The sequence below is a fragment of the Vipera ursinii genome, assembly GCF_947247035.1.
Source record: "Vipera ursinii genome assembly, chromosome: Z".
NCBI lineage: Eukaryota > Metazoa > Chordata > Lepidosauria > Squamata > Viperidae > Vipera > Vipera ursinii.
In genome coordinates, this window is record NC_139517.1 from 88,568,414 (window position 1) to 88,712,592 (window position 144,179).

Sequence of the window (144,179 nt, forward strand, 5' to 3'; positions counted from 1 at the left end):
CTACAGTTATAACCCCCAGTTCCTTCTGAAACTCATTTGGGTCCATTAGTCAATGGAGTGGACCAAGCTAATAGGTCCTGTCTCCCTGTGGGAAGGTACAGCTCTAGAGAAACTTATTGCCACCAGACTATGATCTGACAATGACAGGCGTATCAAAGACAAGTCACATAGGCACTACTTCAACAAGAACACCCAATTGGGTGTGTCACCAATATTCTCAGTTGGGCCCTTGATAACCTGGGATAAACCCATGGAAGTCATGGTTTCCATGAAATGCCAAGGGACCTCTGACCCTGCTCTCAGGGTTGGCAGATAGAAATTCCTCAGAACTATAAGCCTGGAGAACTCTACCACCAGCCCACAGTGAGGTCCAGGAGCCCGAGTAGGGAAGTTGTTCTGGTACAGCAGCAGCAGCAATCCCATCTGATTCCTGCAGTTCATTTTTGTGGTATGATTTCAGCATGAATTTTAGAAAGCCTAAGTAGTGCTTATAAGTTTATTTTAAGTGTCCTTTTATAATTAGCTTTAAACTCTCATACTGAAAGATATTTAAAAATATTTTATATATAAATATTTAATATATAGCACCTAGAAATGTTACTGTTGTTGTTCTTTGCGCAGGAAAGAAGACAAGGCGAGTGAGTTCAACAAAGCTCATGGTTTATTGCTTGCAGGATCAGAACTGAGAATTGGGCTGTAGCTTGCAGCAATTTTTGGTGGGGAGGGTAAAACAATATCACATGGTTCATGATGTCATTGGATAATGATATCACATGTCATGATATCATATGTGGCATGTTTTGTTCCTATGCCCCTCTCCCCATGCCCCAGCTTCCAAACATGGACATATCTGCAAAAATATTGGGTGCTTTCTGGTATTCAAATCAACAAATGAGCTCTCAATAATATCAATAAAAAGCCATTATACAAGAAAAAATACTCTACAGTATAATATCTAGGGTCCTTTTTGATACCAAACCACAATGTTTCTATTTGCCTAAGTGCAGGCTTGATGAGAATCAATGAACTGAGGCTAAATTTCAACAAATGTGAATTAAGCAGTTACCCTGTTTTGAAGGGTTAGGGTTAGAATGTACAGTAATGTACAAGTGTTCCTAAGCCTTAACTTTCAATGGAGGTAAAATGTTATCTAGCAAGGTGTTCTTTTTCTCTTGCTCCTGGATAGCATTAACCTGGCTTTAGTAAAAAAACAAAAAACAAAAAAAACCCTTTACTGACAATCTTAAAAATGGATTACAGCTAATAGAATGAAGTACCTTCTCTATTCAGTTAATGGTTGGTGGTATCCTTGGGATGTTGGAACTATTCTATTCACCTGGAATTTTGAGTAAATCATTGCTGAGACACCTTCCATTCTTTTTCCTTCTGAACTATTATATTAACACCTGGATTGTTTATTTTTCTGTGCTTTGGAGATTGCTTTTTTACAATGAATATATGGACTAAAATTTGTGAAAATAAGACATATTACTCCGTCACTTTCTGTTACATTTATTTGGAGCTTTTAGTTAATGTAATGGATTACGTTAATGTTTTATAATTGCATGTAAAAATGTAGTTTATACAAAAATATTTGACTCATTCCCTGCAGTGCCTCAGCTGCAGATTAAAGGGTTTTTAAAAACCGCATAAATATAGGAAATACTGAGAATAGTTTAACCATTTTTTTAAAAAAAACAGTTTTCTTGCCACTTAATTCTATAGCTGTCCCCGAACAGCTGCAATGAACTACTACACCCTTAATTGCTACGGCTGGGACAGATAAAAATTGTAATACAATCCTGCTTGAGGCGGGAGGTTTGCATTCCACCGACACAAATTTCGTAGCAAGGACTTTTGTTAACCAAGGAGAAACTCAGCACCGCAAACCAGTTTTATATCTCTGGAGAAAACGACGCCTATCACGGAATAGGGAGGAGCCGCGGCAGGTCACCGTCTGGAGAACGTCTAGTCTGATTGGGGGATTTGCTGCCAATCGAAAACGGCGATTGGTGGCTTTGGATGTCACTCTTTTTTCCGTCTCCTTCCGTGCTCCGCCACAGCCAGTGGAGCCAAGCGAAGCGAGCAGAGAAGGTGGTGGCGTCTTGCTAGAGGTCGCGGAACGGAGGCGGGCAAGCAGCATGGCAGCAGCGTTAATGCTCCGAGCCTCCGTTAGTTTGCTGCACAGGCATGGGAAAGTCTGTGCAGACTGGCTTGCTCGGGGTAAGGCAATTTGAGTGGCGCGAAGGCGTATATTGGCTCGCGGCGTCTTGTAGGAGAATCCAAAAGGTGTTCGGCCCTACAGGAGGACCAACATGTTGCAGCTGTTAACCCTTTTCCTTGTCACCTCGCAGAAGTTGGGGTTCCCATCCCGTGGCCAAACTTACTAGCCCTTCAGTGTGTGGATACCGGCCAGGGCAGAAATTGGATCGCTGTAAGAAAAGGGGCATGTCTGGAAATAGAGGACAAGGGGATATGCTTTTCCAAATCAGACTGCTTTTAAATCTTCATTATAACTATGCCTTGGCACGCGCGGTGATGTTGAGTAATGCCTTTAGAGAAGTCGGGTTTTGCACTCTTAAGTCTTTACATATCTATTTAAGCCACGCCAATTGTAAAATTTATACAGGAATCATATCTGACCTTTTGGGTGCTAGGTGGCTGTTGATCTAAAGCAACATAAGCAAGTCACAAAACTTTCTGTAACATCTGTATCCTAAAGTATCAGCTTAAAATTAGCTTACGGCTTACGTTCATATTGCTTTTCCCCATAATACCTTTTTCCTTTTCCAAGAAGAAAAGGTGATTTTGGTTAATTGATGTGAGTCGAAATATTTTGCCTATGTATAAAACATTGTAGGGGTTGAGCTATACATACTAATTGTTTAGAATAAAGTAAATATCAGTTTATGGATTTTTGCAACATAAATTATTTTGAAGTAAAATCTTACATATATTCACAAAATAGTCCTTACAAAGTTTAATGGATCTTGCTCCTATATGGTGAATTTAAAAGCAGTACCCTAGAGCTTAGTTCTATATTTGTTTACTCAAAATTTGTGTGTGTGTGTGTTTAATAGAATATATTTCTAATGACTACAGTCTTATAATAGAATCCTATGCTTGTCTATTCAAAATCCCATTGAGGGATATTCTTAAAGGGAGATAAAGACTTAAGCTTTTGTCTTCCATCATTAAAGGGAGAATTGTAATTCAGTGTTCTATTTATGGCTGTCTTAATTGGGTGACTATTGTAGTAGCAGTATAAAACATTAAACAATACTGTCCATTCCTACATATCTATTTTTATTCTTGCTGGACAATATAGTAACCAAACTTTTTTTGTTATGGAGTGAGTTTATATACTTTATATATTTTAAACTCTTTACCGTTCTTTGATCACCAAAAGTTGTAAATTAACCTCTTTAATAGCAGGAGACGCTATTTTTGAAAAGCCGATGGTAGTACTGTAGTGCAAATTATTTTAAGCCTTTTAAAAATAAAACAATTGGCTTTATTTGCTTACAATAAAGTATATTTGTTTTCCATAAAAAAAATTTAGAATGAAAAATATGACTTTCATTCAAATGTCATCTAGGATGCAAAATTACATGATGTTATGGGGGGGACATAGCTTATCTCCTTGCAAAAATAATGTGAAGAATAATATTTACTTATTTTTGTAACGGTTATCTGGAAATTTACAGGAAACATTACAAAACTGCTATATAAGCAAGTTTTCTAAAAAAAATCAAATGCATCAATGTCTTTCAAGGTAATACAGCTGAGGGGAAAAAAACTACATAATTATTAGACTACTTAAGATAAATTCTAATTTCTTATCTGCCTTAAGCTACTAATACCTTTTTATAGCAATAGCACTTAGACTTATATATTGCTTCATAGTCTTTACAGCACTCTGTAAATCAGGGATCCCCAACCCCGGGTCTGTGAACCAGTACCAGGCCGCGGCATGCCAGCAAACAGCATAAACAAGCAAAGCCCCATCCGTGGAATGCAGGCAGCACAAAATCACTCACCCTTTCTCCATGGAACTGGTTCCTGGTGCCAAAAGGTTGGGGACTTCTTCTGTAAACGGTTTGCAGAATCAGCATATTGCCCCCAGCTATCTGGGTCCTCATTTTATCAACCTCGAAAGGATGGAAAGCTGAGTATACCTTGAGTCAGTCAGGATCAAACTCCTGACAGTAGGCAGAGTTAGCTGCAATACTACATTCTAACCATTGCGTTACTACTGCTCTAAATAGCTCCAAATTGCCTTTCTATTAATAATAAGTTAAATTAATAAAAGATTAATACAATTATTATGGCTCCATATATTGCAATCCCAAATATAATTGCTAATGGTCCCAGTCAGCACATCATACTTTCCTCAGTAAAAAAAGGAATAGAGTGCTAAGATTCTGGAAATATTGCTCTTTACTGCAATATTTTGTTTCAGAATTCATTGGTTAGTAAATTTCAGCTCTTTGCTTTGTACTTTGTTACTTTTTTTCTACTGTTAAGTAATCCAGTTTTGAGGGTACTTTATCAGACCCCTCAGGATAAAAAAACTATTGCTATAATACATTATTTCCACATATAGCAATAAACTAATCGATTTTCTTGTTTGAAAATTATTGAAAATGCTATTCTTATTTATTTATATCCCATCTTTATTATTTACACAAATAACCCAAAATGGCGAACATATCCAACGCACCTGATATTTTCCCCACAATAATCCTGTGAGGTGACTTGGGCTAAGACAGTGACTGGTCACCCAGTTGGTTTTCATGGCTAAAGTTAGAACTGAACTCATGGTTTCCTGCTTTCTAGTCTAGTGCCTTAAGCACTAGACCAGGGCTAGGCAACCTTGGCTCTTTTATGACTCGTGGACTTCAATTCCCAGAATTCCTGAGCCAGCTGGCTTAGGAATTCTGGGAGTTGAAGTCCACGAGTCATAAAAGAGCCAAGGTTGCTTACTCCTGCCATAGACCAAACTGGCTTACAGATATAAATAGGATATTAAATACTCTGTTTAATATATTCATTTATTCAACTTATATGTCATCTCCCTATCCAAGTGACTGAGCAACTATAATTGATATGTTATTTCCTTAATGTTAATATAAAACAATATAATTGGCTTAATACTTAATTGTCATTAAGCATATTGACTTTTTGTTGTACTATTATACAATGAAAATTATACTAACATTTTTTCCTTTTATAGAAAGCAATTCATATTTTTCCATTTCATCTTTTGAATCTGTTGCTAGATATTTTTTTTGTTTTACTGAGAAAGTTGTTGCATGTCTATTTTCTTTTACTAGAAACCCAGACCTTGGAAACTGAGACATTGCACAGTACAGCTGCTGTTTAATAACTCAGATCATCTGTTGGGTAAATTAGTACAAGTGTACCCACTCATGCAGACCAATTTTTATTCATACTGTATACATTTCTGAATTGGGACCAGACTGCAGACTTACAGGATCTATTCAATTTCTCCACTCCCCCTATCATTGTAAGAACTACCATTTGGCCCCATTAAAAATGGTATCTTAGATACCAAACTTAGAAGTAGTAAATGAACAGGGTGGTACCTCTGAGCATGGGTTCACTCATGGTATTTATTTTAATGTCAGAACTGAACGAACAATCTTTTATCCTCAAAGCACTCTGAGTTTATATAAAGAATTTTTTCATTTCAGTGGCCTAATTTATCATGATGAAGCCTTTTTATTTGCATTACTTATGGCATTAACAATCCTATGTGGAAAGCAGATTTATCTGTGTTGACAAAAAACTTAAAATCATAGTTTCTATAAAAACATCATATGCAACCAATTTGTTGAGGAATATTTCCTAAATGCTCTGTCGCTGCCATGTCTACAGTATTTTTATTTAGATTAGCTGCTGAGCATGAATAGTAAAGTAAATATCTTTTCAGTAAACTTTTATTGATTTAGGTTCCTAGTATTATTCATCTTTTAAAAATATTTCTTATATTTGTCAGAAAAAAATAGCAGTGAAAACTGTCCAAGATCTCTGGTATCCATGTAGAAAAAGCATATTGTTGCACAACAGGACCAAATTAACTTTTTTTCACATACGGTATTAGGATGGATCTTTTTTACAGGTAGTTGACTTATGAGAATTTCCATTGTTAAGCAAGGTGGCAAGTGAATCACACCCAATTTTACTACCCTTTTTGCCATGGTTATGAAGTTAATCATGTGGTCACTAAGAGAATCTGCCTTCTGTCTTGGGCTTTCATTGTTGGAAGTTGGCTGAGAAGGTCACAAATGGCAATCACATGAGCCAGCATCAAGTTCCCTTCGTCCAGTGCGCTCCCACAGGGAGGGCCTTCTCAGGGTGCCGCCAGTTAAAGATTGCCGGCGGGTAACACCCAGGGGGAGGGCCTTCTCACTGGGTGCGCCTGCCCTCTGGAACCAGCTGCCCGTGGAGCTGAGGACTGCCCCCGACCTCCGTTCATTCCGCCGGGACCTGAAGACCTGGCTCTTCGAGCTCTCTGGCCCAGGCTGAGAATTTTAATTTTAATTGGGGGCTTTTACTTTGTCAGGGACTGTTGTAAAAATTTTTTAAATCATTTTAAACTTTTGTATTTCTTGTTTTAATTACCCTGTAAACTGCCCTGAGTCCTTCGGGAAAGAGCGGTATACAAATCTAATTAAATAAATAAATAAACTAATAAATACATATTGGTGGCCAAACATGGGGATGCTGCTGTGGCCATAAGTGTGAGGACTGGTTGCAAATTTCTTTTTTATTTTATACAGCCGAATGAATGAATAAAACAGAAACATACAATGGGTATGAATCTAAGAATGAAAGTAGTGTTATTCTGCAGACCAGATGTATATAAGGTAGCCCTGAACTTTCGACTATTGGTATAGCAACTGTTTGAAATTACAGCGGCACTGAAAAAAAAATGACTTACAATCAGTCTTTGCATTTAATAACCATGGTAGAATCCTACGGTCACATGATCAAAATGTGGGCACTGGGGCATGTATTTATGGGCGGTTGCAGCGTCCTGAGGTCATATGATCACCATTTGTGACTTTTCCATCTGGCTTCCCAACAAGCAAAACCAATAAAGGAACCTGGATTTGCTTAATGGCTGCATGATTCATTTAGCAACTATAGTGATTTGCTGGGATGCTTCAACTGTAATTAGTACATATTAGTTGCCAATTTTTATTTACTATATTAACAACCATGGTAAATGAGGTTGTAACATATAAGACAAATATATGGATATGATGGAAGCTAGGAGAGAGTGAGAGGATATATAATATGAAATATAATAAGTAGTGTTAGTATAAACTAATGTAATAAACTTTTTATTACAGTATCTCATATCTTTAATCTTTTGCATACTATTTTATATTACTTTACTGTGTGTCCTATAATGTGCTAAGGGAATAGTTGATTGTTGAGGCAGGGCATATATATGAGAAATGGAGATAGATATGTACATATATAAATATAGACACACACACACACACACACACCAAAGTACAGATGGGATTATGTTAGGTTTCTTCTTTTGTTCACATCCAAGTGTCTCTTCTCATCAACGTCTGCTTAAATAGTCAGGTAAATACCACAGGATAACTTTCAGACTATTAGACAAAGGGATCAAATCACAGTATGGGAAGGACTTTCCATTATGTTCCCTAAAAATCATCTTGTGCCATTGTGCCTACAGTAAAAAAAATGACAATAAAGGTTATCTTATTTGCCATGTGATAGATTTTGCAATCATCCCAATTTCTGGTAGAGAGCTGTTACTGCTTTGAATTACAGCTGTTGGCAGCTGGCTGAATCTGTAGACAGAAAAAGAAGGAATCTGAATCTTCTTTATTAACTTTCCTTTTTAGGAAAGTTAATTTTCTAAATTTCCTTTGAGTATATGCTCCTTGCTTTGTGAGCAAAAATAATGGATAATGTATCTGAAATTTTGTGAAACCAAAATAGACAGTAACCCTTTAAATTATCTTTTTATTTATTTAATCTATTTATATACCATCTTTATTATTTTTATACACGACTCAAGGTGACTGACATATATATAGTACTCCTTTCTCGTATTTTCCCCACAACAACAATCCTGTGAATTGAGTTGGGCTGTCAGAGACCGACTGCCCTAATGCCACTCAGCTGGCTTTCATGGCTAAGCCCAGACTTAAACTCATGGTCTCCCAATTTCTAGCCTTTGGTCTAACCACAAGAACAAACTGGCTGCCCATTAAAATGAAGTAGCAATAGCTTAAATAAGTAATTCCTTTTGTGATTTATTTTTATTTAAAAAAAAATCTATTCAGATTTAAAAGGAATGTTCGATTCTAAGATGATTTTGAATTCATAAAGGTAAGGTACTTCAAAAACAGCTTTCACCAACTGATGTTTGCAGCTTTGAAAGTTGAAGCAGGAGAATGGTGACTTTTGGTAGTGCAGTTTTTGATAATTTTAAAAAAGCAAAGTGTAAAAGCTTAGCACTTACTTTGCTATAACTGTTTCAAGCACAAAATAAGAAAATTTCACTCATAAAATTTTATCGGTATAGTATTCCATTCCAAGTTGCATCAGCCTTTGTGTCAGCTCCTTTCTATAATCTCTTATAGCCATGGGATGCTTTGGATTCAATTAAAACTGCTGCTTTGGAGTTTTGAGTAATCCTAGAAAAATACACAGCTGCTGTAGAACATGGAGATACATATGTTAGATTGGTTCCCATGATTGTTTGAAGCATTTTTAACAGAATCTAAAATAATTGTGTAGTTATTTTTGATGTGGGAATCTGGTGTATTTAGAGATACCAAGCAGTCATTTGAGCAGCGCACTAAAATTCAGTATTGATGAATTCACTGTTGATGTCTCATTTTACAATATATTACTTAACAAAATGAACAGTGGAGTTTTCTGCTGTTGCAAATTTTCTTTCCTCTCTTAAAGTATAAGCTGCTTTTAGTATAACTAAGATATGCAATTAGCAGAGAAGAATATTAAGAAGTTTGCATTCTGGTTGATGTAAGATTACAAAACCTTTTTCACTTAAACATTTGCATATTAATTAGTGTCTTATAGGGCAATGGCTTCCAAAACTCCAGTTGGATTTGTTGGTTTGGGAAACATGGGAAATCCAATGGCAAAAAATCTTGTGAAACATGGTTACCCCATTATCGCATGTGATATATTTCCAGAAGCATGTAAGGAATTTCAAGAGCTGGGTACACAGGTATAATAATATTTTATTGCTATTTTATTTTTAAAAAGTGACTGTGAAATTTGAAAAAATGTGATTGTGAAATTGCTTAATTCCCTTATCATGATCAACATTCCTGTTTATTAAAATCAGCATATTGACAAAAGCAAAATGAAACACTAATAGAATTGAAAGCTTTTGTGTCCCTTGGTGATCCTCATTTTGCTCTTTCCTATAAACAATTTGATCTTATCTCTTATTTGGCACCATTTTTTTCTGTGGTCATAAGGAGCCAGCCACCAGATGAATATCTACAAACAGTAGAATGGTATGAAACTTACAGTACTGCATCCAATAATGGAAGGAAACATTGGTGTATGGTTTCTGTATAGGGAAAATATTTATTTCTGAAATTGCTTTAATTTTATTTTAGGGTTTATGTGACAGTTATTGTGAACTTCCCATTTCAGAATAATTTGGAGGCTAGAGATTCCCCTAATAAGCAGGCATATACATAGAATGAAGGCTACTGCTAAGCTTGTAAGCCGCCCTGAGTCTTCGGAGAAGGGTGGGATATAAATGGAATTAAAATAAATAAATAAAATAAATTTAAGTTGGTAAACTATAAATATTTAATGCACATGAATTATACAGACCCTTATTTGAAATTGTTTTGCGTATGTACTGGGATGAAAATATGGAATATAGACTATTAACATGCTAGTTATAAAAACACAATAATGTAAAGAATTATGATATAGGTAGTCCTTTACTTATTACCACAATTGGCACTAGAGTTTTGGTCACTAAGTAATAACAGTCATTAAGCAAATCACCATGTGACCTGATCCAATTTTATGACCATTTATCATGTTGTTAAGTGAATCACTATGGTTTTTGGGTGAGCCATGTGATTGTTAAGTGAATCATATGGTTAAGCAAATCCATTCCCCAATTGACTTTGTCATATGACCACAAGATGTGCAACCATCGTAAATGTGAGCTGGTGCCAGATGTCCACATTGCGATCACTTGACCATAGTGGAATGGCATGATAGTTGTAACTGAGAATGGTCCATAAGTCACTTTTTCCAAGGACACCATTACTTTGAATTATCTTTAAATGAATGGTCATAAATTAATAGGAGTAACAATGAAAAATCTACAAGTCTGTTCTAGTTCTACTCATTCTTACCTTTAATTGAAGATAATATACATCCTTATGTCTTGCTTTAAATGCCATAAGAAAACAACAAAAACCTAGGTTGATAAAATCATATTATAGATGCCTTGAAATAGACCTTTTGCACGGATCTATATCAGAGTGTTTTTTTGAGAAAACCAAGATCATGGCATCCATCCCTCTCAATTCCTGGCAAATAGATGGGGAAGAAATGGAGGTAGTGACAGATTTTATTTTCCTGGGCTCCAAGATCACTGCAGATGGGGACTGTAGCCAAGAAATTAAAAGACGCTTGCTCCTTGGGAGGAAAGCCATTGCAAATCTAGACAGCACACTAAAAAGCAGAGACATCACCCTATCAACAAAAGTGCGTATAGTCAAGGCTATGGTCTTCCCAGTTGCAATGTATGGCAGTGAAAGTTGGACCATAAGAAAGGCTGAGTGCCAAAGAATTGAGGCCTTTGAACTCTGGTGCTGGAGAAGACTCCTGTGAGTCCCTTGGACTGCAAGGCGATCAAACCGGTCAGTCCTAGAGGAGATCAGCCCTGACTGCTCTTTAGAAGGCCAGATCCTAAAACTCAAATACTTTGGCCACCTAATGAGAAGGAAGGACTCACTGGAGAAGAGCCTAATGCTGGGAAAGATTGAGGGCAATAGAAGAAGGGGACGACAGAGAATGAGGTGGCTGGATGGAGTCACAGAAGCAGTAGGCGTGAGCTTAAATGGACTCCAGAAGATAGTAGAGGACAGGAAGGCCTGGAGGAACCTTGTCCATAGGGTCGCGATGGGTCGGACACGACTTCGCAACTAACAACAACAAAATTTCAGGTTTTGTTTTTTGTTTTTGCCTTTTCATAGCTCTTTGTTCTGAATCACTAGTTTTTCTTTTGAAATCTCTCTTCAAAAACCCTTTCCTTTTTTTTTTTAAAAAAAGGTGACTGATTCTCCAGGAGATGTAGCAGATAAAGCAGATCGGATTATTACAATGCTTCCATCAAATCCTAATGCAATAGAAGTTTATCTAGGTACCAATGGAATTCTCAAGTAAGATTCCCCTTTTTTTCTTTATATTAATATTCTGCTTGTATTTTTATTGAATACTATTAAATGCTTGTAATTTCTCTAGGCAAATACGTTATTGTGTTTGTAACCAGCTATCATCATAGAGAAGTGTGCATATTTCATTGCACACAGTTAATTATCATTACAGTTTTCTAGACCAACTTGATGTCTTACAAGTCCCAGCATACCTTATTAATGACTATGTTGATTGGGACTCTTGGGCTTTTCGTTAGCGTTATCTAGAAGTGTTGTCTTATATCCTACTTTTCTCTGAGAGTTCATATGTAGAGGTCATACTTAATTTTACAGGTAGCCCTCAACTTATAACCATGTGTTCAGTGACTGTTCAAAGTTGCAGTGGCACTGAAAAAAGTGGCTTATGATTGTTTTTCACACCTACAACTGTTGCATCATCCCCATGGTCATGTAATCAGAATTTAGATGCCTGACAACTGATTCATATTTATGATAGTTTTAGTGTCCTGGTCACGTAATCACCTTCTCCAACTTTCCGACAAGCAAAGTAAATGAGGAAACCAGATTCACTTAACAACCATTTTACTAATTCACCCACTGCAGTGATTCTCTTAACAACTGTGGCAAGAAAAGTTGTAAAACTGTCTCATTGAGCAACAGAAGCTTTGGGCTTAATTGTTGTAATAATTTGAAGACTGCTTATATCTGCACTATAACAATTTTGTGAGAAAATTAGGGCTGAGAGATAAACTGGCTGAAATTTGCTGTCCAGAATCTCTCACCAGAGATGGGTGACATATAAATTTAATAAATGAATAAATAAATAAAAATTCTACAAACTGTGCAGTTGAGTACTTATCTTGTCGAGTTCCAGCACTTTTGTCCCTGGCAATATAGCCCTCTCCCACTTCTGCTCAAAGAAAATTACCAGTGATTATAAAAATAACTTAAGTATATCTTTTTGTGAGCTTCAGATGATTTTTTTGTGAATTTATAAAATCAGTATCAAAAATCTTATTCATGAAAAGTTTTACAAGTTGGCTTGAATATTGTGACTTCTTCTGGAGTTAACCTCTATGAGCAAATGGTAGCAACATCAAAGAGGTAATGTTAATTCTCTGCATTTTACCTACTTGTAAGTATACCTCTGGGTTTTGTTTTTTTGTCTTCATTTACTTCAGGAAAGTGAAGAAAGGTTCTTTATTAATAGATTCCAGTACTATTGATCCTGAAGTTTCAAAAGAGCTAGCCAGAGAAGCTGAAAAAATGGGAGCTGTTTTTATGGATGCCCCTGTTTCTGGTGGTAAGTCTTTCTCTTTTTTCAGTTGCATCCTTTTGGCTAATTGCACACTAGTTTGGTCAGGCCTGTTCTTTGTGGTGAGGTATACGGTTTGCTGAATATGAAAAATTTATGTTTTATCTTTCCAGTCTTAAAACCTTTTTCAAAGTCCACCTACAAATTCATATTCATATGAATTCACAAGGTAGTCCTTGTGTTGTATCCATTTGTTCAGTGTTCAAAGTTGTGATGGCGCTTGAATGAATCAATCTTATGACTACTACCTCTAATTTTTTAAAAAGATACTTTTTATACGTTATTGTTTTGCTATTATACTTTACCCATGGACCAGAAACTACAGGTAATCTAGACTTACAGTTGGCTGCTTAGCTACCACTCAGAGTTATGACAGACACCTCCATAAAGTGAGAGGTGTTTTAAGAAGAGTCGTCAGGGTGTTTGTTTCAATTTTTTAAGAAGCACCTTATCCACATACTGTACTTGATCCATTTTGATTGAGGCAGTATTTCTCAACCTTGGCAACTTTAAGTTGTGTGAACGTCAGCTCCCAGAATTCCCCCAGCCAGCCATGATTTCCACACAAGATTGCCAAGATTGAAAAACATTGAATAAAGATTAAATGATCAGTACCTTCCATTAGGTTCTTTTGAGTAAGCAGCAAATATATGCATGTATAGGTAATTTGAAGTCCTGCCTGGATTCAGTTGTCTTCTTACTACAACTCTGTGAGAAGAGAATCTGGCACGTTTTATGTTCTAAGTGTAAATTTAGAATAAAGAAAGTAATCTTTCTTTGTACAAACTTTGTTACTCAAGTGGCAACTGCAACACTTGCTAAAGTCAAAACTAAAACATTCCTCTTGGAATGCGGAGAGATTGTGAGTGGGTAGATTTGTGTGTAATGTTTTTTCCACAATGGGTTGAATGGAGCCGTTTTTGCTAACCTACCTAAATGATTCTTAGAAGATTTGAAACAGGCATTATAACTTGTAAAGGCTGTTTATTTTTATAAGCTTCAAAAACTTACGACTTGCCTACATTACAGTACTTTAAAAAAAGAGCTCAAATCTGTTTACAGACTTCATTTCAGAGTCACCATCAAGTCAGTACCTGTCTTTTAAAAATGCAAACATGCGCTCCTGGTCTTTCTATTTACTGAATCAGCATTCTACTGTTTCTACTTGTGCTAAATCTAATTTATGAAATGACTATAAAAGCTAAAATTATTTATATGTTGGCATAAAAAGGCACCACTGTAGTTAAGAGTTTGCTGCCATTTCCATTATAAACCTTCCCTTGGAGAAATTTATAAGTTGGCATGTTTTTCCTATGCTTCAAGTTCTAGGCATGCTGTTTCCAAGTATAGCTGTGAGCTTTGTTTTGTTCCAAAATTTAATTTCAGTAAGATTGGGCCACTTCTATGCTAAATTTTGTTGATTTAATATTTGCACTGATTATAACTATTTGATTAACTCTTGAAATCAACTAAAATAATTGAAACGTTTGCCCCTCCCCAAATTGCAAAATGGCATAGTTATTTGTGTAATCACTTTTTGTGGGAAAACATTTCAATTTAACATTTCCATTTTTCTGAATAAATTTTTAAGCTAGGAAATTACATTTAATAAGTATTCACGGATGAAAGCAAATATATACGTGTCCCAGGATAATGTTGCAGGATCCAATCTGAGTCCGTCACTGAGCTTTCGGAGCCCATCTTCAGGCAACTTCTTTCTAAAAGAGTGTATGGTGTGCTGTTCAATGTGTAGTATTTATAGTGCCTGTTGTATGCGGCTTTTTAAGATATTGATTGGGGTGTGTTGATGGCTGGCTTTTATGTGGTTAGCTGTCGTTTGCTTGTGTTGCCCAGCCCTCGCCTTCTAAGTACTTGATAGGCTGGTGGTAAATCAGCACTCTTGTAAATTGAGGAGAAGCCTGTTTCCCAGGCTTCAATCACTTCCTGGTTGTTTTTGCGCCTGCCCGTCCAACAATCTTAGTAACTGCAAAATTGAATGTATGTCCTTGTTCATTGCAATGTGAGACTACCAACAAGTTCAGGTCTCCTCGTCTGATTGCTTGCTTGAATTCCTGCAATATGGTGGTTAGCTTCTTCCCCATTTGTCCTACATAGTTACAGGGGCAATCCATGCAGGGGATCCAGTAGATTACATTTGGAAGTATCTCCCACTTCCAGCCGATCTTTACAGTACATAAGTGGTCCTGGAATGGTAGCCTCTGGGCAGTGTGTGATGCCCGCTTGCAGATCTTGGGAGCTGCATTCTACAGCTTCTGAAATGTTTTTGATGTATGGGAGGGTGTGTCAGGTGATTGGTCCTGTACCTTAATAAGTATTGAATTTAAAATTAATTGATTTTTAAAAAATACATCAAATATGCCCATGGGTCCAGATAGACTTATTCCATAGACACTACTACTTAATCAGTGGTTCTCAAAGTGTGGTCTAGGGCAGGAGTAGGCAACCTAAAACACTCAAAGAACCACTTGGACCCGTTTCCCATCGAAAAGAACATTGGGAGCCGCAAAACTGTTTTAACGTCTAAAATGAAGATAACACTCCATATATTGTTTTTTACTGTTATGCTATATATAAAAAAACTACTGTGCTGCATTTATGAAATCAATGAACTACTACAAAGAAAACAATTTTTTATTTCTGCATGCAACAAAAGCATTTTGAACTCCAAAACAAAAGACGCTGGGTCGAAGGTTACTTTCAAATAAAATACTCAAATGTCTGTTTGAGTCCTCCTCGTATTTATGAAATAAAAAGCCAGTGCAAACTATAAAAACTACAAACAGAAAAATAGAAAAGAAAAAAATTGCAGGAAAAAAAAGAGAAAAGGACAGGATAAAGGGAAAAAAAACCCTTTCCCCTTCATCCCAACAGGTAAAAACAATTTGAGTAGCTTATCTACCATCTTTAAATACAGCATAATTATTCACATACCTCACCTCTTAATTGGTGAGAGACAGGTATCTTGGTCTATATACCAAACGAATGACCCATTGGGATCCCCATATCAAAATAACTTATCATGTCCAGTCAGAATGTGAAAATAACATTTAACGTAGCACAGTATTTAAACAAAATGAATGTTATATTTTATCTATATCTTAAATTTGTATTTTATTACTATTTCATCTTAAATTGTATCTTATTTAATTCCATTTTAAATTGTATTTTATCAAATTCCATTTTGGATTGCTTTTATCAAGTTTTGGTGACGGTTTGTTGCTGGAACTTTGCACTTTGATATGGCCCAAGGGCTAATCAATAAAGTTGTTGTTGAGTAGCTTATCTACCATATTTAAATACAGCATAATTATTCACATATCTCACCTCTTAATTAAAAAAACCATCAAAATATTTCATTAAACGTTCTTTACTAAAAGTCCAGTCCCTCCCTCCCTCCCTCTCTCTCTCTCTCCCCCCACCTCTCTTTCTGCCCTAGGTCTGCAAGTCCTCTTCCCCCACTCAGTGTGTTTGTGTGTGTTCGTTCACTCATCAGTTAAAGACCTGGCTGAATTTATTTAATTGACTGTATATCCACTTAACCAAGAAAAGTGGAGAATGGTGCTCACGTGATTAGGACGCGGGATGGGAGGTTAGCAAGTCCGTGTTTGAGACCACAGTGCTGCTGCATGGTAGGGTGAACTCCTGTCATTCACTCCAGTTCCTTGACAGGCACATGGAAGGAGCCTCCACAGGTGTCCCCAGGCAATGGAGATGTCACCAGCTAATCCTTTCAACTGAGAAGCCTCTTAAAATGTGCCTTCGACATAAACAGGATGGGGATCAGGGGGGAAAAACTCATGATATATTAAATGCACAGATGTAGTTGCCTAGATGCAAGTCTAGGAGCTAAATCAGTTTCCCAGTCTCCTTGTTTAGCATACACAAATTCAGGATGAGTATGTGGATTTTACAGTGATAGAAGGAGATGTTTCATTTACCCATTCCTCCATTCAAGAACAGGTTTTTTTCCCCACATACACTGCAAAAAAAAATCTCTAGTTTTTGTTTGTCTTCAATTGCCATGGTTGTGACAGTGATAGTAGGATCATACATATGGAAGAGCTTTTAAGCCACTTTGAATCCAACTCCCAATTTAGTGCAGAAATCAGCAAAGGTATTTATCACTTGTATAGATAATTGGTTTCCTCTGCCAAACTATTCCTACTGTGTGCAAATCTATTTTTATATACAAATATAATATAGAAATGACCAGAAACAAATGAAAAACAGAACAATGCACAGGTATTGCATTGGTGCACAGAACAAAAGTTTAAAAAAGCCAAAATACACGCACATATAGTCAAACAAACTGCAGGTAGTCCTTGACTTACGACCACAATTAAGCACAAAATTTCTGTTGCTAAATGAAACATTTGTTAAGTGAGTTTTGCCCCATTTTACAACTTTTCTTGCCACATTGCAGTTGTTAAGCTACTAACACGGTTATTACGTGAATCTGGCTTTCCCATTGATTTTGCATGTTAAAAGGTTGCCAAAGGGCATCACGAGACCCTGGGACACTGCAACCATCATAAATATGAGTCAGTTGACAAGTATCCAAATTTGGATCATGTGACCATGGGGATGCTGCAGTGGTCGTAAGTGTGAAAAATGGTAATAAGTCACTTTTTCCAGTGCTGTCGTAACTTCAAATAGTCACTAAATGAACTGTTGTAAGTTGAGGACTATCTGTATACATATTATACATACTGGTGTAGGTGTTCTGTACCAGCCTGCTACCGGCCCTGCAGAAAAAGCAGGGACAACCCCTTTACAAACGGCAAGAGGCTGGAATAAAGCCTGCCAAATTTATTAACATAAAACAGAGCAAGACAAGACACCAACCATGAAACAGGAGCTATGAAACAGGAACTATCCAAGCGGTTGCCTTCAGCAAACCAGCCCTCCCACACATTCCCCTTAAATACAGTTCAGGGCGTGGCCTCTCTCTGCCTCCTTCCGAGGTGCCCCAGTGCCTTCCTCTGTTTACTCCTGATTGACTGCCTCCTGCGTCGGGCGTCCTTGAACAGGGCCAGCTGTGGGTCATCTTCATCCACGCTGTCAGGCTCACACAGCTGGGTCTCCATCGTGACCAGGTGGGAGGGGCCCGGCTGAGGGCTCTGCGGAGCCTCAAGGCCATCATCAGCAAGCTCTTCAACACCCCCCTCCTCCTCCTCTGAGTCGTCCGACCCAACTGCCGAACCCACAGGCTGACCCTGAATCACAACAGGAGGGGAGTTCATAAAAGTATGCAAGAATTGTTAGATAAACTGCTGAGGGAGAGTAAATGACCGCTCAGGTCTGGAAAAAGAAGGGGCATGAGAAACAGGACCCAACATACTCCCCTTCCCTTGATTCTGTTTGGCTTAAGAGGACAGTTGGAAGCCCTAGCAGACTTCAACATTCTGTTATTATAACCATAGTAATAGTCATTCCTCCAGTCTGTTTCCTGACTGGTCTAATTTGAAGGGTTGAAAGTGGTGATCCTTCTTTTAAACAATGACTTAAAACTTACCCATGCAAAAGTTTGTTGACAGAGAGCCAGTTCAAAGACGGAAAGCAACTGCAAATCTTCAGTCTACAATTGTAAATCAGGATTTTCTTTCCAAGAAAATAAAACCATCTGTTTGGCTATACTTCAAGTATAAAGTTCTACCCTGATACATTCCAGGTTTTCAGTATATTCTTCAACATATTTTATCCTTAAACTGTGTTCTCTTTGCACATTCATATTAGCAGTAGTTCAGATATCATCCAAAATAATTTTTAATGTTTCATTAAAATCTGCTAAAATGAATATTTCATCTATATTTTCCATTTTGTAACAGTAGTAAACATATTTTACCTTTTTCCTAAAACATCTTTTCAAATATTTTAATGAATTCTGTTCATTAATCTATGCTACTGAAGACTAAACACGCTCAGTCCTTCAATTTCTCTTCACAGGACTTATTTTCCAGATTCCTATTATCCTAGCCATCCTCTCTCAACCAGTTCCAGTTTATATGAAATCTCTTTTTAAATTGTTGGTTTTCAGAACTGGGCACAAATTTCAAATTGGAATCTGATCAGTGCAGAGTTTTCTTTTTCTGGGAATTTGTAATTCCCTTATTTTCAGTCAAATACCACTGATTCATAATTTAGTTTGCAATTAATTGTTATTTTAAGATCTGTTTTGCAGGTATACATTTACAAACTATTTCTTATATCTGTGTATTTGATGTTCTACAGCAGACCTCTCCAAACCTTCTGCATTTGTGGACTGGCGGGAGGGGGAGAGGGAATGATTCTGTCCTAGCAGGGGGCAAGTGTGCAACTGTGCACGCTGCTTCATTTGTGTGGGCAGCAGGGACGCACAACCACCAGTCACAAATGGACCACGCACTCGCCCACTGCTCACACAGGAGGAGATGCATGTATGCATGCACTCACTCACTTCTGCAGCCCAGTTCTGATCGGCTCAAGGCCCTGTAGTGAGCCACAGCCCCGGGGGTTGGGGACTATTGTTCTACAGTAAAACTTATTTTTAAACACTGGTAGATTGCATTCCATTATTTTCAGCCCCTTCTCTAACATGTTAAGATTATTTTAAATTGTATTTCTATCTTCTGGAGATAGTCATATTATAAATGGCAGTAAATGCGAGCCAGTTGCCAACCATCAAAATGCAGTCACATGAATCCAAGGGGAGCAGTCATGGGAATTTAGAAACTGGGTCATAAGTACCTTTGGGGAGATCTGTCAAAATTTCAAAAGATAAGAAAGATACATCTAAGCATTTTGAAGTTCAAATCTGCTCCTCTGGCTTTCTCAGGTCAGTGAAGGATGATTTGTTTAACTCTGGCTTTCTTCCTGTCCTGCCTTCTTTCTTTTTTTTATTAAAGAGTTTTACAAAAACAAAATTTTACAATATATCCCCAAATCCCTCCCACCACAAACCCCCCCCACTCCCCCCCCACTTCCCAGAGCTAAATACAGGATTATAGTTACAATAATCATATTCTAAATAAAAATTATGCATAATATACAATTAACCAAATTCATAATGTGCTTTAACTCCCGTTCAACATAACTACAAACAAAGTACCAATAACAATATCCCACTAAAATCTACTCATAAGCTAAATGGAACTTTTTAGTCCCATATTTGTTCTGAATATAATTTATCCATCTCCTCTGTCCTGCCTTCTTTCATCACCTTACACACCCTACCCTGAGTTAGGGAAAATCAGTGCTGTACTGTATCTTTAACTTCACATTTTGCAAGTAGAACTACTACCTACTCATAAACTTGGGTCTGGATTTTACATAATGTATTAGAACAAGATGGTTAAAAATATTCAAAATATGGTGTTGGGGTCAATGTTAAGTTCAAAACTATCTCTAATATTTCCAGCTGTAAGTGAAGCGTAAAATTGAACACCTTCCCCCAAAAAGAGGAAAACATAATTTCTCTAAGGTCCAGATCATTTTATTTTCTGCCAAATATCTAGCATAGCAATAGCAGGAAAATTGCAGTTAAGTCAACGACGTTCACATTTCCACAAGAAGATCTGATATATAATCATATTTGAAAAGCAGTAAAATTGTACTGTAAATCTAACATCAGCTCTAAGCTCTCAGCCTTTTCCAGGTTATTAACATAATTTTTGGCTTCAGGTATTTTAAAAAATGATAGTCAGCTAGCACTATAAATTGTAATCTAGATCAAAATAAATTTGGCAAAGAAGTCAATCTGATTTTATACTACCATGACTAATAACAGATAGTAGCGTGGCTTTAAATCATCTGACTTTCTTCCTAAGCAACATTCATCCATATTTATTGAAAGAATTTCCTATTTGCAGAACTTGGGGCAAAATTGCAGTTGCAGCATTTTTTTTTTTTTTTTTGCCCAGTCTTACCAAGGTCAGAAGATATCTGTTACGAGGGCTGATGCCAGAAATCATTGCCTAACATGGTCTTCTGAAATATTGTGTCATTTGTATATTGATTCATTGTGAAACTTGCAACTTCCATCTCTCCAAATAAAGGGAATGGTGGAATCTACATGGCAGTGCCATGCTTAGTGAATAACTGAGTTTATGTACGTGTCTTCAACTTTTAATGCAGTTATATAGAAAATAGTTAAAGTAGCCACAGGATTTCAGTATTGTAAACATAAAGAGGTCAAAAGGAAAGAGAAAAATCTTAAAAGTAGGTTCTTAAAAAACACCTAAAAGGATAGGGTGTATTTTTATATTGAATTAGGAGGTTTAATTGGCTAATTAAGGTTTAATTAACTGGCAGACACTTCCAGAAAGCATACAGTGCTATTACTTAGCAGCTCTGGGAACAAAAAATGCTAAATTTTGGAATACCTAATAGACTTTGGTTTCTTTAAAAAGATTTGATGTGCATAACCACCTTTTGCTGGTGGGAGAAAGTCTCTGATAATTCTCCTATTGATGGACTTAATTGGCAATGGTAGAGTTTGGGTGAGTGAGTACTGCCACTGTAATTTTCCATAATGCTTCAGAGTGATACTACATTATTCACACGGTACACAAGTAAAATGGAAATCAACTGTTACAGTAGATGTTTCTTCGAAGTTAGGTTGGGGAAATTATCAATAGAGGCCTTAGGCAATTCTTCAATCCCCAGTTGTTTATTTCTATCACTTTCCAGGTTATTGGCTAAGAAGAAAATATCACATGTAATAGTTTTATCTGACAAATTTAAGATGTTCAGGTGGAATCATATTTCCTATTATCGCTGATTCAGATTAATATGGAAGATATTTAGGAGTGTTTGTAAAAAACGTAATATTGTAGTCTAAAGATGCTTACTATATATATGCATGTTTATGAGTCTATATATGTGTGTATAACATACATACATGCATATCCAGAACAACTATATTTAATATTAGTTTCAGAAAACAAATTATATTTTAGGGGCATTACTACATGAAAGATCAATTGGATTCAATTCAGATCAGTTCTGCTTTTTCCTGGAAAACTGAAAATGATATCTGTGTATGCAATTATTTTTCCCCTAGTATATAAAGCCATTATTTTTGTATGTTTTTCCACAAATAAAAGTGTAACATATTATTTTGCCAGTGGTGAGCATCTTTAATTGAAATTCAGGATCTAAGTTTTAAGTTAGTTTTTTAAGTTCTTATGTTACTGTCACTCAAGTGGCTCGGTCTTTAGTAGCAAACTTAAGCCCATTTAGAGCTACAGTTCCAAAACTATGTCCATAACGCATTTCAACAAACTCACAGAGGTGCTGCATAATGTTTTACCAATAATTAAATGAAACTGTTAGTGGGTTAGCTGTGATGGCCAGGAGTGTCACTGTACCTTGTTTGGGGAGCATTGGAGTTCTATGAAAAAAGTTATTGATATGCTAAGAGTGTTTTGAACTGAAAAGGTTTGGGCACCTCTGCCTTGGAGCAAAGTCTGTTGAACTCAGTAGATCTTAATTTTGAGTTTGTATACACAACTGTGTTGTAAATAGTGGAAACTTCTTAGAAAAGAAGTGAAGCTGCTTAGTACTGAAAACATTCTACTACTGAAAAATCTATACAGTATTTATAAATCTTGTAATATGGACAAATAAAAAGGCCAGTGAAGAACAGGCTATCCAGGCTTGTGTGTCAGCTTCAGTTACAAAAGTAGAAGTTCTGTCTTTATGCAAAAGTATTGTTGCATGTAACATACTGCAATCATAGTTTTCAAATGTAGAAAAAGTATTAAACTGGAATTGTGTGATTCTTCACTTTGATCTTTAATGTTACATGAATTATCTAATTCCTACCTGAATTCAAAATCTTGTAACAGGGTCTCTTCCTTATTTATTATTTTAAATGGTCTGTTTTTAGAATTCAGTGTTTTTATTCTGTTCACCAGGCAGAATTCCTTGGGATAGATGGGCAGCTATATGTTGGCTGGTTGGTTGGATGGGTGGATGGATGGATAGATGGATTGATATTCATGACATTGCAATAATTATATCTTATTCTACTCTTACACAAGTACACTCTTCTAAGGTACAGGCATCAACTGCCTGCAAACGAACTATATTATTATGCACCTTGACTTGCATCACAAACCTAGACTTATCCTCAGTTGTAGTACATATCCTTCATTTACTACCACAACTGGCACCAGAATTTCAGTCCCTAAGCAATGTAATCATAAAACAAATGCAATGTGATTACATTGATTAGTGACTGCAATCCTGGCAATCCCCATTGCCATAGTTAAGTGAACTTTACCAGTTGTTAGGCGAGGAGTTGCTCCAATCCACACTGTTCTGGGCCTAGTCCCTCCCAAGCCTCAAAATAAGGTATGGGAATGCCTCCAATTACTTCCACCTGCCTATCTTCCCCTCCCTTTCCCCCCCCCCTCTTGGCTGCCCTGCACAGCTGTCTGGGGCTACTTGTGGGCAACAAACAGCCCCAGATACCCTTGAGGCAGCATGCTACAACTCTGGAAGCTACAGCTGCCCCAGGCCAGTGCTAGTTGGCTTTGCCACGATTCAGTATCAAAGCCTTACTGCTCTGTGCTTCTCCCTCCCACCTGATTTTGACTGCCAACTTCCTGCTGCCGCTGAGGCATGCCCAGCCTGGCTGCTGGGCTGTATAGGGCTGGCAGCGAGAAGAGATGGTTTCGGCTTTTTTCCTCTCCTTTTTTGCAGTCCCTAGCATTTTTTGGTATGTACTCTGGCATGGAGGAACTGCTTTGTGCTTTTTATTCTTTTTCACAGTGCAAAGCCAATACTATATAGCCTGGCAGATAATGGTGAAAAAAGTCAATTGGGAGGGTGGAGTGCAGGGGTGGTAGAGAGTCAAACACCATAGATGGAGGAAAGAAGGAGAGGGGGGTGGGGGTGGAATTCAGAGCCCTGCAGTAAATGCATTTTGATTGCATAGAATGGCTGTAACTTCAGACACAAATTGTAAATCCCTTTATTCAGCATCCTTGTAACTTGAAATAGTCGCTGAATCAGTGATGGTAAGTCAAGGACTGCCTGTAGCTGGTGCTGCCTTTTACCAATACAATACTTAAGTCAGGCTGATTGACTTCTGTATAGTACAGTACATGGCTGAATTTTTCAGATAAGATAGTATATCTTAGAAAATCCTATCCTTTTCAACATTTTATTGCCAAAATGTTAAACTAGAATGCCATACATTGTCTCTTTTTTGTCAACAGCAGCCTTTCTTTATGGTAGACTACAACCTTGAGAACCAAACACAAAGTAGTATTAACTAAAGAAAGTGGGGGGAAAACATTATTATTATTATTATTATTATTATTATTATTATTATTATTATTATTATTATTATTATTGTAGTAGTAGCATCTATTGCTTTGGTAGGGTTTTTGGGAAGATTATCAATATTAACAGCACAACATTTTACAATCAATTTCATTAGGTTTTATTTGTAACACTTACCTGCAAAACTTCCAATAGTATTTAATCATGGATGGCAACTTTCTGACCATCAAATGTTGAAATTGACTCTAATTCTTGATAATTATTCATATTGCTTGAAATTGATGAAGCCAAGCATTAGCTAGCTGTATGCTCATATTTAGAACACAGGACATAGAATAACAAGATTGGAAGGGGTTTGGAGGTCTTGTAGTCTGACTCACTTCTGGAGCAGGAGACCATACATCATTCCAGATACCGTATTTTCTGGCGTATAAGACGACTTTTTAACCCATGAAAATCTTCTCAAAAGTTGGGGGGTCGTCTTATATGCCCAGTCGTCTTATACCCCAGAAAATAGTACATAAATCAATCGAGCGCCCCCATTCTTGCAAAGCAACTTCAAGCCTCCTTAGTCCAGTCCCCCCTCCAATGTGACTCTCCCTTCCCACCCCCAAGAGCCTTTAAGCCCCTTCCCCTCCCCCTTGCAAACGCCAGACCCCGGGAGTAGCAGGAAGCCCCTCACCCAAGCGGCATCTGAGCATAAGCAGAGTGCACTCTGCTACCCGCTATCTCTCCCAGCAGTCTGGACAGCGGTACTTGGCAACCTGGCACCCCTCTTGCCCGCAGACCAAGCAGCGGCCCTCACCAGCCGACCTCGGCATGGCCGCCCCAAGCCCGGCTCTCCAGCGCGCCTTCCGGGCCCGCCTGGCCAACCGCCTCCTGGGCGGGGCTTGGCTCCAGACGCGGCGGCTGCTCCGTCTGCAAATGTACTCTCAAAGCTGGATTGTGCTTGGCTGTGCAGGCTGCCGAAAGGCGGGGACTCGGAGTTCCTGCGGTGGTTGCGGCTTCTTGAAAATCTTGAAAATCTTCTCAAAAGTCGGGGGTCATCTTATATGCCCAGTCGTCTTATACTCCGGAAAAAATGGTAAATGGTTTAAGCAGCCTCTACTGTAAGCCATTGTTGCAAGTTATAGTTATTATGATATATATAGTTGCAAATTAATTCAATTCCTTAACTGTTTCTAGTCAGTCCAGAATTATATGGGTGATACAGTCCCAAGCCAAAATAAGAAGTATTTATCATTACGTTTTAAAACTCCAAATAACCTGGAATGAGGCAACTAAAGGTTACATTTATGCATTATATCTATCACTTTTTACTATAGTTTTGTTTGGTATAAATTCGGTTATTTCAATTACGTTAATTGCAGACTACCTTCAACCCTAATGTATATAAAAGAAAGGCAAGGTATCAATATTTTCAGCCAGTATATAGTGAACATTAAGACACAGCAAAGCAGTAATTGTGATCTAGATACAAGCTTTCACTCCAACATACAAAAGTAGTATTTTTCTAAGGAGCTTAGAGCTATCTCCACCCCTATTTAAAATAGAATAACAGCATTGGAAGGGACATTCTAGGTCATTTAGTCCAACCCCCTGCTCAAGCAGGAGACCTTATTATACCATTTCTAACAAGTGGCTGTCCAGTCTCTTTTTGAAAGCTTCCAGTGATGACACACCCTCAGCTTCTGAAGGCAAGCTGTTCCACTGGTTGATTGTTCTCACTGTCAGAAAATTTCTCCTTTTTTCTGAGTTAAATCTCTCTTTGATCACTTTCCATCCATTGTTCCTTGTCTAGCATTCAGGTGCTTTGGAAAATAGATTGTTCCCCTCTTCTCTGTGACAGCTCCTCAATATTGGAAGACTGCTATCACCCCTGGTCCTTCTTTTCATTAGACTAGCTATGTCCAGGTCTTGTAACTATTCTTCATATGTTTAGCCTCCAGGCCCCTAATCATTTTTGTTACTCTTCTGTGGACTCTTTCTGGAGTCTCAGCATCTTTTTTATTGTGTGGTGACCAAAATTGGATGCAGTATTCTAGGTGTAAAAGGGATGCGATCAGAAGGTCGGCAGTATTCTAGGTGTAAAAGCTTGTCGATCAGAAGGTCGGCAGTTTGGCGGGTCGAATCCCGAGTGCCGCGTAGCAGAGTGAGCGCCTGTTACTCGTCCCAGCTTCTGCCAACCTAGCAGTTCGAAAGCACATAAAAATGCAAGTAGAAAAATAGGGACCACTACGGTGGGAAGGTAAACAGCGTTCCGTGTGCCTTTGGTGTCTAGTCATGCCGGCCACATGACCACGGAGACGTCCTCGGACAAGCGCTCGCTCTTCGGCTTTGAAACGGAGATGAGCACTGGCCCCTAGAGTTAGAAACGACTAGCACACATGTGCGGGGGAACCTTTACCTTTACCTATTCTAGGTGTGGCCTTATTAAGGCTTTATGGAGTCATACTAGTACCTCACATGATGTTAATTCAATCCCTCTGTTAATGCAAATTAGGATTGCATTGGCTTTTTTGGCTGCTGCCATACACTGCTGGCTCATATTTAATTGATTGTGCGCTAGGACTCCAAGATCCCTCTCACAGTTACTGCTATTAAGCCAGGTTTCATCTAATCTGTACATGTACTTTTGGGATTTTTTTTGCCTAAGTGTAAGACTTTACATTTCTCTGCATTGAATTTCATTTTGTTAGATAGGGCCCAATGTTCAAATCTTTAATTTTTTCTTTTCAATTTTTTTAATTTCTTTTAATTTTTCTGTCAAAATAACCCTTTTGAGGTAGACAGGATTGAAAGACAGAAATTTACACAAAGGCTCTCAGAGAGCCTTATTCTGAGAAAGATTTTTAAAATCAATTCTCTCCAGACCAAAATAACATTGTATCCACTCACTATTATTGGCTAAGGCTTATGAATCACTACCACTAAAACTTACTCAAGCCTAGAAAAAGATAGGTTGAAAAGCTAGATAAAGCTACATTCTTTATTATTAATATTGTCCCAAAAAGATGTTAAACCATTTTGAACAAAATGTATTCAATAATTAAAAAGTCAGCCTTAAACTGCAGCTAATTAATTTACATTATTACCTCACTTCAGCTGAGGACCAAAAGTTACTTGGTAAAAGGCACTATATCAGGTGAATTGACCATTTCCCATATGGAATTTTAAGATGATGAGTTTAAATTTCCTCTTAGAGCTAAGTGAGAATAAAACTGAAGGCAATAAATACTGTTGGTCAAAGCCATTAAACCCAAAAGCTGGGAATTCTCCAGTTCTTAACTTAAATTGTTTGTTTATAAGCTGGCGCCTAGTCTGGAGTCAAAAGCTAGAGATTTCTATCTGTGACAGAACTTTGAAACTCTTGCAGGACACTTTCATTTTAAGGTAACCTGAGTTTATAGCTTAGGCTTTAAAGATTACTAATGATTTACTCGTTTCCTTACCATTTAACCAGAATGGACTTTTTTTCCCAGGAAGAGTTCTGTGTTTATTTAGGGTCTTTGTCTGCAAAAGGATTAAAAGGCAGCCCACCAGCATTGTGAACTTGATGGTAATAAGGGGTCACCAAAACACACCATAAAAACATTCTTACTATGGAATTAATTATCCAATGTAATTTTATAAAGCCATTCGGGAACTCTTCTTTAAGGCTTCAGCATCTTTATTTTTTTCTGTTAAATGAAGAAAAAACATGTTTTTCTCGCATCTGATACAGGTATTCAACTTCAAAAGGCTTGAACTAATTGGGAATTCCTGTTACTAGTGTCTCCTATATACAGAAATGTAAAACATTTTTCTAGATTGTTAGTACGTGGTTTTTTCCACCCAATCTCAGACTTTTCAATGTTTTCAAAAGAAATTCATTCATGTTTTGCACCACCAGATGGCATTGCAACCAAGCTGGATTTAAAATAGTAGCTTCTTGTTTGTAGAAACATTAGAAGCAGAAAAGTATAAATTGAAAAAAATGACAAAAATGGTAAATTAAATATTCTTTTAAAATATAATCCTTACTGCAGCTTCTGATAAGATCTTTTGAAGCATCATCTGAACATGTTCATATATGAGCAGAGTATAATTACTTGATTTTTGAACTGATAGGTAAAACGTGAAGTCACAATGTGTTAGTATAGAAAATGAGTTCTTGGTGTGTAAAAATAAGATTTCTCTTTAAACTTAACTTTGATGAAGAAATGCTGTAATTATCCAACATAAGGTTGTTCCTCTCTAAAGTGTTTTGCCAAATCAGACAATAAAGGCATATAATGTGTGAAGTGTGTGTGTGTGAGAGAGAGAGAGAGAGAGTGCAACAGTTCCATTGTTCAGGTTATGGTTATAAGCAAAAAAGGTAATGCAGTGAATCTTGAATACAGAACATACAATGCAAGATGTTACTGGGGATGGATAAATAATACATGGAAAGTAATGCTACTAACCGGATCTGAGTAGTTAGGTGTATTATATGCATCCTATATTAATTAATTATCCATTAAAAATGAAGAAGACAGATTTGAATGTAACATTTTATTATCTGTATCAATTCACTGTTTGCGGCTGTTGTGTCAAAACTAGACCAGATGTTTGAAAGGGAGATATTGTTACATCAGCCTATTGTAAACCAAAGGCCTTTTCATCCCAAAGATGTTGAATTTCATCTCTGGTGAATGAAATAAACAGTCTAAGCGGGATAGTACTATTTTTATAAAAATGCCTTAATTATAATATAGAATAAGATAGATTTGTTATTTTGCAAATTCCATATTTTTTTTAAAAAAATACCATATAATTTGAGAAGTCATTTTTATTAACTCATATGGAAAATGAATAAAAAGAAAGTGTTTTCTGGTGACACATTATTACCCTGTTCAGGTTTTATCCTTGCTTAATTCATGGTAATGATAGTTTTCTCAACAGGTTTATGAAGTGCTGTTCATCTTACACCATTGCTCTTTCTCTTCAAGTATTTAATGTGTGTAATAGATTGCAAAATGTATACACTTTCAAAGTAAGTGTCTCTGACCTTCAACCTTGTCCTCCAACCAAGGATCATCTTCTGGTCATCCTGTGTTGTTTTTTTAAATTTATATCTCAAATAATACCAAAGCTCTAAACTTCTTGAAGTTATTATAATTAAATGCTTGTTTTGTTAATGCTTTTCACTTAAAGCAGATATATACACTGGTAGACATCAGCAGTATAAGGCAATTGTGCCTTTTGACCCCGAGTGTTAAACTTCTAAATATGATACAACCATCTGTTTCTAAGCTTTCCTGCATGTGAAATAGTTGTTAGTTGTTTAACGTCAAAAAGCCGCGATGGTTTCCTTTATAGATTCTGCCTGTACCCTGGAATTGCTTCCTGTTGTCACTGAACTGTTCATTGTTTAACATGTCATATTTTCTCAGCAATTCCTTAATAAGCAAGATTTTAGCTAGCACATTAGTCTTCATTCATATGATGCAACAGGGATGCTGCTTGAGAAACTATTCAGTTTGTCAACACATTGAACTATTTGGGTCTTGGAAGCTTTAGTGAGGTTGGGAGCTAATGACACATATACAGATTTTTAATGTACTTTTTGAAAAAAAATGTTGCTTAAGGCCTGGGATATAAGAGTTTTGTCTTAAGATTCCCAAACTGAGTTCATTAAAAATAGTACTCTAGGGTAAGACAAGTCAAGTTAAATTGCAATTATATAGAATAGAGCATTACAATATTGATATGTCTCAACTTGATTTGGAGTAGCACTTATTTCCATTGTGTGTTGCATTGGGAACCTCTGCATTGAGATGAAAAATAAAATAGATTTGTTTAAAATATAAACAGGTTTTTGCTATATTAAATTTAATTTTTGAATAAATATATGTATACTACAGTCAAAATCTACTAGCATATATGTATCCTGCTTCTAGAATATTCCAATGTGTAAAGCAATAATTGTCTGCCTTTGACTAACAGATTGATATAAATGTTAGTAATACTTACAAGAATAGTTGGTTCATTTTTACTCGAGTCAGGTAAAGGCTCATGCTAATTAACAAAATAACCTGTTTAGCCGCAAACTGTATAAAGCATAAGTGTGCAGTCTGTGGAGCAGTGGGCTAATGCCTCCTTAAGTAACACCAGCTGCTTGCAATTAGTGCAGGTTCGAGTCCCACCAGGCTCAAGGTTGACTCAGCCTTCCATTCTTCCAAGGTAGGTAAAATGAGGACCCAGATTGTTGGGGGCAATAAGCTGACTTTGTAAAAAATGCCGCTTGGGGGCCCCCGAGAGACCTAATAAGCAGGCATATACATAGAATGAAGGCTATTGCTAAGCACATTGATTTGTGCTTCTTAGATTGTAAGTCGCCCTGAGTCTTCGGAGAAGGGCGGGATATAAATGGGATTAAAAAAAGAGTGCTAAAAGTGCAGATTTTTCATGCTCTCAAATTCTGTCATTTACTGCCACAAATTCTTAAACTGATACCTACCTCTGCTTTGTCCTGTTACTTTGTATATGACATTTGCGTAGGTACTTTGATTTCATAAGCTGTAGAAGTAGGTACCCTTAACAGGATTATACCCATAAAACATGTGATAATGAAGAAAGTGTTAATATTGATATATAACTTAAACATTTTGCTTATGTTAATTCCATTTGGTTCCTGTAGACAATTAGTTAATTTAATCATGATTTTTAAAAGGAGTGTTTAACACCAAGAATTGCTCTTTTAAAAGAATGTTGTAGATTTATATTTCCAGACTTTAAACGATGTCACCAGGCCTATTTGTTAATTTCAGTAACATGGCATGGGGACATGTAACCTATGGAACTGTGTCTGCACCATTAAATCAACCCACCCAGGGTCAGGCAAGAAAAGCATGTTGCAGTTCCTATCACCCAAGAATTCCAACTGGCGCAGGCCAGGAAGACGGCCTTCTCTGCTATGCCCTTGCCAGTGGAGTATTCTCCCCCTGGAAGTGAGGCCGGCCTCCACTTTGCTTTGCTTAAGGCTCACATAGGAACATGCAGGTATGGGGCTGGTGAGTTCCTTGAAAGCCCTCCCCTGCTATTTTACTAAATTTCATACTGATTTTTAATTTATCCTTGCCCAATGCATTTTATAGATTAGTTTTATGGTGTGGTATTTTAACTGTACACAACCCAGAATAGCTCTGTGAGTGGGATGGATGACTTTAAAATACGATAAATATTTTTTTAAAAAAAATCTGAAAGGTAGCTCTTCAAATAGAGAAGACCTTAAAATAGAACATTGTCTTTGTACAGTGTGATATTATTACAAGTACTCTTTCAAATTCTATAGGTGGGGCTTGGACTTTTTACTGATAACCCTATACATTCGACTCCCTGGTTTGAACCTCAAATACTACTGGTGCCTTACATACTTGCTTTACTTCATTAGAATCCTACTTTTCCTCTTTTTAAAAAATGTTTAAAATTTTTGTGTAGGATATTATCCCATTCCCTAAGGTAAGTAATGTTGAGACAGTGATTAGTAATAAAAGCTCTAGCTAGCCATTTAAACAAATTGTAAACAATAGATAAAATGTTTTGTCTTCTGACATATTGTTAGTATTAATGGCCTACTTCCAAACCAGAAGCAACACTGTGGTTAAATGCCATTAGTCTCTGTCAGTAAGCATTTTGTTTAGAGACTCCTTTCTTTGTACAGGTAGTCCAAGAGATAACGACAGGCCACTTAATGAATGTTCAAAGTTACAATAAATGCCTCCAAATTATGTTTGTCCCTGTTTCAAAGTTACAACTGGCCAATGCAGCACCCTCTCATCTCTCTCCCCTATCCACCCAGATCTAATAGCAGCTTGGGCCTACTCCCACAAGCTCATCACCCACTGCACTTACCTTTTGAAGTTTCCAGACCTTATGCTGGGGAAAAGAATCAAGCCAAGGGTCCCTGGGCTGCCCAGCACAACTTGAACATGGATGACATTTTGTCCTATCTGCTTGTGGATATAGACAAAGTGGTGGCTGCCAGACAAACTGCTTGGTTCTGCTGCCTTAAATGAAGTCTACACAGCACTGCTGAAGTTGCAGAAAGCTTCTGCAGCACTGCAATTCATGTTAAAGTAGCAAAATGAATCACTTTATTACATGGCCACATGGCATGATTCCAGAAGTAGCGGGGCAATGCCAAAATGCAATTTGGCCTCTGGAAACATGATGGCAGCTTCCAGAATCATGCCATGTGGCTATGGAGTGAAGCAATCCATTACAGCTCTCTGGAAGGCCTTGAAGCTCTGATGGTAGGAAAGCAGACTTAAACTCTCAGGTGTCCCATTGGGAGTTGGTAAAGGCCTATGGGAACCCAAGGGGTGGAAACAGACCGCAGGGCATCTTGGAGGTGGGGGAGGTCTTGGAAGGGCCAGAGCAGATGGCTCTAGGCCTGTGCTAGGCCTTCAAGGGCCTCCACCACCCTGAGGTAGTCAGTATTCCACTTGGGGACAGCAAGGATGAGGTTTTTGGTTAAGCTGCTTCATTTAATGTTGCAATTTGCAATTGATGTGCAGGCCTCGTTATAGTCCCATTATCAAGGAACACCTGTAATGGTAAAGAAACCGATTCAGGGCAGACTGCGTATTTTTAATCTATAGTGCGGGGTTGTTTTTTTTAACTTGGAAGGTTTTGTTTCTGAGTAGATGATTTGAGATTGAATTGCTGTAATTAATACATAACCCTATTTTAAGCTGTTTAAATTAAATCAACCAATGGTACATTCTTGCCAGCAATATGTGTACATTTAAGTCCGCATATATAATAAACTAACAGTATGGGTTTAGCAGCTTATATATCATTTTGGGAAGATAGTATCACTTCCCAAGAACAGTTACTCAATATAGAGATGTTACATATTGTTGACTTTGACACTTCTATTCTGTTTTACTGATAAAGCTCACTGTTATGCGGAAATAAATGAGATATTTTGGCGAGTCAAAATGTGAGTGCCCCTGTCAGTGTAAGATTGGCTCAAGGAGCATTAATGGGGTACACTTGAGTAATTGAATTTGCATAACAAGGCTCACTGAGGGGATTTGACAGGCATAGAGATTTGTCTGGCTAGAGATCTCCAGACGGACATGACCACACAGCAGCTGGGTGGCATGTAGCACAGCATGATGAGCAACATCCAGGTTGTCAGCTGCCCCATTCATTTGCAAAGCCCTGGCAGGCCAGCTGGTGGTTTCCGACAGCCTATATCCATGTTATTGCTGTTTGTACACTGCTTATCAGCTTACAGAACCTGCAGGGACTACCAGCAGAAACTATAACACATTGCCTCTGAGGTTTGCTAAAATGCTTCAGAAATCTGTTTTGGTTCTATTGATGTTATTTTTATAGTAGAGAGAAACTTCCAAAAATGCTTTTAATGCTTGAACAAAGATAAAGAAGCCTTCTTGTGTGCATGCTAAATATCAGTCCTAATTTATTATATATCTCCCATTCTTTTTAAAAAATTATTGTAATTCTCAAGAAAGGGATTCCATTTGCTGTTTAATTTTGAAAAACCGAACTATTTCTTTTTCTCATTTTCATGATGTTTATAATGTTAAAGACTTGAATCTTTCTCCAGCTTGTAAATGTAAGAGTAAAGTTTTAATGAACATTGAACAAAGATATTATTTTTAAAATGCCCTTTTTTTCTCTTCTCCTCTACCTCCTTTTCCTTCTCCTCTCCTCTTGATAGAAGCACCCCTTCATTTCCCCCTTTTTATTATGCAGTATCAAACTTTACCAACAAATGTCAGACTAATTTAAGGTGACTGAGTTGCCAGGTATACTTGAGATACTAAGATCCAGGAATAATATATATATGTTTGTATGTGTATATATATATATATATATATATATGTAGATCTAGAGTCTCGGGTTTCTTCCCGTGTTCCTTTCATCTTCAGAAAGTTGTGGCGACGTTTCGACGAAATCCCATCCGTCATCATCAGGCCGGAGTGTTCCTCCTGCTGCTGTTCCTCACGCATTGCTCCTGGAAGCAGCAGGAGGAACACTCCGGCCTGATGATGACGGATGGGATTTCGTCGAAACGTCGCCACAACTTTCTGAGGATGAAAGGAACGCGGGAAGAAACCCGAGACTCTAGATCTACACATACAGACACCCGCGAGAATCTACGAAAACATATATATATATATATATATATATATATATATATATATATATATATATATATATATATATATATATGACAGAACTATACAATCTGTAATAGCTATCTCCAACATGATGTTCTCCAGATGTGCCCCAACAAATTTAAAAATACATAATTTGTAGAATACTAATCTATGTTAACAGATGGTTTTGCCTTTCATCAATAGTTAAGATGCTTTTAAATTTTGTTTCGGTAATTCTGCATGCTGTTCTTATAAAACACTCAAATAAATGAACGATTAGAAGATAAGGTATCGGTAGAAACTGTGGGAAATTATAAAAGCGGGAAGCTAAACTGGGAGATTTCCATGGCAACAATGAATTTACATTATTTGAATCCAAATAATATGTGACCCAATACATAGAGATGAACACATATTAGTCTTCATTTTTACTTTGATGTGCTTGAATTATAATCTGGGTATAGAAAATATTAGACTGAATTCTTTTGCATGGTCAGGTCACTTCCTGGGCCAGACATCAGTTATGGCTACTCAAACTCTCTGCAGAGCCCATTAAGATGGTTTATCCCAGCGTTTAAGAGATACAGGCAGCTTCCAAAAGACATTTGGCAGTTTTTCAACAATTTGCTAATCTTTTTAATGAGCTGGGATTTCTGTTGATAGCTGTCATTCTACTTCTCCAGTCCCCAACCTTGGATGGGTTAACCTGGTAACAGTTGAGTGAGACAAATTATTCTCCTTCCTTAGCCAGATCTCTGGGATAGCAATAGCACTTAGATATATATATATCAGGGACGCGGTGGCTCAGTGGGTTAGGACGCTGAGCTTGTCAATCAGATGGTCGGCAGTTTGGCGGGTCGAATCCCGAGTGCCGCGTAGCAGAGTGAGCGCCTGTTACTCGTCCCAGCTTCTGCCAACCTAGCAGTTCGAAAGCACGTAAAAATGCAAGTAGAAAAATAGGGACTGCTACGGTGGGAAGGTAACGGCGTTCCGTGCGCCTTTGGCGTCTAGTCATGCCGGCCACATGACCACGGAGACGTCCTCGGACAAGCGCTGGCTCTTCGGCTTTGAAACGGAGATGAGCACCGGCCCCTAGAGTCGGAAACGACTAGCACACATGTGCAGGGGAACCTTCACCTTCACATATATATATCGATTCACAATGCTTTACAGCCCTTGCTAAATGGTTTACAGAGTCAGCATATTGCCCCCAACAATTTGAGTCCTCATTTTACCCAACTTGGAAGGATGGAAGTTTAAGTCAACTTTTGAGCCCATGAGGATAAAGGAATCAAACATTTAATATTGACACATACTCAGTGTTGTAAGCTGCCCAGAATTGCCTTGTGGCAAGATGATTGGCAAACAAATTTAATCAATAAAAATAACTAAATACCGTATATACTTGAGTATAAGCCGAATTTTTCAGCCCACTTTTCGGGCTGAAAAACTCCACTTCGGCTTATACTCCAGTGAACAAAAAAAAAAGAACTGTCCCTTAGTTCGGAACAGGTGTTCTAAACCAGCCCTCTTCTCGCACCCCTAATCAAAGGAAGAGTCTGGAAAGCGTCCAAGATCAAAAGGCTTCTGCCAAGTTTTAATTACACTGTTACAAAAATACAAGAGCTTGACTTCTCAAAGAAAAAGTTGCTTTCAGCAACTAGCCCCTCCCCAAACACTTCTTTTATAGAGAGCTCAGGGCGTGGTCTCCCTGTGCCTCCTCCCGAGGAGTCCCATAGCCTTCCTTTGTTTGTCCCTGCTCGTCTGCCTCCTGCGTCGGGCGTCCTTGAACAGGGCCAGCTGTGGGTCATCATCCTCCGCACTCTCGGGCTCACACAGCTGAGAAGAGGTTCCCGGCTGAGGACTCTGCAAAGTCTCCAAATCATCATCAGCCGGTTCGTTTCCCTCCTCCCCCACATCTGAGTCCTCCGATACATCGGACCCGGCTGTCGGGCCCACAGGCTGGCCCTGAGTCACAACACTATCCCGCACCGCAGGGCCCTTCCCCCGGGTCTGCCGATCCGGATGCGGTCGGGATGGGAACTGTTCGTGAAAAGCAGTCACCAACGCAGGGGCATGAACGGCGGTCGCGTCTTCCCATGTGAAGTCCTCCGGCCCGTACCCTTTCCACTCGATCAGGTACTGGAAGCGACCTTTCAGCCAGCGGGAATCCCTGATGCTGGCGACCTCGTACTCGGGGGTGCTGTCGCCATCACGAGGTCCTGATGGGGGAGGTTCCGCTTGGCGAAGTGGACAAGCCGGTTGTTCGGGGACCAACAAGGACCGATGGAAGACGGGGTGCACGCGCAGGGAACGTGGCAGAGTTAAACGATAGGCGACCGGGTTGATGACGGCCTCGACTGGGAACGGTCCAAGGTAACGGTGGTCCAGCTTCCTCGCCGGCCGAGTGGATGGTAGGTTCCTGGTGGACAGCCAGACCCGATCCCCCACCGATAATGGAGGCGTATCCCTTCTCGACCGATCGGCGAACCTCTTGTAGTCGGCCTTGGCCTTCTCCAGCTGCCGTCGCACCAACCGATGGATCGCCTGTAACTCCGCCATGAATTCGTTCGCTGCCGGCTCCGGTGAGTCCACGGGAGAAAGGGGGAAAAACCGAGGGTGATAACCCACATTGGCCAAGAACGGTGTCATCTGCGTGGAGGTGTGCTGCGAGTTGTTAAAGGCAAACTCGGCTATGGCCAAATAGTCCACCCAATTGTCCTGCTGCAGGTTAACGTAGCAGCGCAGATACTGCTCCAAAATGCCGATGACCTTCTCGGTACCCCCGTCGGTCTGAGGATGATGCGCGGACGAGAGGCAAACCTTAATGTCCAACGCCCGCATCAACTCCTGCCAGAAGCGGGCTGTAAACTGGGCCCCCCTATCGGAGACGACTCTATCGGGAAGGCCGTGCAGCCGGAACACCTGTTGGATGAACATGCGACTAGTGGCGCGAGCTGACGGTAAGCCGCGACAGGGGATGAAGTGCGCCATCTTGGTCAACATGTCCACCACCACAAACACTGTCGTGAAGCCGGAGGATGGGGGTAGATCCGTCAGAAAGTCCATGGACACAGCCCCCCAGGGTCTCTTGGGCGTTGGCAAAGGCTGCAGTAAACCAGGCGGGGCCCCTGTCGCTGACTTGGCCTGCCTGCATGGGACGCAGGAGGTGACATAAGACTGGACATCGTGTCGGACTCGGGGCCACCAGAATGTACGGGAGACCAGGTTCAGAGTCTTGAACAGGCCAAAATGCCCCGCAGCCGGGTTATCATGACATTGGCTGAGGACGAGTCCCCTGAGTGGCCCTCCTGGAACATAGAGCCGGTCACGATAATACAGGAGTCCATCCGTGACCGACCAAGGCGAATCTGGCCCCACCTCTTCCTTCCGCTGAGCCACCCACGCCTCCTGCTGCTGCGCCTCCCGGATCCGAGCCCGTATATCCACCGGCTCCCGCACCGCAGCAAAAGACTCGACGGGGATCACGGTCCTGGGCGGAAGCTTGTCTTCCACTCGGGTGTACTCGGGCTTCCTGGACAGAGCATCCGCTCTCTGGTTGTGCCCGCTTGATATGTACCGCACCCGGAAGTCAAACCTCGCAAAGAAGAGGGACCACCGGATCTGGCGTTGGTTCAAATTCCGAGCGGTCTGCAGGCTTTCCAGATTCTTGTGGTCCGTCCGGACCTCGATTTGATGCCGCGCCCCCTCCAGATGATGCCTCCAAGCCTCGAACGCCGCCTTGATGGCCAGCAGCTCCTTCTCCCAGATGGTATAGTTGCGCTCCGAGGGATTCAATTTCCGTGAGTGATACGCGCAAGGGAAAAGGGTACCGTTGGGCGTCGCTGCCTGAAGTAACACGGCCCCAATGGCAATGTCGGAGGCGTCCGCCTCCACGACAAATGGCCGTTGCGGGTCAGGATGCTTCAAGATGGGCTCCTTCATGAAGGCGTCCTTCAGAGCTTGGAACGCCTGTTGTTCGGGGGCGTTCCACTGGAACCGAGTCTTCTTCTGCAGGAGCCGGGTGAGGGGGGCTGTCAAGGCAGCAAAGCCAGGGATGAATGTCCGATAGTAGTTGGCAAATCCAAGAAGTCGCTGAATATCCTTCACGCGACGCGGGGGTTGCCAACTCTGCAATGACTCAACTTTACTCGGTTCCATGGCGATGCCCTCAGGAGAAATGCGGTGACCCAGGAAATCAATGGTCACCTGGTAGAACTGGCACTTCTCCAACTTGGCAAACAGCCGATGATTCCGGAGGCGCTGCAGGACCTGACGGAGATGCTGATGATGCGCTTCACGCGACGGGGAGTAAATCAGGATGTCGTCCAGGTAAATCACAACAAACTGGTCCAACAGATCCCGAAAGACGTCATTCATAAAATGCTGAAACACAGCGGGGGCGTTGGTCAGGCCAAACGGCATCACCGTGTACTCGAAATGTCCATAGCGAGTACCAAACGCCGTCTTCCACTCATCACCCGGCCGAACCCTGACGAGGTTGTAAGCTCCACGCAGGTCCAGTTTCGTGAAGATCTTAGCCTCCCGGAGTCGGTCCAAGAGCTCGGGGATGAGGGGCAGCGGGTAGCGGTTACGCACCGTGATAGCGTTGAGTTTCCGGTAGTCACAGCAAAGCCGTAACTCGCCCGACTTCTTTTTGACGAAGAGCACGGGCGCAGACACTGGCGAGGACGAGGGCCGGATGAAACCACGAGCCAAGTTCTTCGTCAGGAAGTCCCGCAATGCAGCCAACTCGGGCTCCGACATGGAGTACAAACGCCCCACTGGGAGAGGCGCATCAGGGACTAGGTCAATGGAGCAGTCGTAGGGCCTGTGCGGGGGTAATTGGTCCGCCTCTGACTCGCTGAACACGTCAGCAAAGTCGGACAGTTCGGGAGGCAAGGAAACCCCTGAGGAACCCTCCACCTGGCCGGCACAGATATGGCGGGTGTGGTCCACGCACTGCAAACTTGGGAAGGTGACCAAGTTCTGAGACCAATAGATCTGTGGATCATGCGCCCGGAGCCACGCCAGTCCCAAGACCACGGGGAAGTGCAGATCCGAAGTGACGTAGAACTGAATGGCCTCCACATGGGTACTGATGGCCATACACACGGGTTGCGTGGCGGCCGTGATAGGCCCGGACAGGAGCACTCGACCATCGATGGTCTCCACAAGCATGGGCGGATCCACTGGACACTGGGGAACAGCCCATTTGGCCACAAAGGCCGAATCCATAAAGTTAGTGGTAGCCCCAGAGTCAATTAAGGCATGGACTGGAATCCCCTCTGGCTTGCCAGGGAGGATCAGACGTGCCTCCAAAATCAAATGCCGTGGAGGTTCACAGGCACCGTTGGAACGGCGTCGCTCGGAGTGGATGTTGTGGGTCGCCCGATCTTTCACACCGTCTAGATCGGGCTCGGGCCGTTTCCCGATAACAAAGCAGGGGACTTTCTCAGGGCAGGCTTGGTCACTGACGCCCGCTGACGCTTCTTCGGGCAAGAAGCAGCCAAATGTCCAGGGTCCCCACAGTAAAAACACAACCCCTCCGATCGTCGTCTGTCCATTTCCGTCACCGATAGACGGGACCTGGCGGCACCCAGCTCCATTGGCTCCTCCCTCTGGACCGGGGGCTCACGCACAACAGGGGCGGCAGGGGTCTGTGGGGTGGCACGGCGACTCTTACGCTGCTGCAGCCGGGCATCGATCCGCAGACAAAGATGGATCAGCCCATTCAGGTCTGAGGGAATGTCCACGCGGGCCAGCTCATCCAACATCTCCTCTGACAAGCCATCCTGAAAGGCATCCACGAGCGCAGCCTCATTCCAGGCGGAATCCTGGCTAAGCAGCCGGAAATCGCTGATATAGGCCTGTAGAGGGCGCTGACCCTGCCTCAAAGCTTTCAGGCGTCGGGTGGCCGTCTGTGCCTTAATCGGGTCCTCGTACATGAGGCGCATATGGTCACAAAACCCCCCAAAGTTATCCAACAAAGGGCTAGGCTGTGCCAACAGAGGCGTGCCCCAACGAGCTGCATCTCCCGACAGAAGGCTCAACACGAATCCCACCTTATCTCGGTCAGTGGGGAAATCAGCTGCTTTCACGCTGATATAAAGCTGGCATTGTCCCAGGAAGGCAGGAAACAGTTCTGGATTACCAGCGAATTTATCCGGCATAGCTATCTGACATTTCCTCCTGGGTGGGGGGGCAGCATGTACCTGAGCCTGCAGTTGTGCCACCTGAGTGGCCAGCAAGGTGAGTTGCTGGTTGAGCTGGACATTCTCGGCAAGAAGCTGCTCCATCGTAGTATTAAGGGGTGGGTGGCTGAAAGCAAACTGTTCTAAACCAGCCCTCTTCTCGCACCCCTAATCAAAGGAAGAGTCTGGAAAGCGTCCAAGATCAAAAGGCTTCTGCCAAGTTTTAATTACACTGTTACAAAAATACAAGAGCTTGACTTCTCAAAGAAAAAGTTGCTTTCAGCAACTAGCCCCTCCCCAAACACTTCTTTTATAGAGAGCTCAGGGCGTGGTCTCCCTGTGCCTCCTCCCGAGGAGTCCCATAGCCTTCCTTTGTTTGTCCCTGCTCGTCTGCCTCCTGCGTCGGGCGTCCTTGAACAGGGCCAGCTGTGGGTCATCATCCTCCGCACTCTCGGGCTCACACAGCTGAGAAGAGGTTCCCGGCTGAGGACTCTGCAAAGTCTCCAAATCATCATCAGCCGGTTCGTTTCCCTCCTCCCCCACATCTGAGTCCTCCGATACATCGGACCCGGCTGTCGGGCCCACAGGCTGGCCCTGAGTCACAACAACAGGCTGCTGAGAGAAGGGAGTGGCAGAGCCTTGCAGAGCTGGCGGCAGTCCAGCGTTGTTTCTCCCCCTCGTGCGTGCGTGTGTGTGTCAGACCCACGGGAATGGCTGGTAGGGAAGCGGCATTCTGGCATTCCCCCCTTCCTGTGTGTCGAGCCCACGGGGCTTGACACACAGAGAAACGCAAATGCCGGACTGCCGCCACCTTTACTAGCCATTCCTGCGGGTCTGACACACACACATACACACACACACACACACACACGCCGCCGGGCTCGGCTCCTTGGCAGGAGGGACAGCCCCTGCCGCGCCCCCCTCCCGGCCCGCCGCGCTGCCGCCGCTTCCTCCGGGCAAGTCGGGGGGGGCTTGCGGGGCGAAGGCACCGGCCGGGGGGCAGGCAGGGCGGGAGGGCGGCCGCGCAGCTCAGCGCCGCCCCGAAGCCACAGCCAGCCGCCGCCGCCCACGTCCCGGCAGAGAGAGCCTGCCCTGTGAAGCTCGCTCGCCCGCTTGCCCGCTGCCTCGCCCGCTCGCCCACCCGCTGCCTCGCTCGCTCGCCGCCTCGCCCGCTCGCTCGCCCGCTCGCTCGCCCGCTGCCCCGCTCGCTCGCTCGCCCGCTGCCTCACCCGCTCGCTCGCTTGCCCGCTGCCTCACCCGCTCGCTCGCTCGCCCGCTGCCTCGCCCGGGACCAGCGGCGCCGCCCCAAAGCCAGCCAGCCCGCCGGCGGGCGGACGGGTGGAGAGAAGCCCGGAGGGGAGGGAAGGGAGCGGAGTCGCCGGGGGTGCAGCCCGGGGCCCACGTGGAAACAACGCTTGACTGCCCCCCCCACACACACACAAAAGCGGCAAAAGCAGGGGGAGAGAGAGAAATGCCTTGTTCTCTCGTCTCAGCAGAGACTTGTTTCGGGGGATCCAGCCTCTGTCACCCCCTTCTCTCAGCTGGGCAGCTGACAGAAAGGGGCGGCAGAAGCTGCATCCCCCGAAAGAAGTCTTCGCCGAGAAAATGGGCGCTGAGATTTTCTCGGCGAAGACTCACCTTCTCCCGTTCACCTTCAGCAGCTCCGCCAGGCCCGTCCAGTGCCCTGCTAGCAGAGCTTGACAAATGCAAAAGCTGCTTTGGTTAAACACTGGAAGGTTTAGTGATTAACCCACCCCACCCCACCCGGTCTTCTTGCTGTTTCTCCCCATCCTCACTCCTACGCACAGGGGCTCTCTGCCTCTTCTACTACTTCTTTTTCTTTCTTTTTTGCTGAGGTGTGCGTCTCTCTCTCTCTCTCTCTCTCTCCCTCCCTCCCTCCCTCCCTCCCTTCCTCCACACACACACATTCTTCGGTAAAGAGATTCACTCGATCCATGGTTTCAAGGTTGGGGTAGAGAAATCCCGGTTTGTTTCAAGAAACCGGGGTGGTTTATGAGCCTATACATTTTAGACTTTGCATCTTGTTTTGCTTCCTCGGTTCCCACGAAGCCCGAAACTCTTTTTTTTTCCCCTCTGGTTTCTGCCCAACTGTCAACTCGTGGTAAAACAAACAAACAAACAGAAAGCCCTTGCCTCTGGTTCCTGAGGAAAGAAAAAGTTGAGGGAGAAGTGGAGAACATTCCCTTCTTCGTTGAAAGCTGAAAGCAAACGCGCTGCAAAATTCTCTCTCTCTCTCTCTCTCTCTCTCTCCCTCCCTCCCTCCCTTCCTCCACACACACACATTCTTCGGTAAAGAGATTCACTCGATCCATGGTTTCAAGGTTGGGGTAGAGAAATCCCGGTTTGTTTCAAGAAACCGGGGTGGTTTATGAGCCTACTGTATAGATTTTAGACTTTGCATCTTGTTTTGCTTCTCGGTTCCCACGAAGCCCGAAACTCTTTTTTTTCCCCCTCTGGTTTCTGCCCAATTGTCAACTCGTGGTAAAACAAACAAACAAACAGAAAGCCCTTGCCTCTGGTTCCTGAGGAAAGAAAAAGTTGAGGGAGAAGTGGAGAACATTCCCTTCTTCGTTGAAAGCTGAAAGCAAACGCGCTGCAAAATTCTCTCTCTCTCTCTCTCTCTCTCTCTCTCTCTCCCTCCCTCCCTCCCTTCCTCCACACACACACATTCTTCGGTAAAGAGATTCACTCGATCCATGGTTTCAAGGTTGGGGTAGAGAAATCCTGGTTTGTTTCAAGAAACCGGGGTGGTTTATGAGCCTATAGATTTTAGACTTTGCATCTTGTTTTGCTTCCTCGGTTCCCACGAAGCTGAAAGCAAACGCGCTGCAAAATTCTCTCTCTCTCTCTCTCTCTCTCTCTCTCTCTCTCTCTCTCGTGTGTTATCTCGAACCAGATGGGATGGCAAAGTCAAATGCAAATGGGGATCTTGCAGATCTTGCCCTGCCTTTCCCCCCACGGTTACCTTCTGTTCTTGATGAGCTCACGAGTGCTCAAGGACAAAATAGGGCTGGGCAGAGCCGGCAGTTAAAAATAGGATGCAGATAAAAGGAAAGGTAAGGAGGGGTTCAGGTTGAGAGGAGAGGCTGCGTAGCCTTAGTGTAACTCCTGTGTGGGCTGACTGGGTTGCCTCCGATGGGCTCTGACAGTGGAACAGAATGGAATAGAAAATATGGAATGGATTGGAACAGAACGTAGAACAGAACAGAACAGAACAGAACAGAATAGAATAGAATAGAATAGAATAGAAAGTGAATAGAATAGAATAGAATAGAATAGAATAGAATAGAATAGAATAGAATAGAATAGAATAGAATAGAAATATAGAAAGTGAATGGAATAGAATAGAATAGAATAGAAATATAGAAAGTGAATAGAATAGAATAGAGAATGGTAAAAAGAATAGAATAGAATAGAATAGAATAGAATAGAATAGAATAGAATAGAATAGAAATATAGAAAGTGAATAGAATAGAATAGAAATATAGAAAGTGAATAGAATAGAATAGAAATATAGAAAGTGAATAGAATAGAATAGAATAGAAATATAGAAAGTGAATGGAATAGAATAGAATAGAATAGAAATATAGAAAGTGAATAGAATAGAATAGAATAGAATAGAATAGAATAGAATAGAGCTGGAAGGGACCTTGGAGGTCTTCTAGTCCAGCCCCTTGCTCAAGCAGGAGGACCTATACCAGTGGTGGTGAACCTATGGCACGCCTGCCATAGGTGGCACTCAGAGCCCTCTCTGTTGGCACGTGCGCCACCACTGCTGCCAGCAGCAGGTCCTTGTCGTTTGGTGGACTGGAAGAAAAGGGAGGGAGAAGCATTTTACATGCGTGCATGCGTGCATGGGGCCACGAGCAGGCACATGCTGCAAAGGGGGCGGGGCTAGTGCCTGCGTGATACTCACTAGCCCAGCCCCGTTCTCACATGGTGCGGTGCCTTGTATCTGCACCCTGCGGCGCGGCGGTTGGCGTTTTTGTGCCTTGCGGTACGGTGGCCCATTTTTTGCTCCCCCTTTTTTTTCGTGCCAGAGGCGGCACTCAGAGGCGCCTCCCTGTCCCCTCCCCCGAGGGCACCAGAATGCCGATGCTGCCTTGGCACTTTGTGATAAACAAGTGGGGTTTGGCTTGCAGTTTGGGCACTCGGTCTCTAAAAGTTTCGCCACCACTGACCGATACCATCTCAGACAAGTGAATGTCCAGTCTCTTCTTAAAAGCCTCCAGTGATGGAGCACTCTTGTTTTCTGGTGGCAAGCTGTTCCACTGGGCAGCTGAGAGAAAGGGGCGGCAGAAGCTGCATCCCCCGAAAGAAGTCTTCGCCGAGAAAATGGGTGCTGAGACGCCTCATTCTCTCGCTCAGCAGAGACTTCTTTCGCGAGATCCAGCCTCTGCCGTGCTGCACCGAGAGAACAGCAAGCCGCCCCATTCTCTCGGCGGAGCACTCCACCGCCCCATTCTCTCGGCGGCTTGCCACCCCGTTCTCTCATCTCAGCAGAGACGTCTTTCGGGGGATCCAGCCTCCAGCTGCTGCATTTCCCAGCCTCGGCTTATATTCGAGTCAATAACTTTTTCCAGTTTTTGGGGGTGAATTTGGGGGTCTCGGCTTATACTCGAGTCGGCTTATACTCAAGTATATACGGTAAATGAAAGCAATATTTTTATTCAGAAATCAATCCAGAATGATCATTTATTTCCTAGAGACTGACTCAGAAAAAGAAATATTTTAAATTAGAAGTCTTATCTTCTCTGCCACCTTAACGGAAGGAAAATGCAAACCTATTACATTTTCGTTATAACAACTAAGCTAGAATATCTCCCCATTTCCTCTTTTGCTATTAATTTCTTCAGTATTTGGTCCTGAATCATTATTTCCTTCTCTCTGAGATGCATCTTTAAAAGCCCCAATGAAACAGTACTGAAGACATTTCCTGAAATGCACTGCAACTAATTAGCCAGTACAAGAAGGAAGAACTGAACCTAAAAAACATCATAACCTTGAACAAATTTCAATTCCATTCCAAGTATGGCATTAGTTATATAACAATTTCCATCCCTGTGGTATGAGGTTCAAGGTTTTGGTTATGATCTTCAAGTCCTTACATGGCATGGGTCCGGAGTACCTCGAGGACCACCTGCTGCCGGCGTCAACTCCCCTCCGCCCTGTGCGTGCCCACAGAGAGGGCCTCCTCAGGGTGCCTCCGGTCAGGGAATGTCGACTGGTGGCCCCCAGGGGGAGGGCCTTCTCTGTGGACGCTCCGGCGTTATGGAACCAACTGCCGGTTGAGCTCCGGATGGCATCGGACCTTCGCTTCTTCCGGCGCGGGCTGAAGACCCACTTATTTGAATTAGCTGGTCTGGCCTGATGGGGAATGTTAGGGGTTTTAATGGGTCTTTTATTGTTTTTATTGTCATTATAACTTTTAATTGGGCATTTGTTTAATTCTTTTTTAATTTTTGTATTGTTATTTATATATGGCCTGTTAACCGCCCTGAGTCCTTCGGGAGAAGGGCGGTATACAAATTTAATAAACATAAACATAATAGGATATGTTTATGCCCTTTCTGGCAGTAAGCACACCTATTGCTGGTATTTGCATAACCTTGTCTTCTGACCAAATACATGTTTTGTATTACTGATATAGTGTAGGACATGTACCATATCTTTTGGAGGCCATAATTTCACAGGATTGTAAAATTTCAAAATGGAAATTAAGGTACATATTTTAAAATCTTACCCATGTGCAATACAATTTAGTGTCTTCTCAGCTTAAAGGTATGTAATCAATACCCCCCCCCCCCGGAGATCTTAAAAGTAATTGCCACATTGTAGTTGTAAAAATTAATGGCATAGAAAGTAGAAGTTATATGTGTAACTGGAGATTAGTCAGATTAAAGTTGGATATGAACATGAATATAAATATGACATTTTATTTAATATTCTGTTTTCATCTACTTTTTTTGGAGTGCAAACCCAGCACACAATTCAAAGGCCAAATACAGTGCTTAGAATGATTATGCACTTCTGCTGTGAAAAATAAAATAAATATATAAGCACATCCATAAAAGAATGCATGGTGGACAAATTAAAGGGAATATCAATTATCTTTAGCAGCAGCACTCAATGCTGTGACATGTCACAGTTCCCATTTGTAGTTTAGAATCCTGTCACTTTTGCCATTAATGTTAATTATAATAACTAATAAATTTATTAATATAATTAATAAAAAGATGTTTGAGTGCATAGCCTTTTGCTATGTGTTCAGTTGAATGTTGTCTATTTTTACTAAATTTGAAAGAAATTTATTTATTTGGCTGCCTTGCTAAATTATAGCAAGATGTTACATGTTCACTTGAAAGACTATTGTCTCTCCCCACTTTAAACAGTAGTCAATCTAAAAATGTGAAAATGTGAATTTTCCACTTTTCAACTAGTAAGTAATCTGTAATTTGTGTAAGCAGATTTCTTATGCAATCTCAAATTATTACTTTCTGTTTAAAGAAGAAACAGGCATAATATCAACAAAAAATTTCATTTATAGAACCTATGTGTAAAATTGTTTATAACAATAATGTAGATATTGATCCACTTGTAATTATCAGAATATGTTCTAGAAGATATTCTCACAAAATAGATGTTACAGAAAGTAGATAAATAGCTAGAAAGTAGATAAATAGTTTTACTAGAATAATAAGAACCACTTCCTCCAAACCTCCTTTATTTCCAAACACTTTTATGTTGTTCTTAATTACTTTTGTCCTTCTTGAGGACAGGTTGGTGTATTTCCATTTGTATTGTTCAAGAAGACATTTAGGTCATCCATATATTATTGAAACTAAGGTAATGCTGATGGTTAGTACCTCACTTTGAAGTAGGTGGATTTTCATTTCTTTTCATTAGAAGTATGTTTAAAAACGCAGAAAATTAAGGAAGTAAGTATGATGGATCATCCCAAAAGGATGATCACCCATGGTGATAAGTGGAGTCCCTGACAATATAGTTCTTATGCCCTTTTTTGATACAAATAAAAAGACTTGATGAGAATTCTTTTTTCATTTTACCATGTTTGAGTCTACAGAGGAGATTCCTGCAAGTTGAAAACCTTTTCCTCTGTTCTTGCAAAGTGAAGACATTTCCCTCTATTTTCTTGTTTACACAAAAATACTTGGGGAATCATCTAACATCTTTTGTATGCTTTCAGAAATAATATAGCCATTATGTTTTTTATGATGATGTAACTGATGATGTTGCCCATTCAGTTGTGTCTGACTCTTGGTGATTCTGTGAGCCTGATCTTTCCATGTCTTCCAGTCTTACACTACTTCTTTGAGTTGTTCTATGCAGCTTTGATGGTGTTGAGTCACTATGTTCTTTGGCAGCCTGGTTTCCTTTTACCACTAACTTTCCGAGCATAATTGCTTTCCCCAGTGACATGTAACACTAAATTATAATTATATCAATATACAGTGAATTTAAATTTTGTGTGTGTGTGTGTGTGTGTGTGTGTGTGTGTGTATTATATATATATTGTGTATATATATGAGTTAATATTATATATATATATATATATGTATGTATATATATATATGTATGTATGTATATATATATATATATATATATATATATATATATATATATATATATATATATATATATACACATACATACATACATACATATATATATATATATATATAATCTTATTTTTAATTTTGTATGTTGTATTTTTATTGCCCTGTACACCGCCCTGAGTCCTTCGGGAGAAGGGCAGTATAGAAATTAAACAAAATAAATAAATAAATAAATATGAGATACACTCAATAGAGAACTATCATTAGTGAATTCTAACAAGCAAATGACAAACACCCAAATTGTTTATGTTTAGTATTTGTTATGCAAACTTTTTTTAAAAAAACCATAGCTCATTTTTCTTTATCCATTACAGTTTTAATACTTTAAAAGTATTAAAGAGAGGGCCTCCTCAGGGTGCCTCCGGTCAGAGAATGCCGGCTGGTGGCCCCCAGGGGGAGGGCCTTCTCTGTGGGCGCCCCGGCTTTGTGGAATCAACTGCCGGTGGAGCTCCGGATGGCACCGGATCTCCGCTCCTTCCGGCGCGGGTTAAAGACCCACCTATTTGAACAAGCTGGCCTGGCCTGATGGGGAGTTAATTTGGGTTTTAAATATTTGTATATTTTATTGTTTTATCTTGGGCATTAATTTAATTCTATTTTAACTTTTGTAGTTTTGTATTTTTATCATATGCCCTGTTCACCGCCCTGAGTCCCTCGGGAGAAGGGCGGTATAAAAATTTAATAAAACTAAACTAAACTAAACATTCTGTAACTATTTTAAAACAGGGAAATTCATGAGACAGCTGAGATGGTAAATTTTACTATTACATTGCTTATAGTTTCAATACTTACATACTTACAATTGGGGTAAGGAAGAAATGCTAAGAGAAACTGTTACATTTTTGTCTGTTTATTTGAAATACTGTATTAGTATTCTAAAAACATATTGTCAGGTAATATATTCAATACGCTTGATATCCATAATTAATTTCACTTTTAGTTAATATATTCTGACAATGTGTTTATATTATGAGGCATGCTAAATTATATCTTCAGGGTTTTCTCATGTATTGCATTTTCTCCAAAACTGCTTAGAATTAATCAGAATAGCACTGGAAGGGATCTTGGAGGTCTTCTAGTGCAACCAGGAGACCCAATACCATTTCAGACAGGTGGCTATCCAGTCTTTTCTTAAAAACCTCCAGTGATGAAGCACCTACAACTTCTGAAAGCAAACTGTTCCGCTGGTTAATTGTTCTCACTGTTAGGAAGTTTCTCCTTAATTTCAGGTTGCTTCTCTTCTTGATTAGTTTCCATCCATTTTCTTTTCTTGCCTTCTGGTACTTTGGAAAATAAGTTGACCCCCGCTTCTTTGTGGCAGCCCCTCAAATACTGGAAGATTGCTGTCATGTTTCCCCCCCCTAGTCCTTTTTCTCTAGACTAGCTATACCCAATTCCTGCAACCGTTCTTCATATGTTTTTTTCTCCATGCCTTTAATCATCTTAGTTGCTCTTTGCACTTTTTCCAAAGTCTCTACATCTTTTTTTTTTGTAATGTAGTGACCAAAACTGAATGCAGTATTCAAGGTGTGGTCTTACCAAGGATTTATACAACGGCACTAATAGTTCAGTTTTTTAAAAAGTTCTGTACCTGTGTTTATACAACCAAGGATTGTATTAGTTTTCTTGGCCCACCACTATACATTGCTGGCTCATGTTTAAGTGATCATCCACTAGGACTCCCAACTTCTCCAGCATGACGAGTGGAGAATCCACAGATGGGTTGATCTTGCCTTTCTGCCCTAGAGACTAAGTCAATCAACCTTTGCCACATCTCTCCTCTTCCGGCTAGGAATCCCCAGTCACAACTTAGTCTTAGCCCAAGAGAGACGTGGTGAAGATTGGCTCTAGCAGAAGGGCAACACTATTGGATTCTCCAGGTTGTATTTTTCCTTCCTTTCCTTTTCTCTGCGTTGATATCAGCGCTGCAATTTAAACTGCTGTAACTCTGAGCAGTTTTTACAGGCTTCGACTGAAGCCTCAAGAGCCTTAACTTCTAAGCAAGCCACACGTGTAGCGGTCGCCATTTTGGACGCCGCTTCTTTGTTGTGCCAGGGGAGGGGATCCTCCTTTTCAGTGAGGGCAATTTAGTCGCAAAATAGACCTCATTTAGCCAAATTTTCAGCTAGCAGCTCCTTGCTCTGGCATTTGAATTGACTGCCACAATCGTCGGGACGTTTGTTTTAATGATTTGAAAACACCATTTTGAAATACAGTACAATCCGCTCTCAGGCCAGTCAGAAGACCAGCCTCCTGGGTCATTTTTTCCTTCAGATTTTTTATTCAGTTAAGGCTCCTTGGCAGCTCTTATCATAATTAGAAACAGCAGCAACAGCCTCCTGCCTCACAGCTCATTACAGAGTTTTTTTAATCACTCCAGGCATTTCCAAAGGCTTCAAGGCGTGGCTGGGAGCCTGCCTTAGCTGCAGTCAGTTTCTTTACAGTTTTTTTTACTGCTTATAGTGTGCTGGCTACCCAATTAAATTGGTCTTGATGCCACAACAGGATTTGAAGTGTGCTGGCCGTACCATTAATTGGTCTTGCCGCCACCAGCAGATTCATACGTGTGCTGGCCGCACCATTAAGCTGGTCTTACCGCCACTTCCAGTATTGTGTGTGTGCTGGCTATCCCATTAAGTTGGTCGTGCCGCCACCACATCTAGCCATAACTTGGCTCTTTACTACTGGGCTCACCTCTCTGTTGTAAACGCATTGAGATTGAAATTACTGGGATATCTCTCATTTCACAATGGCAGATGAGACTACAGAAACTCAGGTTCAAGGTGCCTCCAGCAGTTCACCCAGGCGCAAGAAGGCCAAGTCAGCTGAGCAGGAGACTATTGGCAAACTCAGATCCAAAGGCAAAGGGTATTCCAGAGCTGCTGAGAAGGAAGCAAGCAGGAGACACCAGGCATTGGAAAGACAATTCTTCAGAGCTACAAAGCAAAGGAAAGATACCAAGGCTGGTCAGATTCCTTCTGTTCCTATGGAGGCATCGGTTTTCGGCCTTGAACAGGACCCTTCACCCTCAGCTGTCCCCAGTGCCTAGTTCCCAGAAGGAGAAACAGGTCAGTTAAACTTTCCTGAGATAGAACAGGTGCAGAGGGTTTCCCCTTCCAGCGAAGGGCTTGGCCTTCAGATTGCTGCTCCTCCTACTGCAGCTAGACCTCTGGGCCCAGAGGCCATTCACTCCTACAGCAGCGGGGCTTCGCCCTCCAGATGCTCCAGAGGCAGAACTATCAGAATGACTGCAGTTTCTGATTTCCCAGACCATTGCCCAAGGCATAGCCTCAACCCTGCACCACACAACTCGGCCTGAGTCGATCGCATCAGAGTACTTATATATCACAGCAACGCATCTTATCTCCTCCAGGCGGAATCCGCTGCATACCAGGGGTCAGTTTCCCCCTCCTATTCCTCCACAAGTGGGATGTCATTCACAGGGGACGAGGATCACAAAGAACAAGGGATGTCAGAAGATGAGGACTTATGTCCTGATCACCTTCCGTTCATAGGCTTGTTTAATCCGGCCCTCTTCAAATCCTTGCTTCACAAGGCCAGGAGCACAGCCCAACGTGGTCCTGAAAGTGTCCCTCAGGCTGAACCTTCCATCAGCCAAGGGCTTACCAGTAATGTTCAGAACCAGCATTTTCTCAACAGGACATTCCCTGTCCTCCCCTTTTTCTCAGTGTTATCCAAAGACAATGGGGAGCGCCAGATACTTTTCCATCTCGGGGAACTGATAAAAAGCTGTTTAATGTGGCTCCAGCATTTTCAGAAGTGCTAGCAGTCCCCTCAGTAGACGAGCCCTTAGCACCCTTGGCTTCTTCTTTCGCTGTCTCTGGGGATATAGCAGAGGATCTAAAGTCAGAGGATAAGAAGGCAGAGTTTAATTTCCGCAAGACCCATCAAGCCATAGCGTGGGCTGTGAAGGGTGGGGTTTTTATTCCATTCTGTTCATCGTCCCAAAGGCATCAGGAGGATGGAGAGCAATCCTGGATTTAAAGAAATTAAACTCTCATTTGATATACAGGAAGTTCAAAATGCAAACGGTCCAATCCAGGCATCAGAAGGGGGGGACCTCATGATATCTATCAATCTGACGGAGGCCTACCTGCACATTCCCATCCTTCCCGAGCACTGCAAATTCTTCAGGTTCTGCTACGCAGGACACCACTTTCAATACAGAGCCTTACCATTCAGCCTATCATCGGCCCCCAGAGTATTCACAAAGGTCCTGGCGGTGTTGGCCGCACATCTGAGAGCCATTCTAGTACATGTCCAATGTTATCTGGACGACATCCTCATCCAATCCTCCTCAGTCCAACTGGCTCAGTCAGACCTGGTATTGTCCATCAAGACTCTCCAGGACCACGGGTTTTCGGTAAATTTTCAAAAGAGCCAGACAGTTCCTTCCACCAGACTACTTCACCTGGGCACAGTGATAGACACAAGGAGGTGCAAGGTTTACCTGTCTCAGGAACGTCGGGACAGTATCTGATCCTTAGTCTCCCAGATCCAAAGGGAGCGAGTAGTCGCCCTAGCAATCCTTTCTCAACTGCTAGTGAAGATGGTTTCCTTCATAGCAGTGGTTCCTTGGGCTTGACTCCATTCCAGAACCCTCCAGTGGTTCTTGTTCCCATTCCAGAGACTAGGCACCAGTTCCTCCAACCATAGGGTAAGGGTCCCATCACAGACCCTGCAATCCCTCCAATGGTGGGTCTCCCCAGCAATGGACAGGGGAATCTTGTTCAAGGAGCCCAACTGACTCATTCTAACATCAGATGCCAGCTTGTTCGGCTGTGGAGACCACCTGCAATCCCAGTTGGCTCATGGTTGGTGGTCCCGGTCAGATCTGAAGCACAACATAAACTGGTTGGAGCTCAGAGCTATTCATCTGGCTCTATGCCATTTTTGCCACACTATGGCAAGACAACACATCGCGGCGAAAGCCCATATCAACCGGCAAGGGGGTACCCACTCCAGGTCCCTCATGGGAGAGGCTCAATTATTAGGAACCTGGGCAGAGACCAACCTCTCATCCCTCAAGGGATGAGAGGTTGGTCTTCTTGGGAGAGATGAATCACCAAGCAGATTTCTTGAGCAGGGCAACAGTGGACCACTCCGAGTGGCGCCTGTACCCAGCTCTCTTCAGAGAGATATTGGAGAGGTTCGGTCACCCAGCGCTGGACTTGTTCGCTACCCCAATGAATTCCCAGCTTCCTAGATTCTTCTCATGATTCCTGTTTCCAGGGGCCGAAAGGGTAGATGTCCTCCGCAGTCCATGGCCCAGGGAGTTCCTGTATGCGTTCCCTCCTCTCCCTCTGATCCAGGCAGTTATTCAAAAGATACTGCAAGAATGGGCAGAGGTGATACTCATTGCTCCCCACTGGCCACGACAGCCGTGGTATGCCAACCTCGTAGGTCTATCAATCGCTCCTCCGTGGAGGATACCTCAAGATTGGATCTCCCTCAGCCAGGGGGTTCTACAACATCCAGAGCCTCAGTGGCTCCAGCTAACCGCCTGGCATTTGAAAGGAGACTTCTAACAAAGGAGACCTACTCATCAGACATGATTACCATGATTCAGGCTTCAAGACAGCCTGCAACCAATAGAATTTATGATTGCACATAGAAAAATTTCTGTAACTGGTGTGGGGAACACCAATTAGATCCAGCTACAATTCGTATTCCAAGAATTTTGGATTATTTGCTAGAGGGGCTTAAGAAGGGCTTAGCACCCAACACTATTCGCAGGCAAGTTGCTGTACTGTCCACGATGCTCACTTATGGCAACTCGGAACCCTTGGCTCAACACCCCATGGTGCGTTCCTTTATCAGGGGAGCAATCAACACCAAACCACCCATGGTTCACAGATATCCCTCTTAGGATCTGTCCAAGGTCTTACAGGCTCTCACGTCTCCTCCATCTGAGCCCATCAGAACCTCCACTCTACGGTTATTGACACTCAAGGTCGCCTTCCTAGTAGCCGTCTCATCGGCCAGGCGCATCTCAGAACTGGCAGCACTTTCAATCAGAGATGACGTGTTTTTCATAAAGACAGGGTAGTTTTGAGCTTAGACCCCTCCGTCCCAAAGATCAACTCACTGTTCCACAGGGTGCAGGAGATTGTGCTTCCAGATTTTTTCCCAGAGCCGTCCCACGATTTGAAACGTAAATGGCACGCCTTGGATGTTCGTAGGGCCTTGTGTCACTATATTAAGTGAACTGCTTCCTGTCGCAAATCTGAAGCTCTATTCGTTTCATTTCAGCCCTCTTCATTGGGTCAGAAGGTGACTGCCACTACCATAGGCAGATGGATTAGGGCTTGCATAGCAGGGGCGTACCAGATGCACTCCTTGCTGGTACCAAGGTGAATTACCGCACACTCCACTTGCAGCGCCGCAACCTCAGCGGCGTGGGCGACACAGGCATCAATAGAAGAGATATGCAAGGCAGCGACGTGGTCGTCTCCTTCCCCATTTGTGAGGCATTATAAGTTAGATAAGTTTGCCTCAGCAGATGCTTCATTTGGCAGGAGAGTTCTCCAAAGAGTAGTGACAGATAGTGGGACACAGGCCCAGACTTCTTCCCGCCCATAGGGACAGTGAGGCTTTGGTATGTCTCATCTGTGGATTCTCCACTCGTCATGCTGGAGAAGGGGTGTTGTCTTACCTGAACACCTTTTCTCAGTATGACGGAGAATCCACTCCCCCAATAGGGTCCATCTAGTTCTGTGTCAGGGGAAATTCTCTGGAATAATCCGTAGTCATGCTGGATTTGGATTGTGTGATTTTGGAAGATCTGATTTCATATATTGCCTGTCTCAAACTACAGTATTTCCTCTCTAGCCTCCTTATTAGTCTTTAGTAAATTCCATATTTTTGGAAATTAGGGTCTTAGATGTGTAGTAAAATTGTAGAAAAAATAGACAATAACCATAAATAGTTTTCAAAGTTTAGAATTGATTCTTTTTTTATTTGGAGGTAATGATGGATGCTATTCTTTGTATGAGATGTTGGTGATTATTTTTCAAACTGCTGTAGTTTGTCCTCATATAAATCATTTTAAAAGTTATTTTCAGGACATCTGTTGTGTGCAATATTCTTGTAGAAAAATTGGGATAATTGAAAGTGGGCAAATTTGGCAATCCTGCTCGCCAAATAGAGCAATTTGTTTGAATTGTTCAGTAAAACTACTCTTCTAGTAGCTAAGCCAATTCCTATGAACATGGTTTCCTAGTATATTACTTATAATATTGGTTCTTATATTCTTTAATGGAATAATTATATTTTGCTGAACAGAAGGACTGACTTTTACAATGAACAATAAATTCTCTGCTTTTTCATGATATCAAGATTTATATTTATATAAATGCATTCATTGCAGGAACCTTTTTAGTGCTCAAATCTAGATAGCAATACTCTGTCCTCAAGTTGTTTCCATGCAGAACTCTGATTTTTACCAACTTTTTAAAAGAACATTTTAAAAGAATAATTCTTTAAACTCTTAACACCGGAAAGCAGAATCTAGACCCAACAGAAAACACATTTAAAAATTCACTTGAATGAGCCATAGCACACAGCATGAAAACTTGGATCAATATTAACAGGATAGATTTTATTAAAACAGATACTGTAGTAACAGACCACAGATAATATTGTCCAGGTGCTTGATGGACCCTATTGGATTCCAGAAGAAACATAGAATCATTCTTGAGACTCTGATAAATCTTTTAAGTGAGACTTTGCTTGCTGCCTAAAATGAAGGAGCAACATTTGCCTTGGATTCAGTTGTACACATCTCAGAAAGACTTCTGATTTTGAGAGGAACTTCACAATGCTGATGAAGAGACCCTTGACGCACAGAAATAAGAATCTTCATTAAGGATTATTTCATTGTAATAACTAACAAAACATAATTATTTTTCACATATGCAGATAGATAGCCAGAGATCCTGTTCAGGGTGGTCTTCTTCCTGGGGTCAAGAAAAATCTACAGAGCTATTCCAAATTGGACTCCGACTATCCTTGGAGTTGATGATATAGATTAGCATAGTTATTTGGGAAGATTTCAAGCCTTATGATCTTGATAAAGCAGACAGTGTTCTTGAGGCTGTAAGTAATGTGTTAAATTCATGACCCTCCTGATTGGTTATGATCTCCCAGGAGTTGATGTGCAGTTGGATTCCTGAGGGAACATGACCCTTCACTAGCTGTTAAAGAATCAGCAATCTATCTCTTCTTCAAGAAACCATTTCTGGATGTAATGGTTATAGATAACTATCACCCTGTCTCTAATGTTACCTTTTTAGGGAAAGTTGTTAAGAAGATGGTTTACAGCTCCAAGGATGAAAAAGAAACAAATTAACTGAACTTTTTTCAGTCACCTTTCAGACCAGATATCACTAAAATACATTGATTGCATTTGTATATGACTTTTAGCGGGACAAGGATTGGGGTAGTATAACATTTCTTGACGTCTCAGCAGTCTTCAATATTATCAAGCATGGTATCCTTCTGGATTGTCTCTGGGAGCTAGGATTAGGGGACACATTGGTTCTTCTGCTTCCTACTGGGACAGTTCCAGATAGGGCTGGTAAATGGGAAGTGATCTAGCTTTAGACTCTTCTTTGTAACCTTCCTTAAGGCTCTGCATTCTTTCTATTTCTATTACCAGATCCCATAGCCATTGCTATTTAACAACTACATTAAGCCACTGGTTATGCAGTTAGTTATTATCCATGTACTGATTATATGTCCAGTTTTATATCTCTACATCAGGTTGACCAAGAGATGCATCAGGGTTTTTCTCAGTGTCTGGTATTATGGGATACAGATGGCTGTTTCAGTTTAACCCAGACAAAACTGAAGAGCCTTCAGGATTTCAGCCGTTTTTACCATTGCACTCAATAGAATTGCTATTGTATTGGTGTACAATTTGGAGTTCTCTTGTGATCACAACTGCTGACCAAGTGGCAGTGGTAACCAACTAGATCTTTGTCAAACTTTTATCTTGTCTGCCAGTTATGCTCATTCCTGAATCTCTTGGAAAGCCTGGACATGGCTACTTGTGCCATTGTTATCCTACATGTTGCAATGTGACCTACTTGGGGCTGCCCTTGAACATCTTCCAAAGCCACAATTGATCCAAAATGTAGCAGCACAGATAGTTATGGTTTCAGTATGGTATAACCATGTAATACTGTTGTTGTTTCATGAGTTGCACTGCCTTCCAATAGATTTCCAGATACAACTCAAGATGATTGTTATCACCCATAAAGCCACTTATGGTACAGAGCTGAACTATTTGCAGATTGAGGGCAGAAAGCCAGATCATCCAGTGATCTCAGTGTCCCAGTGATCATCCAATCAGTTCTTGTAATTTATTCATGCAAATTATAGGTTATAATGCATTTATGATAGTTTGGTTAATGAAATGTGTGCAAGAAAATAACCATGCTCAGAGATCTCCAAGGACCCTTCTCTTTGGATCTTGCATGGCGACTAAGCAGTGGGCCCTTCATTGGCACGATAGCATCCATTTAACTATAGCTCGTGTAAAATAACTTACAATGCTATATATTGAGTTCACTTCAGCTGAAAAAATGTACAGTACACTTAATTTTAGCTGCAGTTCTAGTTTCTCCACATTTTTATGCATTTGATTTTAGTAAGTGATAATTCACAAACCATTATATTCAAACAAATGAATTTACAGTACCTGCAATATGTTGTATTGCCACTTAATTAGAATTAAAAGAAAGTTCCAGTTAGATATTTATTTTTAGAGTTCTCCTTTACCAATGTCATTATTTTAGATATGAATAAGAGAGACCAGTAGAAATGAAAACAAAGTGATGTTAATAACAATATTCTGCTAGCAGACTTTCATTGTCTCTCCTGAGGTCAGTCATGTTGAGCTGAGATTAATCAGGTTGACATTTCATGCTGGTGGGTCATGAATTTAAGATAATAGAATTAAATGGTGATTCAGTTGCTGTGGGAAGCAGTACTCATTATTCAGCCAAGTATATTAAATCATCATGAAAAGCAACTGGAACTTTTACCCATCTGTTTTGCACACTTCCAGAGTAACAAGTGTCTATTTACACAGCATCTATATATATCTTGGTTTCATCTTTAAGAACACATCAGAACTGCACTGTCAATAGCAGTACTTTTAGTTCAAGAAGCAACACAGATAGCATTTAAAAATCCTCGTACAATTACTACAGAATGGCTAAATCAATCTGTTATTGCTACATGTAGAAAAGTAGCAACTAATCTCCAACCTTTCCTATTAAAAAAGAAGGAATTGGCATTTTGTAAACCAGGCTAATCTTTTCTTGCATGAAGAATTATTTGTATAAATACTTATACAAAGAAGTCTCAAACTAAATTGAAACTACAAAGTTATTATGATATTTCTATTAAACAATAGAATTAGTTTTCTGTTAATTTTATTAATATAAATTTTACATTTTCTATTAAATAATTTTGTTAATTTCTAGTAAATTGGGAATAAACATAGCAATCTCTTATATTGGGTTTCCAAAATACAATTCTATGTACTATTAATTTACTAGTTACCGTATTTTTCGGACCATAAGACGCACTTTTTTCCCCCAAAGTGGGGGGAAACGAGGGTGCATCTTATGGTCCGAAGGTGATCCGTATGGCCAGCCCCAACCTCTGCAAGTGGAAAGCAAGGGAGATTGCCAGGAGCACGAATTGGCACGTGCTGAGAAACACCGAACTCACGCTCCTGCACTCTCCCTCGCTCGGTTTCAGCTTCCCTTGCTACAATAGAAAGCAGGCTGAAACGGAGTGAGGGAGATTGCCAGGAATGCAAATCGGCTGATCTCGCGCTGCTGCAATCTGCCTTGTTTCAGCCTGCTTTCTCTTGTAGCAAGGGAAGCTGAAACCAAGCGAGGGAGTTTGCAGGAGTGCGAGATCGGCCGATTCGCATTTCTGGCAATCTCCCTCACTCCGTTTCAGCTTGCTTTCTGCAAGAGAAAGCCGGGCTGCAGGGCCGCCTCCGCGGGTACTGCTCTAATGCAGAGAGGGAAGGACAAAGAGGGAGGGAAGGAAGGAAGGAAGGGACAATGGGACAGGGAGGGAGAGAAAGAGGGAGAGAGAAAGAAGGAGAAAGAAATTTTTTTCCTTGTTTTCCTGCTCTAAAAACTGGGTGCGTCTTATGGTCCGGTGCGTCTTATGGTCCGAAAAATACAGTAATACATTTACACACAAAAGAATCAAATAGCAAATTACAAATATAATCTAAAATTTAGCTTTTGATAAAACATTTAGCAAAATATTTTACAAATGTTACATAATTCACTTAAAAACACCCAACTGATTGATGTATTACTAAAAATCTTGTTTTTATAGATATTATTAAAAATGTAGCTGTTGTCTGTAATTTTAAAATTTTCATCTATAAATAAAATTTTGACATATTCAGAAATATCTCTTCTTGGTTTTGATTTTAAACTGGGCCAAATAACAACCTGTCAAAGACTTTTATGAAATTTACAGTACAATAAATTAGGATCCATTGTTTCAAGATCAATAGCATTATAGAGATAAAATCTTTGAGAGATGGGGACTTTTTGAAATCTTTTATTTATTTATTTATTTATTTATTTATTTATTTATTTGGTTTATATACCGCCCTATTCCCAAAGGACTCAGGGCGGTTTACAAGGCAAAATTTAAAAACAATCCAATATAAAATTAAAATAAATTAAAATAAATTAAGTCTAGCCACAAAAATTAAATCACAATTTAAAAACATTAAACCCCTCAGTCCAGACCAGATAGCTCAAAGAGCCAGGTTTTTAGGTCCCGGTGAAAACGAAGGTCGGGAGCAGTCCGGAGTTCCGTTGGCAGTTGATTCCATAGGGCAGGCGCGCCCACAGAGAACGCCCTCCCCCTGTGGATCGCCCGTCGGCAATCCTTGACTGGCGGTACCCTGAGGAGGCCCTCCCTGTGGGAGTGCACAGGATATAGCATATTTGATGGCACAAAGACTATTCTGTATTTATTTAAATATAAATTATTAAGCTATTTAAGGAGCTGTAATGTGTATCTGTAGGGACACAGTGGCTCAGTGGGTTAGGACGCTGAGCTTGTCGATCAGAAGGTCGGCAGTTTGGCGGGTCGAATCCCATGTGCCGCGTAGCAGAGTGAGCGCCTGTTACTCATCCCAGCTTCTGCCAACCTAGCAGTTCAAAAGCACGTAAAAATGCAAGTAGAAAAATAGGAACCACTATGGTGGGAAGGTAACAGCATTCCATGCGCCTTTGGCGTCTAGTCATGCCGGCCACATGACCACAGAGACGTCCTCGGACAAGCACTGGCTCTTCGGCTTTGAACCGGAGATGAGCACTGGCCCCTAGAGTCGGAAACGGCTAACATGTACGTGTGGAGGAACCTTTACCTTTAATGTGTATCTGTAATTAATTTCAAAAGCTATAGGTAAATATGGAAGTTTAGCTTTAGCCATTAATTCCTGTACTGAATTATCCCATAAACTTTCATACAGTATAATGAAATGCTGATGTCATACCTCTGGAAAATAAATTATCAGAATCAACCTGTATAAATGGATCATCCATTTATACATGTTGTCCTCGACTTACAACTTCTTGTTTAGTGACCACTCAAAGTTTCTATGCAACCCAAAAAAAATGTGACTTATGACAGTCTTTTACACTTGCAGCATCCTCCCCGGTCATATAATCAAAATTTGGATGCTTGGCAACTGGCATGTATCTATGACAGTTGTAGTATGCTTGGGTCATGTGATTACCTTTTGCAACTTCCGACAAGCAAAGTCAATGAGAAAGTCAGTTTAACTTAACAGCTATGTTACTAACTTAACAGCTGCAATGATTCATTTAACACCTGTGGCAAGAAACATCATCAAAGCGCACTTAGCAATTGTCTTGCTTAGCAATAGAAATTTTGTGTTCAATTGTGGTTATATATCAATGACTACCTACCCCACATATCTACAAAAGATTCATTTAATATTTAGCAACCCTTCCTTATTTTAAAAAACATATATTTGCAACAAAATTTAATAGTCCTTAGCCAAGCTTTTGTTTTCAAAGGGCATTACTCATTTTCCAGGAAAGTAACATGTCTTAGTACACTTAAAAAGATCTTTAAAGTTTCACCTGAAATTGGACTACGTTATTACAGGGAGCCCTCAGTTAACAACAGCTGATTCAGTTGCAGTGATATTGAGTGATACTTATGTTTGGTCCTCAAAGTTATGACTGTCCCAGCACCCCCTGATCACATGATCACAATCAAGGTACTTGGTTGGTTCTTTTAGAGGTTACAGTGGCCTGCCATCTCATGGTCACCACTTTCATCCTTCTCTGCCAGTTTTCCACAGAGTCAGTGAGCAGGTGGGCAGGGAAAGTTGCAAACTGCTTGGACCCAAGCAGTTTGCACTTCTAACCCCACTGCACTCATGCTCTGCTTCCCCACCCCTTGAACATCCTTCTGCATCATACAACAGCTACCACAAGCCCCACCATGCTTACAGTGCTTTATGGACTCCTAACATGTTTCCCCGAAAGTAAGACCCAGTCTTATATTATTTTTGCCTCCAAAAGAGGCATTAGATCTTACTTTAGAGTGGTGTCTTATATTTTGTGTGACATTTACTTCACCTTGCAGCAGTGGCACCAACAGCGCCATCCAGCAGGAGTCCACAGGGCTGCTTGCCCATTTCTACTTTGGCTGCTCGTGGCAGGAGGCTGCGCAACACATTTATTTATTTATTTATTTATTTATTTATTTATTTATTTATTTAAATTTAAATTTAAATTTAAATTTAAATTTATATACCGCCCTATTCCCATAGGACTCAGGGCGGTTTACAGGGAAAATTAAAAGCATAACATACAAAAGCTTGTAAGCCGCCCTGAGTCTTTGGAGAAGGGCGGGATATAAATGGAATTAAAATAAATAAAAATAAATAAATAAATAAAAAATAAAATCAGTTAAAACAATTAAGTCCCTGAAATTTAAAACTAAAACCTAATTAAAATTAAACCCCTCAATCTGGGCCAGACAGCTCAAAGAGCCAAGTTTTCAGGTCCCGGCGAAATGAGCAAAGGTCGGGGACAGTCCTAAGTTCCGTGGGAAGTTGGTTCCATAGGGCCGGCGCGCCCACAGAGAACACTCTTCTCCTGGGAATAATCCGCCGGCATTCCTTAACTGGCAGTATCCTGAGAAGGCCCTCCCTGTGGGAGCGCACAGGACGATGGGAAGTTGATGCCGGCAGCAGGTGTTCCCTTAGATCACAGGTCGGCAACCTGCGGCTCCGGAGCCGCATGCGGCTCTTTGAGCCGTCTCTTGCGGCTCCCAGCCGCCCGGTGCGCGCGCACCTCTTCCAACGGGCAGTGGTGCGCGCGCACCTCTCCAAATGGAGAGTGGCACCGCCCATTTGGAGAGGTGCACGCGCACCTCCCCGAATGGGCGGAGGTGCGCGCGCACCTCCCCAAACCTTTGGAGAGGTGCGCGCGTACCTCCGCGCGAATGGGCAGCGGTGCCGCTCTTTCAGGAAGCCCGCCGTGGCCCGTCTGTGAAGCTGCCGAAAGCGGCAGCTTAGCAGACGGGCCGCGGCAGCTTCCGCAAAGAGCGGCGCCCCTGCCCATTCCGAGAGGTGCGTGCGCACCTCTCCGAACGACCGGAGGTGCGCGTGCACCTCCCCAAACCTTTGGGGAGGTGCGTGCGTACCTCCGCGCGAACGGGCAGCGGGCCGCTCTTTCAGGAAGCTGCCGCTTTCGGCAGCTTCCTGAAAGAGCGGCGCCGCTGCCCCTTCGCTTTCGGCAGCTTCCTGAAAGAGCGGCGCCGCTGCCCCTTCGCACGGAGGTGCGCGTGCAACTCCGGTCGTTCGGAGAGGTGCGCGCGCACCTCTCGGAATGGGCAGGGGCGCCGCTCTTTGCGGAAGCTGCCGCAGCCCGTTTGCTAAGCTGCCGCTTTCGGCAGCTTCACAGACGGGCCGCGGCGGGCTTCCTGAAAGAGCGGCACCGCTGCCCATTCGCGCGGAGGTACGCGCGCACCTCCGGTCGTTCGGAGAGGTGCGCGCGCACCTCTCGGAATGGGCAGGGGCGCCGCTCTTTGCGGAAGCTGCCACGGCCCGTCTGCAAAGCTGCCGAAAGCGGCAGCTTTGCAGACGGGCCGTCGCCATCGGGCAACCGGGAACCGGTTCCATCTCATTTTTTAAAAAATGGCAGCCGCGTGCGTCCGCGCATGCGCAAAAAACCTTTTTGCGCATGCGCGTGCATGGACACACGCACGCGGCTCCCTCTTTTTTTAATTTGTGATGGAACCGGTTCCCAGTGGCTCTTTTTCTTTTTTAGGTTGCCGACCCCTGCCTTAGATAATCCGGACCCAAGCCATTTAGGGCTTTATAGGTCATTACCAGCACCTTGAATCTCACCCGGAGGGCAACCGGAAGACAATGCAGCTCGCGGAGAAGAGGTGTTACATGGGAGTATCGGGAAACTCCCATCACAACTCACGCGGCTGCATTCTACACCAGTTGAAGCCTCCGAGCGGTCCTCAAGGGCAGCCCCATGTAGTGAGCGTTGCAATAGTCTAGCCGGGAGGTCACGAGCGCATGGGTGACTGTGCGTAGGGCATCTCGGTCCAGATAGGGACGCAACTGGCGCACCACGCGAACCTGGGCAAAAGCCCCCCTGGTCACATCACACCACTGCCATCAGAACAAGGGGAGGCAGGTGGGGGAGGGGTGGAGCTGCCCCTCACGACCCACATGTGTTTCCCTCAGCTCCCCCCCTTGCTCCCTTTTTTCTCTTGTGAAAAAAAAGATCTTGCAAAGTTGGAAGGTCTGACTTAACTTTTTTTAGTCTCACGAACTCCATTTCCCTGCAGCAGGAGAGAAGTACACTGGAGCTGGAAAGCAGGTTAGGTTGAATCTTTTGTTTTCAGAAAGGGGGGGAGAGCTGAGCGATGGTACGCCAAGCTCTATAGTAGCACCAGGAGGAGAAGCAGCAGGAAACGGGGCTGCCATTTCCAGAATGGAAAAGAGAGATGCAGGGCGATGCAGGGCAGCAAGCAAGTGCTCTTCTCTGCTCTGCATCACTGCACAGAGCTGTTCGCCTCCCCATTCTCCATTCTCTCCAGTGGCGGCAATGGCTGGCTGGAAGAAGGAGGCTGCAGGGGAGACTTGCGCTGCCTGGTCATGGTGCAAGCCACAGTAGAGTTGGTGGTGGAGGAGGAGGCAGCTGCTGCTGGCCAGATGATCAGTGGGATGATCAGTGGCACACAGCAGCAGCGGAGCCTTTCACCACGGAAGGTGACCAGGCCTACCCTGCCCATCCTCCAAATGGTACCATGGCAGTCTGGCTCGGAAGTGAAGTGAAGCAAGGAATGGCCGGGGGGAGGCTAAAGGAAGCGGGTGCGGGGCGCATGGGGCAGTTCCTTCCCCTCTGCCTTGCCTCGTGGCCACAGTGGTGCACTGTGCCACGTGGCCTCCTGCCCCATTGCGACAGCCAGGTGGGATGGAGTGGGCGGGGTCCTAATTAGGGCTTATTTTTGGAGTAGGGTTTATGTTAGGTCCACTCCCACAAATCAGGGTAGGTCTTTTTTTCGGGGTGGGGTTTATTTTTGGGAAAACACAGTATATCTTTCATCAGCCAGCCATGCTTTTTGTGGACCCTGCAGCAGCTTCCATAAGATGGTCTTGCTGTGGCTCCTCATGCATCCTACAGCAGCAACCCCCAAGCCCTGCTGCATTTGTGTCATGTCACATCAGCCCTTCAAACACACACCCCACCTGAAGTAGCCGTCCTATTTTCATGCCTTGTGACTCTGGCTCTGCACCTGGAAGGCAGACTCAAGAGCCTACTTGCAAGTCACCTAGGACTTTCAACTTCCTACTGGCTTTTCCATTTGCTTGTTGGAACCTGGTAGGAAGTTGCAAAGGTTTTCAGTTAACAATAACTTTGGGAAATGCAGGGATTGCATTTGCTAAGGAATGCAATCTTGTGTTGTTGCACTTTATATAATTCTGGTTCCTCATTGTTCAATGAGGACTGCTTGTATTAATAAATATAATCCAAATAGGAGCTCCATATAGAATTTGAGATGCAATTTTTGCATTAAAAATCTATATTACTGCAAGAACAAATCTCCTTTTTAAATAAAAATATTGAAGCAAAGCCATCATAGTAGATGTTGCTGTTAGAAGTGTCGTGTTGCGATTATGTTGCCAGGATAGAGCATGACTAAATAAAATGCTGAAATAACTAAAATATTCCACGTTATCACATGATGTTAAATTATTAGGTTCTACTTTTTTAACTTTTTTTTTCCAAAATCCAGAAAATTAGTTTTCACATATTGCAATTGATTTGTAATTGAAATTCTTGGTATTATTTATTTAACTAATGCATCAAATAGGCATTTGAAGCTAAATCTAATATGTGAAAGAAGAATAGCATCATCCGTTTATAGCAAAGGACATGTTTTATGTGCTTTATATAGGATGAAAGAATGGGTGGATGGATGGATTTTGGAAAATGGTTATTTGGAAGTCAATAAGATTCAATTTTATAAATGATTTTTTTATTATTTGAAATAAAATACTTGATGCCTTCATTGTATGACTGCAGTATCAAAAACTGATCTGAATGCTCAGAAGAAAAGATACAGATTTAACTATTTGTATTCACTCCCTTGGGAGATAAATGCTAACTCCATATGGACTTGTTTCTCCGTAAGGAAATACAAACTACCATCAGAGATTATTTTGCCACTAGAGGTCAGTCTTTAGCAATCAACCTTTAACGAACCAGAACTGTCAAAAAAGCTAATAAATTACACAGTGGACTTTCCTAATTATGAATTCCTATTTAATCACTCACTGACAAGTTAAGTCCCATGTACTTTGCATATATAGTTATGCTCATATATTATTATATTTCTTGAGATGCGGGCCTTTAATCATAGTGTAGGTCATTACCAAAGACTCTCTTATCAAGTCATAATTAGTTATTATGGGAAATAATTAACTTTCTTACCCCCTTGATTCTGTTCCCAGCAAATGCAGCATCCGCTTTTATCAACAACAAACTAATTTTTTCACAATGAAATGTTTTACATAAAAAGGATTTTTAACTATGTAATAAAATGTATACAAACTAAAAATATGGGGTAGATACAAAAAAAAATATCTTCAATATGATAGATTGATATGATAGATTGGATTTCAAATGATAAAACACAACTTGAATTTTCCAATATTGTGATTAAAATTAACATGGAAAGATGCACAGATTAAATATGTTTGGGCCATAAAAACTGCTTTTTGGTTTGTAATTGAGTAGATAGAGCTTAAGTATTTTCATTCAGAAAAATAAATTTTGTCTGTGTTTGATAATTTGACATGAAATCTTATTTAAGCTTCTGTGAAGTCTCTGGTAGTAGACATAATGCTAGTAAGCTCAATTGGATTCAGACCCATGCAAAAATGGTTTAAAAGTCAATTCAGAAAAACAATTAGTGAACAGTTACTACTGCAGTGCTCTTAACTGCAGTTAAGAACACTGCAGTTGCTTACAAGAATATATGTTAGATCAGACATGTCAAACTCATGACATCACATTACATCACGCAACGTATCGGGACAGTTTTGCCATTGCCGGCAATGGAGTGGGCGCGGCTTCCACATGACGCGTCTGGCCCACGGGCCGGCAGCTTGACATCCCTGTGTTAGATGATAAGGCTGCTCCCTAAACTAATGAAAACTTTGGATAAGCAAACACTTACATGAATCTTGCATATTTTAAGTGAATAGTATCTTTGAATTCATTGTCAAACCGCACTATTGATCATATTCACAAGTTGAGGAATAAGCTATCTAATGAAATACAGAGCGTTTCAAGAGCCTTTTTTCAATAGACAACAAATAATGGCCAAGTCCTGGCCTAACAAACACAATCAAGATTACCTAACCTCCTATTACTTAGTTATGCAGTCATGTGGTGTTTCACCTCATCGCTTAGCAATAGAAAGTCTAGTCCCAATTAGGATTGTTAGCTGAGGACTCTCTGGGCTTATATTGTAAATTTTTTCTATCTGTTTCACTTTCAGAAGCTTTTGTTACTAAATCCTTGACATACTGCTAAAGTAATTTGTAGAAGTACTGCTGAAAAAAAAATAATATTAAAGCTATATATATATCTGGTCTTCGGATATTTCTGGATGACTGCATATGTTTGTTAAAATATTTTTGGGTAACCAGCATTAATTGGCAAGGTTTAGCTTGAAATTTATTTTCTTTAAATTTTGCTAATCTTGGAAAATATTTTGATTTTTCTACATGCTTTTGGAGCTGTAAAATATAGCCTAGTTCCACATTTTGTAATTTGACTGTTGAAACAATAAGTATCAGAACTCAGTTCTTATTTTAGTATTAGCTTCCAAGATTGGAGAATACAAAGGAGTACAGTTCTAATATACCATATCATTATAGTCCAGAGAGATTTTTCATGTACTAGTTAAAATAATTTTATATCCATTTCTCTTGGCTTTCCTTACTCTATCCAGTAACTTTTCAAGTGCTATAATTTCTTTTTACCATTATCTAATATGACCAGAATAGAGTATGTTGCCTTATAAATTGTCCTTTTATTAATGTGGTAATGATGAGTAATATCTTGCCAGTTTTCTTTTCTGGTATTCTGGAATCTAGAACAAAGATGAAGAGTTTATTCTTCTGCTGAATTATTTTTTTTTGGCTCATATTAATTTTGGAATATTTCATTCCCTAGATCTGTTTTCTGTCTCCAGGGATCAAGATGCAACTAACTTCCCGTGCAGCTTTGTTGGCTTCCCTCTCTACTTTTTTTTTCTCCCACTTATGTCCATGGCCAAGTTCAAATACTTCAACTCTTACGACCACTCATCACCTTATTTTGAAGCATAAATCCTTACATTCTTGTTCCTCATGGGTCAGGCAGCTTCCTCCCATGAGCACTAAACTGAACGACAAAGTTTTATGTTTTTTTAGGCTTACCATACGATGTGATGATTGCAAGGCAAATTCCCTAATTCTTTGAAGTGTCTCATAATGATCCTAGATTTGCCCCCCTACAGGGTAGAAAAATATACTGGAGGACTGTAAAAAAGGAGTGCACATTTATGCAGCTTTTTCTAATGAGTGTTGGCACTTTCCTGTTTGAGCTACTCATTGCAAAATGGTAACCTAAATTTTACATAATTTATTCTTGGAATACAGAATACAAATAGTGCTGGATTTTAAAGCAATGTGCCCTAGAAGTTTTACTTAGAAAATCAGCAATCAAGTTCTGGTTAGTTCTTGATAAAACTTGTAGATGGTTTTCTACAGCACTGTTTACATCTGGACACAAAACCTTGGTGACATAGAAGCCGATCACCATTAAGCTGATGTTTTACAGTAGCAATTATATAATAGGGTGGGCATTGGCCCATAATTCCCGGAGAAACACTAGCACTGGTAATAAAAGGAGTTTTTAAAATAGAAAACAGGTTGGTGCTATTATTAGGTTGACTCAGCCTTCCATCCTTCCGAGGTAGGTAAAATGAGGACCCAGATTGTTGGGGGCAATTAAGCTGACTTTGTAATAATGCCGCTTGGGGTGTGTGTGAAAGCCCTAATAAGCAGGCATATACATAGAATGAAGGCTACTACTAAGCTTGTAAGCCACCCTGAGTCTTCGGAGAATGGCGGGATATAAATGGAATTAAAATAAAAATAAAATTACAGCAAAGAATATATATGACTACATTATCATGCTTCAGCTACAGATACTTGTCGATAGATTTAACATCACAGTGTGTCGTATGCACAAACTGACATATAATATTCTTTTTTTGCCTTTCATACTTTCATGCAAATGTTTGTTTTCTCCAGGTCTATGGTGGTGACACAGTCTTAATTTGTGTTGTGTCGCCACTGGTAAGGAAATCATTATTCTGATGGCATGAACACAAAGAAAGGGAGCCAATCATGCAGTAGAACATTATGATCTTTAAGGAGGAACAGAATTACCAAGATGAAATAGACGAGTTAATTATTTTATTTCTTGATTAATTTTGATAATTATGCTTTTTAAAAGAAAATGTTATGAATATTTAGTTTTAAATATATAATACTTTACATAGAGGGGAGAATAATATATTTTAAAGATTTGTGTATCAAAAGGAAATTGAAATACAACTCTTTTTTTAATGAATCTTTATTTACATTTCGTGTTAAAAACACACCATACACCAACAAAGACAAAAAAAACATTTGCAATATACAAAAAACGAAGAAATCAAAAAATTGAAAACCATTTCAAAAATTTCACATTATATCTACTTCTAAACTAACAATTATATTCCACTCATTAAGTCTCTTATAACTATTCAACTCCAAAGCTTATTCATTAACAAAGACTATATCACTTCATTTTTGACCAACCTCCAAGCCATCCTCATTTCTATAATCTTTTATCCATCCAAATATACCATTTATTCCATGATAGAAATGCTGGTGTCTCTTCTTTACCCTTCAACTTCTTGGTCAATGTGTCTGCTTCTGCACAATCAAGTATTCTCCTAATTATAACTTCATCCGGCGGGGTATGATTTGCCTTCCAAAATTGAGCATACCCCATCCTTGCCGCCGTTAAGATATGTAAAACCAAATACCATATTTCCTTCTTAATATTTCCAGGCCTGGAGCCAAGCAGGCACGTCTCTGGTTTAAGATCAACTAAACACCCTGTGATTTCCTCTATCCATTTTTGGATCCTTATCCAATATCTAACCACTTCCGGGCATGTCCACCATAAGTGATAGTATGTGCCAATCCTTTACCACACTTCCAACAATCGGCCGACAATCCGGGGAACATTTTGGAAAGTCTAGCCGGAGGGAGATGCCATCTATAAAGCATTTTGTATATGTTCTCCTTATATGACGTGGAAACCACCAGCCTCATATTAGTCCACCAGATTTGGTGGAAATACAAGTCTTTTTGAACACTAAGAACTATTATGGAAATCTTGTGTTCACTGTTCTTTATACGAGATTTAATTAAACTTGCCTGCACATCATAACTCCTTAGGCATCTCTATGTGGATAGATCTAAAGCCAGAACAGCTCATTGTTTACAGTGCTCTGTTGCTCTTTCAGCAAAAGTTGGGCCATTGTGATATTTATCTGAATTCAAACAAGGCTAATTAAAAGAGCTGCTGACAGTTGTTGTGATCTGACGTTGAGTGGAGCTTGATGGTCATTATGGGTAAATAATGAACCAAGCCTGCAAATGTAGCAGCTGCCAACTTGGGATAGAAGAACAGTTATTGCTACCCAATTTAAAGATCTATTGACTGCTTCTTTTTTTTCTCTATAGATCTTCTGCAGAAATTTAATACTATCAGATGTTGCATTTGTCATTGCAGGTCTTATAGAAGTATACTATGATTTTCTCTCTTAAATATTTAATTTACATAATTGTTAGCTTTCAGAATTTACTTTTTCTGATTGGAAGCTTAATAATTTCTCCTAGGACAATTATAATTGCATGTTGTTATGTTTTTTATATATTTTGATACAATGGAAATATTCAACTGTCTACTTTTTTCTTTGAATATAATTCCAGCACTGTTTTTAGAAGAATATAAATGTGTCCCATTGATAACTAATTATAATAACTAGCAGCTTTTTTTTTAATGATATGACAACATATTCCCACAGTGTTAATACAAACTCTGAACATATTTTTTTTCCTTTAAAGTTTTGGCCATAATAGCGAAGTGAGAAATATTATAATCTTCAACCCTGCTTGTCAGCACTGACAAATTGTTGGTGTTCATTAAAAATACGTCATCACTTTGTCATGTTTTCCCATGTCCCATTAGCAAGCAGCAAGGCTATAGTAAAGGAAATAGGTAGAAAGAGACTATAATCATTGATGAATCTAAATTTCTTAGAACTCTAGATTTAAAAATTTATCCAAGAAATGTAAAAGTCCCACTGAACCATCGTATTTATGCCTGCAGTGCTTAGTGCAACTATTCAACATTTATTTTGGCTGCCATTATTAAAGGTAATACAGATTATATGTAATGTAAAAAAGCATGTTGGTGCATAGTACATAATATAGCAAAATTAGAAATTTTGCTGAAAAGAAGTGATCTCAAATGTGTCCCAAAAAACAAACTCTTCACTGAGAAATAATGATGAAAAAAAAATTGTTTAAGAGACTTTCTGTTTCAAGGGAAAATTAACTTTAATTTTACTGTTGTGAGAACCATCATTTTTGTATGTGTATAAAAAGTATATTTGCATAAATGCCCAAATGAGACGAGCATAAATTGCTGGTTTTCGTTCTGTGTGAAACCACCGTACATTAAAGAGGTTATGTTGTGCTACTTTACATTAAACCAAATCACCTCTGAAACATGTGTAGAGCCATTCATCTGTGTCACTAAAACCCAAGAGAGTGGCTGATATCGACTTTGAAACTGAACCAGTGATCACTTACAAATCAAACATGGCATGCTCTAAACCGATTGTGCACGGCAATCTTTTCTGAGAAAAGACAACTAATTGAACATGATAAAGTGTAAAGTTAATTAACGCTCTTAAATTTGTTGATTACTTTTCACAGGATTATATTGTTCTTTTGGATAGCAGCTTTCTGTCCCAGCTGTCCCCTTTTTAGCTGAATGTCTTTGGTGAACAATAGAGACACCATAACAAGTCATAAATGGTCCCTGTGACAGCAGACCCTGTGAGGCGGCATCTGTAGAAAATGATTAAAACAATTGCATTTTAAAGGTAGTTCACACAGCAGCCTGGTCCCCTTAGCCCTCTCCTTTATCTCATTTTAGGGTAGATTGTTTAAAACATTTAACCACATATTAGTACATGTTTGTACATTTAATGATTTACTGGAAGAATGAAATAACCTTTAAATAATGTTTTGGAACATACTTTTTCAGCACAAAATGTGTATCATCACACATTTGAATAAAAAAACTTATGTATGTATTTTACAGTTTAGTAATGTGTAAGCAAGGATTAGATCTGGACCATATTACACATTAATTCCTCAAGCATAATACTAATTACTTCATTTCACTGTTTATGTTTCATTGTTGATTTCCTTGTGCAAAATGTTTGGATAAGTAATGACATAATTGCAATTGTACTTAGAAAGGAGTAGGTTGTTATTTATAAACAGTAATATAATATTTATTTTAATAAACTGTTTGCAAAAGTGTTACCACCATAATATACTTTCTTTGGCTTCCACAAGCGTAGCAGAGAACTTCTTTAATCTCCTTTTATGTAGCATTGCAAAGAATTAAAATTTATTTCCATTTCTTGCTTTTTCCTATAACGTATGCTCAAAGCTAGACTAAAACATTAAATTTCAGCCCATTTCAAAAGAGGCTTATGGATATTGCCTTTCCAAGAAAACAATTCAGGTAGTATTTAATGTATGTGACTCCTTTTAAGGTTAAAATTAATAGGAATATCAGTGTGACCTAAGATTGGATCAGGAAATCATTCCAGTTTAGTTTTATTGTGGCATTTGTTTAAAAAAATACCTAAGCAAATTTCCATGATGAATTTTGACAAGCTGACTTGTTCCAAAAACTAGCTAAAAAATTGACATGTTAATTTTAAATATAATTTGATAGTTCTTAACAAAATCTGTTCCTAGGCACATTTTAAGACCCGCATAATATTTGTTGGAAATATGTCATTATCATGGAACCTCCTTTTTATTACTAACCTGCTACTGAAGTAGGCTGAAGAGAAAGCAAAGTTATTCATGGAGAAGTGTTTTTCCATGGGAAAAATGGAAGACTTCCTATGTGAACATCCTATGTTGTATGCAGAAATCGTCTTGAAAGGTCAGTGACCTATTGGGTTCAAGCTGACCTGTTGTAAGACTGTCCCTTTCCGTTTAGTTTCTGTGATTCTTACGCCATTTTTTCTCTGTCTGCTAGACAGACAGATGAGCAGTCTTTTGGAGGAGGTAAAATGAGGAGGTGGACTAGAGTTACCAACCTACCAAAAGACTAATACATTATTATTCTTATAGATAAGTAGAGACTTAGGCACCAATGACATTTATTCTTCAGATTGATCATTTATTGTATAAATGCTATCATGATATGCATAGGATCTTATTTCTCTCTCATCATATATTAAAAAGTAAATGTTTTCCATTAAGTTTAAAAAGAATTCAAAAATTATATTAGGGCAGCATCTTCATAAAGCAAAAACAATTACCAAATAATATGGAAGAGGGTTAATAATTTGACATCAAATTTCTGTCCAAGGACTAGGCAAAAGGAGTTAAGATACGGACATGGAAAGTCACTGGTGCTATTTGATGGCTCCACGTCTTATGATCAGAAAGTGACCAGTGGCAAAAGGGAAAATGTGCTATATAGAGAAGAGGATAAGGCTGAATTCTAATGAGCCGAGCTGAAAGTTGGTTTTTAAGTTTGTTTCCCCCTCTTGTTCTTATTACTGCTGCTGCTTAAATTTTATCCTTTACACTGTTGGGAAGTCACAACTAACCACTTAGCTAACCACTCTTCCAACTTCATTTCTGTGGTGCAAAAAATATCCTGTGGGAGTGATGCTATTCAAAGTGGCATGTTTTTGTACATCATGGATGTATGGATAAGCCTTTTTAAAAAAAATCAAAACACAGCTTTTCCCTGGGTCTGGGGACCATTATTACGGCTGTGTGAGCAGGCAGAATTGAGGCATTTGGCCATATCCTAGCTTTCTAATCTCTTCAAGATTGCTTGGGAAGAGATAGGATTAAGCTTTCCTCCTTGCAGATGTCATTTCATCCCTCCCATTTCCAGTCCTGCTTCAGTGTATTCATTTCCCTCTTAATGATAGCATGCCACAACTAAAAATACCACAGCTATTGAACTTGAGGTAGAAAGAGGGTTTGTAGCATAAAGATAAATTCAAAGATTAAATCCTGGATTTTCATCAAATAACATACCGTGTGATGGGCTTCCTTTAAAATTCTGGAAATTGCAAACTGGCTATCTGTCAGGCTTCATTCAGCCAGACCATTACTTGAATGTGAAGACAAACAAGCGGAGATTCAAGTACACAGTTCTTTGATAAACTAGTTTTATTACAGATACTAGGAAAGCCTTAGAGCCGGAAATTGCCAACTGTAAGACTCAAGCCATATCTGCCTGTCTATCTCCAGTTCATATCTTAGATCTACACTATGTGGCCCAGCAGACTGAGAGCTGTTAATTTCTCTGTGGGAGAACCAGTTGACAACTATGTACTGTTATTGCCGCAGACCTACCTCATCTCGGGCTTTTCATCTGACCTCATTTCTTCTCACACACCCTTGTCATGTTAAAAAAAATTGCTTGAAAGAGGTTGGCCAGCACTTTGAAGTAGAACAATGCCTTTGGCTTTAAGTAATTGAATAACATCTAGATTCAGAGTGATTGGAGAAGTTCCATGGAGAATTGTGAATTTTGGTGATTTAACAATACAGTGGGTACATCAAAAAGCCTATTTTCTATCCTGATTTAAGTTTGTAAGACCCAGGAACTTTGTGGAAAAGCAGTGACTCTATGGGTACACAAACAGTACCCAATTGGTAAAGACTATTTATAATATTTAATGTTGGAGAGTTTCTGTTAACTTTTAATTCCTATTAGTAGGAGGTCAGGATACAACATTTGTAGCAAATGCCATTGTAACAATGCCTTATAAAAAGGAGAATGTGTGAATAAACTCTTCCTTCCATTAAAAAGTGACATTATCTGCTGTTAGATGACTTCTCAAGGTGGACTGTGAATAAACTCTTCCTTCCATTAAAAAGTGACATTATCTGCTGTTAGATGACTTCTCAAGGTGGACTGCTGTTATCTGCTGTTAGATGACAAACTACTGTGATAGTCATCTAATCTTAAGTTAGTTTTCATTTCACAAATAAACTCACTAGTGCATTTTTTCATCTGAAATGGAATTTCTGACATTTTTTACTATTTTCAAAGATACCTGTAGTAATATGCATATGTGAGTGTGTGTGTGTCTGTAAATGAGTATGTATGTATGTGTATGTGTGTGTGTGTGTGTGTGTGTGTGTGTGTGTGTGTGTGTGTGTAGAGAGAGAAAGAGAAACCATTAAACTAACCAAAGAGATAGATATCGTTGTAAGCTGCAGAGAAATCAAAGATTTAATATCTAAGTAAACGCATACAGGATTGGACCAAAAAAGATAGTGATGAGAGCTGTTTTAATTTCATTCCCGTACAGATGATAAGCACAAGGAAAGTTTCAAATGGGGTGATGTGAAAAGAAGCTTAAAAATCATTAATGATTATGTTATTCTTAATTTAATGGTAGGTGTTGGAGCTGCTCGTTCAGGAAATCTTACCTTCATGGTCGGGGGAGTAGAGCAGGAATTTGATGCTGCAAAAGAGCTGCTCACATGTATGGGTTCCAATGTGGTCTATTGTGGAGAAGTTGGAACTGGACAGGTAAATGCAGATCATTCCTAGGCATGTTATAAGCATTAGTGTCTCTTCCCTTTCACATTGCATTAATGTGCTTCATAAGGCAAAGATACCTCCCAAACTTACTGAAATTTACTTTCAAACTGAAATTCTTCATTAAACTGGTAATTAATTGACATTTGTTCTATCCTCTCTCCACTTCCAGTAAGATATACTACTGTAGCCCTGTTTAAAATACCACCTAATCTGAAGCATAGGTAAGAAAACTAAAACTTTTCTGGTGAGTTTGTAGGGCTCACGTGCAAATTACATATACAAAATGCAGTTTTGCATTTTCTTGCAGACATTTTTGTCTTTTTCAGTGTGCTGCGGGCAAGTATCACATTGTTTTTCTTTCAGTTGTATTTGTGATTTAGTTGTTTAGAAGGTAGGTATGTAGATGTAGTATTCTAGAAGTTTGATTGCAACTACTCAAATCAACTACTCAAACCCATCAAACTGTTCATGTTAAAATTAGAGTACAGCAGCCTCTGGAGGCCTACATATCAGCCATCTGTATTCTGATTGTTACTTAACAATAATTTTGCTTAGATTTACTGAAAAGCATCTTATACAATTTCTAAATGAATAAGAAAAAAGAGGAAAGTCCTAAAGTAGCTCATAAATCAACTAGTGTATGCAAAGTGATTTGTCATAAGAGAAATTCTCCGTCTCCTTTGGCAACCTGAAATAATATAAAATGAAAAATAAACTAAGTTACCAAAACAAAAATGTGTACCATTACATATAAAATGCACATTTTCTGCCTTTCTTAGTCCCTTTTATTATATACGACTGAACTCATGTTTATCAAATCTCATGATGTTTTCAACTCCTTGGGTTTTCATTAAGTAGGAAATTTGTAATCCAAGGTCAAATGCAGCACCAAATCGTGTGTGTCTCCCCTAGAATACTATCCAACTATATTGTCTAAAACCTGCTAGAAAATAGATTTGAAATCTTGTGTATGTATCTGCTTTGTGTTATCATGCTGCTGCTCTGCTTTGTCACCACAAAACATCTTAAACACAGTCGTAATAACCAAAGGGTGTCCACCCCAACTTAGTTTATGAACAATGTTTTGTTATGGCTTGCCAACTCTACTCATTTTAGGCTGGTTCTTAAATGGTGGCATCATTGAGATTAGGAATATTGCAGTGTTTTTACATTATTTTGTTTAAAATTGCACTGAAAAATACAAGTTTTTAATAGTAGTCTAACAAAACTATAATGCTATGAGTTGTTTGGGATGTAGTATGGGCACTTCTACGTGACAGTATTTTTACAGCAACCTGAAACAGTGAAAGAGCCACTCGGAACTGGTTCCCTCACAAAAGGAAAAACTGGGAGCCGCAAAAAATGTGTGCACATGCGCACATGCGCAGAACAAGGTTTGACTGAAGAGTGGAGCCAAGGCGAGATATGCACCTACCCTGCATATTTGAATTGATTGGTTAAACTTTTTTAGTCCCACTTTTTTTTTTTTTTTTGGACTACACATAGCAGAAGACTGGGAGCCGCAGGAGATGGCTGAAAGAGCCGCATGAGGCTCCGGAGCCACGGGTTGCAGACCTGTGACCTATAACAATGGGCTGGTAAAACAGTGAGCCATTCAACGGGCAAACAGGAGAATGCAAATATGGGATTTAGGTAGGGTCCCAGCCCCGATCTACAACAACTCTGAAGGAACAAAAGTTACCTTATCCTCAGTCCACACAAAAAAGGGAAAAAAACAAATTGTTGTGTTTTCTACCTTGCCCAATGCCTGATATTTTCGTTATCTGATATGGGCATTCATATTGCCCTTTACAAAATGTTCAGAGGTGTTGAGCTATGAAGATAAAGGCATATCTTCCTAAATAGAAATTCCCATTGAAAATTATGACATGCAGCAAGTTGATTTATTCAATAATGGCAATGATGATTGTAGGTTGCAACATACTTTGAAAATATAATGTTAACCTGACAAATATGTGGGGAAGAGGGGCAGAAGTTGGTAAGTGTGTTTATTTAAATAGGAAAAACCAGGGTAGGTTTTTTTTCAATCGAAAAGAAAGAGTGAAACTGACCAGACAAATTAAGATTGCCTGTAGAAACAACATGTCTTGCATTTTAAGTGTTTCAAATATACAATATTCTGTTTTAAGTTTGAAATGTTTTTTCAACCTTAAGACACTTCCAAAATGATACAAACAATTCATTTTGAAGGCAGAACAGCTGTTTTTACTTGAAAATGGTACAATTGAATATGAAATTATTTGTATACTTCTGGTTGCTTATGAAATATACTAGCCTAAAATCAAAAACAAGAATTAAATGTTCTAACAGCACAGATTAGAGAGAAGAAAAATTGGTTGCTTAGTAGGTCAGGGTAAGGCACAACATGACACAAATGCCTGATCAGCTCAAATGATACAAGTATTACTGGATAATTCTGCTAAAGACATATGTAAGAAGGCTCTAAATGAAGATGTTTGATAGTGATGACCCATTGAAACCTCTTTTGCTGGGCAGCCTCTACCAAAAGATAATAATTGTGATTTCAAGAGCTTTTCATGACTATTATTGGTTAATTTAAGTGACATAAAATTTTGAAAACCTATTTTGTTTTGAAAACTACACCACACATTTCCCCAAATCTAGGAAACGTTGCAGTTGAGTGCAGGTGAGCATTTATGTGACCCCCAAAAAAGATTGCCAATCTGTGTTCTATAGAGTGGTTATGGAACAAAAAATTCTATATATTATTAAAAACTCTTGCTGTTATTAGCATTAACTAGACAAAATGGTCTATCCTAGAGCAAGAATTTGTGTACCAAAGTGCCTCAAATGGGATGACGTAGACAGTTCTTCCAAAACCTGGGACCCATGACTCCTGAAGGAATTTGAAAAATTGTGACTGCTTCAGACTACTGTTATAGTTGGGCTGGTGATAAAATTATCTTGGTAAAATAATTTTCATTTTGGTAAAATTATCTTCATTTTGAATGTGATAGTTTCCTAACCACTCTTGCTATTCCTCACTCCCTCTCCCATCCAACAGCAAGGAATTGATGCATCATGTGTCTTTTAAAGAAGCAACAACTTTAAGGTGCCTAGAAAGGCTTGTATATTTTTATTGCATTATGTTCCCTTCACTGGCACACAAACTTGTACATGTATTTATATCCTATCTTTGTTCAGGAACTCAAGGCACAAATATAGTGCTCCATTCTCTTATATTTCTTCACAACCCTGGGAGTGGGTTGGGTAGAAAGTCACTAAGTGAGGTGCTATGGCTACAGAGTGGGTAGAAATTGGATATTTATGATGGCAGACAAATATAGTAGCCACTATACTTTAGTCTTTGCCAACCAATCCTGTTTCATTTTACAACTGTTTCCTACTCTGAAATTAAGTGCAGACCAGTACCTTCTTTCAGGTGCTGGAGGTCAAGTAGGCTGGCCCTGTCCTAGCCCTTGGGAGGATCATGTGATCATATTTTTAACAGCTTCCTACAACTCAGTAGAGAATTTGGCAGAAAATTTTAAACTGTTCTGATGAGAAAGGTAACATACAACATTGTGGCAGAAATAATTAAATTAAAATGAAATATGATCAGCATAATTATGTCATGGGGAAAAAGAGGGGGATGTCATGGTCAAGAGATGACACCAAACTTATCATCAAAGGATGGGACCAGGGAGATGAGAAATGGAATATGAAAGTGCTGTACATCTCTAGAATCACAAGGAAGGATACATAATGAGGAGACAAGAAAGGTTGGAGGAGCAAAGGAAAGATCAGCTCAAGACTATGTGACAAACTAATTTGCAAAAGTTCCCTAATGTTATAATATCCGCAATGAATCAAGCAAAATGCGTGACTTGTGTAATGTAATATTTCTGCTGATATTGGTGCCATGTACAAAATCTGTCCTCACTTTCATGATTTTTATGTATTAAGGGAAAGGTCAGGACAGACAATTTGAAACTACCTAATTAACTCCTCAATTTACCCTGTTGCAAACTAATTCAAGAAAAATATTAGACAATATAAGTGCCTCTCCCAAGTGACATTCTTTGGTGCCAAGAAGCCCTTCCAGCAAGGAATTAATGGAAACCTGTGACTGACTATTCAAGGGCAAGTCCATCGTTTTATTGGATATTTAATGCCAGACTTCAACCAACAATCCAGATTTATTCAGGTTTACTTCATGGATCCTTAAGACAGTGTAGAAATGAGATTGTGAAATTATACAAAGGAGAGGAGGGGAAGGGAAGGGAAGGGGAAGGAAGGCTTCCAATGTTCACTGCTGGTTTCTCACAAAGAAACTCAATGGGGAAGTCAGTAGAATTTTGGAAGTCACTTCTGCTCCCACTACTTTTCTGCCCATCCTTGACATTCTGTTTTTGTTTGTTCGTTTAGGTAAGAAAATATTCTTAAAACAATAATACAGCAGGGCATGGGTTGACTAGTTTCTAATAAAATTAGGCTCCTCAGAGATCGTTATGTGTAAATTTGAGAAATTTATGAGTTATTGCATTTATTTTCAGGCTGCAAAAATCTGCAATAATATGCTGTTAGGCATCAGTATGATTGGAACTGCTGAGACCATGAATCTTGGAATCAGGTGTGTTGAATTTTACATTTGCTTTATCTTGATTACATTTAAGTGACTAACCCTTTTAGAGTGAGCACCTGTTACTCGTCCCAGCTTCTGCCAACCTAGCAGTTCGAAAGCACGTAAAAATGCAAGTAGAAAAATAGGGACCACGACGGTGGGAAGGTAACAGCGTTCCGTGCGCCTTTGGCGTCTAGTCATGCCGGCCACATGACCACGGAGTTGTCCTTGGACAAGCGCTGGCTCTTCGGCTTTGAAACGGAGATGAGCACCGGCCCCTAGAGTTGGAAACGACTAGCACGCATGTGCGGGGGAACCTTTACCTTTACCTTTAATGTTTTAGAAAACAGCACAAGTTTAGTATTTCACATTTTTTAAAACCATTATTAAGTTATAAATTTCAATGAACAGGGACATTCTTTACAGGGCTACAAAATAAAAGTACATTTTCAATTCGATAGAATATATATACTAACTCCTTTTCCTTATCAGATGAAACATGTAGCTCTGTTTAGGTCACATACTGTTCATGCATGTATTATAATCCATCAGGAACCAATCTTTTGAATGCAAGATTATATTTAAGCTAAGCCTAATCCAGTTAAGGTACCCAGTTAAGCCAGTGTTGGGATTCAAATATGTGAACAACCAGTTCTCTGTGTGGATGCCACTTCTGGAAGTCCATTCTGGGCCTGGGCAACAAAAAATTAGCTACCAGTTCTGCTGAAGTGGGATAAACTGGCTAAATCCCACCACTGAGTTAAGCCAAGAACATTGCTCACAGGCTGTGTAGAGTCTGAACTATAGTCTTAACAGAGTTTACAAAAAAAAGTGCTATAATAATTTCTTGCTATTGAAAACAACTTCAGGGAGTTTGATTAAAAAGTTATATTGTTGTTAAATGGCTGGTTATATTTGCCAAAATACTTTTGCTTTCATTTATTTTTTTCCATATAAATACATACATAATAAACATTTCAGTTTGAAATTTGGGTCCTATTTTTGGTATCTGGATTTTCACAGCATGATTTTAGTACACTTATGCATATATCCTTTCAGCCACTTGCTAGAAACTGAACACATTACAATACTCTGAAGAATACTAAAGAATAAATATTTGGTTTGGCTTTATTTTTTTTTAAAGATACATGAATGTTATAAATACATGGAAACAGACATGCACCCAAAAGACAGGATAATGGATTCACATTTCTTCTTAATTACCATATCAAGATGCAGTTGTTTTATTGAATTGCCCTTGTCTCAGATGTTAGACTATCTTGACCTATTAAGTTGTCATGTTGTAATTGAGATAAAAGAGGAATTTGCTTTGCATCAGTGCTAATTGGTTTATCAATAACCTGTATCATTTACATTTTAAAATTGAGCTTCTGTAAGGTAGGAAAACGTATCTTTAACAAGCCGTAACAAAACCCATAAGGTAGTTTACTGCTGCTGTAATTGAGAATTGTAAAGCTGTATCATAGTCAGTTTTAAGTCATAGTTTGCTTAATAAAAAAAATCAGTCACCTATGACTTCAGTGTATTTAGCTGAAGTAGAAACTCACATTGTCAGCTATAAAAGAAAATGTTCAGCTAGCACAGAACACTAAAAGATCTGACAGTCTCATATGCAATCTTAATTGATGTTTGCAGCTACCGCGACGTTCAGGATCTTTCTTGGTTTTCATTTTGTAACTTGAGATGTATTTTCCCCTCCCCATTATTTATATTAATTCTTTAAATTCAGCAGTCCATTAAAATTCTGAATGGTCTGATTCATTCCAGTGTTAGGTGATGCACATACCCTGTAGGACCTATCTATATCACAGGGAATGTTTTCTGAAATCTAAATTCTGCCTTAGTTTTTTTCACATTGGACTTTACTTGTGTTGTAATTGTTGCAATGCCACAGTGATTGTGATTTTTCCCCCCACTGTATTTCTTTTTATTACACAAGAATTTAACTCATCTCTAATATATGTTTCCCAGTCCACAAAACCAAGTTATAGTTCTTCCCATATGTGTGCATTTTACATGCAGCCATCATTTTTCATTGTAAAATACCAAATACATACTCTCCTTAATGGTACTGTCAGCTGGGGAGAGACATCGATGAATTAAAGTGCAGAATTCAACAGTAGGCCTTGATGAGGAGGGAAAACTGTTGATCCATGTTGGAAAATTAGTTACTTTGATTTTGAACTCTTAGGAAAGTACTCTAGAACTTTGTGATAATTTTCTTCACTAGAAAAAATAGTGCAAAATAGTTTTATGTGCATTTATGCACATGAATGTCAGTAAGTTGAGCAGTTGCCTACTTTCTTCAAGTAGTTTAAAGCCCACTGAGAAATGAAGCCTTCTGCTATCAATTTCTTTTCAGTCTGACACGTTACTGAAGTGACAGAATTCTCCTCTAATAAAATTCATATAGCAGTTACAATTTATAGACCTTACACAAGATTGAAAAAAGTAAATTGTATTTGCAAGTATGGATTTCTCTGTAGTAAATTCTCTCTGGAATGAATAAATTATCATGATTTGACTATATTCATGTTCAGTTCTGTTTATGTTATTAGACTGTTTAATTAAAATAGTCTGTTGTTTTTAGAATCCTTTTCGTTTCTTCATCTTTTATTTTTTTATTTTAAAATTTGAAGAGTGTAATGTACTATTTTTGTTACTTAAATGCATAACAGCATATATACCTTTTATGAATATATAGGATCATATTTAATTTACAGTTTTAATACCTTCTGTTTATAAAAGAAGGGAGGGATACAGTTGTCAACATAAGATTTGTCAATACACATAATAAATTATGGCAGAATATAGCATAGTACATACTCAAAGCCTGTGCATGTTGAAAGTTTTTGCATGAATCCATGGCATGGTGAAATTACTGTCCAATGGCAGATTCTTAAGGTCTTATATGGGAATAAGAATAGGAGATGCTGGAAAGTGGGACTGGAAATGGAGCTAAGAGAGTATTCTTTTGAAAACTGAAAGTTATATCCTGCAGTGCCTGTTCACTAACAGAACAATATCTATTAAAAGATCAGGAGTCTTATGAATATGTCCATCATGCAACTTGCTTGGGACATCTTTCAGGGCAATAATTGCTTAAGAATGGGGAAAAATGACTACCATCAACAAGGTAAAAGTTTATGTAGTTCTGGAGCCAATAGTTATATTGAACCTGACATAATAAAACAATTTAAGAAAAGTTTGCTTCAGAATAATTTATTTCCTTCTTTCCTTTGGTATAATAAAGTACTTCATACATGAAAACTTATGATTAATGGAAAATATGGTCAATGAAGTTACCAAGATCTTAAAGTTATTAAGATCATAACAAACAGATGAATGGGTACAATTCTAGCCCATTGTTTATAAACATGAAATAGATTAATAATATATTAATTATTACCTCAACATCCGGTAGTTCCATTTCTTTAGTTGCATTGTATGCTATTTTCTTAAATCCACAGTTATAAGCAAGCTATAAAGTTTAAAGAACAATTTGATTTTCTTCCTGTAATGGTATTCCAAGAGCACCTTTTAATTCATTAACTGCAGTCTAGCAAAATCCTTATGCCTTGCAGATTAAACAGCAAGTAATTTCTGTACTGGTAGTCTTCAACCTATAATCACAGTTGGGACCAAACTTAAATCGCTAAGGAATACAGTCATAAAGCATACCTCATGGTCACATTGCATAAGAATGGCAATCCTGGCATTCTGGGTTGCTATCATAACTTCAGACATGGAGGTTGTTAACCGGAAAATGGAAGGAATCCCAGGTAAGGAACACAGGGGAACCAAGATGGGTGGTGGAGGACCAAGGAGATGCTGTGCAGCCTGGGTGCAAGTTGCAAATGTGTGGCATCAGCATGTGGATGCAAGGGAAAGAATACACAGCAGTTCAGGGTCTTTTTGGTGTGTCGTGGCCCTGGGACTGCAAGGAGCTCCTGAGCTGCAATGCAAAGCAGCAGGTGACCCAACAAGCCTCAGTGCTCCCAGCTAACTTGCTAGCCCAACTGAGGTGCACACCAGGAAGCATCAAAGCCCCAACACTTTCTCCAAATAATGCATAGCTTCTCATAATTACATGAGACCTTCTCTTGAGGCTTTGTAAGTTGCATCCAATTCAGTCAGGTGGCCTCAGAAAGACCCAGTGTGATCAATAGCTGCATCACGAACAGCCAGGCCAGGTATGCTTGGTCGCCAGTTAGAGCAAGAAGACAATGAAGTTCATCTAGGACTGAAGGAGCCACAGAGTGCAGGAGGCTAAAAGGGCATTGATGAGGATGGAGGGTGTTGAAGTGCTTCTGTGTTCATTAAGTGCAGATGGTTGCCAAACTCCCAGACTTTTATCATGGAGCCACTTTCAGGACCAGTTCATAAGTCTTTTTTTTCAGCACTTTGAATGGTCACTGAACAAATAATTGTAAAGAGAATTTCTGTATCTGATTTATGGTAAAGTTTGGTAAAGTAGCAACTAGTCCCCTCTAGCTCCATTAATCCAGAATAAGAAGTTACTTACAGGTACTTCTCGACTAACAACCATTCATTTAGTGACCATTCAAAGTTACAACAGCCCTTTAAAAAAGTGACTCATGGCCATTTTTCATACTAAACAACCATTGCAACATTTGGGGGCTCGGCTCGGCAACTGGCATGAATTCCTTGTAGTTTACTCTCCTGCAGCCATGTGATCATGTTTTACAATCATCCCAGCCAACTTCTGACAAGCCAAGTTAATGGGGAAAGCCCAATTTGCTCAATAACTGTATGATCCACTTAACAACTACAGTGATTTGCTTAACAACTGGCAAAAGGTCATCTAATGAGGCACAATTCGTTTAACAATTGCCTCACTTAGCAACAAAAATTATAGTCATAAGTTGTCTCCTTGTTACCATATTTTTCCTAGTACCAGCCAGATGTTCAGACTGGATTTGGCATTTTTGTGTATCGAGTCCTTACCAAGGACCTGGGATAGGCAGATGTGGATGTTTGAAGGTATTACAGATATCATCACAGGATGAAAGCAGTTCCTAGCAAGGCCGCCTTTTGCAATTGACTAATGGCGAATTTGTCAATGCCAATGGTGCTCAAGTGGTGCTCCAGTTGTTTTGGGATGGCACCCAAGGTTACTATTGGGTACTACCCTTGCTTGCCTTTGCCACAGTCTTTCTATTTGTTAGGTCTTTGTATTTTGTTATCTTCTCTAGTTCTTTCTCGTCTATTCTGCTGTCTCCAGGCACTGCCACGTCCACTATCCAGACTTTTTTGTCTTTCTTATCGACAGTTGTAAAGTCCGGGGTGTTATGTTGCAGGTGCTTGTCTGTTTGAAAGTCCCAGAGCAGTTTAACTTTATCATTTTCTATGACTTTCTCTACTTTATGATCCCAATTCTTGCTTACAGGCAAATGATATTTCTTGCAGATCTTCCAATGCATCATTGTTGCTACTTTGTCATGCCGCTGCTTGTAGTCAGTCTGTGCAATCTTCTTGCAGCAGCTTACCAGGTGGTCCACTGTTTTTTCAGTTTCTTTGCATAGTAGCACTTACTGTCTGTTGCTGTCTTCTCAATTTTGACTTTGTATGTATTTGTCCTTAAGGTTTGTTATTATTGTTGTTGTTATTATTATTGCACCAGGCAGAATAGACCAAAGGCCCCCCCAGCCAAGGCCTCTATTTATTCATCTGACAACACAGTTGGTTCATCTCGTTTTTCTGAAGGCAGTCAGTGTTGATAGGAAGGAGAAGTCCAGCCTGTGGCCGTTTTGAGGGGTACCACAGGGCTCCACGCACTCTCCCCACTCCTTTTGGGTGTCAGGCCCAAAACCAAGATTGATACATGGTAATTTTTCCAAGCTGAGTTCTTTATTATTTTCATACTTATAGACAAAAACTTGCATGACTTAGGATTGTATGATCTGCGTCTACAGTCTAAAGTAGGGAGGGGCTATCTTAACTGTCTTTCTCTCCCATGTAACATCCAGAATTAGTTACCTGTTACTCCTCTGAAATGTACCTCTCCCTCCTGGGAATCCACCTCTTTACTACCTTCTATCACATAGGCTGAGATCATCCATTACAAGAGTTTGAGGTATCAGTGCGTGGATAATACCCAATTACATTTCCAGTTTGGATGAACTAAGTGACCCTGTGGATATTCTTTTGTAGTGCTTGGAAACTGTGAGGTGTCTGGATAGGGAACAGGCTTCAACTGAATCTGGGTTAAGATAGAATGGCTGTGGTTGGGGGACTTTTCTGATCTGGAATTCCTCCCTTTGTTCTTGGATGGGGTTACACTGCCCCAAATAGACATAGTGCATAATCTGGAGATCGTCCTCAAGCAGTTGACAATCATGACTACGAGGGCCTTTGCTCAACTTTGTGTATATGCAAGCTGCAACCTTTCCTGGTTGAGAGCCATTCTCTCGATCATTCATCCTCTAGTCCTCTCATATTGGAGTGCGCTCTACGTGGGACTACACACTGGCCAGGCAGGAACTATATGTGAAATCCCCTCTCAAAACTAACTTAAACTTCAACTAATAATCCATGCTTGGTTAGGTTAACTTCTCTTTCTCCATCAGCGCTCTAGTTATCACTTCTGCCATTTCATCTCCTGGAGTTACTCAATAAACCAAGGAAGCCTGCAGAATTGGGTCCCAGTGGTCATTCTAGAGCAATTTTCCAATAAACCTTTTAAAGAGCTTCTCAGATATAATAGTATGTGTTTAAGCAGTCCAACTTCCTGTTTATAGTTAACCATGAATCTTTATTTCACATGGTTTCTTTTATAATTCCATGAATCTTCTGGGGTATCCCAATATATTTTCTGCAGCTCGCCTCTGGCAGAAATCAAGGCAAGTATAGGATATAGAGAGCTTGAATTGTGATTTGTCTTATTTTAATAAAAGTCTGTGTAACATAATTGAACACCTTTACAAGATCGTTGCCCATGATAAATTTACAGTACTTTCACTGATATTATAAATTTATTAGTATATATTAATCTTTTTTATGTATTTTTACTGCTGTTTTGTTTTTTACTGTTCCTGGATTGCACCTCATATGGAAGGCATTGTAAATAATATCTGTTTATCCATATATTATCTCTATCTATCTATCCATTTGGCTGAAGCCATTTCCACTTTGTCTTCCTTTACCACATCCATTCATCCATCCACCATTTTTCTACACTGTTTTATCTAAGTGAGTCTGGGGAGTTTATAATAACATTTTTGGTTCTTTATTTAATATCTCTTCTACCATTTTGAGATAGGACATGTCTAAAATAGAACTTTGAAAAAATGCAGAAAGTATAATTTCCCATCTTCCTCAAAAATATATAGAAAAGAAAATCTTAGACCTGATCTTTTATATGTAATATGTCCCTGTTCAGCTTTTACTATGGTTACATTCACTGTAGTTCTCCCTCCCCCCCCGAAATATATGAACTATGTCTGTTAATCATCAAAAGTTTGCTATGAAGTAACTAATATAAATATATTTGTACCCAGTCCAATTGAATTCTGTTGAATAATTTATTGAATAATACATATATACTCTAAATCACAATATTTAAATTCTTACATTATGCTAATAACCTATTATAAGATGGTTTAATTTGGACTAAGGTATTGCATGATTCCATGTAACTCTTCAAAATCATTTATGCCTTAGCAGAAGGTGTGAACTCAGCCAGTTGTTGTTTATTAAACCACCATGATTAAAAGAAGCCCTATCCTAACACAAATGTCCGAACCTGGTCACTTCTGGATTTATCTTTTTGACATTTTACGACTAAAACATGAAACATGAGGGAGGGAAAGGGGAGGGGAAAAATGTCCTATGAAGCGTTTAAAAGCTGAGTGTTGATTTTGTGTCCCAATTCCTACTGTCTCCTTCTCTTCAGACTCCCCCTCTTCACTCCAAAATATGAAACACCTTGGCAGTTGTAAAATGTATGTGTGCATGCTCATCCTTTTGCCATGTCCAATGGCAAGTTATTATGTGGATTGACAGACTGTCATTGTTTTGATAGCTTGAGCAGTATATCTCTTCAACAGCAATAGAGCTCTTATGCAGAAAGTATTCTATGTTCTGAACCAATTTACAGGGAAACGGCAATAACATTTTATCATGGTTGAGAGCCCCGTAGCTGCTTCCTATTAAGCTTGCCCTTTCAGATACCTGTCTTGGATTAATTTGTTGATTTCAAATGGAAACTCAGTCTTCTCCACTGAAGCATGACTTTTGAGGATAGACTCTTACTGAATGACAATTACGGTATATTCTATCTGCTTTCAGACCATTACCAGCTACAGGCACAGTGGAAGACAGAGGACTTCTGCAGTAACATATTTTTATACGTGTCTAATTCCAGCTGTCAGTTATCTATGCACCAGTAGATGAATCCTCAGAAAGATAAAATGCAAAACACCTCCAACTTGCTCCTTTTAATGATATACTTGCTACAAGAGATAAAAGCAACGGGGAGGGAGAAGAAGGTCTTGAATATCTTGAAGGAAACTGCATTGGGTGATTTTATTTTTGACCTTTTCTTCTAGAAACCATTATTAGAAATATACTTATATCTAGATCATCTTGTGATTTTCAAGTGTATATTAAATTAATAAAATGTATAAACATGTTTCTAGGATATTGTTTGGCTGAGGGATACAGATTTCTAATGAAGGTTTCACTGTGCTCTGGACTTTAGATCACAAGCAGAATATATGGGTACATTGCATGATTTCCCATATGGCTTAAGCGTGTTTAGTCCCTCCTCCCATCCAATTAACAAAATCTCATAAGGTTCCTATCCTGTGAAATCTCACATAAGATTTCAATCTTACACAAAATCTCAGAAAAATCAAATTTATCATGAGATCGGGTCATGTCATGGAACTTTATCCTTCTTTAAAAAGCAGTAAAAACAAGGAGTTTCACTAACATTAAGACAGACTATTAGATTTTTTTTCTTGATCTTAGATATCATGTTGCTAAGTCCTGCAATACGGTATAAGTGTCTTCGTTCTCTAAAGTCCTTCTACAAAAGAATTTGATTCTCAAGACATTATGATGCCCAAACATTTAAATTCTTAATTTGTAAACTTGAGTGAAAGCATCCTGATATCTCCAAGTGCTTGTTAATATTCAGGTCATGCTAAATTAACATTCCAATCCACTAATCTAACTATGGGTATCTAGATATTTCTAATTTTGTGAGGTCCTTGAACAGTGTTGATATGGAGTCATTAGGAGTCTGGTGGCATACGAGTTTAATAAATTATTATTAAGTGCAGAGCATTTTGGAGACAGGCAGTCAATAAATTAAAGAAATAAATGTAAACAGGAAGCCAGTTACAGGCATTGTGGTGTTATATACATTTAAGATAAGGCTCCTTTTGTGGGATGCATCCTTAACTTGGCATCTGTTTTGTGTTACTGGAGCCGAACATTTAAGACTGCATTTCACGTGCACTAGTCCCTTTCAATGTGCTCTTGAAAGGTATATCCATCAAGACTAGCATATGCTTCCTATTTATTTAGATAATCTTCACAAAGATTCCTCACAGAATTCTATTTATCAGAATGAAGAAGGGACAATCGGGGGGGGGGGATTTCCCCAAATCTAATGCTTCATTCATCTAGTGCATCTTACACAAGGAGGGTTTCCTGGAACATTTAGGACTTTTGACAAAGAAATTTTTATATTTGTCTTGCAATTTCTCAAAAATTTTCTACGCCCCCCAAAAAAGACTTTATTTTATTATCTGAATTTTTTTAATGATTTTTTTAATGGTGGTGAGTTTCAGCTTACTAAATAGAGAGAAGTAGTGTACTGTTGATATTTTCTGTTTGTCATCCTGAAATCTCCCTGGCTTTCCAATATGAAAAAGAGCAGTGGAAGAAATTATCTGAAAATGTTTTCTTTGGGGATTTAATTGAAGAATGACAAGCAAGGGAACCTCCATATTCTTTAGTTTATAAGGAACAATAATTTTCAAGCACACTCTTTGGCTATCTTACAATTTAAAAAGCATAAGAATACCATGTTCCACTCAATTCAGTGAAATTCTCTCTTTTGAAAGAAAGACCAGAAACAATTTTTTGTCAGAATGTTTTTCAGAACGGGTAGGAAAAACAACAGAAATTTTCTGCACAGTGTTTATTTTTTCTTTTGGATCATGACTTTTTTAATTTTATATTGATAATTGTTGTAAAGCAACCCCATCAATGAACAGTATCATTGAATATGAACAATAGCAGCAAGGTGTAATTAATATTTTCTTTTGGAGAGAATAATTGGAAATCAAGCCACAGGTAACACACATTTAAGGTAGAGAAATAAACTGTTAGAATAAGGGATAATATAATTTATTGTTCTAGTATTTCAGCTTTGCTTCTTCTTATATGGCATGCTATAAACATAGTCACTGAAAAATCCATCTTTTTAAAATGAAGAAAGTGTTATTTTCTTAGAATAATCTGGTGGAAGAAGTTTCATTGTAACTACTTCCATTCATTACTATATTGTATTAATGATGATATAAGTGTGAATGCATTGCTTTTTTGATGCTGAGCTTGTCGATCAGAAGGTCGGCAGTTTGGCGGATCGAATCCCGAGTGCCGTGTAGCAGAGTGAGCGCCTGTTACTCGTCCCAGCTTCTGCCAACCTAGCAGTTCGAAAGCACGTAAAAATGCAAGTAGAAAAATAGGGACCACTGCGGTGGGAAGGTAACAGCGTTCTGTGCGCCTTTGGCGTCTAGTCATGCCGGCCACATGACCACGGAGACGTCCTCGGACAAGCGCTGGCTCTTTGGCTTTGAAACGGAGATGAGCACCGGCCCCTAGAGTCGGAAACGACTAGCACGCATGTGCGGGGGAACCTTTACCTTTACCTTTACCTTACATTTAAAAGTAAGTGTCTTACTTACTTTCCTCTAGGTTTATCTGTTGGATTGCATCCTATAACATTTCCTTTCTATGATTATTTTTATATCCATTTTTAAAAATGCTTACATTTATGTTGTTGGTTATATTTCAGTTTTTTAAAAGTTCTTGCTTTTCACTATAAGGAGTATAATTCTTACAAAATTGCACTCAGTTAAGCTGATAGCCACCGTCATGCCATTGTTTAAAAAAAGGAAAAGCCTAATCTGCTGAAATATATATTTCACTATATTTTCAGTTTGTCTCAACTGCACTGAGGTTTGTGCCATCGTTTGGCGAGAGCAATAGAACAAATGATGTTTCTGCTTGGACAAGCTTTGTTTTATCAGAATTTGTAACCTTCTCAGCAGTTGACCCAGAACTGTAATGCATGTCTCTGAATAGATAGGGAACATGTATCACAGTAGACTTATTTCTTGAACATCTGAATATAATAACTGTTTAATAAAAAGAAAGCTTACCGTAGGAGAATCTCCCTTTGTCTTACTATAGTAGCTTATGCTTCTGATAATACCTTTTGAATCATATTTCCTTATATAAAAGGGAGCTATTAATTCTGAAGAATCTTTATTTTGTGTCTAGCAATTCATCTAATAATTAGCATGCATGACCAGTATTGAGGATTGATGACCTTTAATTTAAAGAAGAGTCTTCCTCTCAATATCATCCCTCTAGATCATTTTTCAAGTCTCCCAATGAATGTAGAGAAATGACAACATGGTGTCAACGTATAAAAAGAAGTCATCCATGACATGTGCATTTTGACATGAACACTTCTCTTCTTTTGACCTTTGACAGGTTAGGGCTTGACCCAAAGCTTCTGGCCAAAATCTTAAATATGAGTTCAGGCCGTTGTTGGTCAAGTGATACATACAACCCTGTGCCAGGAGTAATGGAAGGGGTACCATCTAATAATAATTATCAAGGAGGCTTTGGAACAACACTTATGGCAAAGGTATGTATCTATATGTATATAAAAATAACATATATTGGTGTAATAAATTGAGTTACTTTGTTTCAAACAAATGTTTCTTTTGAGTATTTCCTTCTGAACTTCAAGGTAGTATGTAGAAATTTCTCCACTTATGGTGACATACCTAAGATGAATTAATGTCTATTTCTTTTTATTTTGTGGCCCGTTGTTATTCTGCTTAGTGTATCACACATAAACAAAACATAGTTTTAGTGCAATTTACTCTCATTATACAATATTGAAAAATTAGCTTTAAAAAATGTACGATCATGATAACGGATCTTTATTTTAGATTTTTTTTTTCAGGGAACATGTCTTCTTCCTCTTTTACATTTGTTTGTGATAAACAAAACTTTTATATTGCCAGGCCTTTTTATATAATTGGATGATTTCACTCTGAATGTTTAATAGATTTTGCTATTTTTCTTTGATCTACATTGAATGTGTGTATTTATATGTGTATATTTTTATTTCACATTCTTGGGAAGTTTCTTGGGAATTTTCTCTAAATGGCAAAGCAAGAAATGTTAATTAATTTAAAAAATATGAAAAGAAAACTTAGTAATATTAGAATCTGGGGTCCACATTGTAGCATTTTAGAATGCCAGTAAACCCACAGACACTTTCCTTTTTGGTCACTATTACTGTTCTTCCCATCTAAGTTTTTACTTTTTAAAATGTGTTTTGATTATATAAAATTGGAAGATAGCATGCTGCTAAATGCCAAATTCCAAAATGGACCCATGAGCTTGAGGGATATTTGCAGCTAATGCTTTGTTTGTCTGCCTCTAAAAGGATCCACATAAGCAGAAGTAGCAGGGATAATCTTACGACATTTCTAGTAGGGAATAACAAAATATTTTGTTAAATTGGGTGTTTGTATTAGGGGACACAAAGCAGCAGCCATTGTATAATAGTGTCCACAACAGATTATCTAAGATCCATATGTACCTACCATGCCCAAAAGAGTGAGAATCTACGCTAAAACTCTTAGTTAAGAAAAATTAGATGATTCACATACCAATATATGTGTTTCTTTCTGTATAGTTTCTTAAATCACCTCAGCTTTTCAGTTTTTAGCAATTTTTAGAAATGTCACCTTAAAGCAATTATGGGAATGTTTTTGCTACCCAATTTTTGAATGCATTCAACATGAGAACATTTACCCTGTTTCAATATTGAACGTCTTAACTTAAATTCCATAGGATCTAACTGGGAAAAATTGTCGAGTTAGTCTTCTGCAAGTATTCTGCTGGTTTTCTACCAAGACAATAATTAGATAAAAGAGGATTGGATTCAGGGCAGGAATGTAGCCTGAATAAGCATATCAGACAAAGATAAGGAGAGACAGGGAGACCTGAAGATTCTGTTATTGTTGCTTTACAATAAAAGTAGTACTGGCTTACATGACATTGGATTCCTAGTCTAATTTACCTTGAAGCTGACAGTCACATTGCTTTCCTTCAGAGATTAGTCCCTTATTCCAGCTTTCTTCAGAAATGATTGTGCTATGGTTAAAACTAGCAGATTCAAGTTTTCATTGCCTTATGGAAGGCTAGACTTCTCATATCCCTCCTCATATCCCTATTCTAAGCTGGGGTTGCTACAGAGACGGGACACCTCTATTAACATTTAAGCAAAGGGACATGGAGTATATCCACTCTATCTGACATAATGGGATGGGCCAATATTCTGAAGGTAAGGTATAATGCCATGTAGAGTTCTAAAAGTAATAAGCAGCACCTTGAATTCCATGCAGAAAGCAACTGCGGGCCAGTGCAACTTACATGACAATATTTTGTACCACTGCATTCTGGACCAGTTGCACATCTGGTGGTCTTCAGAAGGATCCCCACATAGAATTCATTGCAGTGGCAGTAATCCAACTATTCTGATATTTTATTTCATTGCATCTAATGCATGGCCATGAGCAAGTTTCCCAATTTTCAGTAAGAATTTTTCTAGCTCTACCTGCATGTTGAAAATTAAGTCTTTTCATACACAAACCTTTTAAATCATTTCCTAAGGAATAATGGATCTTGATATTACTGTCATATTCAGTAATAGGTATCACTCTGTAACAAATATACTTTTTTCCTTCTCTCACTCAAAATATTATCCTTATTTTTTAGGATCTTGGCTTGGCCCAGATTTCTGCCACCAACACCAAGTCTCCAGTCCCACTTGGATCCATAGCCCATCAGATTTACAGGATCATGTGTGCCAAGGGCTATGCCCAAAAAGACTTCTCATCTGTACTCCAGTTTTTACGTGAAGAAGAAAGCTTGTGAAACCTTATGACTTTTAACTAGAGACATTCTTTAAAAAAACATGTATTTAGAACCTCTTTCAGATTAATCAATAAATACATGAGTTTAATCAAAGATCATGAATCATGATCTCACCCACTTCTGTATTCTAAAGTCACAGCTAACTCCAAGATTTCCTATCATTTCAAATACTCTGGAAATTTTTTTTAATAATTTATATATAACTTACTTTATAAAAAATGCAGTAATAGGATTTAAAGAAAACCCAATATATTTGTATTTACATACATACTTTGAAACAATCCTTTTCCAAACTTGTATCTCCAGATGGGATGGGGTTTTAGTTGCATTGCAAAATGGACAGGGGCTACTAGATTGGGGGAAAAAATTGAGAACTGTACAAGTATAACAGATTAAAGAGACTGATCCTGAACTTCCTAAGTAATATTTCAATTTGATTTAAAAAACAAAATGATAATAAAGAATTAATGATAAACAGTATATTAATTAATGGTTGCAATTTATTTGAAATAGGTGCTTATTGGTTTAGAAAGTCATAACAAAAATAACTGCTGCATGTTTAACATTTTTTCTTCACTGGCTTAATTTTATACATTTTTAATTTTCACCTCTTTTCAAAAGATTCATGCCTACTTTCTTTACTGACATGCGGATATCTTGGTATTGTTATAAATCTAAATAAATACTTTGGAAACTAAAATAATGATCACAAGAAAAGATATATGGTTTACTGTGAGGGGGCATTTTCTTGCTTTTATTATGATCAGATTGTATGCATACTCATACCAATAAAAATGCATTTGAAAAATACATAGAGAATTAAAGAACTGTCTTGTATAAACAAGAGGACATAGTCTGTAGATTGGTGTGTTGATTAAAATTTCTATTCTTGTTAAAAAATACAGTCTACAGCTATTAAAATGGATAACCACAATACAGAATATATTTAAGACTATTAATCACCTGGTATCATAAACAGACCGTGCAACCATTCTTCTTTATTTTTACAGAAATTCTTGAAACTCTGCATGAAGAGAAACAATAAACATTAATCAGAATTGCCTGATCACCATAGCTTTTAACAGGGCAGTTGATCAACCTACAAATTATGGACTCTCCTATAAAAAGTGTAATGAATTATCGACAGAATTGGATCACTTTGGAACATGTTCATCTTTTTTTGTTACTGTCACCATGATCTATTCAGTCCTAGAACTGTGGAAATAGAAAATTTATATAATCCTTTTTATAAGTAGCTATAATTATATAACTGATTTCAGATTTCACACTATGGCAGCAGAAAAATTGCTGAGTCAAAAAGACAAGTAAGTTCTCTGCTGATTATGTAGAGCTGACAGATGATAGGAAAGATGTGATAACAACAGCATATAAACACATGGAAAATTCTGGAAAGTAAGCAAGCAAAGTGTTAAGTCGTGGGTGCCACGTGTAATGACCAGGAGACAACAGAGTTTACATCTTTATTGGTTACAATATGGAACTGAGGAACTTCCCTCCTGTTGCCCTCTTATAGATTTCCCGCATCCCTGCAGTCAGCCAACCCGCTGGCTCTATTCTCCCGCCAGACAGGTGACACCCAACCCTATATTTCATGCCGGACAGGTTGACCAATCAGGTCTCCTGACCAATGCCACCTGGTGTTAAGGTGGCATATACAACACAAAGTGTTCCAACTAAGAATGCTGGAAATGTGAAATGGGTGAAGCTTCCTCTTTCATTTCGATAGACAAGGCTATTAGGGGAGGAAGATCAGCTTGTTAATTAAAGGTACATAGGACATAAGGGTAGAAGACTTCTTTTAATTTAATTTAATAATTTAATTTGTATATCGCGTGGAGTGGTTTTCTTATTCTGTTGGGAGGACTGGATTTTGTTTCCCAAAGCGCTATATGGGTTTTTTCTGCTTTTCTCTTTTATTTTGTTTTACGATTAGCTATTCTACACAGCTATGAATGTCAAGTAAATTTAAGTGCTTTATTTTCTACAGATCCCATAGTAGATTAAGAGTCTGTCTTCTTACAGTCAACATTTTCCAACTCTTCAGGAGTTTTAAAAAATTTCCAAAGTCATTTTGGTGGAGTAGGGACTGAAAAAATAAGCAAGGAAAATTCTCATCGAACAAAATTTAATCCTGATATAGTATTAAAGGTAAAGGTAAAGGTTCCCCCGCACATGCATGCTAGTTGTTTCCGACTCTAGGGGCCGGTGCTCATCTCCGTTTCAAAGCCGAAGAGCCAGCGCTTGTCCGAGGACTTCTCCGGGGTCATGTGGCCGGCATGACTAGACGCCAAAGGCGGACGGAACGCTGTTACCTTCCCACTGCAGTGGTCCCTATTTTTCTACTTGCATTTTTATGTGCTTTCGAACTGCTAGGTTGGCAGAAGCTGGGACGAGTAACAGGCCTTCACTCTGCTACACAGCACTCGGGATTCGACCCGCCAAACTGCCGACCTTCCAATCAACAAGCTCAGCGTCCTAACCCACTGAGCCACCGCGTCCCTTGATATAGTATTACTGTTTCATTAAAAGGAATGGCTATGAAGCCTTGTTGGGATAATTGCAGTTGATTACATAATTACATAGGATAGAGTTTGCTGCTAAACAGTTGAACAAAAAAAAGTGCAGTCTTATACATGTCCACTCATAAGTAAATTGAGAGGTTTATTCCCATAAATTCTTTCTGTTCTGTTTCCATCCCAGGTCAATACATACACAATTGCACGATTTAGTAACTGAAACATAAGTTTTGTGGCAATAGGTATACTCAGGGCTTTTTTTCTCATAGAACACTCAGAACGGAGTTCCAGCACCTTTTTTGGATGGAACCTTGTAGCGTAGGCAAGGTGGGTTGTATGACATTGTGAGTTCCGGCACCTTTTTCTTTTACAAAAAAAGCACTGGGTATACTGAAAGAACAAAAACTGAAAATACCCCAATACTAGTCTTGATATGTGAACACTCAGAAAATAGATCAATTCTATAAAAGACTTATCACACGTGTGTCTGTCCCTGTGTCTGCATTTTACAATTTATCATAAATTGTTTCATAACAGAAGCACACGATTTATTAAATACATAAAAAGATACTGAAGGTTTCAAATCTCAGTCCTTGTTTCTGAATTTTTTTTTAACCATGAAATTTATTTTTTGATACCTGGAATAAAAGCTATGCTTTGAATACTGAATTTCATAAATGGAGTTAAAGAAAAAAGACTTTTATTTTCTCTTCATCTTATCCTTGTTAAACATGTAACACAGAGTTAATTAAGTTAACATCTGCTTGTTGAGTTTCGAGTTCCTAGAAAAAGCCAGGCTTGTGTAAATAACTATATATATTCTGCTAGTAACCAGAAAATGTCCCCAATCTTACAGAAAATAAAGCTGAGCTTATCAGTTGCTGAATGACAGCAATCATTCCACTGGAGATGAGAAAAATTACATTATCTGAGAATGGAATATGTCTCTGCAAATATTCTTCCCCTTTTTCAATGCGAACATATGGGAAACACATAAGGATTTGGGGTTCACGTCTGAAGCTTTCAACTCCAGCCATTAAGATCAAGGAGATTCCATTCAAATTCATACACAGGAAGGCTTACTTTCGCCCAGTCACTCTCTTGGCCTATCTTGTCTCACTTGGTTTTTAAGCACCTGAAAAAAAGAGGCAGATTATAAAAGAAGATAGGGATTGTGTGGTCTGTATCCTACAGGAGGATTAAGAGCACAGGTTAATAAATTCAAATCTACATGTGAATTATATTTAGATTTCAGGTGGAGAAGAGATATAATTTGGAACAAATGAATCTGATACCAAGAGATACCAAGTATATTATTTGAATGGTGTTAAATATCGGATCCAGCGTTCACTGTGGTTTTGCTCTTACTTGAGAATTTCTCATAAGGCATCCGAAACTAACAGCTTCAGCACTTCAAACTATTTAAGATATTGATAGATAATCCACTTTTTATTTTGAGTAAATAGCGTTCACAAGGAAGCTATACAATCTTTAAATCACAGTAACTGAAGAAAATCAGGAAAGAAATAAAAAGCAATTCCAAAATACTGTGGTATATAATCAAATAAATTACAAATTATCATCAATTATTATCAATTAAACTTTTGCATAGAAATCATTAAGTTGCTTAAGTTCATGTTAAATCAATCCCTCAAAAGGGAAAGCAAGCATAGAAAAGATACTATCCCGTGCCTTGGCTACCTCTGTAAACAGTGGGAATTTTAGGCAGTCTGCATAAATATATCTAATACAAACAGAAACTATTTATAAAAGATCATGAAATAATAAGGAAGGTATCGAATGCCAAGGATAAGCACAGGAAAAGAAACGAGCCCAGAGTTCCTCTTGCCTGCTTTGTTTTTACAATGAGAATACAAAGATGTTTGCTCAGTAGATAGATAATAGTTTAGATTGAAAGATTTGATTGTTAATAAGATGAAATATACTGAGATTCAGGAGTCTAATTCACCTGACTGGTTTCATTATCTTCAAATAAACAGCATAGTACTAAAAGTACAAAATTTGAAAATCTTATAATGTAACTTGGAACATATGCTGGGTCTTATTTACAAATTATTGATGATGTATGATTTGGAAACCAAAAAGTCAAATATTGTATGATTGCATGGATGAAGAATTTAGAGGCAATAATAGATATGCAACAACTGGAATTTCAGTTGAAGAATAGTCCAAATGTCATATTTAAAATAAATTAGTATAGGATCTCTTGTTATTATATTAGTTTAGTCCTTATTGCTAAAATGAATAATTTATTCTCTAAATATATAATTAGACATGTAATTAACAGGTTGGATCATTTTTTCACACTTGGAAGCAATATTGTTATGGGAAATGATTCGTGCCAGGATGAATAAATTTCAGGTTCCATTTCAACTTGTATTATTTTTATTAAACTTTTATTAAACATCAAAGTACTGGCTTGGTATATAGTAACTGTTGCATTAATACTACATATCTCTTATTGGAAAGAATGCTTTATGCACTGTATGGAAGAATGAATAACCAAGCTGTCAAAATATATTTTGCTGCTCAGAATAACTTCATATCTAAAAGTAAACATTCCCAGATTCTAATTCAATATGCACAAAATATATGTTTTTCTGTGCATGCAGTCTATATTTTAAATTTATGTACTTTCTGAGCTAGAACAGATTTTTAATAACATGGATTCAGTTTATTGCAATTCATAATTTCATTCTGTCAGTTATACTGTGCTGACCATGATTTCTGATATTGAAACTCTACAGCTTTAATAGATTTTCATTTGTTTGGCATAATCGGTTATTTGTAGACAACCCATGATATACAGGTAGTCCTCAACTTACGATCATAATTGAACCCAGAATTTCTGTTGCTAAGTGACTTTTGCCCCATTGTAAGATCTTTCTTGCCACATTTGTTAAGTGTATCACTGCAGTTGTTCAGTTAGTAACATGATTATTTATGGCTTCCCCATTGACTGCTTGTCAGAAGATTGCAAAAGGGGATCACGGTGCCCCAGGACACTGCAGCTGTCATAAATATGAGCCAGTTGTCCATCATCTTGAGTTTTGATCAAGGGGACCATGGGGATGCTGTAATGGTTGTAAATGTGAAAAATGGTCATGAGTCACTTTTTTCACTGCTGTTGTAACTTCAAACAGTCACCAAATGAATGGTTATAAGTCAAGGACTACCTATATTGTAAAATTATATCTTCTGGAACATTCATAAATAAGATCACAAATCTCATCCTGCTTATCTGGGAGTGATCTCTTTAAAAACAGTATGTAAGATTTAAAGCATATATAAAAGTATACTAAAAATTCACCCTTATATGAGACTACATCTCTTCAATTTTTTTAGTTTTTGCTCTACTGAAAAAAACAAAAAGAACCTAGTGATCCCTATTATTATTTTTTTCTTTACTGCAAGAGAACACTTGGGCTATTCTATGAATCAAATCAATAAACAAAAAAGTCTAGGACTGCAATCTGAGATACCAAATCATTGGCCAATATGTCCAGATTTTACAGAAGCCCCTTGAGGCCCTAGTTTTGGCAGCACAGTGTGATTTTTGTAGTTTTATTGCCAGGACCCTGGTGCTTGTTTAAATTCTGCTTTTATGACCTAATGTAGCTCTCCAGATTTCCACTTGGACTGACATTTGTGCATCCGAGTATTTTGCATATTACACAACTAAGCAGACAAGGGGGCATTTAATGTGTTGTCCTGACAAGCAGGAAAATGCCTGATACTCAATCTGCCGTGAGCCAAAAGAATGGAAAGGTAATTGAGGACTTCTTAAGAAATTATCTCTGGCCCTTCAAAAGAAAATAAAAAGATACATGGGAGAGCTTGTTGGATATGAGAAAGAGCAAGTTTTCCTCTCTTTTTTTTTCCAATAGAGATGTCATTTGTGAATAGATTGATGTATCATCAAGCAAAATATACTTCCCACAATGAATGCATGATAATTATGTTTGCACATGATTCAGCAGTTTTTTGATGTTACTACTTTTCTGAATCTTTTCACAATTATGAAAAACCAGAATTATGCTTCTTCACATACACTGCAATGCAGTTTAGTGTGGGGGGAGAATCTACAATATTTGCAGGACTTGGCATTGTTTTATTTTTATTCTTTAATCATACCTGGAAAATCTAGATACCACATTGAACACGTCAGTGTAAAATATGCACATGTACACATAAATGTATAGACATACGGTTTTGCTATATTTCATGCTAGCTGTCATAGTAAGCATTACTGGACGTGCAAATTTGAATTTGGTAGCTTAAAAGAATCATATATAGTATTCATAGAATCCATAGCGGTTGTAAGTGCCTTGAGCAACAATGTTCAGATTGTTACAGTGTTAGTGCTTGTTTTCATTTCAAACCAATTTCATATATGTTTCAATCAGGAAGGAGATTATATTTGAGTTGGTATGAATTTGAGTTGAAATGAACTTCAACCTCAAGGTGAAATGAAATTGTTGAAATGACCTTCCCAAACTCAGCAGTGGAAAATATTTGAACATCACAGAATTATATAATAATTTGCTTTATGATAATCTGGCTATTTGCCCATTTAGCCAGCCCAATATTGTCTAGTGTGAATCATAATTACTTTACAGTTACTTGCCTTTAATCAATTAAACTGAGTTCCTGTCATCTCAGGACATCATACAACTCAGATTCTGATACAGTTTCTTGAAAGAGAAAGGAGCAGAAAAATATATCACAAAACAAAGGGCACTCCAGATTCCAGCCACATTATTACATAGAGATAAAGATCTTGGAGCAAGTAAGTACATATGAAGGAAGCTTTTAGATTCTAAAATAATCTAAAAGATTCTTAAATACAAGATGAGAGATGAGTTTTTATAAAATAAATATGCATAAAGCCAAATCTCTTTGGGCCATTAAACGTTAAATTTTTATTTACCAATCTGATCTGGAGATGAGAGATAACTTAGTTTAGGCCAATTTTTAAACAATTCTAACTCTGATTAGCAGAGGTTTCTAGCACATCATTTGGATTGCACACTGCAGTCTTTACTTTAAAAATTACACTCATAATTGTATGCAAAAAAACTGCATACAAATATGGTACGAAAAAGATTTAATATATTGGTCATTTCGCTCCTGAAAAGAAGTAATAAATGCTTTTGATCTTTCTTTGAAGCAGCAGTACAAGGTTAAACTGCCCTTTCAGAAACAACCAGATGCCCATAAAAACGGATTCTTTTCTTTGATAGGAAGTTGCCAAGGCCTGTCCAGCTGTGCTGGTTTGTAAACAGATTAGTATTAAACACTCAGTAGCCCTGATTTACTTTGTTTAAAGCAGTATGTTTTAGCCTATTGGCCAGCCACAACGAGCAGTGCAATGTCCTGCAGATTTCCGTCAGCTAAAAAGGGCTATTAGGTAATTATACTCAAAGTTAAATAGACATATTTAGGACTGGAGTTGTTTACTTTCCATTTTACTCACATGTTCCAGTGTTTTAAAAGAAAGCCTGATAGAATATTTATATATGGGATTTTTGATGTCCAGGCATTTTGTCCGTGTGTTGGAATTTGGAAATAGAAGCTAACATGTTTTTTTAGCACAGTGACATGCACTTTTGATGCAAAGAATTTCAGCTGTGGGAAACTATAGCTTTCAGCTAGCTAAGGCTACACAAAGTTTCATCACCTCATATTGGTCAGTGACTTTAATAAAGAACCAAGCTGAACAATTTCTTTATCTTTATCTTTCTTTATCTTTGGCATGTAATCTGAACACTGAAAACAGAAGCAAAAGAAATACACCTACCACGGTACCCCCAATTTTACTCTGTCAACTTTTTTTTAAAAAAGCTATTTTTAAAAAGGACTTTTAAAAATACCATGATGTATAGCACAATAGGATACTTTATTTACAATGCATCATTAAAGTAGTTTTACTCTTTCTTCTGTTCACCGCTTGAGAATTTAAATGAGTGTGCTGGTATAGTTAAATATATTTTGTCAATCATTGATTTGATTTGACTTTTCAAGAAAGAAAAAAACAACGGGCCCACAAAACTGGAAACATTTAAAAAATAAATTCATGTTCTGTTTCTAATAGTTATATTTCATTATTCCCACCAAGATCTATATGCCCTGCCCATGAACAAGAAATTACTTGTATATGATATCATTGCCAGTTTGATCTAGTGATTAAGGCACCAGACTAAAAACCAGGACACTGTCAGTTCTAGTCCCACCTTAGGCATGAAAAGTCAATTGGATAACTTTGGGTGGATTGCTATCTTTCAGGTCAACTCACCTCACAGTGTTGTTGTTGTTGTTGAAAATAGGAGGAGGAAAGTGTATTAAGTATGTTCACTGCCTTGAATTATCTATCAAACTAATAAAAGTCAGGATAAAAATAAGTAAGTAAATATTTCCCTGTGTCAGAAAACCATGTCCCAGTTTAGGTTCTCCAACACTGTGTTCTAGGGAACAGTCAAAGGCTTATATTATTTTAACTATATTTAACTGCATTCATTTTCATTTACAAAAACTCACAAAATCTTCACAGTGGTGCAACATTTAAAGGCATTTTTTTGCTGAATATGGTTTGAAATAAAACTTGGACTTCATTTTGCTTGGTTCTTATCTGTCTCCAAATCTCTACATGTGAATGCTTTTGTATCCCATAATGGGCTGAGAATGAATGTCTTTTAAAAAAAAAGGAGAATGGAGAAGTGACCAGAATGTGAATACTGTGTATTGAGAATTTCCATAAAACATTGAGAAGATTATGGGACAGCAGCCCTTTTGAAAGATCTGTTATATTTTAACACCTGTCTTACATTTTCTGGAACAGAAACCACTGACGATTGATTGATCAGTGATTGATTCATACCTGTCTAGTTCAGTGTTTCTCAACCTCAGCAACTTTAAGATATGTAGAATTCAACTCCAGTTGGCTGAGAAATACCGGGAATTGAAATTCATATATCTTAAAGTTGTTGAGGCCAAGAAACACTGGTTTACAGTGGTTTATTAAAACCATTACAAATATGAGAGTTTCTATTATTAATTCCAGTGATACTAGTATCTTTAAGTAAAAAAGTACTCACCTACTGAGCTGAGCTGGGATACAAAAGCTGGTAAGTCCCATTTTTCACCTTGTTCAAATAATTCTAGGAAAGTATTTACTAAATTTGTCATTCAGCCATTTTTGACTGCTGTTTGTCACGCTCATGGTGATTTTTTAAAAACTTTATGCCTCACTCTTTTCATTAGATCAAACCAAGGAAAACAGAATACCAATAATATAATTAAAATAAACCCATAAATATTAAAAATGTCAGAATATATAAATTATTAATATTAAAAGCATATACTCACTTACATTTTTTGTTCCATACAGTAGAAAATCCAGAGGGATATTAATGGGTTTATTTTAATTATATTGCCACATTGATTTAGGGTTTTTTTAGTATTCTAAGACAGTGATTTCAGTCTTTTAAATCATAATAATACAACAGGGCTTATATTCACTTTTGCACTCTGTGGTAGAACAATAACAGTCTAGACTCTGCAATTAAAAACCCTTTGTATCCAGACTTATGGACGTCAGTGGCATAATCTTTGAATTAGGCAGTCTAAAACCTGTAACAATAAATATATAAAGAAATAGAAATGACACAGTTCTTTCAGCACCCAAAAATAATGGGTAAACCCGGTATAATTCTTTTGATATTTTCTTTGGGCTCTCCAATTGACTCCTTCAACATAAGAGGTTCTATCCTAAATCTCACTATGATAGATATCCTCCAGACTAAATGCATTTGACAATATATATGCTGGAATTTGCAAGCAGCATAATACGGTGAAATTACACATGGAATGATACTCATAGTAGTTATGTATTTTTGATAGATGGCACATGTAAAGCATAACATGCACACATTTTAGTTTGTAGGGAAAGGGCTTAATGTATTAACTATGGCTGAATATATCAATATGAAAGTAAATCATATGTGCAATTAGTTTAGTGTCAGTTATCTTCAAAAAATGCTTTCATTAAAAACATAAGACTAGAAAGTGATTCTCAGAAGTTCCTTGAGGAGTAATGAAACACTGGTGACTTATTCATTCTCTTTGTGTCTATGAATATAGTGGAACACTTCCCATATTTTCAAACAGCCTTTGTTCCCTTGGTAGGAGAATATGGAGTAACCTCCTCTAAAACTGAGAGCTAGATAAAATTTCAGTTCAACAGTTGCATTTTGTCCTTTAAATATCAAAATGTAGCACACAAGGGATTTATACGATCTGAAGAGATACTGGAATATAGTGGTGGTACCCAGGGGGAAAGCAAGCATTCAAGGAATCCACAGATTACCTACTGGTTAATTTTTAATTGTGCTCCCTAATTATACATATTGTACATATTATGTGTAAGCTTGTATTTAAATCATTTTTATATCACATAGATGCATATTGATCTATTACTGAATTCAGCTAATGCAGATGAGGCTAGATGAAAAGTAGATGAACATTCTCTAGATTTGATATAAAGGAATTCAGAGTGGGGACAAGCAGTTTGTAGCCATACATTGGCTCCATCTGTTTTCAGAACAAGCACTGCAAATATGAGAAATTGAAGAATAACTTAGTGTAAGAATTCCTTAAATTGTATCAAAAGCAACAGAATCTTCCAAAAGATTTTGTGTGAAAACTGAAAAAGCTTGTGCTATAATGAATATGTTAGCTTTGTGGCAATATGAGAATTTTTTGGTCCAGGATCTTTTCAATTTCTTTGTGCCAGGCCAATTTAGCATGCTTCTTTAATTGATGTAGTTGAAATAGTTGCTATAATTATTGTGCTGGTGAAGAAGATGCAAGTGTAATGAAATTTAAATTGTTATGTAATGAAATTTAAATTTAGAAAAACACTACAAAAGTTTGAAAAACTTACAAAATCAGGAATCATAAAAAACAGGAGTTAGATCTGCCAAATGGGAGAAAAATCTGGCAACCCTGTACAGCATTTTACATCTTTTGTAAAAAAGCAAACTAAAAATAGCCTAGAAATCAGCTTATCGAAATTTACACTTCACTCCTGTGTAGATTTAGGCTGCAATACTTTTCATTCTTACCTGAAAATAAACTTGTTTGATACACTGAAACAAAGTCATTACTAAAAGCCAACATGGGTTTGTCAAAAACAGATCATGCCAGACAAATCTTATTTACATTCTTTGACCAAGTGACAAAATTAGTGGAGCAGAGGAATGCTGTGGATATAATTTACTTGGACTTCAGTAAGGCATTTGATAAAGTAGATCACAACTTTCTACTTGATAAGATAGAAAAATGTGGGTTAGACAGCATCACCACCAGATGGATTTGTAACTGGCTGACCGGCCATACTCAGCATGTGGTCCTCAATGGAACCGCATCTACATGGAGGGAAGTATGAAGTGGGGTGCCCCAGGGCTCTGTTCTGGGCCCGGAGCTCTTCAACATCTTCATCAATGATTTGGACAAAGGGATAAATGGGCAACTCATCAAATTTGCAGACGACACCAAGCTGGCAGGAATAGCCAACACTCCAGAAGACAGGAGGATCTGGACAGACTTGAACACTGGGCGCTATCTAACAAAATAAAATTCAATGGTGAAAAAAGTAAGGTTCTACATTTAGGCAAGAAAAACCAAATTTACAGGTATAGTATAGGGGGTACCTTGCTCAATAGTAGTAACTGTGAGAGGGATCTCGGAGTCCTAGTGAACAATCACTTAAATATGAGCCAGCAGTGTGGTGCAGCTGCCAAAAAAGCCAACACAGTGCTAGGCTGCATTAACAGAGGACTAGAATTAAGATCATGTGAAGTATTAATACCACTTTACAATGCCTTGGTAAGGCCACACTTGGAATACTGCATCCAGTTTTGGTCACCACGATGTAAAAAAGATGTTGAGACTCTAGAAAGAGTACCGAGAAGAGCAACAAAGATGATTAGGGGACTGGACTAAAACATATAAGGAACAGCTGCTGGAATTGGGCATGTCTAGTTTAATGAAGAGAAGGACGAGGGGGGACATGATAGCAGTGTTCCAATAACTCAGGGGCTGCCACAAAGAGGAGGGAGGCAGGTTATTCTCCAAAGCACCTGAAGGCAGGACAAGAAGCAATGGATGGAAACTAATCAAGGAGAGAAGCAACCTAGAACTAAGGAGAAACTTCCTGACAGTTAGAACAATTAACCAGTTGAACAACCTGCCTCCAGAAGCTGTGAATGTTCCAACACTGGAAGTTTTTAAGAAGAGACTGGACAGTCATTTGTCTGAAATGGTATAGGGTTTCCTGCCTGAGCAGGGGGTTGGACTAGATGACCTCCAAGGTCCCTTCCAACTTTATTATTATTATTATTATTATTATTATTATTAATTATTCTAAATATATATATAATTATTGTACAATTTCATGCTCAGAATTTGAATGTCATGCCTGAAAGAACTGAAAAGTGCAGAATGATTGAATTCAGTTATTTGTTTTTATCATCTTTCTAGTAAGTCAGTCAAACCCCAATAGACACTTTTATTATGTGAGGAATATATCATTGAGAGCTTGGCCAGAGTTCATGTCTTCTAGAAAACCAAAGACAAGCATTTAATGATACCTAAAACTTTGACAAGGAATTAAAGGTACATTTTATTTTAGCAGAGGTTCTTTTTCTCCACACAAACAGCAAAAACTTATGTGACTGAAACCCAATCCAAATTATTTTGTTTACCTAAGCGGGAAAGCAGATCAGCTGCTAGAAACCATCTGTGGTAACTGAATGTGGATTTTCAGAGAAATGTATTGCGGGAAACAGAGGCATTCTTTTACTAAGTTAAAGAGTACACGATATAAATGCTGGTATAGTTTTAAAAATTTGCATAGCCAAGAATTCTTTCTTATGCTATTGTAGGTCAATGATCTCTTCCAACTTCCATTCAAAATGGTGCCTTTCTGTTAACAAGAAAGCATAGAAACAATCCTCACATGTATGCTCCATTGTGGTAGATCATTGCTCCAACTTTAAACCAGATTCTAAACTGTGCTATTAATTCATTTTAATATGCCAGCAATGATTACCATACTCTCATGGAAGACAAAATGACATCTATGAATTATTTTTCTTTCTCTCTCAGAAGATAATGAGTCCTAATAAGTAGTTCAGGATAAGACTGTGTAATTAACTAATCCATAGTGTTTCTAAACTAAATTGAAACAGGTGTTAGTTTTCATTAGAAAGACTAGACTAATTTACTGTGTGGGTTCCCTTTAATCTGTATCACAGGTGTACCCTTAATCTATCTGTAGGGCCCTCCTCATGTGGCCTGGAGAGCTGCTTGTCTTTCTTCATTCTCCAACTAATCAATTATCAGCCATGTGTACGTTGTTCCAGTCAGCAGAAAAATAACTTTCTTACTATTCTTAACTGTACTTCTAACTCTGGAATTCCTGCAAACAAAGTATATGTGTACTATTTATTTATTTATGTATTAAATTTATAGAGCCCTACTCCCATACACTAAAACAAGTCTGGAAAAGCAAGCAGAAATAAAACACAACCAGATAATATAAATTCAATTCAAAAGAAACTGGATTGAACTCCCTGAAAATTATCTTGTCAACGTATTGCAGAAAACCAGAGCCCTGCCAGACTACTATCAATATAACTGGAGTGGTCGGAACAAACCAGAATTTCACAACTTTCTCATGATTGATATCTAGATGACTGTCTGAATCTAGGGATTGCAAGTTTCAAGCAACAATTTGTTTAAGTCTTTTATTAGAAAAGAACTCAAAATGATTTAGAAAAGAACTTTTTATAAACACAAAATAAGTTGCTAAACACTGTATGAAAGCAATCCTAAGAAAACAAGCTTTGCTAACAAAACAAGCTATTTAAAACATTGGATGAGAGGGCACCATCATTGGGTGGATGTGCTTAAGTACTAAATCAGAACTATGGATTAAATATCAGTTTTTCTTTTTCCCTAGTTAAACTAAGTGGAAAAAATCATCAACTTTCTTGTCAGTTTTCCCTGAAATTCAGTACAATTTTATCATTTATTTAGTGGGGGGAAGGTAACAAAGAAGAGGTTCACTCAGAACACGGAACTTCCCACTTCTGCATTAGGCACAATGAAATGGAAATATATATTAGATTGACCAAATATTACATTTCCAGGAACTATTATGTTTCATTAGAACTCAGATGTCCTCCACCAATGTAGTCAAGAACTAAACAATGGTTGAGACAGGCCGTGCTAACCTATGCAAAGCTCTCAGAAATTAATCACTTAGTTCCAACATAAATTTTATACACCTCTACAGCAACAATGGCTTCTAATTGTTTTAAAATAAGCCAAGCACTCTAATCTTTGTAATCCAGCTGCTAAATGACTACTGTGGGAAAATGTGGTTTATGGATAGAGAAGAAAGATGTGTGGTTGTTGCCAAACACCAGAGGGAAGTGCCGAACACTTATCAGGAGACAGTGGCAATTACATATGAGCTGCCATCATACTTAAACAGAAGGGGCTAATTAGCTTTAGAGCTACATAAAGATATAAGACTCCCCCCCCTTTTTTTTTTCATTTGAGCAGGTCTCCAGAGCAAAACAAGGAAACTAGTGCTGGAGAATAGAAGAAAAACACATGGTCATAAATTGGAGGCAGAGACACATTCCTTGGCAGACATCCTCTTTCTTGTAATTGGCAGGAACCTGAAAGATGAAGCATTATGCCTTTATTTACCAAAACAGCTCTTTTTACTGCTGCATGTGGCTTGTTGCCACTTCTAAACTCTTTCAGCTTCTTGGCTTTTAAACACAGAGATTTTAGCACAGAACTTTTAGGAAGGCTCAAAAGCATATTCAGTTCAATTTAATGATCCTTTTTTAAAAAGTATATTATACAAATTCTTTCTCTCACACACTAACTATTGTGGCATCATCCTATGATAAACTGGGAAGCTAAAGCATAACTTTAATATAGCACAGAACTTTTAGGAAGGCTCAAAAGCATATTCAGTTCAATTTAATGATCCTTTTTTAAAAAGTATATTATACAAATTCTTTCTCTCACACACTAACTATTGTGGCATCATCCTATGATAAACTGGGAAGCTAAAGCATAACTTTAATATGGACAGGTGCCTTTCTGCCATCAAAGGTTAAAACCTCAACTTTTTATATACTTAGCTTTCCGAAGACTATTTCAAGAGTATTTGTTGATGGTAATTAACTCTACATTGGGCCCATAGTTGGGTAGTTTAAAAGGTTTTGTTTTATGTATGATCTATATGTTGGATAATTGAAAAGTTTTAAAGGCCATGCACCACATTAATCTTAACTGGATAATAAATCTATTGTAATTCAATAGTAACAAAACAACTGAAGTAGTGAGAATTTCAGTGAACACTATATTTTTTCATGATATTTTTCACAATGTTTGAGTCTAGAATAAATGCCTACAGTTATAATTACTTGGTAGTAGGAGAAAACAAATGTACATGTTGATGATGGAGAGCTTTCACTTGCACTGAATTGTGGCTCAACAGGCCTCAGCAACTTTTTTTTTCTCCCAAGTCCTCATAATGTTACCTTCATATGGCCACCAAGTCATATCAGAGGCAGCCTTAAGTCTTCCATAGCTACTTTGATGATCAAGGAGTGTTTTCCTTTTTATGCAGACATATTTGACACCTTTGTCATTCTATTGGAGGCATGATCAGGTGTGAAGTTGGCTCAGTTTCTATGGTCACTTTAAGTGAGACTATCTCCATCTTCTTGGTCTCTACGCACTATCATTTGGTGCCATGATGATTTGGACATTAGAAGAACCTACATCTTTCAAGATGGCTTTTTCTTGTGCCCACCAGATTTTTGAATTTTGAAAAACATATTAACCCAACCAATGGGCAGCAAGGATGGAGGGTGAAGAAACTTCTTCAGACTTCCCAAGCCTCATCCTATATCAATTACTATCTTTTCCCCATCAACTTGTTTTGGTCATGTCCACTAGATTAGATATTATTTGATTATATATTATTATAAAAGTGAACCAGATTCTTTGGAAGAGTAATAAATGAAAGGATACAGAAGTGCTGCTGAATTATATTCCAAAACTTAAAATGTATCTATTATGATGAGCTTTGGTTATTGAATGTGTGGACTGTTACAAACAAGGAACCATATGCCTTTAGAAGCATGAGTGCACATGTACTAATCTCTAAAGATTGTCTGAACAAAATTGGCTAATTCTTCTCCTTGAAGTGGCTTTGTATTGCTGGAGAGGCAAGATTGGACAATATGGTTCTGTATGGTTTCAATTATGATGTTCAAATATTTGTATTATGATTTTACCATTTTTGCTAAAGTAAAAAAAATAAGAGAATATATTATATAATCACTTTTTTCTCTTTATTTTTTCCTATATTCTTCAGCTTTTTTTGCATATAGCTTTTTAATGATAGTTTACAATATATTTGTATTCTATTGTGTTATTGTACTTTTAAAAAATAATTTTGAAGAAAACTGGTTTAATACTGCCATTACTTATACTCAACCCTTGGTCACCTTGTAAGATAAATTTAAAAATCTATATGCATCCTTGACAATTTCATCAAAACAAAATTCTCCCAAGGTAAAAGTGACCCAATCTTATTAGAAGAGAATAGTTAGAAAATATGCCAAGGGAGTTTTCAACTTACCATTAGTTTTATTATCCCAACAATCCCGAAGTTTCTTTTATTGCACAATCTGCACTTTGAATCATTTGACAGTTTTTCATTTCTGCCTTGATTGCACTAGTTCAAATAGCTTGCCTTAGAGCACAAAAATCAAGCCTTTAGTTTTTTAAAAGGGTTCCAGTTGTAAGTCTTGAGAGGTATTATCTTTATTATCTGTATAATAAAGATATCAATATATATATTTATCTTATATTTGAAAATGACTACATAGTATCTTTTCTTGACAACATTCTGTTCTTGTCTTCATTACAGTATTTCAATATTTATGTTTTCTTTCCCGTACATTTAATAAGTTCCAATCTTTAACTTGCATCATTGCTTGTTCCTGCCTGTCTTTTATGTAATCAGCCAATGTGTTTTTCTTCCTCAGCAGTTTGTTTGATTTTCAGTAAACCTCTGCCTCCATTTCTGGGGGGCGGGGAATCTACAACTGGGATGTAATGATTAGTGCAGGGGTCCCCAACCTCTGGGCCATGGCCACTACCAGGCCTTGAGCTTTTCAGAATCAGGCCGCAGAGGTGATGGGAGAGTGCATGCGCACATATGTATATCTCATTCCCTCGCAGAACCATCCTCTCTTCCCCCTCCCCCTCAGTCCACAAATTCCAAAAGGTTGGAGAACTCTGTTATAGTGAGTAGTCATTCGCTTTCTATTATTTTCAGGCTGGGACTAGGCTTCAAGCCTGAAACTGAGATTAATTCTGAGAAGAAATGAATATCATTTTATAATTAATCTGAATTATAACTGATCTCTTTTCTAGAACAAGATAAGATAGCTGCAAGATTTTTGTATCAATGTAAGTATAAAGTCTTATGTCCTAGTAGCTCACTATGGCCAATTGAGGAGATGGACATTTTACTTTAAGCATTCATCTTCCTTCCTTTTTACACCAATAAGAGATACATAAATAGAGTCTAGCACATTAGTAACAGGAGAAAAATAGGACAACATCAGATATCTGTCTGTCAGTATCCTGAAAATATCCTTCAGAACTAATGGCGCCTGTTGCTATTAGTTGCCTGCTTGTTGGTAGAATAAAACTTATCTGCTTCAAATTAACCCTCAATTGGTAACTGCATGAATGAATAAGATTACATACAGCACATTTTGGGGCTTCAGCCCCACGCATGGCTGGAAATATGATGTGCCACATGAAGAGAGGAGACTCAGCTGTGGTTCCTTCTCACTGTGCATTCCCTTTCCACACACATTTCTCCAATGGCACAGCTAAACAGGAATCCTACAGAACTGGTGTGGATATACAAGGCAATTACCTGAGATGTACAAGGTAACTGCCCTGTCTGGTAGGTCAGAGGACACTTTCTAAATGCTTGGCTTAGTTTTCCATCAGTTCAGGCCGACGCACACAAAGCAACTAATTCAGTTTTGTTAATGAATTTCCTCTACTCCCTTCCTCCCATTTTCTTTGACAAAAAATTTGAAGAGTTTGCTTATCATTCTGAGCCTATTTAGTTGGTTCTAATAAGACATTTACTCACCATGGCTTCTTTGAGAGTTTCACAATATGTAATACTCCTGTCTCTTGGCTATAATTTAGTTATCATTTGAAATCTATACTTTGCCTTGTAGCTTATGTTATGGATTCTACTTAAAGAAATTAAGCAGGAGATAAGAACAGTAAAATTGTCAATGGAATTTATTGATATCAGTTTATGTGCTAATGATTTGAATTTCATACTGCAGCAATACTCTTATGTTTACCTTACACCAAAGAAATTAAAAGGGGCTCAACAACTAGGCACTAGAAAAAGTAACCCATTTGTTGTGTCAAATGAAGAGATATGCTCAAATCAAAAATAAAAAATACAAATCATTTCAATCTTACCAATCGACTGTAATAGTTGGTAAAGTGCAACTGAAGCAAATTTAAGATAGACTCCCACCATCACAAAGTTTCTATCTAAAATAAATCAGAAATAGAATGTTCAACTTTAATCCTTTCCTTGGTTCCCAAATTATGTGGACCATGATTAATAAGACATGCTATCTTGAAGCATAGACTTTTATTCCTAACAATTGCATGAAAGATTGAATGAAAGCCATCTTTATCACGTGGCCCACGTTTATCATGTGTTTCTTCCCCACCCCCCTGGTTTCCTACAGAGTATTATGGTTTGTAATAATTAAGGGGGGTTCATTCAAAAATCATGGAAACTACAGATCAACCGCAGTTTAAACTTACAAGAAGGATCAGCACAGAAGCTTGACATCACATGCTTCCTTTTTTTTTTCAGGTTGTCATCTTGTGCGAAAAGCAGTTTGCCTAGGAATTTGATCCTGTCAGCTGGAACTACAGCTACGACTACAAAATGTATGTCACTAAGTGAGACTTTGTTAAATGAATTTTGCCCCATTTTACAACAGCTGTTAAGTGAATCACTACAGTTGTCAAGTTAGTAACACAATTGTTAAATGAACCTGGCTTTCCTGTTGACTTTGCTTGTCAGAAGGTGACAAAAGGTGATCATATGAATCCTGGATACTGCAGCTGTCATAAATATGAATCAGTTGCCAAGTGTCTGAATGTTGATCCCATGGCAATTCTGGTCATAAGTCAATTTTTTCAGTGCTGTACTTCAAACAGTCACTAATGAACTGTTGTGAGGACTACTTGTACATATCCAGTTAACTATGATTAGAGAAATTAAGCCAAATTTCAAAACACAGTATATAAATATGGTTTAATTCTATGATTATTAAAAATGAATCACAATTTAAAATTTATACAATGATCATTCTAAACTGAACTACAGGACACAGCAGCCCTATTTACTGTGATACTCCCAATGTTGTATCACTGATATTGGGTTGCAAATCATTTGGTAGCAAGATCTTTCACTTTTAATAAAAGAACACTTAACATTAAAAAGCAATATTAAAAAAGCAATTAAAGACTAAGATACATGTCACTATGCTATTCCATCTTACAATAAGTCTTCCCCTTCCTCCACGATAACAGTTGTACTCTCTGTGAACAACAATTCATTACTGCTACCATCCTGTTCCTTTGGAGGCTAATTATTATTTGTAGAAAGTGCCCACACCAATATGGAACTGAGACTAATTGAAAATGGAAACATCTCTTTCTTATTCTCCTCCTTGCAACTAAATGCTAACAGCAGTATCTAATAATTGTTGCAGCTCAACATTACCGTATTAAACTATGCTTAGCATTATATCCAGACAAAATAAAAAAGTGGTGAAATTAAGTGGTGAGATCTATTGGAGTCCTCCTACAAGAAGCAAAACTAGAATATGAATGGTCTGAATAAGACCCTATAGCAAAAGCAAAAGCGTAATAAAATTTCTACTTTCAAACCTAAAACTTTGTGAGACCCTTAAAAATCTTTGACATATTGCTTAATTGATGCTTCCATAAAAGCATCTATCTGGTGTATAAAGTAAGAAATGGTACAATATCTTATGACTTGCAGAGAAGTTCTCAAAGAATAACCAATTTGGATAAATCATTATCTGTTTGAAATAAAGTCTGTTTGTCTGTCTCCCAGCAGCGAAACATTAACAGTGAAACCTTGCAGCTTGCTGTTGAACTGCTTTAGCAAATTTTCCAATCTTTTATTTTTAATTTCCAATTGCATGTAGAAAGTGTTTTGTCAGTGTTATTAGATATTCATCTTTTACACAATGGAATCCTAGTTACACGTTGCTCTTACTTTAAGATGTATCCAATGTCTTCTGATACTGAACACTTAGCTATCATGGAGATGGGCCCTGTCATTATGACATTAGAAAATCAAAATTAATTTCACATGGCTAACCTTTTAGGGAGAAGATTTAATTTAATTTTGGTGGACACGATTGCATCAATTTAATTTCTCCATATATTTTCTTTTTAAAAAATATCTATTTCTAACCTTTTTATTTTCTCTGTGAAGTAAGCAACATCAATGAACTAGTGGAATCTTCATTTGAATTGAAAACTGAAGCTAAAATGTACATTTATAGTGAAGTCATGGAGATTCAAAAATGAAATAATTAATTGGTCAGTCTAGTTCAATGTTTCTTAGCCTCAGCAAATTTAAGATGTGTGGACTTTAATTCCCAGTTTTCCCCAACTGGTGTATCTACATTTGTGCAAGTGCGCAATGCAAGGACAATTATTATACAGTGGGGAGAATCCATAGACATGACTTCCCTCTCTCTTTATGAACTTTTATATATGGCATGAATAATGAAAAGGATGTTGGCTTTCCTTTCAGCTGAAATAGGAAAGAAAATGTGGTTTTAGTGTAATACATTCAAACGAAACATGCAGGTATTATGAACAAAATTCTCTGAACACTGTATTGAGCCAAATCTGTCTAGTCCTACTTCTGATCTTTTGTAGTAGAATGTGTGACTTAACAATTAGCAAGGGAAAAATTTTCTCAGAGCTCAGAAAACATATAAAGCTGCCCAGCAGCCAACATCCAGATAAGCAGCAATTAAGATCAAGCAAACAATCAAGCAGAAAATTATATCCTAATCAAGGAACTATTATGGAAAAATTCACAGCCCTACTAATACTGATAGGGCAAGTCACTATATATAAACAGAGAGCAAACTCCACATTCACCACATTAATGCTGTTGCCTAGTTGGGTAATGAAACTTCTGCAAGCAAAGCATCAACTTAGAAAGCATCAGGGATATTACAGCATATAAAGAGTTTTCCCAAGTATGAAATGTCCACCTCTGCTAACTGCACCAAATGATTCAGGGTGAATTGTTAAAAAAGGAGAAGGAAAATGAAAAGTTGGGATGGAAATTAGCTACGCAGTTTGGTTTTGCTACCTCTTGCCTGGCAAAGACCAGCTCAGATATAAATAAGTAAATCAACAAGATGCTAGAATAGAAATAACCATCAGTCGGGTTATGAGGTATGAACAGTTATCCTGACATTTGGATCTGTTCCTAGGTTGTAAATGTTGCTCATGTTTGCATTAAAGAACCAACACACGCAAACTGTAAATTCTTCTTCTGAGGAGAAAACAAGATATTTAGTTATATTTGTAAAGAACATCACAAGTATTTGCCAAGAGTGCAAATCAGTGTTCACTTTTTGCTGGGGATCAAGCTGCTTGCCTTTAATATTGGGGCATCTGTGAGAGATGCTAGAGTGATATACTTTATTCCATCAATCAAGTCTGCAAAGCCATGCAGTGCGTTTCTATTGACATCAAGGTGCCGTAACAGTTGCAGAGTTTAATGCATTCCTCTTTAATGGAATACTATAAATCTGGATACAGGGCTGCCAAAGTGAAAACAGCCATTCTTGTAGATGAAACAGCTTTTCTTGAATTCCCAGAGGCCAACTGGATTGGTTGTAAAACCAATCATTTACATCAGTCCAAAATTGCCATAATGAAATTTGCACATGTGACTGACAGTGATTTTGCCCACCCAAAAGGTAGAACAATTTGTGCAAACTGCAGTTATTACAGTTCATCAATTTCCATATGTTTATATTTCCAGAATATTTCCCTCCTAAGAACTACACATTATAATACACTGAATTTCTACATTATGCACCAAAGATGCCCACCATACAAAACTATTTAGTATACATTTGAGAATAAGCCTAATATTGTTATACATGTCAAAGTTCTAGCTAATCCATGATCTCTCAAACAATCAAAATAGTAGCAGGTGAAAAGAATGACAGGCATTGATTTTGTATATTTTTCTCCATGATTCTTTGTTTGTAAATATCTTTGGAAATCCTAAATACTCTCATGAGCAATAATAAAACAAACAAGAAATGAAAACTTACAAAATGTTCTGCTCCTTTGTTCCATTGATTGAAAAAGAAAAAACAGAGATGTATTGAGAATCTCAAGTGCATACTTGCTAATTGGGACCTAAATCAATATCTTATATAAAATTGGAATTATCTCAGTAATTTCAGCAGAGCTTTGTATAGTACCCACAGAGCAAATAAAGCAAGGGTTGGTCACTCTTTGGCCAGCAACATACTTAAGATTTTGTGGAGAAGACTTCCGGTGGCTGCGCGGCGCCGGAGACAGCCTTCCCGGGCTGCCCGCGGCTCAGCTGTGTGTTTTTCGCCCGAAACAGCGCCGATCAGCTGTTCGGGCGAATTTGAAGCCCCCTCCTCGGGAGAAGAGGAGGGGGTGAGGCCCCAGGTAGGGGTCGAGTTCTCCGGGGCCGCCTGAGCTTGGAGCTTGGGCGGCTGAAGGATTGAACTCCCCCGAAGCCTGGGTTGCTCCCAGCTGGCCAGCGTCTCTGCTCCGGACTTCTTGGAGCAGAGCCAGGCATCTGCGACCACCCCTGCCTGAAGAAAGGACTATGGATTAAAAGGAGCAGGCAGAGCGGTACAAGAGGAAAAGGTGAAGATGATTATTTTATTTTACTCTCGAGCTTGATGGACTTTTTAAACTTTAAGTGAAAGTGCGTCACAATTGAAAGTAAAAGATGGCGGCTAAACCTCCCCCTAAAACTCTTCGGAGTGGTGGATCTTCTCCGGTGCAACAATCATCATTACAGGCGTTGCACCCTCCTGATGTATTGACACCGAAGGACTTACGAGATGCTCTGGATAAACATGCCCAGGTAATTTTGGAATCAATCGGTGATAAATTTGCACAGATGGAGGAGAAATTGGAGAAACTGGAGGAGAGAATGGAAGAGAGGATGGAACAGAAGTTCAGCGTGATGAAGGTAGACATTTTGTCTTCAGTGCATAAAGTGGTGGAATGTGTGGATGATTTGGATGAAAAAGTGGATGATTTGACTCAAAAGAATGCCATATTAGAAGCAAAAGTACGGGAGAATGAAGATTTAAGAGACAAAATGGAAAGGGAATTAAGTCTTGCTCAATATTACCAGATGCAGTTTGCTGTTAGAATCAGAGGCTTAAAAGAGAATATTAAGGAAGATTTAAAGCAGCTGGTTTCTGAGGCTCTCGAAGTGGTATTGAAACAGCCAGCATCTGAAATAAGAGAAGCTATGGATAAAGTGTTCCGTGTGAATTCATGGATTGCTAGACAGAGAAAGCTACCTAGAGATGTGGTGGTCTACTTTGCAAAAAGAGAAATTAGAGATGAAGTTATACAAGCTGCCTATGATGCTAAAGTTGTGATTGCTGATCAAGAAGTCTTGGTTTTAAAAGAAATTCCTCCAAAGATTTTAAGGAGAAGGAAAGACTTCACATTTCTTGTGCAAGAGCTTAAGCAACGAGATATAAGGTTCAGATGGGAGATTCCAGATGGGCTGATGGTGATGCATGAAGGTAAAAGGTACCGGCTGATTACTGTGAAGCAAGCGCGTGATTTCTACAATAACGTTTTAAAAGCAACCCCATTAACACTTCTGGAAGCTGCAAAGGGATCTGGAGAAGGAGAACATCAAGAGGTTGAAGTAGAGGAAAATGGTGCTGGAGGAGATCAAGCTATAACTTCTTTGGATGATCCTAGAGAGCAAAGGGTAACGCGTGCTGCTTTAAAACAAGCAAAGAAAATAAAAGAACAAGACCAGCAAAAGTCTTCGGAATCTCCACAACATACTCATAGCCAAGCAGTGGGAGGAGCACGGCCTAAAGAAGATAGTCCTATCAAAGCAGTGCTCCAAGAGCTTTGGGAGGATATGCATGGCAACTAAATTTTTAACTTGGAACGTTAATGGACTAAATTCACCACAGAAGAGGAGGAAAGTTTTTCAATATTTAAAACAATTCAAGATAGATGTTATATGCTTGCAAGAAACGCATATTAGAGTCTTGGATCAAAAGTATTTATTGAACTCAAGGTTGGGTACGCAATTTGTTGCTTCTGCAATGAATAAGAAAAATGGAGTGGTTGTCTATGTTAAAAGTGCCTTAACAGCAGACTTAATTGAAGCAGATAAGCATGGAAGATACGTTATGATAGAGCTGCTGCTAGAAGGTAAAAAGACGCTTTTAGTTGGATTATATGCACCTAATCAACAACAAGCTGACTTTTTTAGTTTACTTCACACTAAGCTTACCCAGTTGGATTATAAATCTTTTATTTTTATGGGGGATTGGAATGGTGTTTTGGATGTACAGATGGACAAGGCTGGAGCTTTTAAGTGCATTCCAAGTCATGCTAGACTGCCTAAATCTTTTTTTGAAATGAAGGATGACTTGGAACTGCGAGATATTTGGCGTGAGAGACATCTACAGGAAAAGGATTATACTTTTTATTCTGATAGACATCAATCTTTTTCAAGGATTGATTTTATTTTGTTGACTAATGATTTTTTTTGAGGACTAAAAAGGTGAAGATTTGCGCAAGAATTATCTCTGATCATAGTCCAGTTTGGTTAGAGATTGATAAAGAGAAAAGGGACAGGCGCTCGTGGCGCATAAATGAGAACCTATTTAGAAATCAGAGAAATGTGGAAGAATGCAAACAGCGGATGAAGGATTTTTTTGAAACTAATATGAACAAGGGTACCTCTATGGATATGGTTTGGGATGCTAGCAAGGCCTACATGAGAGGGGTGTTGATATATATGAATAATAAACATAGACGTGCTGTGGAAGCTAGAAGGAAAGAACTGGAGAATGAAATAAAGGAAAAAGAAAACGCTTTGATTTTGAACTCAGAGGATGTGAAGATTAAGGAGGCTATTAAATTGTTAAGAGGACAATTTGATAAACTAATGGCTGATCAAGTGGCAACCAATCTGCGGTTTGCCAGGCATAATACTTTTTGTAACGCTAATAAACCAGGCAGATGGTTAGCTTATAGATTGAGGAAAAAACAAAGGGCTTCTAATATTGATAAGATTGAGCATAAAGGAAGGGTTGTGTTTCAACAGGACCTTATCAAGGACGCATTTGTGGATTTTTATTCTAAATTATATGCTAAGGAGAAAATTAATGAAAAAGACATTGATATATATTTGGAGAATGCTAGCATCCCGGTTCTTACGCAAGTACAAAAAGAGGGGATTAATCAATTGATTACAGAAGAAGAAATTTTTACAGCAATTAAGGAACTGAAGGTGGATAAAGCACCAGGTACGGATGGTTTGACTGCGGCCTATTACAAAAATTTGCAATTAGAGATGATAAAACCGTTAAAGGAACTGTTCCAGACAATCCAGAGGGGGGAAAGGTGCCACCGTCTTGGAGAACAGCTTTTATTTCCCTGATTCCGAAGGAAGACCAAGATGCTACTCAAGTTAAAAATTACAGACCGATATCGCTTTTAAATACAGATTACAAGATATTTGCTAAGGTTTTGGCTAATAGACTGATGAGGGTTCTGCAACAGGTGATTCATGGGGACCAAACGGGGTTTATTAGTGGTAGGCAAATGAAAAATAATGTGAGGCATATAGTTGATGTGTTAGAGTTTTTGGAAAGGAACAACCAGATCTCTGCGGCGCTAATTTTTTTAGATGCTGAAAAAGCTTTTGATCAATTGAATTGGCAATTTTTGTTGAAAGTTTTAGACAAAATGGATTTTGGGGAAAATTTTTTGCAACCGATTAGGGCATTATATCAAAAACAAACTGCCCGAATTATAGTTAATAATAGCCTGACAGAGGCATGTAATATCGAGAAGGGCACAAGGCAAGGGTGTCCGTTATCGCCCTTGTTATTTGTGTTAACATTAGAGATATTATTGGTTAAAATACGGAATTCGGAAAAAATTAAGGGGATACAAATTAGAGATCAGGATTATAGATTGAGAGCATTTGCAGATGATCTGGTTGTTACAGTGACCCAGCCAGAGAACTCTGTTGTGGACCTGATGGAGATAACAACACAATATGGGAAGGTTTCTGGATTTAAAGTTAATATACAGAAAACCAAAATTTTGGCCAGAAATATGACAGTTTCGCAAAAGGCTCTCTTAGAAGGATTAACTGGATTTGAGATTGTTAAAAGGGTTAAATATTTGGGGGTGCTTTTGTCGCCCTCTAATACAAAGTTATATAAAAATAATTATGAAAAACTATGGGGGAAAATTCAAAAAGAATTGGAGAGTTGGGAAAAATTGCAATTGTCTTTGTTGGGACGGATTGCAGCAGTGAAAATGAATGTCCTGCCTAAATTTTTATTTTTATTTCAAATGATACCTATTCTTAAGAAAGACTCTAATTTGGAGGAATGGCAGCGAGGTATCAATAAATTTGTGTGGGCAGGGAAAAAGCCACGAGTTAAACTTAAGATTATGCAGGATACTCGTGAGAGAGGTGGCCTTAAAATGCCCAATTTTAAAGTATATTATGAAGCTGCTGCATTAGTAGGAATAAGTGATTGGATTAATTTGACACAAGAGAGATTATTAAATCTTGAGGGTCATGATTTGTTGTTTGGCTGGCATGCATATTTGTTGTATGACAAGAAGGTAGACAATGTGTTTAGAGTGCATATTTTAAGACAGGCATTGCTGAGAGTTTGGAAGAAGTATAGACATAAGTTAGATTGCAAGATACCACTGTGGGCAATTCCAAAACATGCAATAGAAAATATACATGCTGGTTTCAAACATGATGTGACTACGTACAAGGAGATCCTAAGTTTGGAAAGAAATGTTTGGTGTTTGAAATCATATAGCCTCTTGCGAGAAGAGAAGGTTGTTCAAAACTGGTTTCAATATACTCAGTTACGGGCCAGGTGGAAAGAAGACCAGAAAAATGGTTTTACAATGACTGATGAAAATTTGATAAAGCAAATTAGAAATCAGGGTCCAGCACATATCAAACGGATATATCTTGCATTGATAGAGATTGACTCAGAAACAGAGCTTGTTAAGGATTGTATGATAAAATGGGCCCAAAACATCCAGGAAGTTATCACAATGGACACGTGGGAAAAGATTTGGGTGAGGAACGTAAAATTTACACAAGCTCAAAATCTAAGAGAAAATTTTTACAAAATGTTTTACAGATGGCATTTAGATCCTAAAAAGCTTGCAAGTATGTATCCGAATTATCAGCCTAAATGTTGGAGGTGCGGTGATGAAGATGCAACATATTTTCACATATGGTGGACATGTAAAAAGGTTAAGGCTTTTTGGATAAAAGTCTGGTGGAACATGCAGAAGATTTTTAAACAGAGGATAAAGTTTTGTCCGCAGCTTTTTTTGTTGGGAATAATTGCAGATGCTACAGTTGTGGACACCAAGCTGATGTTGAATTTAATTACGGCAGCAAGACTTTTGATAGGTCAGTATTGGAAGAAAGAGGAACTGCCGACCATAGAAGAGTGGACTTTAAAGGTTTCCGACCTGGCAGAGATGGCGAAGATTTCGGCCTATTTGAAAGATCACTCGCAAGAACACTATATTATGGAATGGAGAAAATGGATTGAGTTTATCCAGAACAAGTATAGGGTTAAGAAGTTTTATGTAGCATTTGAATAAGTCTTCTTTCTTTTTTTTCTTTTTTTCTTTTAGTTTCTTTATATATATTTAATATTACTAAGGCTTGTTTTATCCTATATAAGCTAGAGAGTGATGGATTTTAGAGTTTATAGTTGTTAGTATATGATTGTTTATGATTGCTTTTTATATATATACCTTGTATTTAGCTCTGGGAAGTTGGGGGGGAGGGGGGGAGGGGGGAGAGGTAGGGGGGAGAATGGAGGGGGAGGGGGGTTTTAAAGGAAAATTGTATGTTAAAACTTTTCAATAAAAAAAAAGATTTTGTGGAGACATAAAATCTCAGTAGGTAGAACAATTATGTATATAGTAGTGAGTGTGTGCGGATCCTTTAAAAAGCTCCTTCAGAGTGCCATTTTCATTTAGTGCTTATGAAGGGCGGGATATAAATGGAATTAAAATAATAAAATAATAAAAATAATCCATCAGGCTAGAAACTGAGGAACTATAAGCACTAGTCCTGCCTTAGTCACAAAATCAGCTGAATGACCATGGGCCAATTTCTCTCAATTCTAGGTAATAGACATAGCAGACATATTCCGATGAAATTATTGAATGGAGTTTGAAAAAAAAACAACACACGTTGGCATGTCAAAGATATGCTGGAATACAACCCTGACAGTTTGGGAATTCAGTTTCTACTGACTGTTACCTTTTCTTCTCTTTCAATTTGAAAAAGAAGAGATCGTGTGTCTATAGTTTTGTAAAATTATGTCTTGGACAAATGTATTAGATTTTATTATGATATTTAAGAGAATTACTAAGTTCCCGAGAGGCTGAATAATCTCTTTAAAGCAGCAGCCTCTTTTAGTTTGGTCACTCCATGCAAGCTTTCTACTGCTTCCCTCTTAAAATCAGTCACTGTCAACTTAATCTTAAAATATGGCTATTAATAATTTGCAGGGGAGGTAACATTTGCATAAGTGTTACCTCAGAGCCCATAACTGGGAGTTAATTGGTTGCTAGTGATTAAAATGATTATGTGATTGTAATTTATATGATTAAACAATTAAACTGTTCTCCATTGAGATTGGTTTAAATGGGCTTAGGGATGGAAGTATGTATCCCAGCATGAACATAGGCAGTACTGTGCTAAGGAATGTTTTTGTCAATACTTACGTACATACATACATACATACATACATACATACATACATACATTCAACAACTATGTATAACGGGCAGGGACCTGTCATTAACCACTCCATATCAATCATTGAAGCAAAGGGAAGGGGTGAAGAGCGCAAATAAAATAAAGCATGAGACGGGGAGCATTCAACAGGCTTTATTTTAAATTATGTTATTGATCATCTATGCAGATTCTCAAATTCTCAGTCTCAATGTTATTGATAGTACAACTACCAGTGACCACTAGATGACAACAGAAAGTTATGACTTTATCCTTTTGTCGACATCTAGTGTTCATCCACACTTCTGCAGCTCAGATCTGGTAGCCCTAGTAAAAGGTGGCATTTACTGACAGCATAAATTTGATTTAGACTAAGGGTGCATAATCTTAGAATGCATCCTTAGAATCCCATGCCAGAGACCTCATTCAAAGGCAGCTTAGACTAGATCAAAGCAACATATGATTGAATGTCTTTCATAACATAGCAATAATTTAATTTCCTCCTTCTGATCCATTGAAAATTACAGTTCCTTAGTCAATATACCGTATTCAACAGCCTCCTGGCTTTTGAAAGCATTGCAAAGTTAAGCAGAAAGTAGCAATTAAATATATGTTTTCTGCCAGTATCATGAAGTGGAAACTTGCCACATAAATCTATCTGCCTCCTAGATTCACGGCTCACTTTGGAAGATCATATAGGAGCCGTGACTAGGGGGGCCTTCGCACAGGTTCGCCTGGTGCGTCAGTTGCGGCCCTATCTTAGCCGGGACGATTTATGCACGGTCACTCATGCGCTCGTGTCCTCTCGTCTGGACTACTGCAACGCTCTCTACATGGGGCTGCCCTTGAGGACTACTCGGAAGCTCCAACTGGTACAGAATGCAGCCGCGAGAGTGGTGTTGGGAGTCTCCCGATACTCCCACGTTACGCCTCTGCTCCGTGAGCTGCATTGGTTGCCAGTTGTCTTCCGGGTGAGATTCAAGGTACTGGTAACGGTATTTAAAGCACTCCATGGCATGGGGCCGGAGTACCTCAGGGAACATCTGCTGCCGGCATCAAGCTCCCTGCGCCCTGTGCGTTCCCACAGAGAGGGCCTCCTCAGGGTGCCACCGATCAGAGAATGTCGATTGGTGGCCCCCAGGGGGAGATCCTTCTCTGTGGGCGCTCCGGAGCTGTGGAATCAGCTACCGGTTGAGCTCCGGATGGCGCCCGATCTTCGCTCCTTTCGCCGCGATCTTAAGACATTTCTGTTTGTACAAGCCGGCCTAGCCTGAGGGGGAGTGTTGGGGTTATTTTATTTTTTGTTTTTTAACTTTTCTGGGGGTTTTTAGTGTTGTATTTATATTGTTTTTAACTAGGGCAATTTGTTTAATCTTTTTTTTTTTTAATGTTTGTATTCACTATTTTATTCTGCCCTGTGAACCGCCCTGAGTCCTCAGGGAGAAGGGCGGTATATAAATGTTATTAAATTAAAATTAAAATTAAAAATTAAAAATTTGTTTTTGGGGGGTTATGTGATCAAAGTAGGTTTCATTTGCTCTGAGTCTTTTTTGAAGCAGCTGGCAGTTGAACTTCTTCATCACTCCAGCTGAATCTATCATCATCCACATTTTTTTCAGTTCAAAAGCTGAATACAACCCATTGCTTTGATGCAGTTCAGGCATTTCGTTTCACGGTTGTTGATCAGCACAAATAGATTTATCTTTTAAGAAGCACATATGAGGAAGTCATATTAGGTCTTTTTCACCCACAGTAGCCATTGAATCTGTACTGTCTGTTTGGTTCCATGATGCTATGTAGTTTATCTAAATATGTTTCTGCTCCAGAGGAAACCCTGTGAAGGCAGTTTTGCAACATTTCCTCTAGTGCTATGAGATGTTCCAGCAGAGAATATTCATTGCCTTTGACTTTCAGGTGAACAATAGTCAAACCTACAAGCATTGCAAAGAACCTGACAGTGAGAACAATAAACCAGTGGAATAGTTGCCTTCACATGTAGTGGAACACAAGAGTGAAAGAGGTTCAAGAAAGATAGGGTCATTCTGAATGAATGAGGTACCAAATGAAGGTGGATAGAATAAAAAAAATGAATGGCAATAGAAGAGGAGCAAATTAAGGTGGGTTGGTCATATATTGAGAAAGGACTGAACTGCAAAAGAAATTTGGGAAAGAACAGTGAATAAGTCAAGGTGAAAATTAAGGGCATTAGTTGGAAAGTTGACAAGGTTCTTAAAAAGGGGACAAAAATTTAAAAGAACAAAAGGCAAGCTGTACCTTTTATTTTTGAAAGGTTTAAAAGACTCTTATTTTTAAAATAAAGTTTTAAAATATATATTTTAGTATCTGTCTAAAATTAAGGCCAACTGGGCTGAGAATCAATGGAACAACATTACTTAGAAATGCTGAATTCACGCTCCTCTGACTAATCCATATTTCAAAAATGAGACTGAACTCATCAATGAAGTTTTTTAAGATTTGATCTGATCCCAGCAGTTTTAAGAATGCTAAAAACCTCGAACTGTTGCTGTAATGTAAGAGTTATTTTCTTTCTTCAAGCCTTCTGATTAGTTTCAATAAAAGCGGACAGCTAGTCTCTTAAAACCCATTATTGGATACTAGACATGAGACAGAGCATAGAGTAGTAGATTGTAACAGTGTGTATACTATACTATCGACAGACACTTACAAGTTGATTAATTGGAACCCAAACACTCTCTCTAAAGAAGTTTTTTTCCAGCATACAATTTGCAGTGTATGCCTCCCAGCATACACAAAGGACAGCACAGCAGGAGGCTGATGGTGCAGATCAGCAGAGGGGCTGGACAGCTCCGGGTGATAACTGCTCACTCAGGATAAGCCTAATGAGTTAAGCTGTTGACAGCCCCAGGCATGGTCAGCCTGGTGGGAAGCCAGGATCTACACCCATTTTCACCTGCATGGCAGGAAGCCCAGGTTTGAACTGATTGGATGCCATCCACCTGGGCAGGTACAAATAGACGCCAGGCTTCCCTGTTTCCCCAGTTCGTTCTGTTCAGAATAAACTCATCTTTACCCCAGCTCTGTGTCCATCTCTATGTGAAGCACGCGACTTTACACAATTTATCACAAAGCAAGTGTTTTTGCCCTTTTTCTATGTTTCTATGTGATTTAAATGTTAGAGGTCAATTAAGATCCATCAGATTAATAAAAAAAGGATTTTAAACTTCTCCAGTACTCTTACTTGATAAAGCTTTTCAGAGAACTGGAAAGTTTCCACATCCTTTTGCATTATTTTGTGAGTCCTAATAATGGTATTCCCCCTTTTTAAATTTAAATCTTGCTCCCCATGGACTAATACGGCTATGACTACTTTTGAAATATCACAGTAGAGACTCTATTAGCTGAGCATATCCAGATTAGACTTTTTTTATTGGGGTCACGCATTCTGTTAAGTTTGTTTAACGTTACTTCTTGAACCCAACCATTGTTGGCTTCACATAACAAACCTATCTGTAAATAATGGTTAGTAAACAAAATAACTGTGATGCAACAGATTAAGACAAGCAGAAATAAGAGATAAGATAATCTTTATTGTCATTGTTTTACTGTGGGCACAACGGCACACATCAAAAATGAAATTTAGCTGCCCACTCTCAAATTGAAACACATACATGACACACACCTAAAACATACTATAAACAACATATGTATAGATCCACAACCCTACGTATACATAACAATAAAATGTTAAATACTGTCTAACTTGAATATATAACAAAAGGAGGAAGTTGACCAGGTTAATGCTGTATGGAATAAACAAACAAACAAACAAACTACTGTCATGAAGTGAGGGGCCACAGATCCAGTGGCTCAAACCATTTTAATTTCTGAAAACCATCATAGAAGATGCTAAGTTGAGCTCTGAAGCTCCACCATTTAACTGACCTGATTCAGTGGCAGGCTATTAATTAATACCTTGATTGAAAATTAGCTAAGTCTTAGAAAGATCTGCTAGGTGCAGAACTCAAGTGATGCCTTGCAGTGGAAAGACTGGGTAGCTTTTTCTTACTCCTGCTCTACAAAGCATTTCTGTACTCCTGAGGAAACAACTTTTTAGATCTATGATATAAACTCTTTTAAGGATTTCTCTATAGTTCTGCTGCTGATTTCAACTTAGTTACATAGGAACATTTCACTTCTGTCCCTGATGCTTTGATTTCTCCACATCTTCTCTTCTGATTGGTTCTTTTTCTTGTTGTGAAACTTATCTTCTGTAAGTGTTCACCAGTATATGCAATATTTTGCTGTTTTCTTACAAGTCCTGTCCATGGCACTTAAAAAGATATGTCAAATGAAGTCACTATTGTTTTAGATGTTTGGTTTTCCCTACCAAAGCTACTTACTCTGCTATTTCTCCTGTTCACAAGGGGGCAGCATCACAATCACATTACAGCCTAGTAAACTTGTGGTGGAACACTTGATCACAAGTCCTATCATCAGACAGACCGCATGTTAGAATTCGGGAAAATGAAGTATATTACTCATGATCCTACTGTATTTTTTTCCCCAAAAGCCATAACAAAAGGCTTACCAGCAATTCAATATATTTAAAGCAACTCGAGGCATAGTGTAAATGTTATAAGCAACCACAACAAGGGGAAGAGTCATTGTAGCCCATAGGATCCACAGACTTTCTTTGCCTAACCAATCACCATGTGCCCAGTTTTACACCTTTCTGGTACAGGGGTTTTTTAGTATTGGAAATGTCAACTGTGGAAATTGGTGGGAAGTCATAGGAATATCTCATGCCCTAGGCAAGGAGGAGGACGCACAATTTCTGTGGCTCCGAGATGTTGTGGTATGGCTTAAACCCAATGTCTGATCCCTCATATTTTAAGTTAACATAAAGGGCTATAGCCCCACCTTCTTATTTCCATTTTCATTCAATCTGTCAAATCTCTTTCCCCCTCCCCAGGGAAGTTCCATCACATTATAGGCACTGTTAAACTAATTTTAGTTTCCTGTAAACCCCATCCCACAAAATAATGTAAAAGTAATAAAATGTAGGACATTTGAATAACATAGAGCTTTTCTCTAACCATTTAAATAGTATCATAATGGAGATCAATCTGTCTATATTAGTAGCATATTCACTGAATTTAAATAAGTTCATCTCCAGCAAGCTTCCAGGAATTTTCCTTATTGCAAAAGCTATGGTAGATGTTGCGTTTGACATATCTAAATCCTTTGTTTTTCCTTAAATTGCTGTCCAGATAGATAGGTGAGACCAAATCAAAGATGTGTGTGAAATCAAGGCAAAATATTAAAACTGAATTGATGACATACCAGTAATCTAATCACTATACTTGCATGCAATAATTTTCCCCTTCTGTGCTCAAGACGTGGACATTTGTAAGTAGATCTTCTGTCCAATATTTAGGTATAAGCTATGCATAACTTAAGATTTGTTCTGTAACTGCAGATTTTCCCTCTGTCACCTATAGCAGAAGTCCCCAACCTTGGTCACTTTATGACTTGTGGACTTCAACTCCCAGAATTCCTCAGCCAACCATGCTGGCTGAGGAATTCTGGGAATTGGAGTCCACAAGTCATAAAGTAGCCAAGGTTGGAGACCCCTGACATATAGGAATCCCTAGCCTATCGTGTAGTCAAGCTGATCTTCATTATTTGCATTTCAGTCTTTTAATTCTCTTTGTAGCCATTACAAGGAAGAACTGTCCTAAAAGTAACATCAATAATTTGAATTACATCTGTTTATATCTGCTTCCTTTGTTGTAGTTTACTGATTTTATTTAGCAGATTTGAATGATTTTATGTATTGATGGTTATTCTAAATAGAGTTAGCCCTAGAGCAATGAGATGTCAATTATAGTATAAATTAACTGATTCAATTTAAATATTAAACATTCAATTCTTATATTTGATTATTTAACACTGATTAAATTAAACACTGCTATTTATTATAGAGCTTCCCAGGAGGCTTTTCTGTAATTTATGAAAAATCCTTTTGGTTTTGTTTAAAAGCCAATCCTGGATGCATTTTATCCATATTGTGCACCTTATAAGTTTTTTTCTGTGCTCTTAAAATGGATAACAAATTTCAGGATGGCATCAGAATACTTTTTGAGCCAGAGCTTGTATGCATTGATTATATATTTATTTTATAACTAACAACCTGGCCACAAATCAATGGTTAAGATATATTGTGGCTCTGATTTCCTAAATTATGTAAGCATAGACATGATTGATAGAGCGTGTTAACTAAATTCATACAAGCATATGCATAAAGTACACTTCTAGGTCAAGAACATGAGCAGTAAATTTTGTACCATCAAACAGAATAAAATATGATCTTAATATTCTTATTTTTATTCATTTTAACTTCTAAGTGAGTGTCTTGGAGAGTTGCAAAGGAGTGCATTGCTTCATAGAGCAATTCTGAAGTAGTTTTACACAAAGCTTTATTGAGAGAAAAACATGTTTCAAAGTTTTGCAGAGCTTCCATAAGCAGATTTTTTGTGTGTGTTCAGAGCATGACATTAGTGAGACGCAAAGGTCTGTGATGATCTTGAATAAGTAGGTTGGTATTTATAATTTACCCATTTAAATAGATATAAATAAATAGTTTTATTTGAACAATAGTTTTTTGTGTTTCATGGCATGGATTTTCTGTTGGGGAAAGAAAATGATGTCTTCAAAGTGATAATTTTGGGATCTGATGCAGACCCATCCCTAAATTATGTTTAGGTTTTATAACATTTTTAATCATAATCAGTTAAGTATCTTTTATATCTCATAGATTTCACTGTTCTTATTGAAATGGTTGTAATTCTTACTAATATTACCTTAGTGAAATATAGATTTAAAATTTAAATAGCTTTTTCAGCAAGTTTTTTAAATTATTATTTTATCTTATTTTATCTACCAGATTGTTTTATGATTGTTCTTATTCACAATTATAGCAGTTTTGTAGACACATGTCCCATCCACCCACCAAAGTGGTATTTTCACAGGAGGGGAACATGAGATAGTGACCATGAATGCACGATAAAGGCTGCCATATTCTGGGGGGACATCCACATTACTGATCAAGTATTCCAAATAAGCCCATTCCAAAAAAGTTGGGGAACCCTGTACTAACATAATTAATGTCACATTTACTTTAGACTTGAGGACCCAAATATCTCTGCTGTTCCTTTATACTTTTGGCAATCAAAGTACGTTGGCTGTTCAAACTAAAGCAGTTTTAGTCAGTGCTTTTTTTGTAAAAAAAAAAAAAGGTGCCGGAACTCACACATGTCATACAACCCACCTTGCCTACCCTACAAGGTTCCATCCAAAAAAGATGCCGGAACTCCGTTCTGAGCGTTCTATGAGAAAAAAAGCCCTGGTTTTAGTTGTCATTAAATCTGCTTTTAAAAATGCCAGCCCAGAAACTCTCAAGAGAACCTGCTGACTGACATCAGCTCACAGCAATCTGCAACTATTCATATGCTTTGTTACAATGAGATTAATATTGATGTAGTTCTCTAGTTGTGCATTTCTTAGCAATTATGTTTACATGTATGCATATGGGGAATGGATGGAAAGAACCTGCAGCATCTTATTGGCTTCTCTATTTTGTCAGCTTTAAAATATGAGCATTCCCTCAGCTTGTGACTTCCTTGCACTGTTTTATACATTATCCTGACTGAGCACCAACCAAGTTACGTGCAGGAGTACTTCATTATTTTAATTAAGCTTATTGTAAGAGTAATCATCATTGCCATCAGTATCAATCATTGGCAATATTTCCATGATGGCTGTAAATGATGACAGAGTTAGCTGACAATAAATGATCACACTGCCACATTAAGCTGACATTTCATTGGATGTTGCAAGGTTGCTCTAAATACTCCTGGGCTTGCTATTTATCTATGACAAAATTTGGGTCTACAGCATATTTGTTTTTTGCTTCCCAAATGCATACATTCAGAAGGTTTGCAAAACTTATTCTTTTGATTATGGGAGTCACTGTGTCTGTAACACAGACTTAAGTAAATGAGATAGTAGGGAGCTTTGAGCTGCAAAATCATTATCATCACCATCATAATCTTGCTCAGTATATATTTGTTGATTATAACTTATATTTTGAAAAAGAGAGGGTTGTTCAGATCGTGAAGCTGAGTTTTCAGATCATTAATTATAAAAACAAATTAATGAAAAAAAAGCCAAAAGGAACATATTTCATTTACACATTTAAATTAATTGTTGCTCATCTGAAGATGGTATTTCCTGTAAATCTGAATACTTTAAAGGTAAAGGTAAAGGTTCCCCCGCACATGCATGCTAGTTGTTTCTGACTCTAGGGGCCAGTGCTCATCTCTGTTTCAAAGCCGAAGAGTCAGCGCTTGTCTGAGGACGTCTCCGTGGTCATGTGGCTGGCATGACTAGATGCCAAAGGCGCACGGAACGCTGTTACCTTCCCACCAGAGTGGTCCCTATTTTTCTACTTGCATTTTTACGTGCTTTCGAACTGCTAGGTTGGCAGAAGCTGGGACGAGTAACGGGCGCTCACTCTGTTACGTGGCACTCAGGATTCGACCCACCAAACTGCCGATCATGACAAGCTCAGCATCCTAACCCACTGAGCCACTTTACACAGTTGTTTATTTGTCCCTTGGTTTTGGATTGCTCTTTTCTAATCTGCCTCCTTGCTTGTTTTTCAGCTGCTAGATGTGTTTTAAGGTCTCAGTATATGGTAGCCCCCAGCAGACTTTTGTTGATCTAAACAAAAAAAAGCTAAGCAGAGTTGAATCTGGTTACTACTTGGATTGAAAACCACCAGAAATTTTCATGCTGTCAAACAGACTATCTTTTTTAAATCCCAGAAAAAAGAGTTACATCTGTATGTTGCCAGGTAAGCTTAGTGGCTTGCAAAGTTGTTGCATGATTGTCCAAGGCAAATAAAACTTAGAAACCAAAGATCCAAAAGCCATTACTATTTTTAAAAACATTACAATAAGATAAACTTATAAATCTGAATGTGCCTCCTCTTCTCCTTCCCTTAACATGACAGGACACTGAATATTTCCTGCCTCAACTATCATCCTTTTTCTATCTCTAAACCGTAGTTAAGGTAGATTGTATGGGGAAGGATCAATGGAAGACTGTTTATATACTGCAAATAATTATATCCCATCTATTATCCAGAAAATTTCATGGTTCCTTACAAAACTTTAAGGATAAAATGGAACAACAAGGATTTTTATGGGAGTTGAGAACTATAGAGGCAAAAAAGCCAAAGGATCTAAGTGGCTGGCCAGTTTGAAAAAGTTAGGCATGTCTTTGTCAACTGGGCTTCGTTCTATTGTTAGGCAAAATGGGCTTTTCAGAAGGGAAGCAGAGCTGACAAAGCCCATTGTTAAAGGAGATGTAATGCTGAGAAGATGGAAGGTTGGAGATTGCAATTTCCTTGTAAAGGTTGCCCTGGGAGGGGGGAGTGATCTATGAGTGTGGGGGGAGGGGGAGGAGGAGAGACTTCAATTCTTTGTTTGATGGGATTTCCCTTTGCTTGGGAAAGATAGTCAATTTGGATCTGATGCAATTAGGCAATGAGATGTACTGGGTTTTACTCATATCCAAAAGACAGGATGGGGTTTGTTTATTTGTTAGATTTGTTATATTTATTTTCTTCATTTTAACTGTTCCAGCAGATACATACTGTTTTTGCTATTCTCTGCCATATATGGTTCCTAAACCTTTATAGTGTCCCGTGTCTTATTGCTGTGCATCGCTGAGGACTCTATTGGTTTAGAAGTAAACACAAGCAATTTGTGGAATGGTTTTCCTACAAACCTGACATTATTTAAAAGGAATTTTCATGAATTTAAATGCAAGACCAGCATGTAGACCAGTTTGCAGTTAAAATGCTGGAAGCAAGGCTGAATATGCTTTCCTCCCTTAATTTTGCATATTTGTAAGTACAAAAATACATTTGAAAAGACAATATTCTACCATTATACTGATTTTTTTTCTAATGACAGTTGCAACTCTTCAGACAAAAAAGCAGGAAATTAGTTAATGTGAAGTAATTAAATTAGTCAGAAAATTAGTTAAAGGTCCTGTTAATTAGATTATAAATGTGTCTTGAAGGTAAAAGTACAAAACTGCCTCTGGAGACAAAGCAATAAATAAGAAATATAATTTATCTTTGAAATTACAAAGACATGATGGGGAGGATTGTTATCTCTAATATCATTTGAACCTCATAAACACTTGATGCAAGACAAGCATTGTGCAATGCACAATGGTGCAATTTCACTGCTAAAGATTTGTAACTCTTGCTTAAATTATTACATTTTTTAAATCTTTGTAGTTACTACTTTAAGTAATACAGACCATTCCATTTCATTTGCTATCACATTTGCAAAATGTTAAGTCTTACATTTTTGCCGTTTTGGGAACAAAATGCAGAACCTATACAGTCTGATCTAATAGTCATTTTTATTCTTTTCAAATTGGTGAATATTTTGAAACAATTATTTTAAGTCTAATAGGTCATATTGTCTGGGACATAGGCTGGGAGGCCACCAAAGAATCCCTAACACCTACTGAAAGCCAGAACATTTCCAAAGTAAGTTAGGATCTTGGATTTAATTTTAATTTTTTTATTAGATTTATATACCGCCTTTTCCCGAAGGACTCAGGGCACTTTACAGGGCATTTTAAAATCACACCAATACAAAATACAAAAGTTAAAAGACGATTAAAAAGATTAAATTATCCCTGAAAATAAAAACCCCAGTTAAAAATTCTCAGCCTGGGCCGGAGAGCTCAAAGAGCCAAGTCTTCAAGTCCCGGCGGAATGAATGCAGGTCAGGGGCAGTCCTGAGCTCCACGGGCAGCTTGTTCCAGAGGGCAGGTGCACCCACAGAGAAGGCCCTCCCCCTGGGTGTTATCTGCCGGCAATCTTTTACCGGCGGCACCCTGAGAAGACCCTCCCTGTGTGAGCGCACTGGACGATTCATTTCCCCAAGATAGTGCTTGATCAGGTTAATGAATTATTGGATTTATTTCCCCAAGATGGCCCTACCAATCTGCTAATGACTTATTGATAAATTGGGTTTATCTTTTAGTTGCTTCAACATTTTCCCTTCCTGCAAAATAGACATGTTTTTCTGCCTCAATGGAGGAGTGCTTTCATTGCTTTTTCTGATTTCCTTTGAAGGTATTTTTGAACCTTTCCCATTGTTGCAAAATGCCAAGTGGCCTCCTCCGTCCCTCCCTTGACCACATGTCAGCCTTCTTGATTGTTCCAGTATTGTGCTAATAGAAAACTGCATGTGAGGCATTTCTCCATCATATCTTCCTTTAAGATATAGTTGAAGGGGGACAAATAAGGGAAACTGCAGAGAGCTGGAAACATGTTGATGCAATTACAGTCAGGACATTCACAAATCTCTTAACCATCTTGTAAACAACCAACAATTCTGATAATTTTATTAAAATTTTCTCTCCATTGAAAATTGATGAATGGGTGGGGGAAATGCTAATAAAGTTTTAATGAAGTGCAAGTTATAATTTTGCTTTCTATTGGCCTCAGTGCAAATGAAAAATTGTAATAAAGGGATACTATAAATAAATATAGAGGGACGCGGTGGCTCATTGGGTTAGGACACTGAGCTTGTTGATCAGAAGGTCGGCAGTTTGGTGGGTCGAATCCTGAGTGCCGCATAACAGAGTGAGCGCCTTTTACTCGTCCCAGCTTCTGCCAACCTAGCAGTTCGAAAGCACGTAAAAATGCAAGTAGAAAAATAGGGACCACTACGGTGGGAAGATAACAGCATTCCGTGCACCTTTGGCGTCTCTCATGCTGGCCACATGACCATGGAGACGTCCTTGGACAAGTGCTGGCTCTTCGGCTTTGAAACGGAGATGAGCACCGGCCCCTATAGTTGGAAACGACTAGCACGCATGTGCGGGGGAACCTTTACCTTTACCTTTTTATAAATAAATAAACTCGAAGAGTGAGATGTATCAATAGATAGATAGATAGATAGATAGATAGATAGATAGATAGATAGATAGATACATACAATCTGAGCTTTGTTTCTCCATCCTATAGCTCCCCTTGGTAGGCAGGTCTTTCAGCCAACCCCCAGTGACAAGAAGTTTTCTTGGCAGGCAGCAGCAGCTTGCAAACCTTCCCTGCTGGCTTCTCCAATTTCCCCAGAAATTGACTTTCTGGGGAAGCTATTAGAGAAGATTACTGGGTGTTGGTAACCAGTCATAAGAATGAGCATGTTGCCAAGCATCCAGGTCACAATCACAGGGTGCATGGTGTGATGTTTTGCTATGGCTGGAAGTGCTTTGCAGGCTGTAAAGCACCTTTACCAAGCTGTCATAAATTCAAATCGTCATTAAACAACTGGTCATAAGCCTTGGTGGAGCAGTGGGCTAATGCCTCCTTAAGTAACACCAGCTGCCTGCAATTAGTGCAGGTTCGCATCCCACCAGGCTCAAGGTTGACTCAGCCTTCCATCCTTCCGAGGTAGGTAAAATGAGGACCCAGATTGTTGGGGGCAATTAAGCTGACTTTGTAATAATGCCGCTTGGGGTGTGTGTGAAAGCCCTAATAAGCAGGCATATACATAGAATGAAGGCTACTGCTAAGCTTGTAAGCCGCCCTGAGTCTTCGGAGAAGGGCGGGATATAAATGGAATTAAAATAAAAAATAAAAAAAATAAGTTGAGGACTATCTGTACTGCTCATAAACTAGCTATTCTTGAAGCTGATATGGTATTTTTTGGCATTTTATGATTCTTTCAGATTATTAATGCAATGCCTAATATCAACTCATATGCCCAATTCCCATAATATGGTGGGACAGTGCCATAGCTTTTATTTATGTTTGCTTCTAAATAAATATAAACACAATTTCCATCAGCCAATAAAGCTGCTAGCCAAAATAAGCACACATACGGTTATGTCTCTCCGTGTAGTTTTACCCCCCATGCTAAACTACGTCTGCAGAGATGTCTCACTTTCCCATGCTCTTTCCCCTCACAGGTGGTAAATATGCTATAGGTCTCCTCCTATATATCAGGTTGCAATGTGTCATGCTTCTGGAGCTTTGGGCTCTTTTTAAAATTACATTTTACACATCAGTAAACTTGTAATGCAGAAACTGCTTTCTTACAGTTATTTATATCCCCGTGTTGCAAAAGAATTTGTCAGGGAATAATATGAATGTTATTTATCTGACGGCTCTGCTTTATAGACTGCTACATTTCACATCCTTCAGTACTTCTTGGCAGAGAAGTAAATAACAGGGCTATTAACCTCTAGCACCAGTATAAAAATAGACAGTTATTAAGGGGTAAATATTACTTTGATGATTATTGCCCCAGTCTGCTTTCACTGTAATAAATAAGATTTCTTTTGTGGGTCTGTAAAATCCTACATTTTTAAAAGTTGCATACAGCAATCATGGCTACTTGCTTCAAATAGATTTTTTTGGTGGCATTTCCTACTGTTCAACTTAACCCAAGGTGGAAATAAGTATAACATGCTACTGCTCATTAGGGTGCTCTTCAAGTACTGACCTGCTCACTGGGATTTCCTGAAATGATCTGATAATGATAGCTTAGTTCAGTGTTTCTCAACTCCCCAGCCAGCATGATAATTCTGGCAGTTGAAATGCATACATCTGAAGTTTGCTAGGGTTGAGAAAAACAATTGTGTCACAAGATGGAACTAAGTTCCAATATCCTCATGAACTGAATAATTTATTATTATGCAAGTTAAGGTAAAAATATTGTGGGCACAGCTTCAGATTCTTAAAAATATTTTATCTAGAAAGGTAGCAGACAGTTCAAAAAGGAGGAAAATGTAACAATGGGTCTACCATGGTTACAATATTTGATAGAACATTGGTAGAATGTTACAATTGGGCTTTCAACTGTAAAAACATAAACCTGGATGCTCAATATAAACCTACATCCAGCCCAAGGAGATTCTTCCTTCTGCATCCTGGTGCTTTCCAGTGCTACATTCTAACTGGCCATTCTGGAAGTCTTAATTATCCATCTTACTGAGAATTCAATGGAATTTACTTTTGGGTCTCTTGAACAGCACTGGTTGGGATATTCTGCATGCTGAAGTCTACACATCTTCATGTTGCCAAGGTTCAGAAATACTGCTTTAAAGATTGGTTTACTTGATAGCAAATGGATATTTGTGACCTTTGTTTAAGAAATTACCCATAGCCATAGGAAAAGACTGTCTAAATCTGCGTCAATGAAAAGAACCCAACAAACATATCTGTTGAGGTACAGAATGGAAAGGAGCTACGGGATTCATTGTTTGTAACAGTATTTTGCACGAATAACAGTTATACTACTAAAAGGTTTTTGACAGGGCAAAGAATCTACATTTTCCAAGAAATTTATTAGAATGAGAAACAAATATAACTGATGCTTCTATTACTGTGGAGACAATAGTAACTAGAATCATTACTTTATTCTCCAGAGATTTTAGCAGGTCTATTTTTCTATCCTTCTCCAACTTATTGCATTCCTGTCAGGTCCCCAAATCCTTATTATTTTCCCTGCATATATGTGTTCTTCTTTGGGGAAGAATTACATGAACAATAGCGTACAGCAAACTCAAATCCATCCAGTAAAGGGAGACTCTCATCTCTCCACAGAAGATGCTCATCCCATGTTTTAGAATTCAAGGCACATTTTCTATTGTTCTTTCTATAATACTCAATTCTGTGCCTTGACCATTGACTCTGGGTACACGCAAGATCAATGCGGGGTCAAATCCATTACAGTTTCTGGAATGCATTTACAAAGTGCCTTTTTGCTGGTTTTCTTTGTGGTATTTGCCACATTTTGTAAACTTTTACATTATTATCTCAGGATAGCAGACCTTAAATGATGGAGGAGCCTGCAAGAGAAGTGAATTTGCTCCTCTTTTTGTCAGCTTTGCAACAGGTCTTTACAAAGGACCTGCTTCATTTCAGGTTGTTATAGGGTTTTTTTAACCACTTATTCATTTGCTGGGGATTTTAAATTTATTCATGTGATGGATTTGGATTTATGGTTTGTTTGTTTTATTGCTTCATTAAGATCTTCTTTAACTTTGTGGGGTTGCCTTTTTATGAACACGCTGCCTGAATTTTGATGTTTTTGAATTATTTAAAAAAGTAAAATGCCAACTGGTCCATTTGTATCTGTATAATTTCTGGAAACTTTCTGAAAAGTTGATTCAATTTCTTGGTCATGTATTTTCACCAATAACAATAAACAGGAAAAAGAGAAATTCTATACATGACCTGACCCTACTAGGCACTGACTAAAAATGGCAATTTGTGCATAAATCTAGATAATAATATATAAATTCCTTCTTTTTTCAACACCATTTTCCAACTGAGAGACACTTTATCTCAAGGCTGGAATTGAATATTATCGTTAGTTCCTTTCCTCTAAAATCTCCTGATATCACTCTATAATCCACTTCTTTTTTTAAAAAAAATAAAATAAAATCCAACACTCTGTTAATAGCTCATGGAGCCAAAGCAGAAGCCGATAAGCGACAGAAAGGGAGAATGGAACCACTGTTGTCCCTCCAAGTTTCAGTATTTTTTCTAAATAGCTTTTTACACATTCTAGACAAAATCCTAGGCTTATCATCTTTTCCTGCTCCTCCATTTTTCAATGTATTTCAGTGTGGCTTACAATCTAAGAAGCACAAATCAATGTGCTTAGCAGTAGCCTTCATTCTATGTATATGCCTGCTTATTAGGGCTCTCACCCCCCCCAAGCGGCATTATTACAAAGTCAGCTTATTGCCCCCAACAATCTGGGCCCTCATTTTACCTACCTCGGAAGGATGGAAGGCTGAGTCAACCTTGAGCCTGGTGGGACTCGAACCTGCACTAATTGCAGGCAGCTGGTGTTACTTAAGGAGGCATTAGCCCACTGCTCCACCAGGAATATGTATCTACCTAATCTTTATCTTTTTCTTTGAATACAAAGGCAGTGATTCGAAGAAGGGCTAAACCCTGAATTGAAAAACCCAATAAACTCTCTCTCTCATACACGTATACTACCATCAGTTTTAACGGTTATAACATTGCACATGTATTAAACGTTGACTTCCTAAGTGGATTCAGATAACAGTAGACTTTGTATACTTATAATTAATCAGTTAAGAACATGAATCTTCAAAATAACCTCTCTGGAGATAGCATATGAAGTACATATGTTCTTATTAGTCATGAGTAATAAAACAAATTTATAACAATGTAGCTAATAATAGCCTAACCTTATTATATAGGCTTGTATATAAAAATGAGGAAATCTTAGCTTTTTTTTTTTTTTGCTTTTGGAGACACTATTTAAAGCTATCATATTTACATATCCAAAGCATGGTTGGGGGGAGCTTGGGCTTCCAAACTGCTTCCAAAACTTCTGTTTTCAAATTATTATTATTTTAAATGTGGGGGAAAAAACTCCTTTTCATTATTTTATGCTGCCAGCTGCAATTTGATAGATAGTCTAACCCTACATTTAGAATTCTGGGAGCTGTAATGCAAGATACCTGGACCATACTAACTTGGGATACCAAACACTGGGCTGCAATTTATTTGGCCTGTTTGAGACCCAGAACCCTGAAAATCATGTGGACCAAGAACTATTAGATTCACGGCATCATAGGCATCACCAATTGTCTACTTCTGAATGCCAGCAGCAGGAAGACTAATGGGTGTCCTGGTGCAGCTGGTTGGGCACAATGAAAACAGACTGCTAGACTAGATGGGGCAAGGTACTGATCTAGCAGGCATGGCCTATGTTCTTATATTATTCTTGATAATAAAGAAAATGTTGTGATCAAAACCTTTTTAAAGATTTTTTTAATCCTTCCTTCATCACTTTTATAAATAATTTAAGATGCTGAATATACTAATTCTCCTTTCTTTTCTTCTTTTCCCCATAACCTGTGAGGTGAATGGGGCCCAAAGTCACCCATCCAGGTTTCATGCCTAAGGCAGGACTAGAACTCATAGTTTCATGGTTTCTAGCCTGGTGCTTGAGTCACTAGACTAGACCAAACTGGCTCAGTGTAGACAAACTGGCTCTTGACAAACTGGCTCTTGTTTACACTGGGTCATTTTTCTCATTCTTTTAATTACAAAGTAGTTGGATGAGGCAGGTAAGTAGGCTATGGCAGAAATATGAAAGTACATTATGATTCATCTACCACATTGGTGAACCTCAGCTTTACAGTGAGTAATTTACATGCCTTTTTTCCATGAACAAATTAAATTATGTCAGTATAAGTAACTGTTGTGAGAAGGAAGGTAGTGTTACAGAAAATTTTCTTTATTACATCTTAGCCATTATTGCTCCTTTAAAAAAAATTCACATTATCTGTTCAGATGTGTTTATTTTAAGAACATAGTATAGTTATGATGATGATTTCTAGTTTTTGTATTCACAAGCAGATTCAAATTGTTCTGGCCAATTGTTGTTATTAACAGCAATTGTGAAGGGTCATTTATGGGAATTCTTCCCTGTAAGGCAGGGGTGTCAAACTCGCAACATCACATGACGTGTTGTGACAAATCGTGACTTTTTCATCATTGCTGGCAATAGGGTGGGCGCCGTTTCACTATGATGCATCCAGCCCGCAGGCCGGCAGTTTGACACCCCTGCTATAGATACAGCAACAGTTCTACATGACATGATAGGCATTTGCTCTAAGTAGTATCTCTTTTCTTACAGCACTGTATATCTTGTGAATGGAAATGAAATATGCCAGCTGTGCTTATGGCAAACTGATTAGATGATCCATTGATTATTAACAAGGGACTACCGAGAACATCTATATGGATATTTCAATAACTGAAGTAGCTAACATATTCTTCGTGTTTCACATATTTTACATATGTAAAATAATGTATGTTCATACATCCAGTATATTATTTTACATAGTTTATGTATAAGCATTTACACACATACACACACATGCTGATAAACACTTATATTCCAATGAGGTACAATAAATAACTTAGGGACAAGTTCCTGATCTCTTTATAGCATCAGCTTTTGTATATCCACAAAAAAAAGCACATTAAAAAGACTGAGGGGGAAAAATACATGGATCAGGGCATTTTTTTACTCTTGTGACTTAAAAGACTTCTTGTTGCTCTCATGACTCTTTGAGTAAAGGAAATGAAGGTTTTGTCAAAACAAATTAAAAGAAAAATAGAAGGTACCACAATTATAGAGGATGCTTGAAATGCAGAAACAGGTAATCAGTTCCACAGACTCAAATTAATCTTGTAAGTTTGCTTGATTATGACGTTAATTTAAACATGATATGAAGAGATTTCAAGTAGTTTGGAAAACTATGGAATAAATGAATCAAAAATTTATCTGTTACAAGTAGTTGTTGCTTGGTAAGAAAGACCAATGATTTAGGCAATTAATAGGATGCTCTCCTCTTTTTCCTCACTTTTCCTTAAGATCTATTTCATGAATACATTTTTGTTAGACTTTTTTATTGCTGTATGAATATTTTCCCAAACAAAGTCTAGTATATGGAATATATCTCCTCTCATAGCCTCTCATAGCCTTTCAGCTATAAATACCCTGGTAAATTTCTATGAAAATTCTCAGTCATCCAGGTCATAGAGCAGAGCAGAGGAGAGCAGAGCAGAACAGAACAGAATAGCCTCCAGGGATGGAGCACCCACGATTTCTGAAGGCAAAGCTGTTTCACTGGTTAATTGTCCTCACTGTTAGGAAGATTATCCTTAATTCCAGGTTGCTTCTCTCTTTGATTAATTTCCAAACATTGTTTCTTATCATGCCCTCTGGTGCTTTGGAAAATAATTTGACCCCCTCTTCCTTGTAGCAGCTCCTCAAATACTGCAATACTGCTATCATGTCACCCCTATTTCTTCTTTTCTTTATACTAGCCAAACCCTGCAGCCATTCTTCATATGTTTTAGTCTCTAGGCCTTTGACCATCTTAGTTGTTGTTCTCTGAACTTTTTCCAAAGACTCAACATCTCTTTTGTAGTATGGTGACGAAAATTGGTTGCAGTATTCCAGATGTGGTCTTACTAGGATTTTATAAAGTGGTTCTAATTCTTTACATAATCTTGATTCTATGCCTCTATTTATACAACCCAGGATTGTATTAACTTTTTTTGGCGGCTGCTGCACACTGCTGGCTCATAGTCAAATGATTGTCCCCTAGGACTCCAAGGTCTCTCTCACAGTTATTGTTTTTGGTCGGATAGGTATTCTCTTACCATTTTCTTGCTTACTTTAATTTTTATTTTCAGGTTGTCTTTTACATTAGGTTTTTTTGGTATGTTGGGCTATAATTTCTTTTTGAGTGAAGACTGATGCAAAGAATGAATTAAGCAGCTCTGCTTTCTCTCTACTGCCTGTTACTTCCTTGCCATCTTCTCTCTTTACTGGACCTGTTTCCTTGACTTTTTTCTTGTTTTTAATATGTTGAAAGAAACATTTTGATTATTATCCTTGACTTCTGTTGCAATCTTTGTTCATTCTGAGCCTTTGCTTTCCTGACTTCATCTTTGCATGTTTTGGCTGTCAGCCTTAGTTATGTGTCCCTCTTTCCATATTTTGTACTTGTCCTTTTTTGTCTTTCAGTTTGTCAGAGAGATCTTTGTACAGCCATGCTGGTTTCTTCTTGAATTTCTTATTTTTCTTTTTCAGTGGTATTGTGTAGGACTGGGCTTTTATGATTACATTTTTCAGAGTTTTCCACAC

At 38.6% G+C, this 144,179-nt stretch overlaps 1 protein-coding gene across 1 annotated transcript; it reads left to right on the forward strand.

The window, feature by feature from the left end:
• Window positions 1-2,077: 2,077 nt before the first annotated feature.
• Window positions 2,078-95,380, forward strand: HIBADH (3-hydroxyisobutyrate dehydrogenase). Its single transcript, XM_083378201.1, has 8 exons — window positions 2,078-2,223; window positions 9,111-9,271; window positions 11,356-11,465; window positions 12,641-12,762; window positions 75,523-75,656; window positions 80,207-80,283; window positions 92,053-92,209; window positions 94,360-95,380. Exons 1-8 carry the CDS (start codon window positions 2,142-2,144, stop codon window positions 94,516-94,518), a joined length of 1,002 nt encoding a protein of 333 aa, XP_083234327.1. The 5' UTR covers window positions 2,078-2,141; the 3' UTR covers window positions 94,519-95,380.
• The last annotated feature ends 48,799 nt before the right edge of the window (window positions 95,381-144,179 follow it).

Bases quoted from the DNA above. Each gene is read 5' to 3' on its own strand.
- HIBADH (XM_083378201.1), top strand. From the start codon at position 2,142: ATGGCAGCAGCGTTAATGCTCCGAGCCTCCGTTAGTTTGCTGCACAGG. The intron at 12,763-75,522 runs GTAAGTCTTTCT...ATTTAATGGTAG, and splicing joins GGATGCCCCTGTTTCTGGTG to GTGTTGGAGCTGCTCGTTCA. The intron at 75,657-80,206 runs GTAAATGCAGAT...ATTTATTTTCAG, and splicing joins GAGAAGTTGGAACTGGACAG to GCTGCAAAAATCTGCAATAA.